General features: G+C 40.1%; 4 protein-coding genes across 7 annotated transcripts in view; 3 read left to right on the forward strand and 1 right to left on the reverse strand.

Moving 5' to 3' along the window:
- Positions 1-4,728: 4,728 nt before the first annotated feature.
- On the forward strand, positions 4,729-48,860 carry epb41l3b (erythrocyte membrane protein band 4.1-like 3b). 4 transcript variants are annotated; one of them, XM_078264302.1, is made up of 26 exons: positions 4,729-4,856; positions 12,722-12,891; positions 19,679-19,822; positions 24,889-24,993; positions 25,211-25,253; positions 25,336-25,411; positions 26,238-26,456; positions 27,169-27,256; positions 30,174-30,326; positions 30,972-31,069; positions 31,497-31,672; positions 32,784-32,989; positions 33,497-34,081; positions 35,443-35,496; positions 36,652-36,687; positions 37,172-37,237; positions 37,949-38,134; positions 38,811-38,873; positions 39,503-40,225; positions 41,011-41,043; positions 41,273-41,350; positions 42,920-43,003; positions 43,447-43,545; positions 44,089-44,169; positions 44,522-44,637; positions 47,792-48,860. In XM_078264302.1, exons 2-25 carry the CDS (start codon positions 12,733-12,735, stop codon positions 44,630-44,632), a joined length of 3,666 nt encoding a protein of 1,221 aa, XP_078120428.1. In that variant the 5' UTR covers positions 4,729-4,856; positions 12,722-12,732; the 3' UTR covers positions 44,633-44,637; positions 47,792-48,860. The 4 variants fall into 4 exon arrangements, with proteins under 4 accessions (XP_078120428.1, XP_078120425.1, XP_078120426.1 ...); XM_078264299.1 differs by lacking the exons at positions 33,497-34,081; positions 35,443-35,496; positions 36,652-36,687; ... (1 more) ...; positions 39,503-40,225; positions 41,011-41,043 and having other exon boundaries at positions 4,740-4,856; XM_078264300.1 differs by lacking the exons at positions 33,497-34,081; positions 35,443-35,496; positions 36,652-36,687; ... (2 more) ...; positions 41,011-41,043; positions 44,522-44,637 and having other exon boundaries at positions 4,741-4,856.
- A 1,611-nt stretch (positions 48,861-50,471) lies between these two features.
- On the forward strand, positions 50,472-53,175 carry LOC144526686 (zinc finger and BTB domain-containing protein 14-like). The gene is made up of 2 exons (XM_078264303.1): positions 50,472-50,579; positions 51,182-53,175. Exon 2 carries the CDS (start codon positions 51,205-51,207, stop codon positions 52,375-52,377), a length of 1,173 nt encoding a protein of 390 aa, XP_078120429.1. The 5' UTR covers positions 50,472-50,579; positions 51,182-51,204; the 3' UTR covers positions 52,378-53,175.
- Positions 53,176-99,272: 46,097 nt separating this feature from the next.
- Positions 99,273-122,157, forward strand: LOC144526696 (protein APCDD1). Its single transcript, XM_078264315.1, has 5 exons — positions 99,273-99,684; positions 108,238-108,424; positions 109,842-110,367; positions 117,207-117,528; positions 119,800-122,157. Exons 1-5 carry the CDS (start codon positions 99,645-99,647, stop codon positions 120,261-120,263), a joined length of 1,539 nt encoding a protein of 512 aa, XP_078120441.1. The 5' UTR covers positions 99,273-99,644; the 3' UTR covers positions 120,264-122,157.
- Positions 122,158-125,803: 3,646 nt separating this feature from the next.
- vapal (VAMP (vesicle-associated membrane protein)-associated protein A, like) overlaps positions 125,804-144,179 on the reverse strand; it is a 22,538-nt gene continuing 4,162 nt past the window's right edge. The window contains exons 2-6 of the mRNA XM_078264374.1: positions 136,350-136,502; positions 132,910-133,013; positions 131,743-131,823; positions 128,115-128,294; positions 125,804-126,775 (exon numbers count right to left, since the gene is read on the reverse strand). Coding sequence (XP_078120500.1) covers positions 126,614-126,775; positions 128,115-128,294; positions 131,743-131,823; positions 132,910-133,013; positions 136,350-136,502 — 680 coding nt within the window. The 3' untranslated portion in view covers positions 125,804-126,613. The remainder of the gene's footprint in view (positions 126,776-128,114; positions 128,295-131,742; positions 131,824-132,909; positions 133,014-136,349; positions 136,503-144,179) is intronic.

The raw sequence follows: 144,179 nt of genomic DNA on the forward strand, positions 1-144,179 counted from the left end.
GCAGGAGATCATTATAATGCAACTTCCTTCCTGTAAGATTTGAATCATGTAAATTAAAAGAGACAGTGGCAGTATTGCTAGTTAGTTTTGTGTGAGAAGGAAAACGTACTGTAACCTTATGTTCCCCAATTGTGCTAATACTTGAGAGAAAACACATTGGAATTCAAGGCTACCCAAGTTCAAGGTCAGGCTTCGGAGCAGAGGAACTAAGTGTCTGTACACAGCAGAAAAAAAGTGAAGAGTTAAGCAGCCACATAAGCTCAGTAGAGTCCAGAGATCACATGTTGTCTGTCTTGTGTGGTATTAATCATTCTGCTGACCAAAGGCTGTACTGGAGGCTCTGAGGAGTCATAGATTTGTCCTCACACATATCTGCAAGTCACTATACATACAGAGAGTGAGAACTGTTAGACAGTAAAAAACTCAGAACGTCAGTCAGGGCCTGATTCTAATTATTATGAATCTTTGTGTGGCAAACATTTTCTTAAAGCGTCAGTTATCTGTAAGAGTGTTTCCATTTAATCTAAACTTCCCATAGATAATTTGTCAATTTCAGCACAGTGAACATATTAACTAAAAAGAAAGATGAAGACTGCAACTCCAAACGTGATAGCAAAGTTCATTGCCTTTTTACTTCATCAGACAGGAAAACATTACAACTGGTCAACAGTTACACACTGAGGAAGGCCTGAGCATGCTTCTTGTTTTATATTACACATTGATCAAAATATTTGTAAATAGAAATGAAATCTTCTTAAATATTTTCTGCTTTGAGGGCTATGTTACATTGGTTGTGTCAGGTTGGCTAGATAAGCCTGTGCTGCCTTGTGTCTTGCGTTTTTGTCCTGACTTGATATCTGCAGAAGTCAGAAAAATACATCCAACTAACCGAAAGATTCATAAATTAAAGCTCCATCGCAGTTAGCCGTTTGCCAGTCTGAGCATTGATATTTCCTTTGGAGACAAGCTAATCCTTCATTTCCAATGTAAGATTGTTTACTGCATTAGAGGCGCACAGTCACCACCCACTGGCCAGACGGGCCATGATGAGCAATGTCTGATGACAATACTGTGCTAGACTCCACCTGCTTTAAATGTAGATAACTATTGTTTGGCTGTGCAGAGAGCAGACATTCTAGATAGTTCTTACTGCTTAATGTGCAGTGTGTATTCTCAGAGAGACATATTGTGGTGATGCTCTAAGCTAGGTTTATAATTGGTTATAACTAGTTAATATTGTATAAAATAGTCACAACTACTTTTATCTTAATGGTCGTTGAACCTGGAAGGCTGTCTCTCCTTATATTGTCACTTAAGTAAAAGCACACTCTTACACCTTTTATGGTCACAGGAGCTATCACATTAGACTCAGCAAAGACACTGCCATGACTTATTACAGTGTCACATTGAAAAACAATATCGTCCTGACTGTCCTCCTCAGCTATTATTTCTCTTCCCAGTATTGAGGGTTGCATGAATATTTTGTTACATCTATTGTTAAGCTACTGCAGCTCTAAACCTCACTCTCCTTACTGATGGTGGCTTGTAAAGTTGGTGTTTTAGGAATTAAAACTTGCATGCAAAGTAGCTCAATCACCTCAGATTGTGATGTGAATTATGTCTTCAATGTAAAACATTCATTGGCGTTGTCATTGAGCTTGTTTTATTAGCTGTTATGAGGAGCCAGATGTCTAGCTGCTGTACAAAAGAGTTGCACTGTGTGTGTTATATATATGTACCCTCTATCTGCAAAACATGCTTGCTATGTGTCACTCGCTATTTAAGGAATTCATGCACGACTGCAGCAAAACATTCTTTGAAGTCATAATGTGCTTGACTGTGTTTATATTTGCATAGTGTACTGTACTGGAAGTGTTGGCATGTGGTATACTTCTTGAGCATGAGTGCAATTAGATGAAATAAAAGTTAAATGGGTGACTGAGTTGGGTCAAGTTCCCTCTGGGGGGCAGGAGGCAAAGCCCTAAAATCCCCCAGAGGGAACAACAGACACTAATTAAAAACTTGCTTTTATGTCTGTATTTGTGCATGCACAACCACATGTACAGTGGGGCAAAAAAGTATTTAGTCAGCCACCAATTGTGCAAGTTCTCCCACTTAAAAAGATGAGAGAGGCCTGTAATTTTCATCATAGGTACACTTCAACTGTGAGAGACAAAATGAGAAAAAACAAATCCAGAAAATCACATTGTAGGATTTTTAATGAATTTATTGCAAATTCCTCGGGAAAATAAGTATTTGGTCACCTACAAACAAGCAAGATTTCTGGCTCTCACAGACCTGTAACTTCTTCTTTAAGAGGCTCCTCTGTCCTCCACTCATTACCTGTATTAATGGCACCTGTTTGAACTTGTTGTCAGTATAAAAGACACCTGTCCACAACCTCAAACAGTCGCACTCCAAACTCCACTATGGCCAAGACCAAAGAGCTGTCAAAGGACACCAGAAACAAAATTGTAGACCTGCACCAGGCTGGGAAGACTGAATCTACAATAGGTAAGCAGCTTGGTGTGACGAAATCAACTGTGGGAGCAATTATAAGAAAATGGAAGACATACAAGACCACTAATAATCTCCCTCGATCTGGGGCTCCATGCAAGATCTCACCCCGTAGGGTCAAAATGATCACAAGAACGGTGAGCAAAAATCCCAGAACCACACGGGGGGACCTAGTGAATGACCTGCAGAGAGCTGGGACCAAAGTAACAAAGGCTACCATCAGTAACACACTACGCCGCCAGGGACTCAAATCCTGCAGTGTCCCCCTGCTTAAGCCAGTACATGTGCAGGCCCGTCTGGAGTTTGCTAGAGAGCATTTGGATGATCCAGAAGAGGATTGGGAGAATGTCATATGGTCAGATGAAACCAAAATAGATTTTTTTGGTAAAAACTCAACTCGTCGTGCTTGGAGGGGAAAGAATGCTGAGTTGCATCCAAAGAACACCATACCTACTGTGAAGCATGGGGGTAGACACATCATGCTTTGGGGCTGTTTTTCTGCAAAGGGACCAGGACGACTGATCCGTGTAAAGGAAAGAATGAATGGGGCCATGTATCGTGAGATTTTGAGTGAAAACCTCCTTCCATCAGCAAGGGCATTGAAGATGAAACGTGGCTGGGTCTTTCAGCATGACAATGATCCCAAACACACCGCCCGGGCAACGAAGGAGTGGCTTCGTAAGAAGCATTTCAAGGACCTGGAGTGACCTAGCCAGTCTCCAGATCTCAACCCCATAGAAAATATTTGGAGGGAGTTGAAAGTGCCCAGCGACAGCCCCAAAACATCACTGCTCTAGAGTAGATCTGCATGGAGGAATGGGCCAAAATACCAGCAACAGTGTGTGAAAACCTTGTGAAGACTTACAGAAAACATTTGACCTCTGTCATTGCCAACAAAGGGTATATATTGAGATGAACTTTTGTTATTGACCAAATACTTATTTTCCACCATCATTTTCAAATAAATTCATTAAAATCCTACAATGTGATTTTCTGGATTTTTTGTTCTCATTTTGTCTCTCATAGTTGAAGTGTACCTATGATGAAAATTACAGGCCTCTCTCATCTTTTTAAGTGGGAGAACTTGCACAATTGGTGGCTGACTAAATACTTTTTTGCCCCACTGTATGTACTTAGGGGTGTGTGTGTGTGTGTGTGTGTGTGTGTCGGTGTGTCGGTGTGTCGGTGTGTTCACTATATTGGCTTGTTTTGTTATGTCTTGGATTATGTTTTTCAATTTGGAGAATATTATAAAGTGCTCCAGACTATGTGCATACAGTCAGTAAGTCTTTGAGAAGCATTTGTATGTTGTGGCTGGTCCAGGATTAGCTCATTTTAACTACTTTAACATACTACTGAGTAGCTTAATCCTTAGCAACTATATGCATATGCTATATGTTAAATGTTTAGGTGTGATGATGGACTATTCAATAAGTATTCTCCTAATTTCTGCAGTTTTATACATTGTGATTGGGAAAATAACTTTGGTTTTGGACTTTTTTGTCGCATTGTTTGAAAATATATTCGTGTCATTCTTGTTGCGGCTTACATGAATTTGTGCCATCTAGGGCTGCAGCTAATAATTATTTTCATTATCGATTAATCTGCTGATTAACTTTCTCGATTAATCGTTCGGTCTATAGAATCTAGGACAATACAAAAAAATTCTGAGGGGGATGTCATCAAATTGCATATTATGTCTAACCAACAGTCCAAAATCCAAAGATATTCAGTTTACTGTTACATGAGACACAAAAGCCTCACAATCGAGAAGCTGGAACCAGAGAAGTTTTGTATTTTTAGCTTGAAAAATGACATTAACAATTAATCAATAATTAAACAGTGGGCAACTATTTAGTCCTTAAATCAATATATCAGTTGACTATTTTTTTCCACTGTACTGTAAGTGGTGCATTGTAAACTTGGCATATATTAATGAATAAGGATAACCCATCCATATGCAGTAGCATAAAGTGGGATTACTCAATTAAGTACAAACATTTTAAAATTGTACTTGAGTACTGTAGCCTATGTGTTACATTCCACACTGATTCAGTTTCATGTAACTACATTTCGCTGCCTTTTCCCAGTAAAACAACACATCTCGTGCCATCAATTGCCATGCTCTGCGTGTGTGTTCGTGTATGTGTTGGGGCGTGTGTGCTGTTAAAAGAATGCCCCGGCTGTCCAGACATCCCACAATTCTACTCAGCTGCATAGTGGAGTTTGATAGGCTGGTGGAGAGGGGGAACTGCAGCAGAGTAGCACCGCTGTCAGGAAACAGAAGCCCACTACGAATGCAACTCGCATGAGCCAGCTGAACGAGGACGGTTTACCTGGTAATAAACCTTTCTTTTGCTGCTTTTCTCTTCTGATCTTAACACTGAGGCGTCTTACCAGAGATGCATGATTCCCGGTTTGTTCAAATCTGTGTATTATTTCCTCTCTTGCCATATTCGGGTCGTCTGACCACATCACCCACGGCCGATGACAGATAATTAACGTTAACATACACTTCTAATGTATTCACTCAGGCGGAAAAGTCGAGTGGACCAGGCTAACCGTGTCAGAAACATTGGACAGTTTTGTCGCGCTGTTTTGCATTGTAGCCTTTTGGTGCGTAACATTGTAGCGTCATGTTGGGTTTTGTTTGCTGAATGTGCTGCGGCCGTTATTTTGTACTAAAAGTCGGATATTTCAAAGCAACAAGCCGCTTAGGTTTAGGTAGGTAGCCTACTGTAGGCTAATGTGCTCCCGTTTTGATGCAGAAAATGGGTGAAAACAAAACGATAGAGATGCTTTTCCAACCTTGAATCCCCCGTATTATAGGCTACATAAGTGAATGACAGCGCTGAGTCACTGGTAGACACTGTAACATTTGAGGACAGTTAAATTGATTCAAATCGTTAAATTGTCGGGGGTTAAGATGACATACTTGGATGTTTTGATCTGCAGTGCGGTAGGCGTGGTAAGGGGCAGGATGACACGTTATGGATCCTTTTTTTAGCATCCTCACATCCTTGTAAGCAGGGAATGCAATGGCCGGAGTCTGACTTGACAATTTAATTAAGATGCACAGTAAGCTGTTGTTGCAGTAGCATTGAAAGGCAGCAACATCGTGGGCCTTGTTTGGAGGCTTTTGTTGTTCATTCATTGACAGTGTACCTTTTGATCACAGCCTAAATTTACTTCAACCTGTTTACAGTGTGTTAGAATATTGAGATGATTGTCTTTCTGTCTCACATTTTCCCCCAACAAACTGCTGACATTGTTTGATATTCATGATGATGATCAAGATACTGTATATCTGCAAAACCCTGTAGGAATAGTGTAGCTTTACGGGCATGAACCACCAAATCAATGCAAATGAGTTATATTTTTACGACCCAAAATCACAAATTTGTCTAAGAGGGTTTTAAGATTTCTGAAACATACAACGCTATCTATCCTTATCCCTTATCCATACAGTAGATAAGGGAAAAACAAATGACATGATTCAGTCACAGCAAACCTACTACTAAACATCACAGAGACACACTGGGGTCATCTAAAGGTAAACAGCAATGGCCTCTTTTAATTGTTTTCGTCTGTAAAAGGTCAACAAGGGTGATTAGATATTTTTTTTATAGCTTAAAAAGCCATAAACTTAAACATTGTCTGGTTCCAGCTTCTCAAATGTGATCATTTGCTGCTTTTCTGTGTTTTATATACAGTAATTGTAAACTTAATATTTTGGGGTTTTGGACTGCTCCCTGACAAAACAAGCAAATTATTGATGACATAACTTTAGGTCTTTTTGACTGTTTTCTGATATATTGTAGGCAAAATGATGAATTGATTAATTGAGAATCAGCTGATTAACTGATAATGCAAATGGCATTTGTTTGTCTGTAAAAGGTCAACAAGGGTGATTTGATTTTATACTAATATTTTATCTATATTTGGATTTTGGAATGTTGGTTTGACAAAAAAAAGCAATTTGAGTATGTCAACTTGGGCTCTGGGAAATTGTAATAATGATTAGTTGCTGCCCTATTTCAATATTATACATCCCTCGGGCTAAGCTGAAATATTTCCCAAAATAACTACAAAGTTGTGTGGTGTAGGCATGTCACAGCTGATGTCAACAACCCATTTTAACATTGTGCTTTCCTGTGGCCATTATTGGTAATCAACCCAGCTAATTTACTGATTACCTATAGCTAATCTCATAAAATGCTTAATCCCTATTGGCCCGTCTCAGCCACTGTATAAGACGTTATTAGCTCTTCATCAAGCTACCGAGATTTGATTTTAATCTTTAACATTGGGGGATTTTCCTTTTGTCAAATGAGCTATACAACTGGATTGAGTGCTCCTAACTCCAGCATACATGTATTTCAGGTATTTCCCCTGTCAGACTCATTGGTAATAGGTGTCAGGCTTTCAAAGGAAACCAAGCCTGGCCTTGAGGGCCAGCACGGCAACAAAGATGCACTGATCGTGTTGAATAATGAATTGCACAGTCAAGTTGAGATAACAATAAGTTAGCTGGTCTGTCTGTTGTATCCCTGAGTGCCTTTCTGCTAGTGACAGTAATGCTAAGAATGTAAACGCAGCAAGCTGACAGGATTTATGGCGTCCTCAGCAAAAAATGCTCTCAGCTTGGAGTCACCTTCATGTGACCAGTCTGCCTTCCGCAACTTCTGCTGTTGAGTTGGCTAGTTTGGTTCAGTCTATAAGGGTTCAGTTAAAAGATTTTTGAAAATTAATACCAGGACTGGATAAAAAGCCTCTGAAAGCTACTTAATTAAAAAAATCAAATATGCAAAGACATTTTTGTTTCAGCTCTTATGAGACTGTTTTCATGGAAGTCTCAGAAAAGAACTGCATCATTTTAGCAGTGGATGATATGAATGGCATGCCAGTTTATTAGGTACACCTAGCTAAAGTGAATGCAGTCTGAGTCTAACACACACATCCTGCCTTCATGAAGATTATAATGTTCTGTTTTTGTTAAAACTGTTTTAGACAGGCGTTGTCTTCTTCTTAATGATATTTTTTGAGGATATAGTTTGTTTGTGGTGCTGTTAAGTTGTATTGCGTTCTACTCAGAGCTGCAACGATTAGTCGGTAGACTGATAAATAAGCGCTAACTATTTTTATAATCGATTAATCATTAAGTAACTTCATGCAAAAATGGCAGAAAATGCTATTTTCAGCCTTAAATATGGAGGTTTCCTGCTTTTCTCTGTTTGAGCTAGGTGTACCTAATAAACTGGCCCCTGAGTGTATATGCCAAATGTATATGTATCTCAACACTACTTCAGTGATAAGTAAAAACAAAACCCAACATCACAAAGCATCAGTCTTTACATGTTTTGCTGAGTCACTGATGTTACATTACATTTCATAGCTTGGTAGGAACTTTTATATAGGGTTGTTTTTATGGATTGGTTGACCGTGTTTGTTGGCTCTATAAATTAAATATTAGTTGCCAGAACTGCCTCTACACTTTGTGCTGCACCAGAGCTGGAGAATGTTCTGGCTGAACCCACTGAAGTAGAAAACAGATCTGGGGTGTTTAGATTTCTTGAATTGTTGAGGGCAAAAGTAATACCGACTTCTGTTATTGTGACAGTACAACTTCTCACCACGAGTTACCATTAATAGTGTATATCACTGTGGTTAAAAGTATTTACTGAATGCCTCAAATGTAATGTAAATGTTAAATGACAATACATATTGAAAATGGGCATGGTTGGCCTGGAATAGCACATCACATTCAGGACAGGGCATATAAATACTTTTGTTTGTTGTTTTGAAATTAGGACAGTTCAAAGCACTTTGGGGATCTGGATCAGAGGTGTCTCACTTGAGTGGCCAGACCAACCACATGGCATCCTGTTACAGTAGGGGTGTGTGTGTGTGTGTGTGTGTGTGAGACAGCTGCCTGTAGTCATGTAGAGGGGTCTCATCATATACTGCAGGCCCACTGGGGATGGGCCTGGACGTGTCAAAAACGCCAACCATTCCCCTCCATGTTACCTCCACAAGCCCCACGGGGATTATGGGTGTGGGGGCAGGAGTGACAGGGATGGGCCCAGCTGTGGTGTACTCCGGTTAATTGCACTCAGCACAGATGGCAGTCCCTCGTGTGCGTGTGCGTGTGCGTGTGCGTGTGTGTGTGTGTGTGTGTGTGTGCGTGATGTGCACATCATGTGCACAGGCCACTTTCCAACAGTGTGCATTACAATCACAAATGGACCTTTTAAAATGGAAGTTTGCATGCATGGAGTAGCACTAGGGGTGGGGGGGAAAACGATTCATAGATGCATCGTGATTCTCTTGAGAGATTATGTCTCAATGCATATAAGTCAAATATAAAATCTCTACATCATGATCGGCTGTAACAATTTTGTAAGACCGTCTAAGCTAGGCTATCTCTTGCGTTTTGGTGAGGGTGGCTAAGTGTGAGCAACCACAGATGGATTCAATCCGATCGGCACCCCCTGGATTAAAAGCTATTTTATGGACGCATTTTGGCTTATATGAAGTTGAGGTGAATAGGGACTTGGAGAAGAGCCACACTGGATGCAAGTTGTCTTTTGATGCATCATCGATGATCGCATCGTAGCCCTCTGTTTTGGAGTCAAATTGTAAGGTTCCTAGAGATTCCCACCCACCCCTGGGCAGCACCACAGCATTTAGGGCCAGTGATCAATTAGGCAGTGTAGCTACATACCGATAAACCTCTGCTGAACTTTTGGCATGGACATGCATTTCTAATGCAATGGGTTGCCTTATTAGTTTAACTGATTAGTATTGGTTTTTATCTGCAAGTACAACTGAGAAAAACGTGCTTTCCATTAGGTGACAGTTGATTTAAAAAAACCAGTTTAATGTGGTAATCTGGGAGATCAATTTGATGACCTATTTGACACTAAGTGCTCATGGTTGAAGTGTTGTTTTGAGTTTCTCAGCCGTCTTGTCATGGTGGCTGTCACTGTTTGTGCCAAGTGCAGAGTTCCTCTTTTTATTATTTTCTGAGATTTACTTATGCAAGAAACATACACTCCAATGGCAGGTTCCATTTTGGATCCAGTTCCCAGTTGGCAAAATACCCGGATTTGCTAACAAATCTCTTATTAAACCTTTTGAATCTCTTCAATTTTTTTTATTAGCAAAGAGCTATGGAAAACATATAGGTTGTAGGTACAGGTTGTGAACATTAATTAGGCTGCCACTAAAAACGTAGCGTTTCTGCCTTCTCAGCCAACAAAAGGCGATTGGACAACTTTTGAATTTTAGCATGCCTACTTTCAAATGTTGAAATGTAAACCCCATAAGGTATTTGAAATGATTCACATTTGATAAGTGGATTCAATATTGGTTAAATCTATCCCTACTTTCTCTGTGCCTCCTGGATTTTTGCTGTTAAAAACTTACCAAACACCAGCTGTCTCTGACAGCAAATGTAAAGGCTTTGTCTTTAGCTGAACCCTGAACTCAATATGATGAGGCTATATTGGCGCAATCATCAGTCGCCCCTGTATGCTAGCAGTAGTCCAGGACACTAAATGAGTTGTGAATACAGCTTTCTGAATGCATAATGTATGTGACAGTCCATGGTGAGGGCCACACACAAGGCTACTGTGTGAGCTGTTGTGTGGCCCTGTGAAGAGTGCCTGTCACCAGTGACTGAACGTATTCTTCCTGCATTTCTATGGTGCTAAGATGTTCCTTTCCTCCCCTCCTACCATAGTTCCTGTTTCATATAGGGGTTAAGAGAAGCAAAGGTTAGCTGTGCAGCCATCATCTGTTAGCTAAGTACTGAGTCACTTCTCAACTCTGCCACACGTGACACAAAAAAGTAGTAGAGAGGTTTTGAAAGGACTCTGGTTGAATTTGTCTTGGTGGTCTTTTATCATTAGTTACCCTCATTTTGAAGGAAAAAAAAAAAAACTTTTAAAAGCCAGGGTTGGAATTTGGATCGTATGACTTTATCATTTCATTCACATTTCCGCTACTCAGGTCTGTAATCAAGATTTGAGATAATACCATATGATATTGAAGATGTTTTTCTCATTTGTGGAGTCTACACACTGTTAATCACACCAACAACGCTTTATCGGAGACAACAAAACCTTCATTTCAGTTCAGCTCAATGTATTTTGAAGTAATGCATCTGTCACTGAGTGTAAGATGAACAGAAAAACACGGAGGCATGCTGAGGACATGGACTCCAACTGTTAATAAATCCAGCTATGTGCCTGCCAGTGGTGCTCACAGCAGGACACGGGGAGGTAGGCATGTGGGCCAAATTCTCTGACTGAAGGTTTCTTATTACAAATTGTAAAATACCCTTACTTTCAAAAGCAAATTCTTGCTAGTGTCAAATTAAAAATAATAAATACCTAGTGTTTTTTTGTTTGTTTTTTGGCTTTTTTTAGAGCAGTAGTTCTCCATTGTTGTTGCAGTTTTTCATTCAGCATGTCAAACATTTTGGGGATCACCTCATCCCACAGTGTTGCTGTTGTTGATCTAGTGGCTGCTGTCCCCGGCTGGACGCCAGAGATCCTCCCACCCCGGAGTAAACACAGCCCTATAAATAGAGCTCCGAGAGAAGCAGGCCAACGGCAGAATGACAAGCATCCATACTACAAACCCCAGACTACCTGGAGCAGAGGCCCAGTGTGCTCCAAACCCCACATCCCAATGTCAAAGCCTGTGTTTACGTTTAGCACAGGGGTCCCCAGTGGGATCCGTTCTGTCATCTTCATTTGGCAAAACTGACCATTAGATGTTTCCTCTTATTACCTTAGGACCTTAGTCGTAGGACCTTGGGACAGCATCTGTTGCTGGTATGCTGCTATTCACAGACATTCCAAGAAAGACGTGTACTGGTGCAGTTCAGATATTTCGGATTGTTGTGTGTAAATATTCTGCAGAGAAACTGGGGCGCCCATGAAAGAAATTATTACTATATAACTATTGTAAACTGAATATCTTTGTGTTTTGGACAAAACCAAAGGTAAGCTTTAGAGTTGTGTATGAGGCTAAACTGGTTTAATTGTGTGTTAACTAACCAGGTGAACCAGCATCTGTCACTGACCCTTTCATGCATTTTAAAAAGTAGCCTACATTAGCAACCTGTGTCGATTGTGTCACGGCACTAAATCCAACTTGTATTGCAAGCAGTGTTGGGCAGTAGTGTTACTAGTTCAACTTCTTCTCAATAGTGTCGCTGTTTTCTGAATCAAATAGCTTTTCAGTAGCTTAGCTCTTTCGTAAGCAGTGTGGTAGCGTCCACACAAGCTACATTTCCTCAAGCATTTCTGATGCGGTCTGAAATAAAACCGCTGAAGATCAGTGACACCACCGCTAAACATGGGCGCGTATGTCATGTATCAAAAAATACCTTTTGATCTAGTTAGTCTCACGTTGCCAGACCTATCTCTGCAGCGCTGTGTCAGTGCTATAGTGCTATCTATTCTGGGCTAGGGAAAAAAACACTCTGGCTTGTTTGTGAATGGTTTAAAGAAATACAACCGTCCTGGGCAGCGCTAAGCCCTGATAGCGGAGATAGCGAGAGGGTAGGAACATCAGGCACGTGGGAGACGCGCCAAGTAGACTGGAGTCGCTACACTCTCATTATGGGCTCTCTCATCAGTCTCACTCGGTAGTGGCTGAGTCAAGTGCGACACCCTATTGGTAAAATTCAGTATACCGGTGCGGTGTTTGGCTTGATATCAAACCAGTTTGAAAATGTTTACACCCGCTCAAGCCTAGTAAGCTTGCATTGGGGGAAATTGTGACTTACATGTTTTAGTATTTTCTGACATTTTACAAACCAAACGAATAATAGAGAAAAGCAATAATAAAAAATAATCCATAGTCCCTTTTTGAATCAGTTTGTATGAAAACATGCATACAGTATATTGTAGAAATTGTGGATGTCAGGGCACCAGCAGTCTAAGCACTTTACATTACATCCAGCTGCTGACACTTCTGAGATTGTTGAGAACAGGACTTAAGTGCACCTAAGCCACTTAAAATTAATATCACTCTTTATTCTGCTGCCAAACAATATCCACAGCTCTGCATTTGCATCGTACATTTACAGTATCATTACAAAGGGCTGAAAAAAGTGACAGATCAATTCATAACAAGTCAGCTGACTCATCCAGTTTCCTCTTTACCCTTCCCTTTTCCCCCACTACAGCGTGATTTACCATGACAACTGAATCAGGCACCGACTCGGAGGCCAAGCAGCCGCAGGAGAACAAGGAAACGGAGAAAGCTAAAGCAGCAGCCGAACCCACCTCACCTCAGAACCAGCCAGAGCAGCTTCCCGCCGCCGCTGGACACAGCACCCCGGCCAGGACAGAACAGGTCAGCCTCTTCATAACCTCAGTCATCCCTTCATTTCTGTGTGAACTGGGCCGACAAATGGAGGATCCAGCCATTTTTCATTGATAGCTTGAATTTTAGAAAGCATACATGCATACCATTCATCCCACTGCTTAATGAATTGTGTCTTTGTGTGAAAAGTGGATACAGACTAAATCAATTCTGACGACATGATGTCAGTGTTTTCAGTGGTGTTTACGGCCCCGCATCAGATGCGTCTGTTGACAAGGGAACTTGTCTTTCAGTCGGAACTCTGTGCTGTCATTTTGGAAATGGGGTGAAACACAGATCCACGACAGTGTGAATGTTTTTATTCCCAGAATTACGTCAGCTGATTGTACCGAGTCACTTCACACAGCTGTGGGAAGAATGCATAAACGGAGCTACTAAAGGAAAACCTCATGGTTTTTAGCGGTTCTTGGTTTGAGACACCTGAGCCCTGTTTCACAAAAGCAGAATATATAAATCCAGGATAACTGATCAAGCGAGGCTTGACCTAGTCTAATCTGTGCATCATTCCATTCAAGGATTAGGCTACTAATCATTTGCACAAATTAACAGTTGTACTCTTTGCCTTAAAAGTAAGCAGAAGATAATGTTACTCAGGAAATTTACCATGAAGATCAATTTTCTACAACGCTAGAATATGATGTGTAAATATCTCTTTCACTCTGTTCCTCCCTCTCTCGCATGGGCTAAAATATAAATTTCCTAAGTCATACTAAGTCATATTATTCCACTGCTCGCTTTTAATGCAAAGTGTACAACTGTTCATTTTTGCAAATGACAGTGACTCATTGAATGGTTTCAGTTAAGAGCAGTAGTTCATAAATGCATATTTTTAGACTATCATTCAGTCTGTCCGCTATTATCTGCCACGCTTTTTCTCGCGTTTTTTTTTATTTTTTATAGAGGACGAGTTTCCTTCTCTACATATTATATGCCTTGCTCCCTTGTGGACATAGAAAATAAAGACACTGAAGAAATTGGACTCTAAAATCTAGAAACTATAAAGATAATTAAGTGATAAATTCCATGCACACTGTAAACATGAATGGAACAGAGTATATTCATCAGTTATTTCCCCCCCCAGCAAAATATAAGGTATATAACCATAGGGGTGTCCTCTCCCTGTTGTTACATGAATGTACAGTAGCCAACACTAGATAGTTACTGGTCCAGTGAACTAAGACTATAATTTGGGAGGATAACAATCCTCCCAAATTATAGTCCCAGTTTACTGGACAACACAATTTGTGTGCTAAGAATGCCAAATACAATGCACATGGAAGCTGAACAAACATGATCCTTATTGTTAAAGAATTAAAAAGAAAAATGAATCAACTAAAATAATTCAAGGTGCATTGGTCAGCTATAGAAATATACAGCATTGTATGTATTGCCCTTAGTAACAGACTTCATTTAAAACACATTTAAAATTGTATCAGCCTTTTCTAATTATCTCAACAACTGTCATAATATATTCATCAAACTTCTAACAACAATATGAACAGCAGTGTTCATACAGCAATATAACAGTAACAATGACTGTCACATGAATGATTATAAAAAAAAAAAAAAATACTGGTCACAACTTTAAATAATAACAGTACTTAAATGAACAGCAATATGCACCTGTTGTATTTTAATCCAGGCTGATAACAATAGGGTAAAACCACTGATGGGTGATCAGAAAAGGCTCCAGGATTAAATAAATCCTGGCTGTTAGCCTGGTCGGGAGCAGGTTAGCTGTTAGCCTGGCTGTTACCCTGGTCGGGAGCAGGCTAGCTGCAAAGAATACATCTCCATGGTGATTTATGTGCCTCCGCTTTCGTGAAACCGAGTCAAGGCTAAATTCATCCAGGATAACGGGGAAATCCCGGCTTAATCCCTTATCTTGGTTTTGTGAAACAGGCCCCTGGTTTAGGGCCATTAAATAAACACAGAAAACTGGGGCTGCAAGGATGACAGAAAATGAATTGTCAACAATTTTGATAATTGATTAATTGTCAAAGTAATTTATCAAGAAAAAAAGGCAAAATATTTTCCGCTGCTCAAAATATGAAGATTTGCGGCTTTTGAAAACCGAATGTTTTTGGGGTTTTTGACTGTTCGGTCAAACCAAACAAGTCATTTGAAGATATCACTTTGGCCTTTTGGAACTTGTGATAAGCATTTGTTTTACTATTTTCCAACATGTATGACTAGACAATTCAGTGATTAATTGTAAAAGAAATAAGCAGTTTAATCAATATTGAAAATAATTGTTTGTTGCATCACTGCAAACCACCAAAAGTAAGCGAAGCTTGATTGTTCTGGGAAAGCCTGGTATAGTTGACTCCACTGACCCATGATAAAGACTTTATTTAAAAAAAAAAAAAAAAAAAAACTTTTCCTAATGTACTGTATCTAGTTGACTTACTTAGTTTATAAAGCAAATTAGTACATGTCTTATTTTTCTTGTAAGTTAGTCAATCTTACAATTTTCACCACATTGGCACATAAACAACTGTGATTTATGATTAGTTGCTGTTAAATTTATTACAACATAAAACATGATCTACCTGCAGGCTTGAGGACTATATAGGCATTTTAATATTCTTGTGTAGAAGAGTGAAAAACCTCCAGTTCAGTGTCTTTTAAAAACGGTGATCTCTGTTATGATGAAGAGTGTAGCCTGCAGCCTGTCCATTTTATGTCTAAGACAGCCCAAGTAGCCACTGATGTTATCTGAACACTAAGTGCTGGGCCCAAACATCCTTCTGGGCTCACTATCTAATTACTCTTCAAATTGAATTTCTAGTTCTTTCAAACTGTGGGGGAACTGTCTCTGACTTGAGGCAGATTCCTGCTTGTTTCCTAATTTACTAGTTGAAAGAAGACAGCGTCACTAGCTGTAGACGCAAACAGATTTGGTCTTCAATATGTGGCAGAAGACCAAATCGTTGGCAGTTTACCTGCACTAGCTTGAAGCCGCACCACCACTAGTCTGTCCATGGATATAACCTAGAGAGGAGAAAATAATTTCAAAATTGGAATGAAGAAGGTTGTAAGAGGTTTGACTGATGTTTAGGGCTGTCCCTAACAATTATTTTTGTCATTGATTAATCTGACAATTACTTTTTTTAGATTAGTCGATTAATCTAACGATGCATATTATTCTAAAGATTTTTGAACTGAACTTTGGAGAATCAGAATTTTTACTTAGGTACTTGACATAAAACTTAAAATGTCTATGGCATGGATTTATTTCATCACTGGAGTATTATGCAGTTAAGATAATCACTTGCAAATGTATTTTTGCATCAGTGTGGGGTATGGAAAATAATTGAAACGCAGGGCTCCAGCCTACATGAATGGCCTGAATATTATACTTGTTTGTTGGTTTGTGCATCGATCTCTTTAAAAGAATAGCAGGGCCGGCATGTTTGTGCACGCAGGGAGTGTGTGGATGAGCGAGTGAGAGAGTGACGGTGATTAGCTTCGGAACGAGTATCGACTCTAAAGTCATAGTGAGAGAAACAAAGTGTCTCCCCTGAGCTTTCTGACCACGGTGGAAAATCTGTAGCAGGAAAAGTTAACTCGCTCCTTGATTTCATGTTCGTGTATCAGAATCAGAAAGGGCTTTATTGCCAAATACGCTTTTTACACATACAAGGAATTTGTCATGGTGTTGTTGGTGCATGTCACACATACTCTAAATATAAGAAGGATAAAAAGAACATAAACAATATAAGTATAAACATATACACACAGTATGTATTAATAAAGATAAAAATAGAATGTAAAATAATATACAGTTTTATTATTATTATTAAACCGTAATAAAAAGGAACGTTACAGCAGAGTAGGTACAGTGGCATGTAGAGCCAGAAGTGGGGTGTGGAGAGAGTCAGGGTGGGTTCCGGGCCTTGTTAATAAGGCTAGTGGCAGAGGGGAAAAAACTGTTCATGTGGCGTGTGGTTTTGGTCCTGATGGACCTCAGCCTCCTGCCAGAGGGAACCAGGAAATGAGTAGGGGGAAATGCAACGCTACCAAGCCACGCCCGAGCAACATGCGTGCACCTCTCGAAAGATGTTACTACACGTCGCGGCGACGCATGTCGCTCGGCTGTGGCTCTACCACACACTCCCCTCACATACACACATGCCGGCCCTGCTATTCTCTTAAAGAGATTGACGCGCACACCAACGCACAAGTATAAACTTCAGGCCACTTACGTAGGCTACGGCGAAATCTCTGCGTGGAGCCGCCACAGAACTATAAATCACGCTGACGTTGGCGATGTTTTTTAGCTGCAGCTTCTTCAGACGAATCCATGCTTACGCTGTGCTGCCATCTTCCTCTATTCTGACGCACGTAACGTTATGCAAATCGTAGACAGGAAGAAAAAAAAAAGCCGTGTTCGTTTTGAGATGTTTTTTTCTTCTTATGATCTGCTGTGTGTTTGAGCATGTAACTGCAATTTGAGCATGCTCAGGCTCACAACCCCACTGACCTAGCAGTGTGGCTTTTATCATGGTGTGGAAAAATTGAAGTATGGAAATGTTTGATGTGTTCGATGAGGAGATGAAATAGAGCATGATTTGACATGTGGTCATAACGGACTGTAATGAAAAAGCAGCAGAAGCAGGGCGAGGTGATGAATAGATTCAGTATGTGCTCGGCAATGAAGCAAAAGATTGTTTACAAAATTTTAATGAGAGTTTTAATGTTAGTTAACAAAGCTGCACATGTATGGCTTCGGCTGGCTGACATGATAATACATACCCTTGAGATGATAGACATTTTTGAAATGTTTTGCCATACTGAGGTAACTACCTGATTAATGGCTCTGGTTGTATCAGGTCTCCATTGCCTTAGGATATTATTATGTGTTTACTGGATTAGCCAGAAACAGACATTCCTGTCTAATTGTTTTATTTACAGACATCTTTCTCCATTTAGGTTCCAGAAAGGTACTATATCGAGATAAATGTTGACGTTTGATATGAAATTACTCCTCCTATAAATTATCTATATGGCCCACTCATGTGCTTTACTATAGAATGTTAGCCAAATAGCTCACATTTCTCCTTGATTAACATATGTTATGTAGTGTTTCCAAAAACAAAAGCAAGACAAGGAGTCTACCCCCATACTCGCCATGCTCTGTGAGGCTGTACTTAGACACTTAGTACTCGGCGATATCAAGGAACCACGATTGGAGGATTTGAAAATATTAGCGATCGCCCAAGCCTAGTATAATGTTTATTGTGTTCACCATGCTAATATCAGTATGCTAACATTTGCTAAATGGTACTAAACACAAAGTAGAGCTGATGGGAATGTCATTAGTTTTGCAGGTATTTGATCTGACCTGATAATAGCACTACAGTATATGACTGGTCAGTGGATGGAAGTTATTACAATTCATCCACTGGAGACCATGAATATATGTACCCAATTTAATGGCAATCGCTGCAGTAGTTGTTGAGATATTTTAGGTGAACGAACTGTCCGACCGACATTCCCCTTCTTAGAGCAATGCCACTACCATGGCAAAAATTATAATTTACTTTCTTCCATTCTCCTCCCCTTCCACTATCTATTTTACAAGGGCACCATCACTGCACCCTGAGCTTAGGAGAATGATTTTGATTGGTTTAAAGAAATACAAGAAGCCTGAGCGTGTTTTTTTTCCCCCTATAACAGAATGATAATGGGTGCAGCCAGACCATTCTCCTGCGCTGTGGAGATAGGTCTGGCTATGCGTGACTACCTATTTAGTGGATCCATAGCAGTATCCCTTTCAAATGTATCCACATTAAACAGCCCTCATCGTGTCACACTGAGGATGATGGATGATGCTCTGCCATTGTCGGAGCTGTGTGAATTGGCAGGAACAAGGCTGAGACATATCACAGCAGTCTGACACAACACTGTCAGTGTTTCCTGTGAGACATGCTCAGGCTGAGATATTTCTCTGGTCCAGCAGGGTGCATATATGAATAAAGTGGCATCAGTTTATAGTTTCAATACTATGATTTTCTTTTTTACATCTGCGGTGCTTAAATGTACCCTTTGGTAATTCTTGTAATTTCTAACTAAATTAAATCTAAATTATACTGTCACTTTAATTATCATGCTCTCTAAAGGTAACTAAATTATATTTGTTTAGTTAAGTACTACATCTGAATGGGTCCACAGAAAGAAACTGGTCTGCATTAGCTACAATGTGATGGATACATAGACTGTATAAAACAGAATGGATATAGCCTGAAGAACAAGATGAGACATTTTCAATAGAAAAATGAAAAGGGGCATTAAATCCTGTGTGTGGGTAAGAATGAAAAATGTCTTGAAACCAAAGGCTTCTTCAGCATAAAGTCAGGAAGGGCTTTGTTTTTCAGCGAAGTGGAAAATTGGATTTTCTCAGTTTATGACAAAATGCCAGAACACCTCTAGCTCTTCTCAGTGGGACCCGATTACATTAGCTCAGGGTCCAAGTCTCTATATTTAGGTTTTGGACATGTGACAGAACCGGTGGGTTTGTCAAAGACAACTACAAGTCATTGACATTTAGGGAAGTTGGAGGCAGTCAGGTAAGGAAACGATGAGCAGGAGGTCTTTTTCATTTCCGGTCTGTGAAGACTTTCAACCTCAGAATGCCATACATACAATGCAATACATGCAGAGACATCTCACTGAAGAAACGTGTGGAAAAGTGTAATTATACGTATACATTCAACTAATTACTGTGAAGTGACACTTGTTTTCTTCCTCTCAGGAGCGGCAGGAGGAGGACCTGGTGTCCCACAGGTCATCCACAAGTCGTCTGTCCAGGTCTCCTTTGCGAGGAGTGAAGAAGGTGAAGATCATGCAGTGTAAAGTCACCCTGCTGGATGGCTCCGACTTCACACTCAATGTGGAGGTGAGATAAAACGCCTAACCTTTTGGTACAGGGTGCCCAGTGTTTCCCATATAATTGTACAAGCCTGGTGGGCCAACAGGAACTACAGGCAATTTTTAATGCCAAAATTAACGGTATATGTCTATTGTGTTTCCTCAATATTCATTCTGCCACATAATACTGCACGGCTCATTTTGGCAGCCGTCGGTTTGAAACAGGAGACGGGAGCATCGCAAAGCACAGCTTCTTCCCTGTGGCGCCCATGTTAACCATAGACTGTATATAGATATGATGTTAACCAATTGGGCTGTTCAGACAGCGGCGCCGTGATCCTATCTAATCTATTTTCTGGTCTATTTTTTCCGTGAGCGAGAAACACGCTGATAATCTATTCTAAACAATATAAATATATTATATATGATATAACTGATTGGATTCTGCACTTTTGCTTTCCACTTAGACACCAAATCCTCTGCTATCTTCTTGTCGGGTGATGAGTGAAATCTGACTCCTGCTACTCCATGCTGCGACGCTGCTGATGTACGGAGCGAAGCAGACACTTTCACGTTGCCGCTGATGCACAAAAATGAACTAAATGGGTTTCTTCCTTTTAAAAAAAATAAAGAAAATTTCTTTTTCTTTTATTTTTCATAAAAAAATGAAAACAGTGGGTGCTGTGGGCAAGAAATGTTATTCCCAACCACCGTTAAAACCAACCAACTACCACGGCGAGCCTATTAAAATAGAACAAAACTGGGCTATTTTGACAGCCCTTCTTAGAAGTAAGGATTTAATGGATTTCACAGTACATTTACATTTGCATTGTGTCAAATTGCTTTGTGGGATTTGTTTCCCCAGCAAAGCTTCTCTATGTAGTCTTGAGAAAAATGGAGAAAAAATAGTCGTATCCATATTTGTCAGCCTGGATAGAGCTGTGCTATTTGAATAATTTGTCCCATGAGTCTCAACCTCTATTTTTTTTTTTTTTTTCTCTGATTATCTATAATTTTAAGGAAACATTTATTTTTGGTGTAAATGTGAGTGTCAGATCTCATATTTTCTATAATGACATTATGAATTCAGGAATAAATCTGAATAGTGAACTTATTTGACATTTCACTTTTACATATCTCCCTCTTAATAGGAAAATTGAGCCTTTTCCTAAAGTTATAAGACTTTCAATTTGTACATTCCCCAAAATGTGTTCAGGCTGAACAAGGGAGCACCGGCCCTTCCTCCGCCTAAAATCTCCTCTGAGCAGATTCCTCCCCACCAGGGGTTTGGAAAGAGGGATTAACGGTCTGTTTTTGTGGTGGTGAGGGGAGGGGTTCAGACCGTGAAATGGGAGCATTTGTTGGAGGGAATCAGTGTCATTGACTCTGTGTGTTGACGTAATTACTGGATGTCCCACTGTGGCAAAGGAAGGATTCTTAAGGACAGGGATCTGGAAATGGGTGCGAGTCTGGACTTCTTGCCCTATGAGAAGGTGGCAGAAAGGGTTTCTGAGGTGCCGTTAACCTAAGATGCTTTAGAAGTGGACAGAACGAGCCATCTGAAGTCATTACTTTCGGCAGTGGTACATTTTGATTCACATTTTTGTCTGAATCGCAATCACGTCTGCTTATTTCACATGGTCGTGACAGGATTAGCCACCTTTTTATAAAGAGTAATAATATACAATCACGCTGTGCTGCAAGATGAGTCACACCTGGATGACGCTGGCAGTTGGACAATACTCTCAATCACAGTAACCATAACGATGTCTTCACACAGATATATTTTATACAATGTTCACACTAACCGAAAAGGTTTCTTTAAAGGAAACACTCATTACAATAAAAAGCAAGAGACAACAAAAAGATAATTAGCTAATTAGTTGCTTGCTTATCACAGGAGTTGTCATAGCAACCAATAAGTCACAGTCATGACCAGTCGGGAGTGCTTGCCTGAAACAAAACGCACATGAAAACCGTTGTATGTGTCCTAACAGCTGAGGGTGAAACACAGCAGACATAAGCTAAGTCAGCTCATGGTGTTTGACACAGTGATTCAATTGAGGTCAAAGGATCCTCGGATAATTGCCAGGGAGTCCTCTTCCTCCTCCCAATCCCATTTGAAGAGTCCAGAGTGTCAAGATTTGACATTTTTATCCCCCTGACCTTGTCGTTTTCCAGCTCAACTCAATCTCAGCTTTCCTGTGGGAAAAACCTCATTTCCTGTAATGCATGCTAAAAGTTGTCTTTATTTAGAGCTGCAACAATTAGTCGATTAGTTGATAGACCGCAAATTAATCTGCAACTATTTTGATAATTAGTTAAATCGCTTAAGTAAATTAAGGAAATTTTTTTTTTTAAGCAAAAAGCCAAACATTTTCTGGTTACAGCTTCTCCAATGTGAGGATTTTCTTTTTTTCTCTGTTTTGATATAAGTGTAAACTGAATATCTTAAAAGAATTTCTAATAAGGGAAGAAGTTCACAGGCCAGTGCAGAATGAATAGGACTCTATGGAGCTATACCCCTCAAATCCACTTTTCTCAGGATATAATTTTTTGTCTAGTAATTTGAATGTTGCATTCGACAGGGGAGGCTAAGAAAATACACACTGCTGGGTGTTAGATTTTTTTAAAGTGGGTTTTTTGTTCTAAAAAGCCTTTTTAAAATGTCAATGACGTCATACACATATACGGCCAGGGATACTGCTTTACAGCAAGCTCTGAGTCACTTCCTTTGTTCTCTCGAGGCATCGACAACACAGCTGACAGGTTAGCCTCTCCTTGTTAATACACGTGCTAGAAAGAGGTTTGCTAATGTTTTAAAGACCATATTCACTCTGACATTCTGGTTCTGCTTCGGATGCCGTCAAGCGGGATCTCTGATCGTAATCAGTCCTTCACTGACCAATCAGCATTCATTAGCAGAATGCTAGCCTGTTATGGGCAACAACGACTCAAATGTTCAGGGTATTTTTCACCATTTTACTTCAAATTGTTCTAAAAAATAAATGGATAATGAAAATAATTGCTAGTTGCAGCCCTATTTTTGATGCATGGTTTGGTGATGCAAGTTCCAGTATCTTTTTTTATAATCATTGTGAATGTACAAGCTCACTGCATTTCTTTCCAATTCCCTCCTGATCTCATTCTCCTAAACAACCCCAGGGATGACAGAATACAAGCCTGATCGAAGCCTCTGTCACAGCAAGGCAGCAATAGTCTGACACAACTCTGCTAATTCCCTCAGAGATGTTCTGGCAGGATTAACTCTGCCGCCAGTGGCTTTAGGGCTCTGTTCACAATCACGCACAGACACTCCCGAGTTGTCATCATAAAAAGGATGAGCGTATGCTTTAAGTGATGAAACGGCGTGGGTGGATGCTGGTAAAAATGTACCATATGTGCTACTACTTCTTTTACATGCTACCAGCCAGATATGTATGTTTATTTCCATCTGTACCCTCATGTCACAGACTCCATGTGAATATGACAGATGCATAGGTGTGTTGTGATTCCTGATGCTAGAATGAGCTGTGGTTTTCAATAAATCCATACGTGAGGAGCTGACTTTGGCTCTGTGCAGGAAGGAGGCTTGTGTGTTGTGGCAACTCGGGTCTTAAAATATCTCATGTGAGCTGGCCAAATGAATCTGTGAAGTCCAACCGCCTCCAGTGGGGGAGTCGACGGAGCTCCAGCTGATGACATCCGGCACTCAGCTAGAACGGTGCAATCGATTGGTTTTAAGCCTTCACATTGCTGAAGTTAACCCTGAGCTCAGGAATTTGAATGTGTATTTATGCTATCATGCTTTTTCTAGAAGGAATTGATTCAGAGTCACCTAGTTGGTCAAATGTGGCTGCAATACCTTTGAGGTTTAGCCCCTGCAGGAAAGGCTCTTGAATGCATCATGAACTACTTATGGACTAAACTTGCTTTTAAGTAATTGATTCTCAACACTTTGCCATTTGCACGTAGGGACCAGAACACTTGAATACTGTATATCTATATCTGAACTGTTTTTATATCTGGACTGCTCTTAAGCCAGACTTATCTTTAATTTCCTCTGCACATCAGGTCTACCAGAACACTTGTATGTACCTGATGACTCAAATATATCAGGATTGCTTTTAACTTTAAAAAGACTTATCTTTTATGTTGCTCTATTGCTATTCTATTCTTATTAATCACTTTGCTCTTTGAACACTAGTATTTTTTTTGACTGTATCTTGAAGTTATTTATCTTAAGCACCTTTTTTTTTTTTTTTTTTTTTTTACAACCACAATATCAGTCAATAACCCTACTTATCCATCCACTAGACTTTCTGCTTATTCATGCTTTTTTTTTTTTTTAGTGTCATCTTTAGCTGTGTTCATGTACCTGTTGTTATTGTAACTGGCTGCTATGGCGATTTTAATTTCCCTCCAGGGATTAATAAAGTCCTCTATCCAGCCGTCCTGCATTCCTTCCTTCCTTCCTTTCTTCCTGTGGGAAGACATGTAGTTGGTTGAAACATTACTAATAAAATTAAAGAGAGCTGTGATTCCAGTGTGCCGGCACTCTCTGAATAGAAAAATAGAAATAGAAAAATAATAAATGCAGGTCTGCTAAGGACATTTGAGCAAGCCTTAATACTTTTTGTCACACAGCACTGTCTGAAAAGCAGTGTCTAGTATTCGCTATCTGTGCTGTTTTTATAATTGAAATTTTTAATTTCATGGATTCTTTAGTTCATGTATCTCAATATAATTAATCCAATGGCATCATTAAATAGCACAGGCTATGGCACAGTTGGCACAGGCACAGTTATGTTTTATTTTTATTTTGCGTTGATAATTATTGAATATGGTGTAGTTTCACCAATCACATTACAATTCAGTTCATCTTAACATAAAATCAACAAAAAAAACTTAAAAGCAGTAGACTTATCAGGAAAATGCTTTTCTCATGCAAAATAACGTTCTATACTCTATTTTCTGCAGCCATAATCCTTTTAAATGATACTCTTCTTGATCATAAAAAGGTGTGATAATGCGGACTACTTTCAGTTCACCCTGTGTTGAATAAGTTTGTTTGTCTGTTTGTTTCTCTCACAGAAACGCGCCAAGGGCCAAGTGCTCTTTGATAAAATATGTGACCACCTCAATCTGCTGGAGAGGGATTACTTTGGCATCACATGCAGAGATGTAGAGAATCAGAAGGTAAAGGAAAATCTATGATATGATGATAATCAGTTTGTATGGAGTTGTTAACTGACCATATGAATTATATATTAAAAGCAGGATTATGAAAGAGTCAAATATGCTAAATGACATTCAATAACACCAAAAAAGTGCGTTTGAGGAAGTCATTTAGAAGAAACTTTGGTTGTTAGTAATTTGATGATTAATACTTTTTGTCTGTGGTTGTCTGTTTCAGAATTGGTTAGACCCTTCCAAGGAGCTAAAGAAGCAGATCAGGAGTAAGTCTAGTAATGTAATAAAGCCACTAAAGTGTTTTGTCTTGAACAGCAGAGGTAAGTTAATGTTCTCTCCTCGTCTCAGCTGGTCCCTGGAACTTTGCTTTCAACGTCAAGTTTTACCCTCCAGACCCCTCCCAGCTGACTGAGGATATCACAAGGTGAGTAAGCAGCTAATTTAGAAGAATGACGTGATCCCTGGCTAACATTTGCTTCTTTAAAGGAACACGCCAACTTAATGGGACTTAAGAACATACCCTTCTCATCTCCGTGCGCGTTGTAGCTCTTTCCGACGGCTCCACTGGTAGTTTAGCCTAGCACGGATCCTGAAGGTATTCGGTTCCAACTAGCCTACTGCTCCGAATAAGTGACAAAGTAACGCCAACATGTTCCTATTTACATGTTGTGATTTGTATAGTAACAGTGTGTACAAATAATAAGGTCACATGAGACACAGACATTTTCTAACTGTGTATACACTGGGAACTATATTCTCAGAAAGGCGAGGCAGTGCTACTTCTGCTACTTGGGCGGAGTGATATGCTTGCACCTGAGAAGCACCGGACAGAGAGTAGAAATGCTTCGCTTTTCTGAGACTGTAGTTCCCAGTTTACATACGGTTAGAAGATGGCTGTGTCTCATGTGACCTTGGTATTTATACACACTGTGACTATACAAATTACAACATGTAAATAGGAACATGGGGGTTATGGTGAATAAGCTAAAGTCCCAATAAGTTGGCGTGTTCCTTTTTAATGTTTAAAAATGTATCGCTGTTCCTCAGTGCTTCTTATATGTGGACTTTGAGTTTAATTTGTATTGATTATTGCCTAAATAAAAAAAAATGTAGTTTTAATAACGAAAAATAACGGATTATGCCGGTAAATTGTATTGAAAAGGCTTACAAAGACAATTCAGACATTGGATTTGATAACAAAAACAAAATGACTTGAATGTTTTGTTTTCCATCTCTTCGTCCTCTTTTAGGTACTACCTGTGTTTGCAGCTGAGGGATGACGTGGTTTCGGGCCGCCTGCCCTGCTCCTTTGCCACCCACACGGTGCTGGGCTCCTACACAGTGCAGTCTGAACTGGGAGACTACGACCCTGAGGAATTAGGCAGCGACTACATCAGTGAACTGCGCTTCGCACCCAACCAAACCAAAGAGCTAGAGGAGAAGGTCATGGAACTTCACAAGACCTACAAGTTAGTCTCGACATCATTTCCTAAACATCTTTTCATACTAAGCTTGAACTGTCCAGCACAACTTTTAATAGGGTCACGGACCTGCCAAGAATGTACAGTTGGGTTATACACAGAGCTTCCTCTTGGAAAAGGATGAATAATAGACGGAATTCAAAACGTACTGGTGTGAGAAAGGTAATAGTAAAAAGTAATTCAGATGAGCATATCAACATTTGTATCAATACAGAGCTTCTCTCATCTGGATTTTAGTGGTTGAACAGCAACTGAATATTTGCAGCCTGGAATAATAATCTGTTCTGAAAGGCAGCATGTCTCCAGACATTGGATTTGTGTTTTCCTATAAATGGATATAGCTGACTGTCCTCTGTCTGAGTCCTTCATTCTCCTGCTATAACAATGATTTGTGTGTAATTTGATGCAGACCTGTGTAGCCTACTGGCTGGAGTAAGACGATGACAGGGCAAGGATTAGGGTCTCTCTAAAGACCCATCTATGTTAAAAGTGGATGCGCTCATGGTACTCTGTTAAAAGCCTCCATAAAAACCACAATTTTCCAAAAGCTTTTATGCAATAAAACTGAATTATCCCCGTTTTAGATCTTATTGGACTCTACCTCTTAAGTGTTGCATATTCACATTGGTCAGAAAGCATCAAATCTCTCTTTGCTATACTTGTTTGACCTCGTCTCGTCCATTATGTTCTGTTCTGTCAGGGGAATGACACCAGCCGAAGCAGAGATGCACTTCCTGGAAAATGCCAAGAAGCTGTCCATGTATGGCGTAGACCTCCACCACGCTAAGGTAACGGGTCACTGCAAACTTTATTGTCTCTCACAAGTCAAACCAGTGTCCAGAACAGTTCATCACAGCTGTAGTTTCTTGTTTCTACTTTGATAAATCAGGGTGAAAAATCATACATTTTTAAGTTGTTACTTTTATAAATTAAAGGTGTTGTAGGTAGGATTGCGAAGATCCAGGACTTAGCCAAAAGATTTGAACATCGACAACTTCCCTCCCCCCTTTCTGCTAAAGCCCAAAACGGTCTCCTAAGCCCCTCCCCCCACAAGGGAGAATGAATGCATGAGCAGTGATTGACACGCAGTTAGACACCCCCTCCCCTCCCCCCCGGCCCTGATTGGTGCATCTGAACAGGGAGCTACAGGCTGGAGGTGGTGCCAGAGGAGCCAGATTTTTTTTAATTACCTGCTTCGTGTAGTTCTACTCGAACATAGGGTCAGTTTCAGCAAATATGACAGAAAGTTAGTTTTATAAGTCTTACCTACTGCACCTTTTTAACATGGGAAATGATTTAGTAGTTCATGAAAATCAACTACAATGTCCCTGAAGTCCCCAAGATGCATTAAGGAATATGCAATGAAATTTAATATAATATTTTGTATTGTCTTTAAAAGAATAGTTCAACATTTTGGGAATTACGGCTATTCGCTTTCTTGCTGAGAGTTAGATATAAAGATTCATAACCACTCTCATGTTCATACGCAAAAATATTAACACTACAGTCAGAAGTCTGTTAGCTAAGCTTAGCACAAAGACCAAAAACGGGGAAAAGGCTCTGTCTACAGGTAAAATAGTCCACCTGCCAGCAACTCTATGGCTCACTAATTAACACATTATATATTGTTTGTTTAATCTGTACAAAACCAGTGTAAAAACAATACATTGTGGTTTTACAAAGCTTTAGAGGTAGGGTTTTTTTAACCTTTGGATACATCCTGGCTAGCTGTTTCACCTTGCTTCTAGTCTCACATTGCCAGACCTTCCTCCACAGCGCTGCGGAGGAGGGTCTGGCTAGTCCACGTAGCATTCTGGGATGGGAGAAAAATGTGCTCTGGTTTATTGGCATTTCTTTAAACCAATCACAATCATCCTGAGCAACGCTAAGCGCAGAACGGAGCAACGGTGCCTCTGCAAAATAGCCTCGGGAAGGAACTTGTTTTGGTGGAACGTGTACGTTCAAAGGTTGTTTTATTCCTGCAATAGAAAACTACGATTGGACAGATAGTCTAGCTAGCTGTCTGGATTTACCCTGCAGAGATCTGAGGAGCAGTTAACCATAGTCCTCATAAATCAACCGGAGTTTAGAATGCCAACACACACAAAAAACACGGAAGGTGACGGACATCCGGCCAAAAAGAGGGATATCCGGCGGAATTTCCGGCGGCACCAGAACAATCCCGGAGGTGAAACTTCGTCAATATACTGTCTTTATGCTAAGCTAACCAACTGCTGGCTGTAGCTTCATATTTACAGATACGAAAGTGGTATCCTCCTTCAAATCTCACCCTTGGCAAGGAGGCAAATAAGCTAAGTCATTTCCCGAAATTTATTTATTCCTTTAAGTAGTAGTACACTGAATCAGTGTACTAGAATGTCACTCATGACTTCAGTATTGGTGGGTGTTTCCAGGATGCATTACGAAGTATGCAAATTATTTAATATAAATGTTTGTATTATTTTTATGCTAGATGAGACTAACACATTCCACTCATGCAGTCAACAGTGACGCTTGCCACCACAACGCCGCTGCTTAAAAAACATCACAGCTGCCACAGTAATGCCTCAGTTAAACATGCCACTGCTGTTTCGCTGATTGACTGACATGTCTCCGCTGCCTCTGTGGATTTTGGGGGGGGGAGGTGTAGAGTGGTGGGGGGGGGGCTGAAGTGTAGAGTGGTGGTGGGGTCTGGAGCCCAGCTTGACTTGAAGGATTTTCTTGCCATTTCTAATCCGTCAGCCAGATGGGATCAAACACGTCGTTAGAACGAGTAAAGAAAGCGCTGGATTACAACTGCAGGACTGCTGTCATCATAAAAGAAAATTACAGTCATCAGTCTTGATATGAATCAGTTATCAAAAGCGCTTTGAAAGTCAAAATGGGTGTAGATGTGAGCGATGGAGAGGATATTGCCTTCGCAGAATGGAGGAGATGACAGAGATGAGGAAGCGGCCTTGATCAAACTGAGTAGACATCAACGCTCTGTGTTGGATATGTGAGTCAGTTTTGATACACGAGAAAAATATGTACATATCAGACCAGCATCCCTCTTTTGTCTTCTCTCCTCTCTCATTAAATGCAAAGTTGGTAGGGAGTCTCTATGAATGCTTGGCTCCAGCTGAGGGAGAGGTAAGAGGCTGCATCCCATGTGCTTACCTGCGTGTGTGTGTGGTTTCTACTTGTGCATGGTTACATACAAAGTTGTCATTTCAACATCCCATTAAGATTGATTGTTTCTGCTTTGGACCAGTGCTTCCCTCTCAAAACATCATTGGTTTCACCTGTTCATCTCATGCTTGCAGTGAAGAGCATCATTCGTGCTTCAACCACCATTTCCCAAGACTTCACTGTTTCTTTTGCCACTCGGTGCCCCTTGAGTCTTTATTCAGCGTCACTACAGCCTGCATAGAGAAGATAAGATTACCATATGCCTGATTCCACTCTCCACCTGCCTGTTTTACCCTGTTTTTTTTATCACAAACTTGGCTCTGTTAAATTCTACTTTACCCTGCTGTTCACTAGCTCCTGGGCCTCCTGTATATCCTGTAGAGTTAAGAGAAGAGCAATGGTGTGGTCAGTGGCTTCTTCCTTGAGATTGTCAAGGATCCTGTGTTACCAAAGTGACACGTGAAAGAATTTCATCAAACTAATGTTTTATTGTTTACCTGGTTTTGCAATTTCTTTGGTGTGTGTTGTTTCCAGGACTCTGAGGGCGTGGAGATCATGTTGGGAGTTTGTTCAAGTGGCCTGCTCATCTACAGAGACAGGTTGCGGATCAACAGGTTCGCTTGGCCCAAAATCCTTAAAATCTCCTACAAAAGGAATAACTTCTACATCAAAATCCGGCCCGGCGAGGTACGAACAATAACAGTTATACTGTAGATATTTAAATGTACAGTACATTTATTTATAGTTATGTCCAGAGCCGATCTGCTGGGTCAGTATCGGGGGTAAAAAAAAGGCATTTATTTGTTTTATTTGTTTAGTTTTATCTGCTGCAAAGCCTGATTCATCTGATTCTTTGTTAGGTGTAACTAATTTTGCTCTTGTCAAATTGGCCTCTATTTCAGCAACATTTTACAAGTGCTGTTCTTCGTGGCTTCTGAGGTTCTGAACTTTCTGAAGAGGAAAAGATGCTGACCTACTTCTGTCTTAACATTTCCTATCTTAACATTTCCTGACCCAACAGATCCACACTGATATCCCTCTCTTTACTTATATCCTATAAAGGAAACCCTCTGATGCTGTATATCTTATATAAACTGGCTTTGCTAAGTGGGCACTTGGCTAAGCCATAATAAAATAATGGGACTGGGATATCACTATTTATATAATGTTCATATTTAAGCAGTTACATTTTGATGTAAACAATTAGTAACATTTTAGCATTAACATGGAAACGTACATTAATAAAAAAAAAAAAATTACAAATAAATGAATAAACAAGTTCAAAGTTGCCTGTATAGTTAATCTGAGCACAGTGTGTTGTCCCTCTTGCAGTTTGAGCAGTTTGAAAGCACCATTGGTTTCAAGCTTCCAAATCATCGCGCTGCCAAACGGCTCTGGAAGGTCTGTGTCGAGCACCATACCTTCTTCAGGTAAGAAACAAGATCTTTGAGTGTGATAGGAAACCGCTTTTAAAGCTGCTGTAGGTAGCTTATTATTTAAAAAAAAAAAAAACACTTTTCAACCTGTTCTGGTATGTGATCACTGATTTAAAAACATTCAGCCAATACTTTTTACAGTCCTGTAAACATGAGTTTATTGATAATCACCATAGAGGATTTCTGTGTAGTGAAATAGAAACAGTGCTCAGGCTGTTAGTAGCTGTTGGCATTTGGACAGCATGTGAAGCTGCTTTGTGCTGCTTTAAGCAAAGAAATGTCTCTTGGGTTCTTTTGAGCCAAGCCTGAGGGCCCTCTGGAGAGTATTCAAATGAGTAGAAGTTCTAATGTTTTACAGAGCATAGCGTAAATCTGTGTTATTTCTGCTTTGATTAATGTGCTTATTTGTAACTAATGGCAGGCTCGTATCCCCCGATGCACCGCCGAAGAAGTTCCTGAGCCTCGGCTCCAAGTTTCGTTACAGCGGCAGAACGCAGGCTCAGACCCGCAGGGCCAGCTCTCAGATCATCAGACCTGCTCCGCTCTTTGAACGCTCCTCCAGCAAACGCTACAACATGTCCCGCAGCTTAGATGGAGGTGAGGAGCAGTTGAGAGTTTTTATTAATTGCCAGCTAAAGTGCCAAGTTGATATGTCGTTAACCAAGCACTAGGGAGGTCGGGATAACTGAAATTTTGCCATAACCAAGGACGATACCTATGGTGTCCCGATTCCTGTATTGTTGCCCTGTGACAACAAATTGTGTGTGTGTGTGTGTGTGTGTGTGTGTGTGTGTGTGTGTGTGTGTGTGTGTGTGTGTGTGTGTGTGTGTGTGTGTGTGTGTGTGTGTGTGTGCCACTCACCTGAAGTGTTGAGAAGAAGAGCTGTGAAAATGTCCGAGGAAACTGACATTCTTATCCAGCCTTATATCCGCCATTAAATCGCCTTAATTTGGCAGTGTGGGAGCATTTGTGGACCAAAACAGTTTAAACTTCCCGGGAGTAGTTCACAACGTGTTACTCTTTACTTTTGGAATCTTGCAGGGATATCATATGACCAACTGAGGGGCTGTCATTCACGCTCTCTGTCTGTGTAGCCCACATTGTAAGTTCCCCCATTTAAACATTATAGATGACTTTTAAATAGCCTTTTAAAAAACAAACTGGATATAGTTGATGATAATATTTTAGTTCATTAGCTATATTAAAGAATATTCTAAAATTAGGTATACTTTAGGCCTGTCTCTTTCTCCCTCTCTCTCAATCGCTCTAATGAAATTAAAATCTTAATTTTTTGGTTCACTTTTTAATTCCCTGATTTATAATCGTGATATCAAAATCTCATATCGTGAAATCCCTCCTATGGACTTGTGTTCATTTATCCAGTTTATTTTGGTCAGGGCTATTTTTAGAAGCTCCTTTGTGTTAGCTGCACACATTTTCAGATTGTTTATCATGTTTTTTCTGAACTTTCTGAAGTTTTCTTTTTCCTTTTTTAATTGCTTTGAAAAGGAAGAAAAATGTGCCTTGCACCTGAAAGCCTGCAAATATAAAATGTCTAGCACACTTTTGCAGTGCGGTGACAAAGTTTTACAAACATTATAACAATGTGCGGGAGCAAATGAAACCATTTATTCCCCTGCTCATATTTTTGGAATTAAAAACAGACCGTCACTGATTCCAGCCCGTAACATCCGTCTTTGTCCTTCAGCACCAATTATGGAGAACCATGAGACTCTCATGAAGGATAGTGCCGCCGACGGGGCGGCCAAAGTCATCGCAAAGGGAGACATCATCACCACGGTAACGACAGAGAAGAAGGCAGAGGAAGAAAAGGCGGAGCAGGAGGATGCTCAGATGGATGCTGTAGAGATGCCAGAACCCATGGCCACAACACCGCTCAGACAAGACGCGAAGGTAAACCACTGTCTACCAGATGTGCAGTGCAGTCAGAGCTGCATTTAATCTGGATAAAGGAACTTTCTAGATGCTTGAGTTGTCTTTGTATTTGGTCTAAAGAGAGTGATGATGAATGAATATATACAGATATGCCGAGGGTTGTCAAAGAAACAGATTTTTCTTAGATGCTGCTGCAATTTTGTCTTAAGTCCTTTTTTGAGATTTTAGTTTAGTTTTTTCTTTTAATATACTTATGAACGGCTGATGAGAATTTCCCAGTTGATTTCACCTCAACCCACTGCAGCAGACTAGGCCTAAGTGCTTCTTCTCATTTTGTGTGCGCTTTACTAATTCGCTTTTCTTTTCTTGTCCTTCCTTTGACCCCACACTATACTTGTGTGTTTGTGTGTGTGCTCATGCGTATTTGCCCTTTCCCCTTCGCTTCGCTCCTCTCCATTTACACACACACACACACACACACACACACACACACGTCATCTCTTCGTTGACATTTCCCTACATCAGTGCTCCCCTCATGTATACACAACCGACCCCCTCCGCTCTGAGCTCTCACTCCCATCATCTCCTGTGTCATCAACTAAAGTACGGCGGAGGCGCAGGGAGAACACGCGTAAACGGGCCTCGTCAGTCAGTCCAGCCAAGAGCAGCGTTGGGTGCCGCCGCCGGCAAGCCCTCGCCGACCGCAAAGCCGCCCTGCTGGACGAGCAGGTGCTGCTGCTCTCGGCCCGCAAGCAAAGGCTGGAGCAGGGCAAGAGCCGCGGCGGCACGCTCTTCTCCTTCTCCCTGCACCTGCCCGACCTGTCCGCCTACCTGGACGAGGACGGCTACATCACCTTCCCCGATCTGTCAGAGATGCGCTTCCTCCCTCTGTGCGCACAGAACTTCCTGCCCATTAAGTCACCTTCACTCATCCCCTGCTTCCTCTTCATCTTCTTCTTCCTGCTCTCCACCTCCTTCTCCGTCCCCTACGCCCTCACCCTCTCCTTCCCCCTGGCGCTGTGCCTCTGCTACCTGGAGCCCAAGGCAGCCTCCCTGACCGCCTCCTTAGCCCAGGGCTACCATGACCATGACAGTTCAGAGGAAGAGGAGGTGTGTGTGTACGTCTGTTTGTTCCAGTACCCGCCTCTGGCTTAGATTGACAGCTCATTATAACAGTTAACCCCTTATCCTGTCCTGTATCTCGCTCTGCTGTTTCACCAGTTCAGAGCCGACCTGGAGACTGTGTCTGTCCCAGTGTCTGTCAGTTCTCCTACTTTCAGAACCTCATCTCTGCCCGGCCACACCCTCATCCTATAGAACTACATCCTCATCAGCATCACACAGAGATGAATCTGCAAGTCTCCCCATTTCATATTTGATTGGCTTACATTTACACTACCTAAACGAGAGGGTTAGACACAAATATTGGGGACTTTTACTCGCATCAGCCTGAAATTTTATTTCTCAACACATTTACAACATTTGTCCATAAGCGATATGCAGCATCACTAACAAATCACCATGAAATAATACCACTGTCATGCAGCAATATAAACAATATTTTAATATTTGACCCAGCGTGTTTATTAGAGATAATAAGGATTTGAAGAACTCGCCTATTGTCATTTAGTCACTAATCCTTCACCAAACCTCATATTTAAAGACATAGCTTTGTGCCTAACCCATCTCAGTCTTATCGTTTACATTCATGGCTTCACAATATAGAAAAGGACTGCTACGAGATCAACACCAGCTGCATGGAAACACTTCCATATTTATCTATGCACTCTCTCTGCATTGATATCAGAGTCAAGTAAAACAGCACAAATTAAAATGAATGATTTAAATTAAACTTCTGCTAAAAAAGGGCTAAAAGCAGCTTACTGTAGAGTGCCAAGATGTGTTTCCCTCTCAGACAACCCCCTTTTGAATCACAGATGTAATGTACTGTAATGCATGCTGTGTTGCAGAGAGACTGTGACAGTTAAATGCATCCAGATCACCCCTAGTGTCAACATGCATGGAGAGGAGGGGGAGGGCCTGAAAGTCAGGTTACTGTTCGTCGAATCAAATTTTTATAATCCAATGGAGTAGGTTTGACCAGCAACACCACAGAAAATGTTTTACCTACCTATATACCAGGATTCAGCCCTGTCCAAATCCAAAGCAAATGTAACATTACACTTAAATGTCAAAGTGACTGACCAAAGGTTTCAACTTCCTCTGATTCTGTTTTGCTTGCTTACTTTTCATTTGCTTTTTTCTTTCTGTTTTGTTTTTCCTAACCTTATCTGCAGTGTTGTCTGTTAATGTGTACCTTACGGAAACAACCAGTGCATTTCCATTTGTTCCATTTGTGGCTATGAAGAATCTCTGTTGACGATAAATGCATTTTCAAGAGTTTACAAGTTGGGTTCTTGTTGTTTTCTTGCTTGCCACTCGGAACGGTTTTGGTCTGTTTGTGAAAGCAGACTGACAGCGAACAAACAGACTTTGCCTTTGATGGAGAGATGACCGCCACCGAGGTTTGTACATCAAAGAAAGATGTCATATTGAAGGCATGCAAAAACGTACAGACGGAGACGCAGAGAAATAAAGTGATGCTGAATCATAGATGTAATGCCCATTGAAATATTTAAGAGACATTTCTGCACGCAATGCATGCTTGCATCTCATTATGCCCATTTACTTCTTTATTAGTTTTCTCCTTTCCTCCTCCCTGTAATGTATTGTAAACACGTTGTGTGTGTATTGACATGGCTTTTCCACTGACTACCTTTTTAATAGAGAGCCAAAGTCATGGCGTCACATCCGGGCTCTTTCACTTCGGCTCTCTGTATACAGTAGAGTAGACCGTTTGCTAAACCTGGCCCCTTAGTTAACTTTGCAACACCTGTCAAGCTTCGATGTTTCTTGTGAGCATCTTGTAAAAGGGGTCTTAAATATGCAGTTGATGGCTACATACATAATGTCATGCTAAAGGACTGAGCCTAAAGCTGCATGTCGCAGGCAAACAGTCAGCATCCTTATGAGTAATAAATGGAAAACTCTAAAATCAGACTGTAAATTCATTCTAGCATAAGTTGACCTATTTAGCCACTTTTGACAGCTTTTATAGAGCTGCTAATGTTACACTAAACTGATAAAAACAAGAACTGGCTTCCACACAGTACATAAATAGTACATGGTGGATGTACTAGTCTTTAACAGGTCTTGTTTTTTTTGTTTTTTTTAACATAACTTGTCACCCCAGAAACTAATGTAGTCCAGTTACTGGAGTGCTAATTAGCTGCACTTCCTAATGGTTGCAGCATATGTTATAGCAAACAAACACATTGTTTAATCCATTCCTTACATGCTTGCTTTTCTTGTAACTCCATGCACACCTCTTCAACCTGTGGAGAAATTCAAAGCTTGACAGGCATCATGCCTGCCTAGTTACGGTTGCTAAGGCTATGATTGGACCAATGCTGTTTGGGGCAGGGGTTTGGTGAATGCTCAATTTCTGTCACAATATTCTTTACTTTTTTAATTCAACCACCATCCTTACCCTTACTCTTATCTCATTGTTGCTCATTTTCTCTTTCCCTTTACCCGCTTCACCCTTGTGTGTCTCTTCTTCTTTAATGACCGATTTCCTCCTTGTCTCACACTCTGCTTCCCTGTTTGCTCGCCGTCAGTCGGACGCAGATGAGGACTCTGAGATGCGGACTCAGGTACACTGGGCTCGCTTCATGGCTCTGCTCAGTGCATCACACCACCCCCTCCACCAGATGCACTGAGCCGCTCAGACATCAGTTACTTTGTGCCGTCTCTCCACCTTGGCTTGCCTGCTGCAGCTTCTGTTGACATGCTCACTATCCCACCACACACCAGATCAACCATTTGCTCTTGCCTGAATTCACTTCACAGACTGCTGCTGCAAAGCTGTCGCTGCTTCTAAACACATTCCATTCCAGCTCATTTTCAAGTGCTATTGTGTAAATGGTGAAGTCCTATTTCTTTTACTGTTGCTGCACCCAAGAGTCAGATTCAGTTTTTTTTAATCCTTGGCTTTTACAGTGAGTGGACTTATGCCATCACGTCATTTACAGCCATACCGTAGAACACAAAGCTCCCAGTATCTCCTAACAAGAGTCTATATTTAACATGACGCAGCTCCTTTAACGACAATTCCTCTCCCCTCTTTTGTCTTTACAGTATAGTTTCATAAGACGAGTAAAAGGGGAAAACGTTTTTATCAAGCATAGTAATCTGATGCTAGAGGTTGGTAAGAACCATGCATGGTTGAAATATGCATGCAGGTGCCTTTTGTATGAAGAATCCTAACCGATAACAAATGATTATAACGTACCAGTAGCTTAGATTCTGTTTTCTGGCGTGCCTGTGTGAATTTGAGTTATTACATTTTTATTAACAGATTTTTTGCTGTTTCTTTCCAAATTATTTTTTAGTGAGAAATAAAGCAAGACAAATTCAACTGAAATAAATCAGTGATAGTAGAGGTCCTAACTTCTTAAGAGATTTGGGAGTGTTGTGCTTAACGAAACCTGTAAAACTAAATCTGTGAATCTATGCATGAAATCATTTATTTTCAATTAAGCTGGTCCTAAATGCTCTCTTAGCATTTAAGTACACGCTGCCAGTCTCTTAGTTAACAGCTGCCATGTGAGTGGACATTTTGTCATTATGTTGCCGTTTGTGCGAGCTGTTGCACAGATAGCCTGCACAGCCTCCTAAGCAGGCCTGTAAACAATACAAACAACGTAAATAATGAAGCTTATAATGCAGTGATTCAAGTCTGCATTGGTTTATTCCAGACCTTTTCAGAACTGCATTTTTATGCTTCTCAACATTTTTTTTGTGGTAATGTATTGGATATGCAAGCTACCGTTGCGTACATAAAGCATGGCCGTCGTTCCCTCCGCGCTGCTCCTGGCCTCATCTCCTTGTGTCATGATTGACCGGCTACTGTAGGATACCTCGCCTCCGGAAGAGATGGTCAAGCACCAGACCAACATCAGCGAACTGAAGCGCTCCTTCCTGGAGACGGGCGACAGCGCGCCGGGCCTGACCGAATGGGAGAAGAGACTGTCCTCGTCCCCTGCACGCTCACCCAGAGCAGATGAAGCACCAATGATAGTGCCGCTGGAGCCACAGGATGTAAGCTGCAGTCCTCAGCAGACTGAATGACGGCATGTGTGTGTGAAGCATGACATCATCGAGGAGATGGTTGCACAAACAAAGACATCAATCTCAAGAGTGTTTGCGTAATGGGTCATAGTGCAGTAAAATTCAATAATCATATCGGGGCTAGAGCCATATTTTCTACATCAAAGTGAGTCTGGTGCAATACATTGTATATTCCAAATGGTTCTAGTGCATTAAGAAGCACCTTGATAGAGTAAATGTATCTATCTCAAAGTAAGCGTGCGAATAAATGTGTCTATCTTTGTCGCTCTCACCTCATGTCTTTACTATATCATCAGCTGATTAACATTTTAATTTGTCTCTGTAATGAATAGTGCAGTCATTAATCAGTTATAAGATTGTTGTGCTCAGTGACATTATGTGCTCGAGTTAGGAGCAGTTTTATCAGTTTCTCCTTTACTCTGAACATAGTCAGATGAGCTCACGCAGGACAAATGAGCGTCACTAATTAAAGTCTCTGAAGACTAATCGCTGACATCAAACGTGTCTGACTGACTGAAATGGAAATAAGCTGATTCACTGGAAGGGCTTTGGGATGTGGATCCTGTCCATTTGAACATGTCCTTTCTTTGTCTCGATCTGTGTGTGTGGCCTTTTTATTTATTTATGGTTTTGTTTCCTTCTTTAGACTCAAAATGAGCAGCCTGCAGGAGAAGGGACTAAAGCGGAGGTGGAACCTAAAGTCACGGAGGTAAATTCCTTCCACTTTGTTTTCACATGTAAAAACCCTCGTGTCTGTGAGTGTGGTGTTTTCCCCTCTGTTTCTACCTAGCTCTATACATCTAGACACTGGCACAGTTTTTTTTGTATTTTGGCTCTTACTTCGTAACATGTACATAGTCTCCACTTTACTTTCATTATCTGCCCTTTTTATTATCTCTTTACATTTGAATTGCAGCTTGAAATTTCCTTTTGTTGAAAAGAACTAACCAACTTTTGTGAATATGATTTCTAGTTTCTTCTTTTTTATTGGTAGCTGATATGAATCAATCAATTATTATCCAAAAGAGGAAATGAAATTGGTCAGAGGGGGGACAAAAAGCCCATAAAAGGAACTGTACCAGAGAAATTAAATGTGAATTACTCTTCACTTGTATTCATAGTTCTATAAGAGATAATACAACCATATATGTGCAGAGAAACTAGCTTAAAAGCTACATCTAAACGGGGCACGGTCCAAGTATTTATGCCGCTCGGTCTGTGTATATGTCATTCCTAGATAAATAGTCTCTTGAGCTTATTCTCACCGTCTTGGCTTTGTGATGCCCTCTGTCTTTTAACTTGAACGATCCATTTCCAATAAGCCGAGTGTCTCCCCAGGCGGCAGGATATCTGGTCAAATACGTGGTGGATAGTATTGCAACAGATTTGGCCACCTCCTCGGGGCCACACGGGATTAGTCTGTCGACCACTATGGACGACGACGTCTTCATGGACGGGACCCTCAGGGAGGTGGACGAGAAAACCCCCGACTCCCAAGAGGAGGTGTCGGAGAGGGCAGAGATGAAGGTCAGCCCCGGAGCTGTCAGGCAGGAAGTGTCCCAGGCCATCAGTGACAAGAAAGGGACGCTCATTATCTTGAAGGAGGCGGAGGATAAAGTAGACACCGAGGGCAAAGAGACAAGTGCTGCGGATGAAGAAGAGGCGCCTGTTGTCCCTGGAGAGGCCGAAGCTGGGGAGAATGAAATGCTGTCTAAAGAGAGAGAATATATCAAAGAAGACACATCTGTTGTTTTAGAAGCCAAAACCACAGTAGTCAAGACACAGAGTCCAACGATGGAGATAAAAACTGATGACATGACTCAGATTAAAGGTGGCTCGCCTAAAAAGGCCATGGCATCGTGGATATCTGAGGGGGTGAAGACCGACGCCTCAGAAGTCATCGGTGTGGCGACAAAGCAAGTAAAAGCGATGAAGACTTTTGATGCCATGCAGCAGAAAGCAGAAATCTTCACCTTCGTCGAAGAGGTCCAAACGGCGCAGTCAAAGTCCAGCCTGACTCAGATTACAGTTTCTGAATCTTCATCTACATCCTTATCAGTGGTACTGTATGAAAACTAAAAGCAACAATCCGGTTTTGTCTGCCTCCCTCCATATCTCCACCACCACCCACAGCCTACCCCATTGCCTTCCCTCCAGCAGCCGGTCTAACAACAGTGTAACCAAACGCTCTGCATGGCTAACGGTCCCTTAACACCCAGCGTTTACTCTCACACTTGCCAAACTGCCGTTTTCTGTTGCAATCAAACCCGCTGCTTCTTTTTTGATACAACTGTTTTGGGTTTGTTTTTGAGTTTGTTGACAGCTACAACAGCTCACCTTGAAAGAAATGGGGGCTCTAGCTAGCTCCTGTTTGTTTTCTACCGTTTTGCTCTGCTGCACCATTCCTTTCTTTCAGCTCTTCAGTTATCAGTTCCCTGAAAGCACTGACTTCATAGCCCTGGCTCAGTGCCACCGCTGCAGCTTTCCCCACCTCATCCTCCAAAATCCCCTGCTGCCTCCGTAACAAGTCAGGAAAAGAATTGTATGGGTCTACCTGAAAAGAGATTTTCACCCTTCTGAAGTTAGTTTTTCAAAAGCAGATTAGTGGAAATTTGCTGCTGGTGGATTCAGTGATCCCAAAACCGGATTTTCGTTTAAGGCTTTAGGTTCAAGCGGATTTAATGAGCTACAAAATGGTATTCCATACAATAATATTTACTTTTTCAACCTTTTATTTTTCCGCCCCGTCTCCCTTTGCTCTTTATCTGGTGTTCACTGTGACTTTTGACTTTCCTCTCTTGTCCTTTCTCTCTTTCTTGTGTCCGTCCATCCCCCTGTCCTATCAGTCTACGCTGGGATGGGTTTCCTCTTCTGAAAAGGTGACCACTCCTCTCTGGTCCTCACAGATTTAAAAAAAAAATGGTTTTCGTGTAACTAAAACCTTAATTGTCTTACAAATAAATTATGCCTATTATAGTCTAAAAATGTGTAACCCACATAACCATTTCTCTCTATTAGGTGTGATGTGAAGCCGCCCTCTACTGAGTGGATTTTTTTTGTCACGGTGAAGCAAAAACATCATCTAATGGTACAATTTATCATTCACAGGCATCAGCTGAACCGGAGGAGAAGGCGGTTGTTGCCACGGAGACAGAGGCAGCACCAGTGGAGTCGACAGGGCCAACGGTGAATATCCAAACCACAGAGGCTGCAAAGACCGAGCCAGTGCACACTGCAGCCGAGCTCGCAGTCAGAACTATGTCAGCAGATTATGTATTTGTGTTACAAGAGGATATTAGTGGCAATACTTTAGGAAATCCACCAGCAACATCTGGTATTCCTGGCATTGCACCATCTTTAGATCAACTTCAACCATGTGCATCTGTAGAGCTGGTAGCAGAAAAACAGCCAGTAGCAACACATTCAGGGTCAGATGAGAGCCTGTCTGGCAGTAGCACTTCGCCGGGGTCTGCAGTGCTGACCTTAGCAGCAGAAAAAGGAAATGAGGAAGTAATAGATGAGAAGGGAGAGGATGCCGGTGTGAAGGGGGGGGCTTTGATGTCACAACACGAAAATTATGGTTTCAGATTGACTGTTGCTCCTGCTTACATCAGAGATTATAAAAAGGAAGAGAAGCTGCCGTCAACGGAGGAGGAACACGAGACGGGAGGAGCGGCAGAGAGTTGTTTGCAGGCTTTGGAAGAGGATTTAGCCGATTGTAAAAACGCAGGGGAGAGAAAGCACACAGAAGTAGATGGCAAGAGAGTCCAGTTCTCCAACGAAGTGCAGTATTTTGTGGAACAAGAGTTCCCCACAGAGTTAGAAAATGGTATTGAGGAGGTGGATGAAGAGATAGATGAGTGTTCACTTGCAGAGGGCGAAGGACAAAAGAGCTTTTCAGACATCTTGAAACTTTTGCCCTCTGAAAAAGAGAAATGCTACTATGCACAGATGGACAGCTCAAACAAAGAAATGGAGAGAACAGAGGAGGAAGAGACGGATGGGAAGAAGGAAGAACTGGACCAGGAGTTTAATGTGGAAGAGCAGAATTTGAAACTGGCAGAAGATGTTGTGGCATCAGAAGAAGTGACGGAAGAAGAAATGGACAAAGCTGAAGTGCTGAAAAAAGAAGCGATTGAGGAACAAGACCAAAAGTGTAGCCCACACCAAGTGACTCTGACTGAACCCCTTACTTCAGACACCTTGCTTACCCCCCCGCCTCCAGCCACGTCTCAGTCGGAGGTAACCCTACATCAGCTGCGCTGGCCTTAGCCTTGGGCCCTGTAACCTCACCTCCACCCTCCTCTCCTGCCGACACAATCTGCCACTAATAATCAAGGGCAAAACTCCACCAAAAGCATGGATATGAGTCTAACGTCACAGTTTGTTGCTGAGCAGATCAAGGGGACCTTTTTAACATGATGTGGCGCACACACTTGATCGAAACCTTGTGATTTGCATTCTGCAGTATCCGCTCCATCACTAGACTCTAATGTGTGACTGCATGCTCGTTTAGAGATTTAAGCCCCTCAATCACAGCCTTTGGCTTAGTTTATTAGCATTTATTTGTGTCAATTGAATTTTACGTACAACTGTGTGGAGCTATTTTAAGAACAAAGGCCGTTAACAGTGAACACCTACAGCAATTTGTTTCAAACATGACAGATAATTGAATTAGAGCACATATGGTTTTGGTACTGCTGTACTCCCTCTGCATGCATTTATTTGTGCCCATTTGTCCTTTTTGTCCATTAGAGTCTTGACGCGGTGGAGGTGGGAACCAAAGAGATGCCTGTAGTCCACACAGAGACAAAAACTATCACCTATGAGTCTGCAGAGGTACAAACATTGACATTACCTCCATTTTACATCCTGCACCAATTTAAGAGAGATTATTAGCATTAATTACTTGTATACACACTGTGAATTGGCATTTATTTAGAGTTTTCTTTTTTTAGTCCAGCTGATGAATGTGAGGTTCAGTATTTACACATCTGTATAGCTGTTTTTCTCTCCGCTACCTCCTGAGGGAATTTGTCTGGCTAAATGCTTCACCAATTAGCAACTAACTTTTATTGTTTTCCATTTCATGCTGAGCAGATGGTACATAATATTATATAAATATTTATCTGGCCATCACCAAATGACGGACAAAGTTAACCACTAGCTGGTGAACATTTTTGTAGCTTTTAGCATCCAATTAAATAAAGCTATTGTAGTTTTTACTTTACTTTACAAATATAAAATGCAATTTCCAAATGGAGGGTTTTGCTTATCACCAGGCTGACACTAATGGAGACGTAGACCCCGGGGTGTTGCTGAGTGCTCAGACCATCACCTCGGAAACCTCCAGCACCACGACAACCACACACATCACAAAGGTCATGGTTCATCTGTTGTCCCTTTTGGTCTCAATACTTGAGGCCTCAAACACGACTGCAGCCTTTGCATGCCTGCTGTAGCATTTCTTTACTGCAGAATTTAAAGCTTTAGTGCGTAGTTTCTGCCACCCACATGAGGAATTCTAAGTAATAACAAAACTGTCGGCGCGTCCACGTGATACAAGTCCCCACGCCCCTTTTAAAACCGAAAGATCTTAAAATGTCCTTTGTTTTTGTCTTAGAAGATTAAGAAAATATTCACATTTTAGAAGCTGGAACCAGTGTTTTGTCATGTCTAAATGTTGTCATTTTTGCTTTAAAAAAAATGGTTTAAACCATGAATCAGTTACCAAAATGTTCATCTTCTGTCAATCAGCCATAATTCTGTTTTTACGTTTCCCCAGGATTTAGACTGAAAAGAAAAGGGTACTTTTAAATAAATAAATAAAAAAAACTATAGTGTGATTAAAAAACTTAATTTAAAACTTAAACTTCTATCTTTTTGTGTTTGCATTGATTTTAAAGTCCTCTCTCTGTTCTCAGACGGTGAAAGGAGGAATATCGGAGACGAGAATTGAGAAAAGGATCGTCATCACAGGAGATACAGACATCGACCACGATCAGGTCTCTGAGTTTTCATACCGTTTCTCATTTATTCTCCACTATCCTCAGTTGTTTTCTTTTGTCTGTAAAGTCAATGAATGGATTTGAGCAATGAACTTGTAAAAAAGTAAAATGCTAGTGACCCCTCAGGACCTTATCTTGTACTTTGCGGGCATAGTACAGCAACATTTAAAAAAAATATATTAACTCATGATGTGACATTAACAAATACTGGAAGTATGACAAATGTAACTAAACGTGGCTTCCTTGTTGGCATATTGACTCACAATCAAACATCCCCACTCCCTCCCTGCCTTCCCCGTTTTCTGTCTCCCCCTGGTGTTCCCTCCTGGTACTGCACTCCTGTATATAGGCTCTGGCTCAGGCCATAAAGGAGGCTAAAGAACAGCATCCTGACATGTCAGTGACCAAAGTAGTGGTACATAAAGAGACAGAGATCACGCCAGAGGATGGGGAGGACTGACCCAGGTAAGACAACAAGGTCCCAGTCCTGGTCCCAGCCCTGTCCGTTTTAGTCTAGTCTGGTTTTGATTTGGTCGGTCTGGGCTTTTTAAACTGGTCTCCATTTTTGGGCATGCTGCTTTTCCCATCAGCACTTCTTCTCACCAGTACAGACAGCCCTGCTTCTGTAGCACTTACAGCTAATGCATCATGCTGTTGTCATTTCAACTCCACTCCCCCTGCAGGGAAAAGGTCAGCAGATGCGTGTGTCTGCACACAGACCGGATATTATAGTCTTAACTAGTAATGACAAGGCTTAAAAACCTTTACTGTGAGTCCTGGCAGTCTCATGCGATCTCTTGTAATTTGACTGCAACAGTCCCCCCCCCCCCCCCCCCCCCCCCCCCCCCCCCCCCCCCCTCTGCTGGACAGAAACACACTTCCATTTTTTTTCATGAGACAGAGCTGTTGTGTGTACTGAAAAACAAGTTAGGTTGTTACCTGCATGCCGTGCACTATTCTGTAAAAACATTGAGTATACATTGTTTTGTCTAAATTGTGCCGCCTCACAAAGGGGCAGTGATGAGTGATTAAATACCGGCTGAACCGGCTTCTGCTTCTCAAAGCACTCAGTCTGTATCTGCAAACAAACCCGTATCGAATGAAATCTGATCTTAGGTGAACACAGACGTGCTTTAGTCTATTTTCAACTCTGTTCTTACAAGACCAATCATATGCGCTAACCCTCCTTATATATTACATGTACACTACACTCATGTACACTAGAATATATTTATATATAATATAATAATAGTATAATATTCTGCAAATAAAAGGTCAATAAATTAAGTTTACATTGGCTGTTATCCAACAATGCTAGCCTAAGTATAATTTACTCATTAATACATAAAAAAAGAAGAATAGTTTTGCACTTCACAGCAGTCTATATAGAAATGTTCACGCATGAGGTGAATCCCTGACATCTTGAAACCGTGTCTCTAGGACACTTGTTTAAAACAATACGTGGCATACTGCTCCTTTCAGTTACAATCTTCCTTTCTGTGTGGGGGGAATAAATAGGTCATCAGTACTTGTGGCAGTGTTTCTGCAAACTTCATAAATGCAGCCATTTGTGTTCCGACTTGTCCGCTGGCAGTGTTGTGAGGATTATTTCAGGTGTGGAGCTGCGTGAGGGAACCTCTCACTCTATTGCACCCACAGCATGCCGTTATAACCTCTCCAACTTCTCTCTCAAGCATTTAGAATCTGGAATTGTCCAGTTCATTCTAATTCACATTTTGGCTCTGAAGCTTGTTATTCCGCTAGCTTTTCACTGAATCCATCCCAAGACGTGCATGTCTACTTGTGTGACTCAGCAGAAGGGAATGCTTGGCTTTGTTTCTGCTGCCTTGCCCTCAGCTGTGTGTGTGTGTGTGTGTGTGTGTGTGTGTGTGTGTGTGTGTGTGTGTGTGTGTCTCTGTGTGTCTCTGTGTGTCTCTGTGTGTCTCTGTGTCCGGCTGTGTTTCTGAGTAGCACTATTAACATGTTACTAAATGTTTTTCTCTGGTCTTTTGGATGCTCGTCTCTTACCACTGTAGATACACACAGAGTGTTGGGACTAAACGGTGTCAGACATATTTGGAGTAGCATTGTACACAGTTAAAATTGAACAAGGTGTTACTTTGAAAACACACACACAGCGCGATATGGACCAGTGTGAGCTCCAGTTCAAATCCTTCACAATTAAAACTCGTCACCAGCTCACCACTTCTTTTTACCAAATTCACCGGTCATCTGGCCTTCATCAGGCTGGTGGTTTCCTCATACTGTTACTAATATTCAGCATAAATAAATACCATGTATACTATATAGAACTTCATTCACAACATCCCCATCTTTAAAAAAAGATGTCTGACATATAAATGACCATTAATAAAGAACATATCATATCACAATCATCTTTTCAGAATGTTCTTTATATAAATACCATCTTTCATTTTAGCTCATGAATGGGTAAAAATGTTAAATATCAGGTGGGGGGGCAGGGGGTAATCAGTAGTTTTTATTGTTTTTTTTAACAGGAAGAAAAGACAACACGACAAATAGCCATTAACACAAGGCTATAGGAAAACCGAGACAAGATACACAGATTGGACAATCATATAAAATGATATTGATAAACAAATCTGACCGACTTGGTAAAAGAAAATTAACAGTAGACAATAACTAAATAATTAAATAATAAAAACATACATTACTTATACAAACAAACATACATACAAACAAACAAACAAAGTGTCACATACCACTTTTCAATGTAATTAGGAATGGAGCTGAAATGTTGTACAGTTGTGTTAGGGACCTTTGATAAAGGAGATGTAACTGCCCCACTCAGCACTGTATTTCTCTACCTGATTGGTCAGTCTGAAGGAAAGGCCCTAAATATCAGCTTGTTTAAATATGAGGAAACATTTATTCTTTCAGTCACATCATTCAGTATATTATAATTCCTTGCATCAATTCACATTTATGAATAACCCTAACTAATCTCAAAGTTCATCTGTTTCAACTTAACACATCCATCCCATGAACTAAATGTCTCATTGTTCTCAAACAAATCCTGTAATTTTGCTTAAAGCGCTGCTTTACAAATCCAGAATGCCTCTTGTCTTAAGGAGCAATATCTCTAAATCTCCCCCCCCTCCCCCCTCTATGATGAAGACCAGATAGCAGATTTGTTTTTGTTTTTAAAAAGCATGGGGTACTGGAGGATAGTTGTGTGACATGTTATAAATTGAATGGACTAAAATAAAAATTCAAACCGCATCACTACAGATAAGTGTGATGGTTTTCTACGTTTGTTCCTCAGCTGTGACACCACCAGCCTTAGTGACACATTGCTTGTGGTCACACTCAAAATGGGTAGTAAAAAAGTTGAGCCATTGGGAGCTTTGTTTGTAAGTTTAGTTATAGCCAGAAAGTACCCAAGAAGCCTGTGTGTATCTATGTTGTGTGGGCATTTTTCTAACTGTGCGTCAGTGCATCTATTTTATGGTGGTAACTGCCATAACCTTTTATCAAGCTCATTTTCGGTCTTTGGCAGGGTGCACAGTGGCGCTAAAGGTTCATTTGTGATTAAATATACAGGATGTACTAACTGCCGTTTCCTCTGTTCTTCCAGGAGTAACACTGAGGGCTGTTTTCTGTTCAACCACCTAGAATCCAACATCCAGAACGCCACATATTACTCCGGGACTCTCAGAAGATTAGAAAGGCTCCTACTCTCCAAATGCTGCAGCTAGTCGCAACCATTACCTGCAAAATAAATAAATGCATCTTGCATGAGAAGGACGCAATGTTGCATTATCAAACAAATGGCAAGATTATACTGAAAACTGTACGATTTTAAAAATGGTTCTCGATCCACCTGCACGCCGAATCCCTGTGTGCAGCAAGCAAACGGTTTGCTTTCACTGCCTTATGACTTTGATGCATTTTTATGATTATTGAGAATAATTATTGTAGCAACGTTTTATTTATGAAACAAAGCCATCACTCCAGAAACTTAAATCGCTGTAGGCTGTATATGTTAGGAAGCATACACTATTTAACCTTGCTGTAGAAGTGCCAACCTCATTTGCAGCATTGCCTCACTCACTCCAACAAGCCGATGAATTTCCGTCAGGTATGCCAACACAGAAATCACTACAGCGCAGTTCTGTACAAATCAAAGCTTTCCTAGGATAATAGAAATGTATCTTTCACAGTTGATTTTTGTCACGTCCACTCGAATTGCATTTCCCTTTTCATGATCATTTCAGTATTTTATCGTTTCCTCATCAATTGATTCCACCAAGAAGGTCTGTTTTGGCAAACGCCAAGGTATCAGGATTTCTGTGCAAGAAATAAGATTTGTACGTGCCTGTGCAGGCTTTGAATGTTCTCCAGGGTAGATGGTCGGCTGCAGCACAAGTCCCAGGTTTGTGTGACTGTGATGCAAAGGGCTCAGACTGCCGAGCTCTGCCCAATTTAGCCAAGAGAGATCTGTCAAACACCCCACCCTCCCACCACCCTAGACATGTCAACTGTATGCCTCCCTCATCTGTTCAACTGTATCTGAATAACCTATCTGAGTATTGTCCGTGTACAGCCATGTTTTCCTCAAAATGGTGAAATAAAAGTGGCAAATGCATTTGTTTTTATTTGCTGTTTTCTTCTCAAATAATAAAATTTTGACCACAGTAGTGAAACTTGTGTCACCGTTGGACCCATTGATTGAGATCTTTTAACACTGAGATGTTGAGTCGGTGTAAAAACCTGTCAAAGTTCTGAGTGATAATTCAGATAAGGGCTTAAACTATGATTGTGCTCAATTAAATAAGACACTAGTGATCCCATGGAATCATATCACAATAACATACAAATGATGTATCCAGCTATGTGATACTGAGCCCTTCAATAGATTGAATTAAAATCTTAAATATGCCTAATATATAAATTGGGAGGTCATCGTGTCGTTTTTTTTTTTCATTTGTCATACTTCATTAAAATATATGGGTTCAAGGTTACACAACCTGAGCTATGAGAGCCAAAACAGATTTCATAACCTCAGGTACTGAAATAACCTGATGGACGACGTGGGATTATTAAAATCCTTAAATTTAAACATTGGTTTGAAAAAAATAAATAGGCCTATATTAATGGGAGGGGGTTGCATTTGTAAGTTTTAGTCGATCTATTATTCATTAAACCAAATGCTCGAAACACTTAATTGTCCTGTTTAAAAAAGAGCCCTCGGGGTAATTAAGACAGGGTTTTTACAGCTATAGGTAATTATGTTGAACTCACACAAGCGTTTAAAGCTCCGCACGCTGTGTGTACGTGCGTGTGAGCCAGAGAGAAACAAAAGGTAAGAGCTCTCACTCGGCTTCTGTTGCTGGGTGCGAGGGCGACACAAAAAGGAGGGCCAGTTGATCTTTTTCGATTTGCAGTTCTACAATATCTCTTAAACCCTTTTTATTTAGGCTACTCAGCACTGTGTGACTAAATGGAGCTCAACTGTATTGATCTGATAATTATGTAAATAAGCAAAGGCTACATTTTAAAATAAAAAGAAGACAAAGATTTTCCTTTGCTCTAACCATATGTTTTACAATAATTGTCTTATTTTATTTTGTCATGGACCTTTGGAAATTTTATAACAGTTATTTTATAATAGTTATACAGATGCATGAGCATGCTATTTAGACAGCTATTTAAAAAAAAAATACAGAAAAAAGGACAGATGGACAAGTGACATTTGCAATTAGATGTCCCTTAAGAGGACTGTAACAGCCTATTTATAGGCCTACATGTCAATGACAGAACAAGCTCATAATTAAATCATTCAAATTAGGCTAGATCATTAAAATGCAGTAGGCTAGTCCAGTTTGTAGGCTACATTAGTGTATGAGTATACTGCAAAAAGTTCAAGAATCAAACCTGTGCTCGTGTTGCCAGACCAGTGTCAATCAAATCTTATCCACTACCCACATATGAAGCGCATTAGCTGAGTTTTTAAGTTTTTAACTTTTAATAGTAAATAGTGCCATGTTTCTGTTTAAAAATGAAGAGCTGAACAGTTTTGTGTAGGAGTGTGTCCCGTAAATCACATTGCATATCAGTTTTTCGATTTCAAATACGTGTATTAGGCTATAGACAGACACTGACAAAGCTGTTCAATTGTTTTTGGTCAAAACATTGAGGAAGATATTCAGTGCTCGGACAGAGCCGCGCGGAGTGAGTCATCTTCTCAAACATAGATGATCTTTGTGGAGTACCCGCTCCGGTGCTGTAGGTGGCGGCAGAACAACGCTCCGTTTCCTGTGAGACCAACAGTAACAACAAGAGGAGGAAGAGGAAAAACGACAGCTCTGGATCGTCGTCGACTACCTTGCGTGACAACACAGGGATCGCGTTCAGGGCTTCGGGTATTAAGATTTCTTATTTTCTCTTTGTTGCTTCGGACGGCGAACACACGGCTAAAAAAACCGCCGTGTGTTTTCCTGTTCGTTGCCGTGTTCCCCGCTGTTTGTGAACTGCTTTAAAGACACCAGAAACATGTCAATGGAGGCTTGCTGACCAAAATGGCTGGGCGCAGTGAAATGTGAAATAGTCAGGTTATCCTATCTGCACGCAACGCGATTGTCACGCGAACAAAGCGGCTAAATTGCACTACTTATGTTAAGAAAGTGTATTTGTTTTTTTGTTTGTTAGCGTGTATATATAATTGTATTAGTATTACTGCGGCTTTTATTGCTCTCGGGCCTATCGTGTGTGGTTTTTTTCCCCAAAATTGTGCATGGTTGATTTAGCTACTTTTGTTAACTCCTCTGCATTTTTGACGGTCATCTGTAAACAAATGCAAGTTATTCTTATAATCGTGTGTGCATGTTTGTTCCTATATGCAACCTGTATGTATAATCATAAGAAGCATGCAAATAGAGCGCCACCCCTCAGCTTTGCAGGTTATATATGCCCGATTTATTGTGCAAAGCAAAATATCTGACTTTTCACTGTTTTTCCTCTGCAGGTTGCTCTAAATTGACGTGCAACATGTCTGATTTACTGAGATATATCGACTATGACCACAAAGCCACCTTTCTAAAGATGCTCAACCAGCAGAGGATGGAAGGTGAGCACTGTGATGTGGTGGTGGTCGTGGAAAACATAGAGTTCAGGGCTCACCGCTGTGTCCTGGCAGCCTGCAGCAACTACTTCAAAAAGCTTTTCAAGAAACAGAGCGACGAGGACAACTCCATCGTGGAGTTGGACTTCATCCGCTCTGATATCTTTGAAGAGGTGCTGAATTACATGTACACAGCCAGGCTCGCTGTGAGGAAGAAGGACATCAATATGATGATGTCATCCGGCCAGATCCTGGGGATCAACTTCCTGGATAACCTGTGCACCCAGAAACGTGAGCTGACCAACATGAAGACCCGGGAGAACCAGGCTCCTGGGGACCACGGGATGCGAGCTCAGGACGCCATCCTGAAGGAGTTGGCCATGGAGGAAGTGAGGAAGAACAGCTTCTATGATCAGGGGATGGATGGTATGGGCCCCGGGGGCTCACACGTGTCTCAGCCGCACAACTACAACACCAACATGAGCAAAGATCCTCACAGCCATGGCTGGGGCTCCTCTTCCTCCAGCGATATGAAGCTGGAGTACCTGCTGTACGGCCACCGCGACCACGGCTCCTGCCAGAGCTCAGGTGCCAAGCCCATGGACCACAACGCCAAAAAGGAGCGGCTGCTTACCGCCAACCGGCCCTACGCCTGTGAGCACTGCCCCAAAGCCTTCACCACTGCCGCCCATCTCAAGGAGCACCTGAAAATCCACTCCGGCTTCAAGCCTCACCGTTGCGTTGTGTGTGGCAAGGCCTTCATCAGGGGCCCCGACCTGAAGAGGCACGAGAGGGTCCACAGCAACGAGCGGCCCTTTGGGTGCCAAATCTGCGAAAAGGCTTTCAAGCACAAGTCTCACCTGAAAGACCACGAACGGCAGCACCGGGGCGAGCGGCCATTCAACTGTGGCTCCTGCGAAAAAGCCTTCATCAAAGCGTCGGATCTGAAGCGCCACTGGAACACCATGCACAGTGGCAACCCCCGCAGACAGATGACCCTGTCTCCTGCGGCCTCCCAGCACGGCCAGGCAGAGGCCACCGACCAGAGAGACTGGAAAATGGAGACCGGGCCACATTCGCACAACTCTGGGGACTGTTAAACCTGCAAACGCACCAAAACACACTCTTACTGACATACAGATGCACATACATCCACAGCAGTCACTTAAAAACATGTATACACACTGACACAACACAACCCTGTGACAGGCTGGCGGCCTGACATCACATGGACAATGATCGGAGTGAGTAACGAGATCACAGCATGTTCATAAGACTGTGGGGCTGTATTATTATTATTATTATTATTATTCTAAAGAGTTATGTCAAAACGATGTTTTCTTTCCACCTGTAAAATCATGTAAATGTTTAGTTCACTCTACATATATTTTTCACAAAGCATCGTTGCTATCTAGACTGAGGGTTCTCATTACATTATTCTCTTTTACTTTTATGGGATATGTAACATTTAAATGTTTGTTTAACCTTTACTGAATTTTATGGAGATAAAAGAGAGAAACAGAATGGGGGGGAGATTTTTCTGCATAACATTTGTTGCATTGAGTATATTCATGTGGATGTTTTTAATGGATGTGTTTAGTTGTATTGATTGATATTACACTGTAATAAGTAAGATTCACCATTTTGCATTTGATGCAGATGATACCAAAGTCTTGGGCATTTGACGGATTGTCTTTAAAGGCTGTCCTGCCCAAGCAACCGGCCAACTAGATTTACTGTTATACAGTATAACTGTCATCCAGCTATCAACTGTTAATGATAGATGTCTGTATATACTGGAGCTTAGTTTGTTGCACAATTAGAGTACACAATAATGAATTATGCACATATAACATTGTCCTACTCCTACACTTTGACAATAAACACCATTTGCTGTGTTTTATTGTCTTTGCAAAGTTTCGTTTTTGTTGTTGAGAGCTCAGTGAGCAGGATTTGTATCCTGCAGACTCACTTTTTATCAGTGGAAGTGTGTGTGCCACACCCAAAACAACCTGAAAGCACCTGAAAACATGGTTTCAGATCCTAAACTTTCCTCTGTTATGTTGAAAATGTGGCATGATACAAGCAACAGCCAAAGTTTATTAAAAAACAAGTGTGTTCTGTGGAGATGACAGGTGTTCAGAGATAACAAAGTCTTCTGCAGTTTCAGAAGTTAAAGTGGTCAAATGTTGAGGTATTTGGTTTGTTACGTTTGTAGTGAAAAGCTTTTTGGACGTTAATTTCCCCACCTTTCAGCTCACAATTATCTACCTGTGATGTGTGTGCCCAGTTTGGTAAGACCATAACTAAACTGTCAATGCAAAACATAACGTTTCTGGATTTTAAATTATTTAAAAATTAAATTTTAACTACTCCATAATGATTTGTTAACAGTCAAACTAGGACACAGGGCGCTACAGGTGTGCGTAGCAACACAATGTTGGTAAAAAGTGACTATTTGATTCAATTGCAAGCGTTGCTGTGTTTGAAAAGTAACATTGTGAAGATTTTAGAGATATGCTGCTTGTAAAGTTAGGTTATTCGGTTCTTTTTTTAGTCTACAAAAGAACATCACAACAAAAATGCGCCTGGGACAGCAATATAATAAACAGGGCTGCAGCTAATGATTATTATAATTATTGATTCATCTTCTGATTACTAAGTAATTAATCGTTTGGTCTAGGAAATGTCAGGAACATGTCCATCCCAGTTTTCCAGACCCCAAGGTGACATCTTCAAATGTTTTTGTTTTGTCCAACAAATGTGGAAAACCCCAAAAATGTTCAGTTTACAGTGATATAAAACAAAAATGACCTGCTCGACTTCTGTCGATGCAGCTCTAATATTAACCGATCCGATAGAATCAAAGCTGAAACGATAAGTCGACTGACTGAAAATTAAATATAAAACTAAGCACAACATGCCAAATATATCATGTTCCAGCTAACTAAATTGTACTGATTTGTTGCTTTACTTTGTGTAATGTTATACTTCACTGAATATATTATCAAACAAAACCAACAGTGTTAAGCGTTTTATTAGAATATGTGATGGGCTTTTTTTCAGCATTTTCCAACATTGAATAAAGATCAAATGATTAATCGAGAAAGTTATCAGTAATTGATAATGAAAGTGAAAGTTGCAGCTCTGCCTAGAATAATACATGTTTAGCTTTAATGTTCTTTCATCCAGAGATGTAGCAGTGCCTCAAGCACACAGGTTTGGTTTGTTTAATAGCCCAACATATGCAAACAGTCACATCTGCTTGCCCTGCACAAACCCCCCCCACCCCCCCCCCCCACCCGCTCCTCCTTACCAAACACGGAAGACCACTGCACTTTTGGGTTTGTTCAGCTCTGTTGTAGCTCTTTAGTTTAACTCCGACATGAAACTTACCTTTCAGAGACTCGAGTGTTTTATGAGGGGAAAAACACTTTGCACACAAAGCCAGAAAACACACACCCAACATGGCTGTATTTCTCCGTCAAGAAAAAAAACTGCTCTCCCATACTCTGCATGCAACACTAGATGGTGCCCTGTTCATAGTGATTGACCTGTTGCTGCCCATTTTGACCTGCTCATGTAGACCAACCAGGACTGAAAGAATACTGAACATACTGAAGGCACAGTAGAATCAAAGTTACTGGGATTTATTAAAGGAAGCCAACATCATTAAAAAGCACATCTGGTGGCTTTGTGAATGTATGTATGCACTCTCACAACTCAGTGTTTTCCATATATTTACATACATCTGACTAGTGGCTGGAGTGGGGCCAGTGCATCCTCAGGGTTTCACAGTCTCCACTCTGTTTGCATTGACAGTCAGACGTAGATACTTTGTACCTATGTATCTATTTATGAAGTTTGACAACACAGTCTGGAGGGAGAAGAACGTCCGCAGAGGTCGCTCTGTTTGCTGCATGTATCTTAAGAATGATCTATTCTTAACTGTCAACAGAGGACGGGTTTGATCGCCTGTAATTTGGAGTGAAACCGTTTTGTGGAAAACTGACGTCAGTGTCTAATGGAAAAGGCGGGCCTTTGCCTCGCTGATGTCAGTAGATGCCCAAGATCTGTTTTCTGCATTCCCTGGCCCTGCTGTATGTGTGTGGATGCATTAAAGCCGAGAAAGATGCAGTATATGGTTCTGTATCATTGTTGGACTTATCGGGGCTGGGTGTGTGTGCCTTTGTGTCGGGGCTGATTGTGTGTGTGTATTTGTAGAGTGGTTTGAAATAATGTGTGCATGAATTATATTGGTGAGTGCGTGTGTGTACGTGCCAAGGGATTTGAGTGATGAAGGCTCATGTGTTTGTATGTGTCTGCTGAAGCATGTGCCTAAGTGGGGGGGGTGAGTGCATTTATGTATGTGTATGTGCATGCATCTGGGAGTGTTTATATGTTTGTGTGCGCTATATGCATCTATAATGAGTTCTGTGTGTGCGCATGCACATCCGTGAGTAAGTGATGACGGCAGCAAATGACATCCATGTATGTGCTTCCCTGCGTGTACTCATCCGTGCCTGTGCGTGAGGATTGTACATTAGTATGTAGGAGAGTGTGTGTGTGTGTCAGTCTGTATTTGTTTTTATGTATGCATGAGCTTGCATGTCGGAGCATGCAAATGCACACAGCATCACTATTTAGGGAATTTACGTGTCAGCAGGCTGAATACTATAATGCAGGTAGTCACACGAATGAATTTCTGTATTTGTGTGTGCGTGTGTGCGTGTGTGTGTGTGCATCTGTGCGTGTGTGGGGTATGCATTAGTATTGTGGGGGTTGTGCATTCAGATTCACGTCTGCATAACTTTATGTGGCTTTCTATGTGTTTATTCTCTCTTCAGCTTCAGTTTATGTGTGTGTGGGCGCGAGCGCATGTGTACGTGACTGTGTGTGTTTGCATATATGTGTATATGTGTACAGTGAACACCCGGTTTCCATTACCCTGGCCGGCGTGGTTCCCTCAGCCAGACCACAAACCTCCTGTCTCCACTCTGGCTCCACCCAGCGCTGCCACAGGCTTCCCAGAAAAGAACAGCGTCTAATTAAAAAACTTTAATTACATTCATCTCATCTCTCTCACACACACACACACACACACACACACACACACACACACACTCTGGGAGAATAAAACAACTGTATACAAACAATCCCATTTGATAAATGAGCATGAAAGGCAAAGCCAGCAGTTTTCCCCCAAGTGGAATGGCTTTTAATCAGAGTTGCTGACATTCATGAGCCATATAGTCTCCTGTGATGTTGTCCTCCACTTGAGCACCATCTGGAATTTCTTCAGTTTTAAGGACTTCATGGTGTCTTTCTGTCCTCCAATGTCTTTTCATGGGACATTTTGTATCCTTGAAGTGATCTCCAAGGCATCTTAAACCAAAAAATAAAAACAAAGCATTAATCATCTTACAACTGTGTATCTCCAGTTACTGTACTAACACACACTCAGGCTATTAAACTGATTTATAGGGCAGCACTTAGAGTATGACACAACTGTAAAATAACACTCGATTAATGGCTCATCTTCAGAGTGAATGTCACATTAATGCGCAGAGGATCTGTGAGGAATGTCTCCTGGGGGGTTTCACTCATCACCTTGAACACAGGAGCTCCTATCTGACCAGCTTCCTACTTTCCCATCAGACCACATCGAAGCAGGTTTATTACCTGTGACCCGGTGTGTCCACAGACAAGGTACGTCTTTGTTGATCGGCATGGCGTTGACCTGCAGAGTCAGACTGGTGGAGATGGGTTATCAGGCCATCTCTGCAGGACTAAGAGAGAGGCCGGCCGGATCGCTGCAATCTGCCTGCAGGAGTCATTGTTCAGGGCCGGACCAGATGTTCCAGCTGAGAGATTACCATCGCATCACTCCTCAGTGGGGAGTCCAGGCCTCATCAGCCTCTCCTACGTCACTGTCTCCCCCCTCTCTCCTCTTTTGTGTCTCCCATGCCTCCCCTCCTTCTACTCTCTCCTCCCTTTTCTTCTCCTACCTTCTCTTTTCCCCTTTCCTACTTCATTTTCTCTCCTCTCTCCTGTTTTCTCCTTCCCTCCATTCCTCCCTCTGTCCTCCTCTTTTCTTCCTTCTCTCCTCTGCTGCCTTTCCTTTCCCTTGCTTTCATTTACTCTCCTTTCTTAACCTCTCCTCTCATCTCCTTTATCTCCACTCCCCTACCATCCCTCTCTTATCTTTTCCTCTCCCTTCTCCTTATCTCCCTTCTCTCTCCACTCTGTTCCCCCTTTCCTTCCCTCTCCCCTCCTCCTTTTCTTCCTTTTTCTCTTTTCCCCTCACCTCCTCCCCAGCCTCCTTCCATCTCTCCTTCTCTCCCCTCTTCATTTTTCTTTTTTATCTCCTCCCCTCCTCTCTGCCCTCTCTTTTCCTCACCACCCAGCACAGATAACAAACTGAGTTCTGTCTTTGGTCAAACACAGTCCATGCTGTTCTCCTCCCTCCCCTTCTTCCTCCTGCCCTCCTCTGCTGTTATCAGTCTCAGTCATGGAGGTCTCACTCTAATGAAATTCCCTCAGTGATCACACTGACGGAACTAAAGGCAATGTTTGCTTGGAGACAACATCTGGGGAGTAGCTAGCTGAGGGCATGAAAAGGAATGGCAGCTGTAATCTGCCACAACCATTTAGCAGATTACAATACATTTAAATTAAAAATACCTTGAACACGTGAAATACTGTGATAAAGTGTGATAAATCTTGCGGAGGAAAATTGAGTTTTAGCAATTAGCTGGTGTTTGACAGTTGACACAGTACACGAGTATACTCACTGGTAGTGTACAGAGGGTGATATGTTTGTGATGATAACTTTTATTCATAGAAATTTATGGAAATCTCATTTCATGGTTTTACCGTAATATTTAACACAAATCGCGTATTAGATTTTGGGGTCGACCATGCATTACATATAATACTGTTTGGACATGTAATCGTTAATCTGTAATCTGTGAATATATAGCACTACATTGAGGAGGAAATACAGATTGTAGATTGAGATATCATCATCATTTTTGGTGTTGTTTTAAGATGCAGGGGTACCATGTGACTCAGGTTTTCCCAACTACAACATTGCACATGACTATAGCAGATCTTGACTAATGTAACTGAATTGTCTTATCAGACTGTAGATTCCTGTCTTAAAATAATGTTGCAAGCATATTATATCAAGAATAATGTCAGTTCACATTCACTTCAGTTTAAGCAGGAATTTGTATTGTCTTCATAATGAAATAAAAATGGATATTTAAATCTATTCTAGAAGGAATACAGGTTTTTGGACTGGTGATTGGGTGGGTGATGGCACAGTGGATATGACACATACCTTTGGTGTGGGAGACCTGGGTTTGATTCCCACTGCAATACATCAACCAATGTGTCCCTGAGCAAGGCACTTAATCCCTAGTTCCTCCAAAGGTGTGCAACCTCTGACATATATAGCAGTTGTAAGTTGCTTTGGATAAAAGCGTCAGTTAAATGACATGTAATGGACTGAATTTAAATCAAAATTAATCCGATCCACGTTTAACTTTACAATTACATTTTCATATGTCCTATTTCATCTTTGAATAGACCTCTTAGCAGGTGACACACATCTTAGAAATAAAGATACTATACAATTATTTCTCTCATTAAAGCTGTCAAAAGTATAGTAAAGTAAACTTAAAGAGAATCATTGATGAATCCCCAGTGAAGCATTTAACATGGCACATACGTAAACACAGTGAGTTTAACCAATAATAGGACTTGAGTGATTGCCCCTTCGACCTCACACTGTAGTCAGTTGTGAAAGAGTCTTGTGCTTTGCATAGACAGCCTTGATTTACTTGCATGCCATAAGAAATGATACAAATTGTATTTTACTGAAAAGCTTCTTGGAAGAGTCAGATACATTTCCAAATGTAATCGTCTCCAGACATAACTCGGGCTAAGAGAACAGCCCACTTTCTTGTCCTCTCCCATCTCCCAGATCCTGATTCCACCATCACAAATTACGCTGTGGTTTTTCCTCGAGGGGAAGAGGGCAGCAGAAGTCAACCTCTACTTGTGATTCAGATGTGTCTCTCGCCACTTTGGCAGGGTATGTCAACGCTAAAAGCCTCGACAATATTATCATAAAGGCCTGTCAAAGCAGAGATGGAGGTGAAGGCAACATCTCATTCAGCTGAATGTGAGGTGAATCTGTGGTTGAGGAGCGGCGAACAATAGCTGTGTTGAAACTGTATGAGTTGGCCCGAAGTCCAGAGCCTTGCTGTCCTTTTTCCTCAGCAGGTGTTCAAATATCAATTATCAGTGGTTGTTTCTTCAGTCTGTCTCCAGGAGTGCTTTTTATTTTGGTGTTTAATCTAAGGACTTCCCCGCTGAGGGAAAATAAATGATAAAAGTTATTGCTTTGATTTCTGTCCGCTTGGCCTTTCTCTGTCTTGTCTGTGTCTGAGCGTGGAGGGGAACTTTGATATCAGCCAGCCGTGTTGGGGTCTGGCTTTCATGAGAGGGACCTCTGTTTTCGTCTGCCAGACACTCAGGACCCTCGCTGGGCAACACACAAGGTTAGAGGGAGTCCCTGAAAATATTGATCTATCACTAGAGACACGTTTCTGTGGAATTTGATGTAAAAAGTTGTGTCAAATGCATATGTCTCCGATTTTATAGAGAATTGAATCGAAAATATAAAAACCAACTTCTTAACAATATTACTTCTTTATCTGCAGTTTTATTCACTTTCTGTTAGTAGCAGCTCCCTCCCTGTTCTACCTTTATTCAACCAGGATATGTTTGTGTCTTAAGGCCCCATATTGTAAAAGAAAAAATATGGGGACAGTTGTGATGTCATTGCTATACTATATATAGGTAGGAAGTGCCACTACAGTGCTGCTACAGTCATTCCCTGTGACACGGAGAGGACAGATACAGAAAACCCGGAAACACTGACCCATCAGAGCAGACTGACCTCTTTAAGGATGGGGGCTTTAAGAGAGAGGTGCTAAAACAGAGCGTTTAAGACAGAGGGTAAATACAGGTAGCCTATATTCAGACAGACAGTATGAGAATAATAAAACGTTTTTATAACATTAATGCATGTAAACATATTCTAGTAGAAACATAAAATACATAGCATAGAAATCTAGACGCACTCTAGCGGCAGCAAATGTAATTTACAGCCAGGGTCAGTCTAGCAACTTGGCTTGCGAGATGGAAAAGCCAAATTCTGGTCAGGCCAATCACGTAGTGTATAGAGTCGGTGGGCGGCCTTAAGATAAGGACGGCAGAGTTGCGACAGTTCTGCGTGAATTCCCTGCTACTTGAAAACAAAGAAGATGGCTGCTGGCGAACAGCAATCTTTCGAATTGGCTTTGGCCGCAACTCTGGAAGACTTGGAGTTAAGCACTGAAGTCATTCTTAAAAAAGGAAGATGTGTTCGGAGTTTTGCTGAAGGGATACGGAAAAAGTTTAATCTATCAACTAGCGTTGCTCTGGTTGGCTATGAGTGCAGAGGGAATATGAAAGACAACCGTTTATCCCGCCCCTCGGATTGAGCCCTGCGAATGGTGAGTTCCCAGACGCAACATCTTGATGTGGGTCTGGTTTGTCAGGCTATAAAATACAAGTATGAACCTGAAAATTAACCTTTTAAAGGGATTCTGTGTAACTTTACTGAACAGCGCCTACTGTGACCATTTGTGACTTTTATAGGCAAATGGCAATCACTTAAACCTGGTTTATCAGTAGCACAAGTAGGAAAGAGTTATACACTCATTAAAGTGACTCAGCAATGTCAGTTACACAGCAATATCTGTCTAAAGATTGCTAGCATTAGCTAACAATAGCCACCATAAGCTACTGGTCACACCATGCCATGTGTAGTGAAATTAGCAAGGGTTTATTTTATTGTGTATGAATTCACACTATTAATACTAAATTAATAAACAATTTTAGACATGTAACAGCGTGAGGCACAAAGGACTTTTTTAATATCTAATGCTTTTTATTTTAGGCATAAAACTGACTCAAACTTGAACTTAAATAGATTTTTGTTAGCAACTTAGGGGCGGCAGAACAAGATGAAAACACATTAGCTGACATGTAAGCATCTTTTAAAGTTGTTATAGTAACTGCATTAGCAAGCAGTGGCATACATCTAGCAGACATTCAGCAACAATCAGCTTTCGCTTGGGAGCTGTGTTTCTGTCCACCCAATGAATGTAAGTCCAATATGCACTCTTCTTTTAGCTTAGCTTTTTACTTTCTACCAACTCCATAGGAAAATATGTCTATTTGGCTGCTAAATGTTCCACTATGTTCGCTAGCTTGTTGCTAACTGTTTGGTGCTGGGCAGGTAGCATACAGCTAAAAGAGGCTAAAAAGCTTTGTAGAGCTTGTTCCATAGATACAAACCAAGAGATAAAAAAACATTAGAATTTATAAAACACTGCCATACTTTTATCGGCTGTCAACATCAAATGCTTTTAATCTTCACAGGAAATAAAGCCTCTCTTTGACAAGTGATTGCTGGGAAATGTGGTAAAAAGAAAACGCAGCAGCAATGACCACTTAGCGCCACAGATGTCACCAAAATCAAAGCATCACAAATTCGGAAATTACTACTTTAAACTTCACCCTCAAAAAGTCAGCTTTCCTGTAACACATGACTCAAATTAGTCCAGAGTCAACGTTATCAGCAGCTGTAGCCTCCTCCGGCTGCTCTCATCCACACAGAGTTGCTCCATGAACAGTGGAGGCCTTGTCTCAAAACCATCACATGTGGTCAACAGCACCGCAGCCAAAGGTTTTGAACTCACTATCTGGCAACAACCGCCCGCCATCATGTAATGTGGTGGTTTAGTAGAGGCGGGTATTCAATTAGACTGGTTGTTGTGGCTGACATTTTCAAAGGAAATCTCTTAATTTTTCAGGTAGTGCCTGCCAGCTCGCTGAATGATTGAAATAGAACAAGGAGAGCGGTGGAAAGATATGAGCATTTGTTAAGCACACATACTTCCTCGGAAATCATCTGAAGCCACATTTATCACCATCAAACCAGAATGCCTTTGAATTTTTTACACTTAAAGAGTCAAACAGGGATGAAAGGTGGACATTTATCTGCCATATTCTCACAATCTAAGATTTCAAAGTGTAGCTTAGCGATGGTAGGGGCTGTGTTCGGCCCGAGGAATGAAGGGACTGTTTTTACACACAGGTGTTGGATCAGGAGGGGTCACATAGCTCAAGTGCCTAAAATCTAACTTGCTGCCATAAACACCTCGTAGGGAGAAGGTCAGCGGGCTGCTTTCACATGGATTTCAAACCCCCTACAGCCCAACAGTTGCTGTTTCGGCACAAAATGGACGCAATGTGCAGGGAACAGGTGGAGTGCCGATGACGATACCGTTAGGCTAACATGGGGTGCCATGTGCTCAAGATTGGTGACCTATGTCTCCACACATCTGCGCGACACTAAAGCTAAAGATAATGCCGCAAAAGAAAGAAGTGAGGGGACATTTGCTTAACTTAACCTGACTACAAAAAACGTATGGGAGTCGAGCGTGTGAATGTAAACAGGATACGCCGCTGACCCTAATTCTATACACACACACTCACTTAGCGCATGCCTTTCCCTGTAGTGTACACACACCTATGACACAGCCCTGTTGGATATTGGGCGGGCTTTCTGAAAGGTTAAATAAACTCAGATGATTAAATGGCTCCCACGGTGAATAATTCACCAGCTTGATAAAGTTGACGCGAGTTAAGGGCTCAAAACTCGAGGCAAGCGGTATAAAAAAGTGGATGTACTTTGTATGGGGACTTCCTGCTCATCCATCACCGCCACCTACCACACACACACACACACACACACACACACACACACACACACACCAAATACACACTCACATAAGTTAAACATATGCATAGGTGTTGGGCAACGGAGCTAATGTCTGAAGCACTTTAAACATGAACTCGTGATCTCATGTGTTTCCTATCCATCATGTCATGGACACAGAGGGATGAGGAGGATGGGGGGAAAGTTTAAGATTAACTGACAACCCCTTTATGACTCTCCACACCGTCAGTTGTTCAGATGTGATACTATTGTTTTTGTCCCAGGGTAAGGTAAAGGAAAACGCCACTGCAGAAATGAATGACCATCTTTTTAACTTTGACACTAACAAATTAGTTCCTGCCACAAGGAAAGATTAAAAAGAAAAAAACATTACAACAATTGAATATTTTATTCATTATTATTGTATTAGCTCTTTTATCAACCTGCTCTCATTCATCACTCTCCATTAGCTGTATTTATACCATCAAGTTCCATAGCAGTTTAACCAGTGGTGGAATGAAACTAAGTAGCCTACTTTTACTCAAGTAGTATGCAACTTTATACTTCTACTCCACTACATCTCAGAGGGAACTATTGTACTTTTTAGTCCACTACATTTGTCTGACAGCTTTAGTTACTTTTTAGATTACAATTTTTATACTCTCCCTATCACACGATGCAAGATGAGGCTAATAAAATATTTTGTCACAATCTGTGTCAGACTGTATGAGATCTATTTAGAGGTATGTCAGATTGTGTGATGAATGTGTGGTGTATCGTAGCACTTCAAAAACACATGCAGATACATGTCATTGAGCCATCTGTCTGCGGCCCTCTCTTGTTTTGAAAATGTAGAAAAACCAAAAAAGCCACTTTGGCCCTGACACCTTTTTTAATTATTATAAAATGGCACTTTGCATGGATGGCTCTTTGCATGAATGCAAACCACTAATGTTGAGTGATTGATTTAGGTGAACTAACCGTTTAATTGATTGATTTATCTTCAACTTGTCCTTACTGTGCAACAACGACCAGTTTGATTTAAATCATGTAACACATCCTGCTACATTTATATTCCAAAACCCATGCAGACACACTAAAAACATTAAGGGTTTGAGCCCCTTTTTTTGTTTGCCCACGCAATCTGCATCTGCGGGTTGCTGGTTCACATTGAGGCAGCTGTCTAATGAGAAGCATTCTTGAATGAGAGAGGAAAAACTGGCCAGTCTGCAAGTCCTTTAATTTTCAAGATTTGTACCTTCGGTTTTTCCTTCCCCCTAATCACCCCACTCCAACGACACCAGGTTGCCTGTATGTATGTATGTGTGTGTGTGTATCTGTGTGTGTCTGAGGGGACGGGGGATTCACACATGTGGTTTTGGGAAGTCTTCAAGGGCAGGCCACATGTTGCTGGAGTTGCTATCTGCTTGGCAAAGGTGGTGCCGAGGATGAAATGTGATAGGCAGTGGGGTTTTTTTCTGCCCACAGTGAGGAATGCAGACAAGTTTGGTTGGGGGTCTGTCATTACTCCCAAATAGAGAGAAATCTAATTACTGATGTCAGTGACATCTGGCTCCTGTGTGTCATATCGTATGATCACGGTCTATCCAGTGCAGAGCTGGAGAACATCTGGTGACATTAAACGGACTTACATTTAATGTCAAACGGACTTTCTAAGAATAATGCCAACAGGTAAAATAAATATGAAAGAATTTGTCCTGGGAGGATATTTCCATATTGTTAATGACATACAAGGCAAAGGATCCTGTAGTCCAAATACATAGGAAAAAAAGTTTTATGTGATTTTGTCTTTTGATCCATAATTTCCTCCCTTAAATGTTCCCTAGTTTGAAGTAAAAAATCCACACTGTAATGTCTGCTTGTTGCAACACTTAATCAAAGTGTTTTTAGGCTGCACCAGATATCCTGTGCATTATTTATTATTTTGCACATACTGTAATTTAGTAATTAGTGTATATTTGGTATCTTTGGAAACTTGGAATTTAATTGCTGGGGGTTTGAACAGTGTTTTGCAGCACAAAATGAGTTTATAGCAATTCAAGGGTTCAAGAGGTTAAAGCTCAGAGAGTCTAACTGATTTTAACAAAATCTATATTCATAAAATGTTCCCTGATTAATATAAATACATACAGTATATAGTCGTGAGGCAAAATACCTTGCACACAGAAAATTATCTACAAAGCAACAAGAGCTAATAGAACAAAACCCCCTTTTGTACATAGTTTACATGACACATACAGCTTTTTATTAAAACTCTTATAACTTATATCTTCGGTTAGATATAAATCTGTGATGCGAGCTACATTTTAGATATAATTCTCTGATGAGCTCTTCGCCAAACCTGCTGTGTGTTCCTTCTATTTTACAAGTATCCTACATTTCCCAGGATGCAGTTTGCCCAAATTTGCTCCATGGAGCTGTGGGCTACAGGTGTTTTGATCGGTTTTCCAATCAAGTCATGCTGGAGGAACTTAAAACACACGTTATGTGGCTGCATCGCATTACGGTAAATTCTGTCTTCTACATTTCATTTCTCAGTTTCCCAACTCAAGGACTTGATGGATCTTTAAGCAGTTGTTGAACTTCTTGTATGTGTTGGTTTAAAAATAAGTTTGAGAAGAGAAAGTTCAAGTCCACCTGCTAGTTATTTTACTCTGGAGCTTTTAATCCACATGCAGTCCTCATCAGCAAACCGAAAAAAGATAAATGGATAAAATCGTAACAGCTGTCAACAGATCCACCTGGATGCAGATAAAGACTATGATACAGCTGAAGGCTCTGGAAAAAGCTAGTAGTGGACTCAAGTTGGGATTGTTTTGCCATATGTTTCATTTTCTTTAGTTAGTTCTGAGTGTCTTTCGCCGTAGCAGAATATTGTAAAAGAAGTTTTGCCCAATATGGTGTACAAAGAAACGTCTGGGCTCGCTTGTTTAGCATCTGCCTGAGGAGAAAACAGAATCAGGACAGATTGTATCGCTCCTAGACATTAACTAAGATCTGGAATATTTGGCAGCCAATAAGATTGTCTGCAGCCTGGCTTAATGCAAACCTTTGACTGTATCTCTGCTTTGTTTACCAAGATTAAGGTATTAGGCATTGAAGCATTTCAGGCCTGAACTTGTTTTTTAAGTTTGTGTGTGTGGTTGTGTTTAAACAAATGCATTGAACTTATCACCTGCTATTTTGATTTTATAGTATGACATCATGCAGATGCATTACACCTTAAAGAAGTATTAATTTCCCTTTTTGGGTGGTAATATTAAAATTTATTTGGAGTTGTGTTTCTAGCCACCTAAAAAGTCCAATATTTACTGTCTCCACTAACTCCTGAGGGAAATATCTGTCTCTTTAGTTGCTAAATTAGATGCTATGTTTACTAGCTAGACTATAAATGTCTGTCTGCTGTTTGATGAAGGGCAGGTAAAGTACAGTGGGTTTCTAGAGCTTTTTCAATAAAATCAACTGCCTGTTGCATCTGGAAACGACGGTCATGAGAACAGTATAAACCGTATAAAACAGTAAAGTTGTGACCAGTAAAACCAAAACAACGAGCAGAACAATGCTAAAATGCTCTGTAGAGCTGAGGGGAAGTGCAGTCGGGTGACGATTCTCTGTGGGTTCATCAGTACAAGTGACACCTTTCACATTATCACTTGATTTGATCTATTGGTAATGTTAAAAAAATAATAACTGGTGCAGCTTTAAATTGGAAGTTGAAAATAATTTTGGTTTGTGTTCAACAGAGAGAGACACAGTTTGAAACACATCAAGCTTAGAAAATTGAAATTTCAAGGACCTTACCTAACTTCACTGACTTGAGTATTTGCAAAATGCATCATTTATCTAGGTTAAAATGAAATTCTCTAATGAGGTAATGACTCATTACATTAACTTGATAACAGTCTCGTAAAATCAGACTTTTTGGAAGGAACACCAACCTCCCCAAGCTCCAAATGACAGTCTGCATGTGGCTTTGTCAATATTTACCACAGGTTCTTTGTCCAAACACTGAGTGGTGATAATTTGAACAGTCTTTGGGTTAGTGTTCGGTGCTTACTGCATGGTGAAGCAGCCGACAGAGCGAGACTCCTGCAGGTCAGAAGCCTCAGAGCTGTGGAACAGATGCACACGATTAACTCAGGCTACTCCAGATTAGTCGCCTTTTGAAGTTCAAGTTCCTTTTTTGTGACATTTTCTTTTGGAGACCAGTGATGCCTTGTAAACTGAGACAGAAGGGGAGGGTTGGGTGAACCGGGAGCGAAAGGGGGAGGCAGCGTGGGGGTCTTTTTGGGTGGTCTACCCCAGAATGAGGAATGCTGAAAGTTTGCCTTTGAGCTCATACAGATTGCTCTGTCGCTTAGTATCTCATTTGGCCTCAAAACCCAAACCTCACCACCTCCAAACATGCACATTGGGCCTTCAAGCTGTACTAAAGTGCATCTGTGTATTAACCAATCAATACTGAATAATTTCATATTGAGAATAAACACCTGGGGTCTCATCTATAAAACTGTGCGAAAAAAAGTCAGATTTATAAAACCGTGTACGCACACCTGTACGCAATGTTCCCTTTATAAATCAGAGATTACCTACAAGTGTGCGTACGTGGATCAGCCTCTTATCCCGCCCTGTACACGCCCATTTTTAACCATAAATAGTCAATGCAAAGCACCTCGTGAATGCTGATCAGTGTATGAATGACACTGGCAGTTGTTACACCGTGTCAGGATGACTGGCGGAGAAAAAGCAAAAAACTTCTCAGACGTTCAGGAATTGCTGCAAATTGAACTATAATTTCGGCCTGTTCTTGCCCAGTGTATGGAACCCGGATAGACTACATATATTAATAATAATACGTCCAAAACGGCAGGCATTACGGCACTCGGGGACAGCTTCGATATACCAGACCTACGGTCAGGTCCATAAATATTGGGACATCGACACAATTCTAATCTTTTTGGCTCTATACACCACCACAATGGAGTTGAAATGAAACGAACAAGATGTGCTTTAACTGCAGACTTTCAGCTTTAATTTGAGGGTATTTACATCCAAATCAGGTGAACGGTGTAGGAATTACAACAGTTTGTATATGTGCCTCCCACTTTCTAAGGGACCAAAAGTAATGGGACAGATAAATCAAACTTTCACTTTTTAATACTTGGTTGCAAATCCTTTGCATTCAATTCCAGCCTGAAGTCTGGAAGGCATAGACATCACCAGACGCTGGGTTTCATCCCTGGTGATGCTCTGCCAGGCCTCTACTGCAACTGTCTTCAGTTCCTGCTTGTTCTTGGGGCATTTTCCCTTCAGTTTTGTCTTCAGCAAGTGAAATGCATGCTCAATCGGATGCATGTCAGGTGATTGACTTGGCCATTGCATAACATTCCACTTCTTTCCCTTAAAAAACTCTTTGGTTGCTTTCGCAGTATGCTTCGGGTCATTGTCCATCTGCACTGTGAAGCGCCGTCCAATGAGTTCTGAAGCATTTGGCTGAATATGAGCAGATAATATTGTCCGAAACACTTCAGAATTCATCCTGCTGCTTTTGTCAGCAGTCACATCATCAATAAATACAAGAGAACCAGTTCCACTGGCAGCCATACATGCCCACGCCATGACACTACCACCACCATACTTCACTGATGAGGTGGTATGCTTTGGATCATGAGCAGTTCCTTTCCTTCTCCATACTCTTCTCTTCCCATCACTCTGGTACAAGTTGATCTTTGTCTCATCTGTCCATAGGATGTTGTTCCAGAAATGTGAAGGCTTTTTTAGATGTTGTTTAGCAAACTCTAATCTGGCCTTCCTGTTTTTGAGGCTCACCAATGGTTCACATCTTGTAGTGAACCCTCTGTATTCACTCTGGTGAAGTCTTCTCTTGATTGTTGACTTTGACACACATACACCTACCTCCTGGAGAGTGTTCTTGATCTGGCCAACTGTTGTGAAGGGTGTTTTCTTCACCAGGGAAAGTATTCTTCGGTCATCCACCACAGTTGTTTTCCGTGGTCTTCCGGGTCTTTTGGTGTTGCTGAGCTCACCAGTGCGTTCTTTCTTTTTAAGAATGTTCCGAACAGTTGATTTGGCCACACCTAATGTTATTGCTATCTCTCTGATGGGTTTGTTTAGATTTTTCAGCCTAATGATGGCTTGCTTCACTGATAGTGACAGCTCTTTGGATCTCATATTGAGAGTTGACAGCAACAGATTCCAAATGCAAATAGCACACTTGAAATGAACTCTGGACCTTTTATCTGCTCCTTGTAAATGGGATAATGAGGGAATAACACACACCTGGCCATGGAACAGCTGAGCAGCCAATTGTCCCATTACTTTTGGTCCCTTAGAAAGTGGGAGGCACATATACAAACTGTTGTAATTCCTACACCGTTCACCTGATTTGGATGTAAATACCCTCAAATTAAAGCTGAAAGTCTGCAGTTAAAGCACATCTTGTTCGTTTCATTTCAACTCCATTGTGGTGGTGTATAGAGCCAAAAAGATTAGAATTGTGTTGATGTCCCAATATTTATGGACCTGACTGTATATGATAAGATTTAAAATAACTATATATTATATCCAAACAAGCCTTAGTGATAAAGTTGAAGATTATATATAATATTTATAAAAAACAACACTTAGCTATCAGCCATTTCCCTCTGGAAACAGCCGGTTGGCCCCAGAGTGACGAGGATCTGTATTTGGACCGGGATGGCACGGTTCCGGTGTGTTGCCCTTTCTACTGGATCCAATTCAGTACATAGAGGGTTTTCACCAACGTCACGTTCTGGGCGGTAACCTGGATGTACGGCCATATTGGAGGCACTCGGTGTAAACAACTGAATGGAGTAATGGAGTATTGTGCACTTTGGATACTTTATGTCTAAACAACAGAAAAGCTCATCAAAACGCGTCCAAGATGCAAAGGCATGGAAGGACTTGGACCACAAAAAAGGGCACGATATTTTGAGAAATTACAGTTTACCGGCGGTGCAGATCCCTACAAGTTGGCTCCCTCTTCTTGGATCCATGGCGACCCGGTGATTCTTCCTTCAGTTGCATATCCCGATATAAACTACCTGGTTTTCTCGCCAAGCCCATACACAGCGGAAGACCTTAAATCCTACAAAAGTTTGGAGGCTTATAACCAGATGGTGTGTGGATGGGTGAGGGAGACTCAGTACCAAGTCATTAACGACCAATGTGTTGTGAAGGCCAAAGTAAGTAATGCAATAACGTCTTTAATCAACCTAACCTTAACTGTATGATATCATTGTGATACTCGAGGTGTAGCCAAGTGACTCTCAATAGGTTTTTTTCTTCATTTCAAAGACCGAACAAGACAGAGTTTTCCCTCGTAGATCCTGGTTGAGCTTTGCCAACCACAAGCGCCTCCTTTCCTCTGATAACCTCTGGCATTCCTCTCCCTGGTTTTTAATAACTTTTGGAAGTCGATAATATTCCAAATGTTTTTCTCTGTCTGACCTATTGGTACAACCTAAAACACGGCAATAATTAACCATTTTCCTTGACGCCGTTCGGGATCTACTTCAGTGCCTGTGCTTTGTTGTGATGCGGAGTACCTCCAATATGGCGACTTCGGGTCTGATGACGCGTCGTGAAAACCCTCTATAGATCCAAGAGCTCAGCTTTAGGGAATCTAAAATGGCAAATTAGCCAGTAATCATCATGGTCCCTGAAGTCTCTCTTTCTCTTGATTCTTCCATTGGGGTTAGTCCTCCTGCAGGGTCAGCAGTGCCATCATGCAGCATGGGTTCACCACAGTATTTATGTTTACAACAATTTGTGATTGTTAACACCTTATCAACACAGCATCAACCCCCCCCCCCAAGATACAACCTGAAGACGAAAGAAAGTCTAATAGGCAAACACACTTTATATGATATATGCAAGTTTTAAAGACAGATATTTAGTTATTTACACTGTGTTCTGCTGTTATCTAATGGTAGAGTATTTGATGCTATCCTGTATTCCATGCAGTCGGGCCATCTCATCCTCCTGCGCTCCATAGCGGACAATGTAACGGCGAGACAGCGCCGATTAAATATTAAGAACAAATTTTTATTTAAGATTTGAGTTGGATTTTACAAGGTGTTTATGGAACAGTTATCACTCAGTACAAGCGCAAATAACACTGCTGGATTTAATCTTCATGGTAACGTGGATGATATGGAGTGAAAAAATGTGCGTGAAGCATCAATACTAGAAAAATATTAAGAGTAATCTTATTCCCATTTACACTCTGCAGTCTGACTTCAGTTCACCACCTCACCATCTGCGTCGCCAATTCCTATTTTGTCTCCAAAATGTGCGTACGCATGGGTCAGAGTTTGCGTGGAGGACCGCACATTCTCCCGTCAAGTTTGTTTTTTATAAATCACAACCTTTGTATGGGAAGTGGCGTACGCACATTTTCAGCCCCGTTTTTGTGCATACGCCACGTTTATAAATGAGACCCCAGAGCTTGTCCTACTTTACAAAATAGTTTTAGTGTTGTTTGCAAAGAAGATCAAAGGGAAGATTCTGTGCAGCCACAGGAAAAATATTTTTAAAATGGTTTAAAGCTATAGTGCACAACTATTTTATATTAAAGCTACATTGTGTAAGAATTTCTCCCATCTAGCGATGAAATTATATATGACAACCAACTGAATATTACTTTCTAGCCCCCCCCATTCCGAGCGTGTTTTAATTCCTACGGTGGCCGTATTATTCCAAGAAGCACAACTTCGTCCGTGAGTGTTCCTTCCAGTGTAATAATAGTTTTATGTTATTTTGGTACCATTTCATTGCTAACATCAGCTATCAGGTTCCCAAACATATGCAAGCTAATGTTAGCAAAGTATCAGTGCTATCGTTATTCTGTATATTGTACGAGATTAAGTGTACGGCAATGTTTACATCGTAGGAGAGAAGCAACGGAGGTTTGTGTTTTTAATATATTTCTCTGAGCAGTATGAACAATGTCAATGAAACCGAAATTAGCTCTTAGTATCTCCATCGTTCACACGCAGCTGTTCTAGCTGTAGCTAGTCAGTGTTACAACTCCATTACATGAGTTGTCTGCCAGGGAAATCACGACACATATGATTACGTTTATGTTCCAAGGTAGACAATCCTTTTTCATCATTGACGCGAGGAAAAGTATCCTAGACGTCATTCTAGCATTATGCACAACCATGCTATAGTTAAGTCAAGCAACTATAAAACTTTGAATTTAAACAAATAGGCAGAATTAGCTTTTGAGAAGAAAGCCGGCAACTTCAGTGTCCCTTTTTAAAATCCTTGCTCCTTATGAGCTTTTTTTCTTTCTTGGAAAAGCCACTCCAATATAAACTTTGGTCTTGTTGCTTTGCCTGTCGCGTTGTTGTTTTAATTCTCTTTTTAACTTCCATGGCGACTTCTCCCCCTCCCTAGCATTCGTCACGGTGCCACTCAGTTTAAAAGCGCGAAAGGCGGAGGTGTGTCCCTCTTTGGCTAATGTATTTTAAAGATGGAGGCGCCACATGGAGACCGTCTTTCGAGTGAGTCGCTCGTAATTCTGAATGGCAGATTCTACGCGTATGAGAATACTTTGATTAGTTGGTGGAAGTAATTACACATGAATGAGCACATGTTGGTGAAAGAATAAAGGGTTTTTTGCTAAGCATCAACTCAAAAAAATTACACAATGGAGCTTTAATGAACGTCCGTTACATTCAAGCCATTGCTAAATGAGTTGATACAAAGCTAATTAAGCCTATGAGCTCCACAAAACTCTCTGTATTTCTCATTATAGCTATGTCTGCAAAATGGTGCAGTCCGGTGACATTCGCGCGCGGAACTGTTTTATGTCACCACTGACAAAGGACAACAGCAGCATTCAGCTTTGGAGACAAAGAGGACATAAAAACTACAAGATAATTACCTCTTCTGAAGAGTCCATCATGTTTTTTAATCCTCCGTGTCCTCCTTGAGCTACTAGCAACTGCGTGGAGGAGGGGTGGGATTGATACACAGCAACAAAAGCACAATTCTTTAATTATTTTATTAAATCATCATAATGTGAAAAATGTATTTCCTGTCTTAGAAAAGTACTATTTGCAACAGTAAATTAATAAAAATGAGGCCATAACTGGTAAACAGCTTGAAATGTACAGCATTATGTATACAGGCTGGTAAAGTATCTCTGTAATGGCATTATCAGTGTCAAAGATGTTACAACAGCAGATTAAAGTAGGTATTTTTACTTTGTTTTGGACTTCCTGTAAAGTTACCACCTCCACTTACAGTACAGACTTTTCACACATAATATCAACACTACTGCAGGGAGAAAACGTTTTATTTTGGAAATACTGATTTGGGAATTAAAGATGGAAATCAGTTTTATCATGCATTTTTAAATATAACTCTTTCAAGTGTACTTTGGCCTTGGTGGACCCAACCTTGCCTTTTGGCCAAGATTAATCATTTACTGTAACTTGCCTCTTCTTTCCTGGAAGAACGCGACATATGATGTCAAACACCCCTGAAAGAGAGCTTGATGACAGCTTGAATGCTGATCCGACTTGCAGCCGGCCTGGGTGGCTGCAGGCTGTGCAAGACAGAGAGGCCTTTAGTAGACTTACTGTAAACTATATAAAAGACAGCGATTAGGATGTCTACTGCTGTCGACTGTGCATAATATTTCTTGGATAAAATCCAGTTTAGCTGAGGGGAGGCTAAATGTGATCAGATTCTTATTAGGCTTCTAAATACACCTCTCTTTGAGCAACCTAATGAAAATGAAAAGGAGTTTACCTTAATCAAACTAAAGCTTATATTTATTTATTTAATGACATTCATACTCTTTATAAATCTCATAAGTCTTAAGAGTTACTGTATTTTAATGTAAACAAGCTTTGTATACCCGCAAAACATAAAACATGCTACCTGCCAGTGCTTCCTTAAATAGCCACGGACAAATGTTGTTTTTTTAACACTTATCTACACAACTAGCGAGCGACTCCCAGAACAGGTGGTTCAGGTGCCTTGCTCAGTGACACATTGAGTAGAAAAAGGCATAGTTAGAGGATTAGTATGTATCACGCATGTATTTAACTCTGTTAACTACATGTAGATCCTAACTTGAGGAAGTTGCAAGTTCCACCCTTTTTAAAACATATTTTCCTCAAACCTTAATCAAATGGTTCGGCAAAGTGTTTAATGTGGTGGAAACAGGAAAAATGGCTTCTTCAAATATTCCTGCTGTAGTGGAAGAGCATCAATTTCCCTAAATTCATATCCACAAAACAGTGTACATAAAAGCTGTATTTCAGAGTTTGTGCTCATTTCATGAAATTTTGAAGAAAAATATTTGAAGAAAGTGAGGTACTTTTAGTTATATCTATAGTGATTAATGCAGTGCCTGAAATGGACCAACAAAGATGCCTGTACTCTAATTCAGCAGTTGCATGACATGATCATCGCATGTGTCTTGGATATATTTAAATGTGTGTCTTAGTAATATCACTTAATGTGTTTTTTATTTCATTACATTTTCACTAGTCACTATTTTTGGTTTATTAAAAGGATTATTAGGAACACCGTACTAATACTGTGTTTGACCCCCTTTCACCTTCAGAACTGTCTTAATTCTTTGTGGCATTGATTCAACAAGGTGCTGGAAGCATTCTTTAGAAATGTTGGCCCATATTGATAGGATAGCATCCCCCACACCATTACACCACCACCAGCACCAGCCTGCACAGTGGTAACAAGACATGACGGAGCCATGTTCTCATTCTGTTTACGCCAAATTCTGACTCTACCATCTGAATGTATCAACAGAAATCGAGACTCATCAGACCAGGCAACATTTTTCCAGTCTTCAACTGTCCAATTTTGGAGAGCTCTTGCAAATTGTAGCCTCATTTTCCTATTTTTAGTGGAGATGAGTGGTACCCAGTGGGGTCTTCTGCTGGTGTAGCCCATCCGCCTAAAGGTTGTGCGTGTTGTGACTTCACAAATGCTTTGCATACCTCGGTTGTAATGAGTGGTTATTTGAGTCAAAGTTATTCTTCTATCAGCTTGAATCACTCGGCCCATTCTCCTCTGACCTCTAGCATCAACAAGGCATTTTCGCCCACAGGACTGCCGCATACTGGATGTTTTTCCTTTTTCAGACCATTCTTTGTAAGGGACCGTTTGGTATTTATGGAATAGGCCACCAAAGGAAAATAGGGGAGGGTCATGTCTTTTTATTCTTTGTTGAGGGGAGGGTCACCCAACGCTTTTTTATTCTAGGGGGGGATCTTTTGTTTTCATGAAAACAGCAAAATTTCAAAGTGGCTTGTTTGGTGCATATTTTTCCATGTAGCTCTCAGTCTCTGACGCACCACTCTTTTTTTTTTTTCAGCGGAGCGTGACAAAGCGGAAACAGGAAGCATGAACGAGCTCCTGGGCAACTGGATGCCAGGACTCTCAGAGTGACTGCAAGTCTCTCTTGTAAACTTACTGGGTTAAGATGAGTTCTTTAATGAAAGGCTTGATCCGACGAAGTAGGTCATCAAATCAAATCGAAGCATTGACATCAATGCTGCTGCCAGTTCTGCCGTTGTTTATCTTTTTCTTCTTCTTCTAGTCCGTAGAAAGAGCAAAGTCGGTAGCCTTTCCTCATTAGCACCACCTCTGTTCAGGAGAAGACTGCAACTATTGTCACGACCACCAGCGTGGGTATAAATCAAGGGGGTAAGCGAACGTCTGGCAAGCGTAGCTCCTATGGCGCCATTTTGATGCTAACAAGCACTCACCCCCCGTTAGCATGCCATTCATTTTGACGTCACTTTGACAGCGAATAACTTTACATCTGAAGCGTTTAAAGACTCTATTTTTCCATTGTTTATTTCTAAAGAAACACAACAATGTATAAAAGGCTCCATTACCTTGTATCTCACATTATGGCTCCGTAGTAGACGTTTTTGTAAAAATAGGCTAAAGATTGTGTCATAACCACGTAACTTTCTGTCGCATAGTAGAGGAATTACCGTATAGTACAGGAGAAGCTCGCAGGCAGTTTTGACTTACATTAGCTGTTTAAGTTTAATTACTAATGTTAACTAGCATTTTAGTTAGCAATAATTAGCCTGTGCCCATGTTATCTCCTAACATATACCTACGCTCTCCGTCTCTGCAAGATTCGCAATGATTGAGATTTCTCTTGGCACAGCTAGCAGAAGACTTACAACTTTCAGACAGGTTGCTCACGTCACATTTACGTCGTCTCTCTCAGTTGGAGGCTGCGCAGTAACACTCGGCGCTCGCCGGTTAAAGTGCTTCTAATATCCTTCACTGGTCTCCATCCAGAGCAACAGGATCTGTTGGTCCATTTTATATACTGTCTATGTTATAAATAGTTACGGTTATTCCATGACGTCACATTTGCGTGCGTCAGCTGGGCTGTGGCTACTGTATAATGCCCTTTATGCCTCCCGTCTCATGCCCTCCCGGCTGGTGCTGTCCCCGAGCTTCGACTTTTCAAAATAAAAGCTTGCGTCTGGTGCGCTCTGTTTTCGTACTTTGGTGTTTTGGATGTTTTTGAACTAAACATTACGGCAATCATGCTAATGAATACAATTATTTTTTCAGCAGATGTCTTAGTTACAACACGATGGGGCTAGCAAAGCAGTTTTGTGATTATATGTGCAGGCAGGATTTATTCAGTTTGGGAAATCCCACGATCTCTACAAAGCTATAGCTCAAATTGTCTGGCTGACTAAACAGGGAGGGACTAGAAATCCTGTCTGTTGTTTTGTTTTTGGATTTCAATAGCAAATCGCTCCACAATATGAATACAGATTGATTATTACTTATTTTGTTGGTAACCGTTGTTGTATAATCGCAATTATTACACTTAAGGAGGCCTACACTTCAGTGATGCGCCTTTTGGACCTCGAAATTAAAGGGATACTTCACCGATTTAGCTTAAGCTTTGTATCACTAGAAACACGGTAGTATTTTTGAATCACTGTGCTTCCCTCTCTCATGTCCCCCTGAGACGAGAGATCTCTGTATTGTGGGTCTTGAAAATAATCTGCTGATGACGTAAAACGACGATTTTTGTGTCATCTGAAGATTTTTTGCCCAGAGGCAATGGACTACAGCCAGTAGTAGGAGCTACTTCCGCATATTTTCAACCCGCCCATAGGGGGTTGGACCGTCGTCTTTACACGAAGATTCACAAACCAAAACGAGTGTCAGCCATCTTGAATCCTCGCTTAGGGGCTTCTCAGCAGAAAATGATAGATAGATAGATAGATAGATAGATAGATAGATAGATAGATAGATTTATTCATCCCGAAGGAAATAACAATTATGTGCATTCAAACTACCGCACACGTGTACCACCGGGATACATTGTTAAACGAAGTAGAATAATCTGTTTTAGCACCCGTCTCTTTAAACCCCCTCCCCAAAAAAGCCCAGTCTGCTGTGATTGGTCAGCTTCTCCTGGTCTTCCGTATCTGCGCTCTGCATTGTCTCTGCATCGTCTTTGCAGACGGGCAATGACTGTAACAGCACTGTAGTGGCACTTTCTACCTATATGTAGTATAGCTGTGACATCACAACCGTACAGGAGTCTTGACGCACCGTTTCTGAATATGGACTGTGGGCATTTCTCTGTGGATTGAGCATTTTGAAACTTTCACAGTATTTATATAGCACCTCAGCCTGCTTTCTAATCAAAAAAGGACATGGAAATCTTTTTTCAATGAGGGACTTTTAATCATTTATAGAAGGGAGACCTAACAGAAGCTGAAAAATGATCCATTTTAAGTAGGGCTGCACGATTTGAGTAAAATATCTTATTGCAATTATTTTGACTGATATTGGGATATGATCCACGATATTGGATTATATCCCCCCACACTAGTCCATATTGTGATTTCGATAAAATTGCGATTAATTGTGCAGCCCTATTTTTAAGGCATGGGAACAGAAGTATTTTAGAGTATAACTGTTTACTAAATCTGCAGCTGCACTGTTGGTTCCTTTAAATCTCAAGATCGCAGGCACTCTGACAGATATGAGGCAAGTGTTCGAGATAGTTTAGATATTGTCCGACATTTTCCTCGGTCACTCCTTCCATATGTTTTCAACCTGCTGGAGAGACCAGACAAAAAGGCCCTGCCAAGAGATGGAGTCAGTGAATTGTTTGAAAATCCATTGCCTTGCAACTCATCATTAATGAAGTGTTTGAAACAGTGCGGGTTGGAGAGAAGGAAAGGGAAGGAATGAGACGGCTTCAGGCTCTGTGACAAATCCTCTGCAGGTTTCTAATGGCTGTAAGAGTCATACAACACTTTGGCTTGGTCATTAATAAACCCAAGTCCAAGGCTCTGAGACACTTTGCTTAATCAGTGACTTTTAAAGTGACGTCCAGACATTACTCACTATTTCACTTTGGATGGTGACGGTGAGGGAATAGCATCTGGACTCTCTGATGGGCGGACAGTGTTAGGTTGCTGAAATAAACTTTTTTTTGCCATTTTTTGCAGTAGAAATTAAATAATTACCATGAAAGCAAATAGTAGTGTTTACCAAAAGTTGGACAATCAGTTCATCTGAAAGTCTGCATTCTTGTGATTGGCTGAACTCTTACCACTTTCTATAAGGGCATACTTTATAATTAGAATCAACTTAATTAAGAATTAGCAACTAGTCCTCATACCTAAACAACAACATAATAGGTTAGGTGAAAGAAATAGTCTAAGATCAAATGTCCACTAGCTAGCTTTCGGACCAAAGTATAAAACTTGGGTAAAGTGATGAAAGGTGAACCTTATATCTAGAGGCAAACTCTCTGTCTCTTTTCATTTCTGGCATTGTTCTCCAAGTGTCCTCCTTAATCTCTTCCCGGCCGCCCATTGACTTCTTGCTGATGACCGTACTTTACCTCTTTGCCAGTTGATGCTGTGACGGGACTTGATTTGATGTTTGCAGACAGTTGATGTCATCTGTTTCTGGCATTCATTCAGTCTCTTGTCCAGTGTTTCACTGTTGTAGTGTTAGCCCACGGGAGTTGCAGGGGGTGTCATATGTTACAGCACAGGTCCAGGTCCTGTTCCAGTGCCAACGGCTTTATGTTTTGTTTACAAATTACATTGAAGAAATACAAAATACATGCGAGGGTGTGGCTTATATAAAAACCACACCCCAAGGACATACCAATTGTAGACACACAAAATCAAAAATACATTTTAAGTGTTAGTGTGCAAAAATGTTCATAAGAATTGTAAAAAAGAGAAATACATGCATAAAAACAGAAATAAATGCCATATTTACAGTAAAAACCGTTTCTAAGAGTTTTAATATTTTCCCAAATCAAATAGTTTGGACAGCAGGGCATTTCTTAGTCTATTTTTATACATAGAAAATGACACAGAGGAATCCACTAAACACATTTTCATTCCACAACATTTTTCTGCTGAGACTCTAACATAACCTGCTTTAGCTAATGCTTTTTTCGTTTTAGCTAGCTCTTTAGCTAATTAATCATGATTGTTTATTATGTAAATAGTAAATCATAGTGACGGACCATGAGTTTTCTCTTAAGCAATCACTTTGTAATATAAGTGCTAGCTTGTAATTAAGCTGAAGGGGGATAGACCAGCCACAGGGATTTTATAACAATCTGGCAAATGTTGTTTTTATTAATGATATTTGGTGAAGCACAATGAACCATTTTTAAAGCCATTACTACCAATTTATAAACCTTTTTATAAAGTAGGACTTTGTTTATGTACTTATGGGCAAATCAAAACCACCCTGTACTTACTTACTTTGTCTGAATGCAGTTTGATTCAACAAATGGGGCTCACATTTATTGTCCTCTACACACACACACACACACACACACACACACACACACACACACACACATACTGCCTCTGCTTCACATTCAATGCAAAAAGCATCACAAACCCTGAAGTAACACATAAAAGAATAGGGATTATCTTTTCAATTTACCCAGCCCTCGGTGTTATGCAAACAAGATGGAGTAGATAGGGAAGAAATCTGGTTAGTTGGACAGCATGGAATCTATTTCTTGAACCCCGAAGAGCTAGATCTGTCAGGATTTAAGTCGTAATGTGCTGCAGCTGATCCCCCCAGCTTTCACAGCCTCATTCCATCTTTCAATCATAAGATTATAACATATTCTTAATGGGACACAGACTCCACATTCCCCCAATATGTAAAAGGCCTATAGGCATCCAAATCATATTGTTCACATTCAGCTTGAAACAGTCTGAAGATGACAAAAAGTCTGTGACACACACACACACACACACACACACACACACACACACACACACACACAGTGTTCTCATCAGGCAGTAGCCGGGAGGACAGTGAAATGATGATCTGCACATTGTGCTCACAGATCTCTCTGGTAACTGTGAACCAAAAGGACACTTCTTTGTGATCTTTGGTTGGATGAGAAAATAAGGTTAGTTCTTTGGAAACTTTTGGGTAGATAACTACAGCTCGGAGACTTATGAGCATCTCTGCCTGAAAGCAATCTCTCATTGAGCATTTTGTTTCATCTGTATTTATAAAATAAGAAACATGTTCCTGAGGATTACCATCCATATCGTAAGACAAACTGGCATCCACAACAACAGTTGCTATTATAAATTGAAACCTTTGTAATTGTAATAGTTAAACAACTATTACGTTGCAGCATCTTGGTTAAATTGTCCATATCCATAAATCTCACCAACATTGTCTTCTAATGTAATTTTTCTAATTTTTTAGTTGTAATCTCTGCTATCTAAAACATTCACAGCATGAGCTTTGACATTGAAGCCCTGATGGTCTAGAGCTTATCTTAACTCCTTTAAATGTGTCAGGACCACACTTTGCACAAGCGTTCGTTTGAAGCATACTGAACCATTTAGATTGGTGAGATTTTTGTTTTCACGACTTAAAAGCTATAAATGCAGTATGTATAAAGAATTGTTGGTAGAAAGTTTTATGCAACAATCCCATCATAGAAGTAACTTAATATAATATAATGTGGTAATACTTAGTCCCTTTGTTCCTTCTCTGAGTCAAAGAAAAAAAGCTTAGTCTTAGTTTCTAATCATGTGTTGGGCAAATACAGGGGGCCCCATAGTGACTTAAGAACACAGCATTTAAAGATGTTTTCTGGGTCACTGAAGCAGAACTCAACACTCACTCACATCACATAGACACACACACAAAAAGAGGGATATCAGAGATTGTGTATCACTCCAAAACTAAAAGATTTCTTCAGACATAACCTCATGCACAAACACACACACACACACACACACACACACACACACACACATACACACACACTGAAGGAAAAAGTAGAAAGCTTTTCGTGCTTTGTGGAGTTGAATTACACACACATGCACCCAAAAATGCAAACAGGCACGCCTGCACACACAGTGACTTATGGGAGAGTCAGACACTGCTGAGTGGTTGCATTGTTGATGACAAGGTCCCGTGAAGGAAGGACAGGCTTCCTGTCTGTGATCTTGTTGTCGTGGAGACAGCAGGACCCAGTCAAATAGATTAGCTCAGATCCTTTGATCTTTAAGAGGGAAACCAAAGAGGATCCTTAAATGGGCACCACTTTTCCACATAAAACAAACCACTGGCATAGTTTTGGAGTTTTTGTGTCAACGACTTTCATCTGACTCGATGCTGACTGGAAAAATATGCGTTCTAAATCTTTTTAACCAGCATCTTGTTTGTCATCTTGGTTTGGTAAAATGATGATTTGTATGAGGCAGGATACATTTCATTGACTAGGTCAATATTGGTGAGTGGAGCCAAAGAACCCCTCTTTGTTTGTTACCTGGTTACGAGTATCTTCGTAGATGCATACTTCCAGCCTTCATCAGGCTAGGCTGCACTTTTCACAGATTGCAGATTTCATTAATGAAAACAGCAAAAGATTTATCTGTTCTTGTACTGGAGCCAAATTGGTTGTTTTGGGTGACTGTGTTTAGGCTGGTCTTTAAAAGGTTGTGGCCACCAGGGGGCATGGATTAGAATGCAGACAAGATGTTCTTTTATGTATTTTATTAGAATTAAGGTGTGTGTGTGTGTGTGGTTCTGAAACAGATATACATGCAAAAATTAGTAAAGTCTAGATTGTATATACATGTCAAATAGTTATTACATGCCTAGCAGGTATATAATTAAACATAAACACAATTAAGAGGTTAAATTATAGTTTTGTTATATATGACTTAAATGCAGTTTTATAATAAATGTTTATTGCAAAGCCAATACAAAACTTAGAAATGCAGTAATAGACTATATCGGGCCACTTACCATAACCTGTTTCTATCCTCGCTAGTCTGCGCCAGAATTTTTTTGTTAATGTGCACATTTATAGTTATATGTAACATTTAAATGTTTCTGAAACTGTGTAATTTTTCATCTGTAGATCATAAATGACCTGTAACAGCAAACGAAACTAACAGTGAAAAGAGCGCTATTTTTATATAGTTTTTATTAATGCCTTTGCCCGGGTCTGATTTTTTTTCCCATAAAGTCACAAAATTGGCAGGTAGACGGCGCTACTGAGCACACATTCTGAAGGGTCACAGATTTGGGTGTAACACTGGAAAAGCCTGTGTTAGTGTATCCAGCCAGGCAAAGGGTGGCAGGAGATCTCTTTATAATTGTATTTAATTTTATTTTAGAAGGTATCTGCTGTAGTTATGGCTGATACTGGGGCCGGGCCATTACAGAAAAGAAGGAAATTAAACAAAGAACAACTAAAAGCTAAAAGTGAAAGACAACGGGCGAAACCGAGTTACACTCGGTCGGGCTTTCAACAGATGGAGACAATTACGGGATTGTAAATGATCAGGTATGTGATATCTCTATTTCATTCATAAAATAACTATACAATGCACAATGTGGTTGTACGCCAGCAGCCTAGATTAAATTACGCCCCCCTTCCATTTAGCGCAAACGTGTTATTCCTTTTAGTCCGTGTTTGTGTTGGCCTATATTTTCTTTTCCCTTGTCCCCCCTGTACTTGTGTAAATCGTCCATGGGTTTCATTCAATTAGCTATATATAAGTTATTACTATGTTGGTTGCTACAACAAACTCTTAATGCTTTGGCTCGTGACACAGTGACAGTAATTTATCTCACGATACATCCAAAGTAGGCTAAGTTACCGTATGCAACACTTGAAATGCAACAATGCATCTGTAACATATTCTCTTATTATAAATGAATGATTTTCTGTTTGAGCAAAATATTCACAACTATATGACCTCCCCCTAACGCTAACTCAGTAATCTACAGTGGATAATACAGCACCGTAAAGAAAAGACCTTTACGACAGTAGGTGTGGTAAAAACACTACCGCTATTGTCCAAAGCGGCCGCTAGAATCAACACAAACTGAAAGTTACATATAGCCACTTTAAATTAGACATATTGACAGATTTTTTTTCTTCTTTTCTTTGTACAGGTAATCTCACTGAGACACGGTCTAATACTCAAGAAAGACCTGCTTGAATTTGCAATGAAATGTCATGTCTTCCTATGTCAAATGTTGCTTTATCAAAAATAAGCATCCCTTAGCTACTAATACAAACAATGCCAGATTTTAAAAAAGAAAAGAAAAATAAAATGAGTGAAAAACAAAACAAAAAAACACATCGGCCTGTTCGCCCTGCCCAGCAAGCAGGGGGGTGGAAAGTGGGACAAAGATGACATCTCGTAAAACCAGTGTGTTTTGATTGGCTAGAAAATGGAAATAAGGTTGTATGTCGGCTGTGTCAAAATAAACTGAAATCTCTCAACCAGAGCAATGCGTATTTGTGCTTCAAGTTTTCTGAGTGTCTAGTCTAGTCGTTTAAACATCTGGAAATTAGTCGAACATCCCTAGTCTCTGCTGTCAAAGGCTGAAATGCTGCAAAAAATGTATATAGTCTCAAAGTATTGTAGTAGTTATTGGACTCCATGTGATGTCATGTTGTCTTTGGTTCTAGTAAGTCAGGTTGTAATGTAAATGTCAATATGCCTCTGCACCAAAGTCAACAAGACAAACTATGTTTAATATGTATAATTGTACTACGATTAAATTGATTCTGCTCCTGCAGCTCATTTAAAACCTCTTGAAATTCCCCGGCAGCACTCTCAAACACTATCACTCACAAAACTGCTCTCTGTATTTGTCTTAAATAAACAAAATCAGCTCTAAGTTGTTTCTGTTTATTCTCTGCCAGGTTTCGATTGCCCTCCAATCAAAACACTTGGATTGCTCCATTGTACTTAGCATCTAGCATCCATTACCCTGCCATTGTATTACCTCGCTTTGGTTTACTGCATAAACAGTTATTTGACATATAAGATAAACACTTCATGTCATGTCTGCCTCACAGAGAGAAAGAAAGAAATAAACAGAGAGAGTAAGCAAGTGGTGGAAAGACTTTCTGCCATAATCCATCCTTCCTCTCCAAACAGCCAGAGATGGGAAAGCATCACTATAAAGAGGTCATATTAATCTCTCTGTCTGCTTTCATTGCTTTTTCATGTCTTCTCAACTACATTCACGTCGGCAGTGACCGGCGACGCAAGGGAAATCTTTTAGGTACGCCTCTGTTTTTTGTGGTGGAAGCCAAAGACAGAGCTGCGTAGGCTTCCCGCCAATCTCTACAGTGTCACATGAGGGTCATAAATCAAAACTATTATGAGGTTTGTGTAATGGTACAGTACGAGCAGTTATAACAGTTCTGGAGGAGACGAGATTTGATTCAGCTAGTGTTCTGTCATGCTGCTGATGCTGTGTGTGGTTGTTGGTAGCCTGGCGGTCAGACAGACTGTCCTTCAAACACAGGACCCGGGTACAAAAACCCGCTGTGTCAGCAAATATTCAGCCTCCTGAAGTGTCCTCAGATGAAAAACACTTGTCGGAATGTACAGTAGGTTTTTAAGAGTATTATTTTTTTTTTGCTGGTTATTTTCTCATTTTGCAGTTTAAAACTAGAATATTCATTACTGAGCTTAAACAACAACATATATTATAAACTTCAGGCTTAATCTTTCTAGAAATGAAATGCAAGAGGCAGAGAGACCAGTTTCTCCACAGACTGTATTCTCATTACTACAACAGTCTGTTGTTGCATTATAGCAACAACAAATAGAAAAACATGCATGCATTTTGTTTAACAGCCGCAATGCTTTTCTTTTCCCTTCTTTGGGACCAGAATATCTCTTGCTGTCTTGCTTTTACTGCCACCATCACTCCCTCCACCTACACAGAAAACCCACAGCTGAAAGGAGCAAGTTTAGGCATGTTCTTTGGGTGTTGCTGCAAGCAGTGCGGGGCCTCACCGGGCCTCACCGGGCCTCACCGGTACTGAGTACCGGCACTTAATTTTTTCTCCACATGAGTTCCCCTACTTCTTATTGCGTATGGTGAGTAGGTACGCACCCCTAAACACCTTCGTTACTGCGACTCTGTGTAAACACATAACTCGCTTAACACTGAGACAATGACGCTGAAAATGTCCGTGTTAAAATGGATATTGAACACTGCTCAGTAGTTGCTGGACTTAAAGGCTTGAGTTTTAATACTATCTTTTGTAAGGAAGTTACTTTATATATAGAGCACCTTTTGTTATCTGTACTATCACCTTTCAAGAGAAGAACGTCACAAAGTGCTTCACAAAAGAAAAAGGCCACCAACATTTTTTTTTTTAAATACAGAAAACAAACAAAAATTAGAATAAGAGTAAAATAAAACCAAGTTTTACAAATTCAAGACACAGGTGGGTCTTGAGCTGCTTTTTAAAAGTGTGTTGCCATGGCTCAGGCTCAGTAGAGAAAAAAAGTATTTCTGGGCCCAAGTGCATCATGTGACATGCAATTACAACTGTGGCCAGGATGCTCTCAGCCTGCTGCTTTGGGGCTTGAAAATACAAATACAACATCAATGTATGCTGATGACTTGATGTTTTCCTGCTATGAACCCCTTAAATAGTCATTGACTACGTTTACATGCACATAATATTCCAGTTTTTGTCCTTATTCCGAAAAAGACGATATTCCAACTAAGCTGTTTACATGGCTAATAAAAGTGAATATTCCACTAATATTCCCGTTTTTTTTCAAAGTTTACCAGCAGTGGTGGACTTGTTGGACTTTGCGAACACAGCGTCCCTCTTTCATTCCTTCAACCAGCTTCTTCAAAAGGTCGGCGTAGCGATATATCCAAAAACCTGTTGATATCCAAGTCTTTGATAATTCTTAAAAGTAGCTGTGTTTCTCTTTCTTATCGGAATATCCAACCAGAATATGCTGTTAACATGACCTGTATCAAATTCGGTATAATAATGGAATATTGGTGTGCATGTAAACGTACTGAGTGAGAGAACATATTTAGTTCATTTCTGTAGCCTGTTACCCAACCAAGACACCCTGCTCTGTCTGCTTTGGTGCAGGAAACTTTACAGTAAACTCAGCTGGCATGGAGGCATCTCCTCTTTTTTATTTATACATGTGCCTCTCCACCACAAGTCAGTCCAAAGAGCATCTGGTTCCTCTTGGGCCTGTGGTCACAACACTGAGAGAGTGCCACATCAAAGCTCCCTCAATCCAGCCCACAGAGAAGAGAGGAGAGCGAAGAGGGAGGAAGAAGAAGAGAGAAAATCTGGGACACATTCTGTTTCACACATGCACCGCAAATCTGTCTTTGCTCATGGAAAACTTGCAGCGCAAAATCCATCAATCTCCGCGCTCTGCCCACTTCACTCGAACAGATAGTCTGACTTTGGCTCCCACGCTCATCTTTTTACTGCTTTACAGGCTTTGGCAAGACGTTTTTAGGCTCTTAAGTTTATTGTCAGTTTCTATTATATTAGTGTTACCTCATTTTTATACAATTATGTCAATGAAACTTAACCTCAACCTCTGTCTTGTGTGTGCTTAGAAATCCTTGAACAAACAAATCTGCCCTGTTAAAAAAATCAGCGGTGATCAAAAATCCTCTCAATGCCTTTCCTGTCTTCAGGCCTGGGCACGCACACACACACACACACACACACACACACACACACACACACACACACACACACACACAAGATCAAATGTTAAGGGGTGTGATGGTACGTTTTTGAAATGTGACCCTATAGCAATTTTCCCATCACTCAAAGGCACCAAAGCACAAACATGAGCGTACCTGTCACTTCCTGCTGCTCTTTGTGTTCGACAGCTGAAAACTCAAAGAGCAATTTTCACTCTGCACAGACACGTTTTTTGACAATTGATGTGAATGATAATGAATTACCATTAAATAACATTGTCTGTGCTTTAAAGCATCTAAATTAGCAACAGATGAAAGTACTGTGACTGTGGGCCTAGGAGGGTGAAGCGAACCCACCAGTGCTGTGGTGCTGCGAGGCAAGGAAACCTACATGTTTTACACATAATGATATACTGTAGATGGGCATTTCAACCCCTTAACAAGCACTCACCTTGTTGAGCACAAGCCTGAAAATGTCATATTAAATGGCTCCTGGTCTCTTCTGACAGGTAACTTGGAATTTATACTTAATCAAATTTACAAAGCAACAGACATGGTAAAAATGTGACTCTTTTTGCTCACTTCTTGGTAACTCTTTACAATAAGGTACACAAAAAATAGGTAGTTAATGATTAGTTACTGTTTTTCAAAGAGTAACAAATGATTAGTTACTGTTTTTCAGAAGGGTAGTTTCTGTTTTTTGAAAGAGTAACTAATCATTCCTTACTCTTTCAAAAAACAGTAACTACCCTTCTGAAAAACAATAACTAACCTTCTGAAAAACAGTAACTAATCATTTGTTACCCCTTTAAAAAACAGTAACTAATCATTAACTACCTATTTTTTTGTATACCTTATTGTAAAGTGTTACCCACTTCTTTATTTTACCATTAATAAACTATAGTCATAGTGATGTTGGTTTTTGATATTGTGAGCTTTTGTGCTTCTAAACAATTTACAGTTGGTCCAGCTTAAAGTAATAGCTTGGTTATTTTGAAGTGGGGTTGTATGAGGTGCTTATCCATGATGATTCCGAACTAATTGTTAATGTTTTATATCATAAAACTGTAATATTAAGTGCTTTCTAGTTGTTGTATGACGGGTTTAAGTTTAACTTGCCTGGTCTTTTTTGGAGACGGAGTGTGGTCTGGTAGCTGGAGAGGTGCCAGTTCATTTCCTGGGCACTGCCAAGGTGCCCTTGAGCAAGGCACTGAACCCCCAATTGCTCGGGGCACCTGTCCATGAGCAGCCCCCTCACTCTGACATCTCTCCAATTAGAGCTTGTATAGGTCCTGGGCATGTGTGTGGATTTCAGGCTAAAGTGTAAAATGTAATTTCCCCTTGGGGATTAATTAAGTATATTTTATTCTTCTTCAACTATCATTAAGGGATTTCCTCCCAGATTGCCCTTTGGTGTCCTCCGGAGAAGTGATCTGAACTTGTGAATAAAAGTTTCACAACCACTAACGTAGTAACACAACATGATAAAAGCAAAGCCTGTCTTGCAGCTGCAGCACTGTGGTATGAAATAAATATGCTGGCCACACAACATCAGTGCAGAGCCAAACAGTGTTGACCTCATCAATCTGAAAATCCAATAAAGGGTCAAAATCCCTCCTGCTCCGGGCTAGCTTGAAAAACTGAGTGTAGAAGTAAAATCCACCTGTCAGTCCACAGAGGGGGCTGAAGCTGACAGAAACTTGTCTAAATGCCCACAGAGAGAAAAAACACTCACATTCCCTAAGAAACTATAATGCAGAAACAGCTGTCAGTTGGTTAAAGTGTATATACATGTTTTGCATAAATGTGGATGCCTGAAAACCATTTGTAACAATGGCGGGGCAAGGGTCTAAATTTAGATTAATAAAAGTTACATTGTGCATAATAATAAGATACATTTTAGCTGGGTGAACACAGGTTTTGGGGAAAACACAGGCACATAAAGTAAACGAGACACACTTTACAATCAAGACAGCTACTCTTTAGGCGGCCTATAGCATGACACACAACATGGTTGTCGTTGCACTGTCAACAAACTACCAATGCAAACAACAATCAATTTATAAGGTAAATTAAAAAAACAAGATTATGATTATGTTTGTCTTAATTTAGCAACAACTTTAGTGAATATAAGATTGAAAGTCCATTCTTGACTTTGGACAATAGTAATAATAGTTAGTTAAAAAAGAGTTAAGCTACTGTTTTTGAGGTTGAGAATGAACTTTCTCTTGCTTTTAAACAAACATGGACGAGAATGTCCTTAAAGTGTTGATTTAAACATCTACAGTTCAATGACAACCAGGCCAAGTTCATTTGATAAAATCGAAAGCTCTAGAGCAGCTTCTAAACTTTGGTGATGCATTGCTTGATTTATTATGTGGCCTCTTGTATCTGCATATTACAAACAGCTTCCATAATCATAAAATGCATAATTTATGTGCAGCATAAGATGTACCCTCTCATAGATGTTTACTGCATGCAAATATAAAACCTTTATTAGCTGGCACTAGCTGTCATAATGTATTTTAATTATACTTTAAACGTCCATCTTCCTAAACCCTACCATAAATAAGAATGTCATCAACTTGTCTTGTTGAAAACAAAGTCTAAAATAAGTTTGACTAATGATGGATGCATTTTTGTCTCGACCTCTCTCTGAGTACTTCATTTCCCAGCGTCATCAGAATTGGCATTCAGACGTCTGATTTGCAAGGCTGCTCTCCTCTCATCTTCCTGCCACCTGTGAGCAGAACGTTCTGGATGGTCAGGAAGCATTTCACAGCTTTCTGTTCCTCCTCCTCAGACTCATGCCAAAGCCTTTGAAGCATGCAGCTGCCTGTCACACCCAGGGGAAAACCACTTGGACAGAAATAAAATGAAATCTCTATATCTGACTTTGTGGCAACCCTTTAACAGAACTTGAATTTATTGTTGATTCCTTTTTCATGTTTTGTGGTGGATGCTGGCCTGCAAACATTATTACGTTGAACAAATGCTATTAACACGTGTTATTATTAAGCACCGAAATTAAAGCTGGGCAACATCTGCTATCTTTTGGGAAAATTAGGACTTGTTGGAACAAGTCATGAAATGGAACCCCCAAAGAACAAGGAAAAGAGGTCGCCCAAGAAACAGCAGAAATGTCTGGAGTGGGATCAACTGAGGAGATCTCGAAAGAACCGGCAACAACCAAATGAGGTGGAGGACATTTGCCAAACTAGCACAGGGCTTAAGAAGGACTTGTTGGACAGATGTTTTAACAGCGTGTTCATCAAATCCTTGAACACAAAACTCACATTAAAGCCGTGGCCCCCGTTGGGATCAGCGTGCTACAACTTAGTAGTCTGCACACATTGCAAAAAGCTATACTTTTCTATAAGAATCATGAACGCCAGGGCCTTTTTTTGTCTAAAATCTCTGAAACAATAAATGCTACAGACAAAGGTGGTACACAGGTTCCCATGTAATTCTGGCCTCAGTCCTCAAAAGGCACAAATTTTGAGTTTTTGGCTAGTATACGTCATGAGCCTTGAGCTTGACTAGATTCTCCAGCAGATCTGAAGAAGCATCCTGGCAGCTTGACCTTTACGTTTTTTTTCCCTTTTATCCCTTCCTTTCAAACACTTAGTACTTATAAAGTTGGTTTTCTGGCCACTAGAAGAATCCATCATGTATGGTTATGGTTGTACTTTTAGCATAAATCACTGCTGCTTCAGTCGGCTGAAGGCCTCTGCTTCCTCATCTTCATGCAGAGCAGGACGATGACGAGTCAGCCTGTGTGTTCACCAAGCAGCTGGCACCACTGAGGACAAACGGGCCTGTCAAAGAAGGCCAGAGGCCGCTGGATGGGCCAGAGGCCACAAAAACCACAAGAATCCTAACTCTGGCATAGCTGAGCAACAGCTTTAGCCATCGTTTAGGTTGGTTTAGAAGGGAAAGAGTCATGCTGCATCATGGATTTCTCTGAATTTCAAGGATTTTATCTTCTTTTGGCTTTTGCCAGTAATTAAGGTTTTCCCCTCCTTTTCATTTGTTATCATTTTGTCGTTTTTCTTCCCTCAGAGGAAGCCATGTGTTGCAGCTCATTCTTGTCCAGTATGAAAAACAACCTCAGTGGTCTTGAAAATCCCCTTAGGTAAACAATCCATCATAAAAAAACATGACAGCTTATGGGTTCTGTCAGGGTTTCAGTTTTATCTTTATTCCTCTGGGCCGAGCCGAGTGTTTTCATATCAGCGCTACATTACGTTAATTTCTGCTTACTGTCAATCACCAAACACCCGCATGAAAACCTGGAGGAAGTAATCGCTCAAAAGTTTGTTGCCTTACTAACGTTATTGTAATATTTGGGGGTTCCTGTGGAACAGCAGTTTTTGTCATGATACTATAAGTTGGAAATGAAAGCTTGAGTTTATAAATTATATTACAAAATGCTAAATGATTGAGGGAAAAGAAAAGAAGATGAAGACAGCAGAAAGTATGTTTCTTCAGCCTCTCTTTGTTCTCCCTTTATTGTCACCTTCTGTGATTAATTTCTCCTTGACCCTGCAGCTCTACACAATGGGATCTTTTATTGCACATGGGAGTATTTACCAAAGCAACACAGATGAAAAGACCTCCCTTCCCTCCTCTCCTACACCTCCTCTCTGCTTCCCCCTCTTTCTCTGTCTCTCTGTTTCCCCTCTCCCAGTCTGGATTGATTTAACTGTACTGTTTCAATTGTCTCTGCAGCAGCAGATGTCAGCCATATTGAAAGTGGACTTGGAGCCAGGCTTTCTCGACTGGGCTCAGGGTCGCCTCACATGTTTTTAGTCATTGTTTTTCCAATTATTACAGTTGTCCTGCAGTTGGAGCAAACATGGGTCAAGTACAGTAGTGTTTGCAGATATATTTCACATGCTTTATCACACTTAAAGGGGCACTCCAATTAAATTATTTGATACATGAAGATCAGTTTACTGATGAAAAGTAGTCAGCCTGTGAAAACAGTTGTGTGATGTCGCCTGTGACTCTGGAAAAAATAACTCTTTGTGGTGGCATCAGGGTTATCTTGGTGTGGACTTGCACACGTCAAATTGTTTACGTAAAGATTTATAAACTGGGGTTGTGTACCAGGCTGGGAGGCTCGGACAAAACATTGAATCCTAATAAGTGTTTTCAAGCTTGATGTTAGGATATCTTTGCTTCTGTTGGACAGATTTTGACCATTCCTTTTTTAATCTGTCTCACATTTCCCCCAACCTTTATGGAAGTGAAATACTAAATCACTGGGGAAAGTCTTTAACTGCATGATGGATGGCAGCTGGTTCAAAGAAAAACAGGTCAGAAAATCAGGCATACTGTGTATTTAAAGGTTTAAAGGTTAAAAGTCTCACGCTACTCATGTTGTTTTTGCTAGGTGAATATGGAGCTAAATCAGGGCAAAATGTTTTGTTAATTTGAAAAATATATATATAGTTGAAAAACTAAAGCTTGAAATTGAAAATTTAAGTTTCGGTTTAAAACTTGAAAAATAAAACCATGTATTCAAACTAAAAATAAGTGTACCAATTTTTCTTTCAGTTTGAATAAAATTTAGATTAAATTCTGGAATTATTTTGAATAAATTATTAATTTTCATTTTTCACTTTTATATTTGTTTTCAGTTCCACATTTCATGTTTTCAGATTCAAAACTTATTTTTTTTATGGCTTCAAATCTTTTTTTTCAGTTTCAAATCTGGTTTTCAGTTTCAGATCAATACTTTTCAGTTTCAGACTTTTGGCAAGGGGGGCGTGGCTTCAACTCAGAGGGGCGTGGAATTATGAGTGACAGCCTAACAAAGAAGGCAGAAAACTCTTCTCAGTCATGTTGCCTTCAGGAAATTGTGTTACTGCGAGAACTATGACTAAATGTTTTCTATCCACCATATACATGTGATTTTTACTAAATAAACTGATGCCAGTGACAAAGTTCCATTTAAAAAACTGTTTTGGACAACACATGGTACCAATTACACTATAAGAGCAATAAACTGTGCCAGATTGTGCAGTTCAGCAGGAACAATGACTTCTCCCACTTCCACATACAACTTTGAATGTATGCACCACAGTATTCACTCGGCAGTCAGCATGGCGTCCGCTCCGCCAAGGCAAACCTGGCGGCAGCGCACAGGTAAGACGTGAAAGATATTAGCATTTTTAAATAGATACTTTGGGACATTATCCCCGCAGTGGCATTTTTTTGTCATTAACACAAAGGGAAAATAGGTGGACAGCTGGACAAAGCTGGAAATGAAGCATCGCAGCCACTGTCGAGTTATGGTCATTCTGACAGAGGTTAACAAAGACACTATACGTTAAAGTAAAAAAACTTGAGCTGGACACTGAAATTAGTGTAAAAACACCAGCTAGTGTGAAGCTAACATTAGTTAATGCTAACTTTAGTGCTAGCAATGCTTCATTGTCATGTCACTGGCATCAGTTTGTTTAGTAAAAATCACATGTATATGGTGGATAGAAAGCATTCAGTCATAGTTCTCGCAGTAACACAATTTCCTGAAGGCAACATGACTGAGAAGAGTTTTCTGCCTTCTTTGTTAGGCTGTCACTCATAATTCCACGCCCCTCTGAGTTGAAGCCACGCCCCCTACGCAAAATCAGGGCCAAAAGTCTGAAACTGAAAAGTACTGATCTGAAACTGAAAACCAGATCTGAAACTGAAAAAAAGATTTGAAGCTGTAAAAAAATGTTTTGAATCTGAAAACATGAAATGTGGAACTGAAAACAAATATAAAAGTGAAAAATGAAAATTAATAATTTATTCAAAATAATTCCAGAATTTAATCTAAATTTTATTCAAACTGAAAGAAAAATTGGTACACTTATTTTTAGTTTGAATACATGGTTTTATTTTTCAAGTTTTAGACCAAAACTTAAATTTTCAATTTCAAGCTTTAGTTTTTCAACTATATATATTTTTTTTCAAATTAACAAAACATTTGGCCCTGATTTAGCTCCATAGGTGAAGCCCTCTTATATGATACTCAAAGGAGAATAAATGAACAGCCATATCTAATATTTTGTACAAATCAATAGAATTGCACAACAGAAACTTCCTAACTTTAATGGGATTTATCCCATAGGGAATTATTACACAACTCTTCAGTTCCCCTCAGCAGTGCTTTATAGCGTCTTCCAGCTCATTGTTTTGATTTTACAGTTTAGTTGCAACTTTACAGTTTTGGTTCAATCCCATCAGCATCTCTTAAAGCCCAAAAACCCACTGTTAGCCACCTGCCCGTCACTAGCAGCAGGCGGCGCTAATCTGTATTGTCGCCCAAAAAATTTAAACCGGCAGCTGATTGGACGAACGCGTCACGTGGGTCTGGCTTCTCCCAAATTTCAAAGCCAGACCAAAATGCTCGGAATACGATCTTGTATTTCACGAAAGTAGTTCACCGAACTACTTTCTGAAAACATTTTAAGCAAGAAATAGACCATGCAGATCGACAAAGGTCAGTTTAAAAGATTTTCGTCTGATTTTTAGAGGCGTTCGTCACACTCATCCCACTCGTCATTTCCGGTAATTGGTCATTGAGTCCGACTGCCCACTGGCCGATTCAACAAGTCAAATCGGCCCAAATGAAGGCCGACGGTTCCTCCGACTGACAACGGCACGGAACACACCAAACAGACTTGGGTCACCGACCTCGCCAGACTGTCCAACGGCCGATAATCGGGTTGTTATGTCAGCGCCTTTACTGTAAAAGATGTCAGTGTTGTGTTTACAATTTTTTTTCTGCTGCCCCCAAGAGGCCAAAGTATGCATTAATACAGGTTTAAGTAGCTAGGATGTTAAAATCATGTACTGTAAATGCAAGATAAAGTCCTTAACTAATCATTTGTTAATGATTAACCACTCAGTATGAGATATCACTTTATCTCCAGGTACGCACAATGCTTCAGTAATGGTAAATAATGGTTAGGTAATCATTTGTTAATAAGTAGCTATGCTACAGAATATCAGTTTGTCAATGTAAATGTTTTGTGAATATCATTAATAAAATATATTATAAGAATCATCCTGTATCATGTCTATTCTTTTTATTACTATAAATCCCATGAACAGATTTCCTAATGATTCATTAATACAGTAACACACACACAGTCTGTTTATCAGTAACTAATCATTAGTGCTTGAGTCCGTCATTCAGTAACTACTCATTAACTAACCATTCGTTACTCATTCATTTAACAGTAACTACCAGTCTGTTTAACAGTAACTAATCAGTAGTGCTTGAATCACAGTCAATCAGTAACTACTCATTAACTAACCATTCGTTCCTCATTCATTCCTCATTCGTTCCTCATTCGTTAATCATTAACTACATACTTTTTTGTGTACCTTATTGTAAAGTTTAATATAAAAGATAAGAAATATATACAAATAAAGATAAAAAGATAGGTAATATGTACAAATAAGATAATTTAAGATAAGTAATATATACAATACAGTAATACATTCTAATAGTATAAAGTTTATATACATTTCCCTAAAAGTCAGCCTGGTATATTCAAAACCTTTGGGGTTTCTACTAGTGTTAAGATAAAATCCTCTGTCCAGGTTGGCTGCACAGCATGACTATGCCTGACCCACCAGTAAGTTGGTTGAAGAGGTTAAACTCGAGATGATAGCTATATGTGACTGAAAATAGTAACTCCCCTTGCCTGATCTACAGTAACAAACAATCAACAGTTAAACAATTAACATCCCATAACTCAGTGTGAGTTTTATGTTCATTGTGCACCACTCCCTTCTCATTCCGGCTTTTATAGCACCCTCCAGCAATGACACAAACATCTACGGGGAGACATGAAGAAACAGGCAAACAGAAAACAGTGCAGTCATCCAGTTCTTTAAAACAGTGTTTTAATTAGAAACAGAGAGACAGCAACTTTGAAATGTCCCCACTCACATTCATCTGCTCTGACATGTTTAGGGATACTGAAGATAGAGGCTTAATGCAAAAAACATGTACAAAAAGAAAAAAGATCCTTGATGGTTTGAAGAGAAAATAGCCAGTTTGAGCATTTACAGGCAAAATCATGATAATATCAACACTCCATGTAGAAAACGTGTTTCTCACTGGTTTTACTGTCCCGTTGAGCCTTTTGACAATCAAAGCAGTCTTATTTCCACCTCTAGATCACATTCCTGCAGCAACACAAAGAGGGTGCAGTGATGCTTTGATTAGCCACACAGGACAACGCAGGGGTCAGCACACCAGAACAAGCCTCCTAGTTTCACCTCCCTGCCTCCAGCCTCTCCTTCTATACAGCTCTTCTTATTAATTCCCCTTCCGGGCTTCTTGCAAATCCTATCAGTCTGTTTGTCCGGATCTCGCTCTGCGGCTTTTCCGGATCTTGAGAAAAGAAGGAATTGAGAGAGTGAGAGAGGGAGAGAGGGAGAGGATGGCTGAAGTCACTCTCCCAGAGCATGGATCCAGGATTATAGGAAAAAGAGCAAATACCATGGAGCGTATAGAGGGAGGCAGACGTGAGGCTTAAGATGCCAAACAATAGAAATTAATTAGAACTCCCTCAGTGGAGAATGGCTCTACTGATTAAGGATTGGAGGATTATTGGATAAGCATGTGAAATACTGTTTTTGTGAACTGCGGGCCTCCTTCACTATCATTTTTCATGTGAAAGCATAGATGTAAACTCTACACTGCAAAAAATATTTGGCACTTTGAGACACAAGTTTGCTTGGTGCCATAACATTTTCTAGGTTGACTGAAACAGAACTCAATACATAAGTCAAAGTTTATTAACCCCTTGAAACCTAATTTTCCTCTTTTGATTCCCCTTAAGTACCTTTCATGTTGCAAAAATTATTGTATTCCACAATGTCTTACAGTATCATACAAAATTCTGAGCGGGCAAGATTAATCAGGGAAATTAATCAACTTTTAGTTACATTCAACTTAATTATCAAGAAAAAAACATATATTGACCAGTTCAAGCTTCGCAAATGTAAGGATTTGACGCTTTTCTCTGGACGTTTTATTTAACTGTAAATTGCAGAAAACAAATGATTTGTCACCTTAGATGATTTTCTCAGTTTGGTTGACCTTTTATAGACTAAAATATTAAAAGATTTTTCTCAAATGTGACCAACATATTAATCAATATTAAAAATATTCATTATTATCAGCTTGACTATATGATGTTTACACTAAGTCAGACCTGAGACCTCATGTTGTTTATGATGCCACTCTTACATAGAATAGAAATATGTTTAATGCCTTGTGCATCATTTTGTGAGCATTTCCCCAAAACTCAGCCTGAAATATTTGGTATTATTGGAAATGTTTGGATCTGTGCTACAGTTTAAAATAAACTGCTGTGGATTTAAATAATGTTTGAGTTTGTGCTGACTGACCTACCTGCAGGTCAATGAGTTTTAAAGGGGAACTCCACTGATTTTACACATCAAAGTCTGTTTTCAGGTCTTGGGGGCATACTACTGCAAATGTGGAAAATGTGTGGCTCCAGAGGGAGCTGTGTGAAGTCTGATAAATGACCTCAAATGATGTCACTTGAGTCAGTGTCGGTTGGGGCTGAAGACTACAAGTTTGAAAGAAAAAATAAAAGTGCGGGTGTGGAGTTAGAAAGGAGTGAGGTTACCAGACACCTGTAAACTGCTTCACATCTCCGCTGGAGGATAGCGACTCAAAGCTACATTAGCCACTTCTAGCATAACTCACCCAAATCTCTGACCAAACTATTGGCAGTGGCTGACTGGATGAATGAAGAGTAGATGGAGACTCGCCTCAGGGTCAAAAGATCAGAGAACAGAACAGCAGAGAACCACAAGTTGAAAAGAGACAGAGTTGGAAACTCAAGGCCAAAGTCTCCCTGTGGGTCTCTCTCTCTCTCTCTCTCTCTCTCTCTCTCTCTCTCTCTCACACACACACACACACACACACGCACACACACACACACACACACACACACACACACACACACACACACACACACACACACACATGCACACAGGTGTCAGGGAGGGAGGTATCCCTCCCTCCAGGCAGGCTAATAATGAGAAGGTGTATAATTTGAGGGCCAAAAATGTGCAGCATTCACCATGAATGACAACAAGCAGGATGTTGGACAGAAATGAAAACTCAACAGCAAAGGCTCAGAGTGGTCCCAGAACATTGTTACCCCTAATTAATCCCAAATAACACAAGTGAGTGAGAACAACAACTTTACATTTGACCATGTTTGAGCCCATGTACATTTGGTTCAGTTTCAGCTGGACTAATCTGACTGTGCGCTCCAAGTTACCTTTCAGCCTTCCATTTTATTTTCATTTCATTTCATTCGTTGCAAACAACCCAAACAAAAAATGCCTCAGATATTCTGGTTCTAGGCTGTTCTGATTGGGACATAATTGTACTCATCATTAGTGGTTTTAGTCCTACTGCTACTACTGTGTTATGGAAGGCTAATGTACTCTTTTGGTATGAGAACATGATTTTACAAGCCATTTCTGTTTGGAAAAAATTAGGAGGAATTTGATATTTCTAAAAAATAAAATCAAAAAACAGCATGAAAGGTGTAAATAGGTAAAACGTCTTTACTGCAAAAACGGTCAGTCTAATGTTAAAATCTTGTTTTCTTCAAAACCCAGTAAAAACTATTTTCATGGGGTAATGACATTTTGTTTCAATTTAGTTTTCAAATTTGAAGATTTTGCTTGTTTAGTTTCATTTTAGGGGGGTTATTGTTATTGAAAAATGATGTTAAAACGATGTAGATTTGACACCATGATGATATGATGTTGATGGTGTTTTGCAAGTTAGCATTAGTTAGCCTAATAGAGAAATTATTTGAAACAATTTTAAGACATTGAAGACAAAATCATCTTCGGGTTCAACAGTTGACCAACACACCTCGTATACATGAGCGATTTTTTGCAGTGTGCACCTAACGGGAGAAAACTTCAACAACTTCAACACACTCCACGCCCCTAAAATCTCTACAGAGGCGGGGGGGGGGTCCAGTCTCGGAACACAAGTACAAACATCCTCCAGGACGGACGGACGGAGGACGCGCGTAAAAGCAACCGAGCCGCTTTATTTCAACGGTGAACGACAGCGTTGAATTCCGTTAGCGTGTCCAGTAGTAAAGTTTGGACTTTCCTTCGTTTTCTAAGTGCTATTCAGCAGTTATAGCGGGGGTTTCATTCGCTGTAGCGATCCGGAGGCGTGTTTCCTTATGATGCTCGGATATCTCAGAAGTGTATGCTCCAGTGTATGCTCCCCGCTTTGGATACACAATGCAAGGATTTGTGTCGGATTAAACAAGGACGCTGCGTAAAGGAAAACCCGATCTCACCAGTGTGACCATTGACGCTTGTTTGAATCCTCCAAAGTGCGAAATGGGGCCGTCATCTACACTGCTTATCGTTGCTTTTTTGGGTAAGAAACATTTATATGAATTGACTGTGGAGTGGGGAGGTTTGAATGAAAAACATGTTTGACTCCACGTGTGCATGGAAAACAAACTGCGTAAACAGCCTACGAAAGAAGCTCTGTTGCACAAAGCATCAAGAGGGATGAGATCTTCGAAATTACTTATGTATTTTTAAAAATATTAAAAACAATCCATTGGATTTTAAACGTTTTCTACATCTTCTGTGAAGCATTTAAGTCAGACAGGAACCTGACATGCCCCTCTTCACTTCAGCACACCTGTTTACCATCGTGGCTGTGTGTTTGTGTCCAACAGGACTAATGGTAATAATATGTTCTAGATAAGTTATCCCTGATGCCACAGTGATGAACATGTTGTAAGGCTAGAAGGCAATAAAAAGCTTCCCTGGGGCTGCTTGGCAGATGAAAGCACTGGCACAGTTAAGAGCCACTTAAAACATCCATTCCTGATGAAAACCTGTCTGAGCAGCAGAGGATTATGGGACTGCAGATGACCCAATCCATCTGCTGGCACATCTGAAGGCAACATTTGGCTGAAACTTCAAATGAATGGGTTGAGATAAAACGATATTTTGGAGTCCACTTATCCTAAAGTGTGTTTAAGTAAATCTAACGTCCAATTAAGTGGTGTGTTATTGCAGCCTGAAAATGCACTGTCAGCTTAGATTAGCTTGTGATGTAAATTTACTGGAGAAAACCTCAGCGATAACTTTGGAGTATTTAAAAAAGACTTGCAAAGAAACATGGAGTAGCTGCTTGTACTTCACCTTTTGACTGATATGAATCGAATGAGACTTCTGCTGGGCCTCAATACGGTCTTTAAGTTTTATTACACCTGTAAATATTCAGCAATTTTCAAAATACAAGAGAATTGTTAAACTCTTTGCTCAAGTAATTGCTTATCCAACAACTTTTTATGTTTATCTTGATGTTGGATTGAGAAGAAGTGAAGATATGTTTGAGTCTCTCTCAAATATTGGTGATTGCCAGTGCAGGAAGCAGACAAAATGGCAAACTGTAACAGCAATAAGAGAAAAAAGACACTTAATAAAATAAGCCATTTAACTATTTTAATCACAAGTACAAACTTCAACTCAACTGATATTTCATCTCTGTGGCTGAAACCGATATTGATTTAAAAAAAAAAAAGGGAAGTCTGAAAATTAGAAATCAGCAACACCTAACAAAACCATTTAGCAATGCACACTGAAATTTGGTCATTTGAAGGAGCTTTGATATTTAGTAATATGTGACAGTGAGATAACTTTACTTTACTATCAAAGGTAACAGTTAATATAAATGACAGTAAATTATGAAAAGTTTACTTTTCATACATCATACAATGGAATCATCCTACATGAACATCATACATGAAAATATTTTAAACTTGTATTCAGTAACAACTGTTAAAAATACATAAAATGTATGTGCTCAGTTTGTTTGCATACATACCATAAATGCAGCTATGTTATATGTATATATGTTGCATGCTTATAGCTAACACAAAATATAATATATAAATGGATTGTTTAAAAGATTGTGCTAGTGAGATGAAAATGGGTTTATAAAATATAATAAACTCCAACATTATGGGTAAGGTAGTCAATATGTTAAGACAATATCGGCCGATGATAATAGCCTGCTAATATCAATCGGACTCTGTTATAAACACTGCTACAGTTTTGGCTGAATGCCATTTACGACCATGTTTCAGTTGTCCAGCGATCAACACTGTGATGTGGGAGTTTTCAAAGCAACATGAGACAACTCACAACAGAAATCCAAGTAGTAAGTGCTGTAATTACAGAAGCATCAGTCAGAAAATAAGCAAAATAATTTTATATCAAGGGAACCATTCTCGGAAATCATTATAGCATAAGTTTGACAAATGGAGACAAACTGCCGCAACAGAAAGAAAGAAACAGGGGTCACAAGTTCAAATAAACCAACAGGAAAAGATGGAGGAAAGACAGATGGAGGGGATACAAAGATGCTAATTGTCACGCAGCCCAACATGTCACACTTCTGTTTCAGCAGTCATTCAGTGGTGGAGGAAGAAGTCCAATTGTTTTTGACAATGGCAACACAACAATGGGAGAATATTCTTCATTCCTGCAAGAAAACGCTGATAGTAAAGAATGGAACCTTGACAAAACAATTTTACCTCAAAGTCCATTTAGTAGCTGCTCGAGAACTTTTAATATCACATGATCTTCATTAACATTTCTTCTGACCAGTCAAAGGACTTTATTTGTCCATGTTGGTTCTTGACCTTGGAAACCGAAAGCTCAGTCACTCCAGAAAAGAAATGAAAGAAAACTAAATGGACTTTGAAATAAGACTGAATGGACCCTGTAGATGCACACAATGCATGCTTTAGATCATGTCTAACATTAATTGTGTCATAAAGCTTAAACAATAATTATTTTCAGAGTTTCTGAAAAGTTAAGATGTTAGAGGTTCAAGATCGATTGCCAGTGTGGACTGTTGGTCCACCACTTTCACTTTCAACAACTATTTGATGGATTGAAATTTTGTCCAGACATTTATGGTCCACAGAGGGTGAATCCAATGACTTTGTTGATCCCCTGACCTTTCCTCTAGCGCCACCATGAGGTTGACATTTTCAACTTTTAGTGAAATGTCTTGACTGCCATGAAATGTTATTCAGACATTTATGTACCCCACAGGATGAAATGTAATAACTTTGATGATCTCTTTACTTAATGCGGTGGCATCATCGATCAAAATTGCAAATGTATCCAATACCCTTTGGTTTATGACCAAACACCTTAAAAACTAACATTTCCATCAGCACACTCAGATGATGAACAGTGTGAACATTATACCTGCTAAACATCCAGATGTTCGCATCACTTTTGAGCAGCACTGTGCTTATTCTTGTCCAAAGGTTTTGTTTGTGTTTCTTTTTTTTATCATTGTCCTTTTCATGTGTGTACAAATGTAAAACTTAAAAACTGGGACTAGAGTCTGACTTGAATACCACAACACTGGCCTGTCTGACGTTTGTCCGGTCTCTTTAACAGCAGAGTCACACTCATATATGTTGCATGTTAGCATGCTGATGTTAGCATTTAGCTCAAAGCTCCATTGTGCCTATAAAGGCTACGGTCTTACTGAGCTGTTAGCATGGCTGTAGACTCTTATTACCCATCAAAAACAACATTTTGTTACTTCGAGCTGAATGTAAAATTCTAATCTGAATGATGAATGTCTATTGGATTACAGAAAATACAATATTTTCCTCTGAAATCCAGCGACCTCCTACTCAAGTCAGTACCTACTTTAAAATGTTAGTTTCTCCACCCCCTTTAAGTCTTACATGGTCACTGCCAAATGCTAAGATGACACAAAGAACAGTCCTTTCTTTGGTCTCTGCTCCGGCACTTCTGGATGTTTCTCTTCCCATAAACAATGTGGAGTCTCTCTATTTGTCAGGGGTCCCAGTGCTGTTACCTCACTGGTGGGATCAGGCCAACTGGAAATGTTCTCTGTGGTTTGGGGTTCTGAGAGTTTTGTGGGCGCTTTGATTTTGATAGAGAGCAGCAGTTTAGGAAAGCAGCAGCAGTGAAGGACCGGAGAGGGTTTAAGTCGAGCTGGCCTGATTATTGCCTTAAATGTGGGGAGTTTTTTCTTTTAAAGAAAGCTATTGGAAGAAACTCACACATTCAATTCTCATTAAATCTGTAGAAGTTGTATGACGCTTCCCCCTAAAAAGTAATTTTACAAACAGGCTACACGTAACCTCTTTTTTTTGTGATTAACAATTTTTCATTTTTTAACAAAATACAAAACATACAACTCACAACATGAACCCCCCCACCCCCCCTTCGTCATCACCACCCACCCAGATAAAAATTAAGAAAAGATGACACAGTAACTACAATATTCAAAACCATTCAACAGAAGAGTAACAAAATAGACAATAAACCAAATAAACATGTATGATGACAACAGCATAAGCCCATCATACACGTCTCTCCCCAGCACAAAGCTTCTTAGGAGCCCTCCAGAATGCTCAGGTACTTTCCCCATTTTTTAGTATAGTCATCCAATCTGGCAATCCGTTATATATGAGATTTTTTCAAACGCTGCCACCCTAGCCATCTCACAAGCCTATTCCTGGATTGACGGCACCCCTTCATTCTTCCATCCTTTCGCTATTATTAAACTAGTCTGGACCCACCTTCTTATGTGCGTATACATCCCATTTAGGATTGACCCATCTCTCCCAGAACAAATAATCTTAGCTGAATGGAACCTGGGTCCCTGCAGTCCTACATAGGTTATTATGTATCCCGGTCCAAAATTCCTGGACCTTAATCACAGGACCATAGGACATGAAGTAATTGGCTGTCCTCTGTCTTACATTTCCAACAATTTGGTGTGTCTTTCAGACAAATTCTAAACAATCTGGAGGGAGTACAATAGAAGCGATGCATAATCCTGAACTGAATGAGGCGCACCGTCACATCGCGTGACTTAGTTTTAATATTCCTACAGAGGGCTCTCTCAGGAGGAAGTGACCAGTGGGCCAGATGCCTTAAGTTAAAAGCATAATAGTAATACAACATCTTTGGGTGACCCAAACCTCCTCTATCAATCGGTCTTTGTCATTTATTAAAATGTAGCCTTTTTTTTAACCATTCCATATAAATGTGTTTGTTATCCTGTCAAACCATTTAAAACATGACAGGGGAACCTCCAAAGGAAGAGATTGGATAAGGTTGTTCAGCTTGGGAACACAAACCATTTTTATAACCTTGACCTTCCCTGCTATTGACATCACAAGATATTTTATTAAGTAATGGATCCAAATTAACTTTAACTAGGTCTTTTAACTGGGGAGGGAATAAGATACCCAGATATGCACTACCTTGTTTTGGCCACTGAAATGCACCTGATTGGAAGGCTGTTATGGGGCACTGAGCTGTTGAAGGTAATGCTTCTGTCTTGGACCAATTTACCCTATAACCTGAAAATTTCGAGAGAGTCAATGATCCCGAGTAGACAGGGTATTGATCTGCTAGGTTCGGAAACAAAAAGTATTATATCGTCCGCATAAAGCATAACTTTGTGCACTACACCTCCTACCAAAATACTTGGGAAGTTAGTCTCTCCTTTATGGCTGCTGCCAAAGGTTTTATGGCTAAACAAAACAACAAATGAGAAAAAGGTTAGCCCTGTCTTGTTCCCCTTTCAAGAGCAAAATATTTAGAAATGAACCCGTTAGTTTACACCGCAGTCACTCTAATCCACTTTATAAAAATGCTACCATACACACACATTCCAAAATTTTTAACATATAGCCCCATTCAACCATATCAAACGCCTTTTCGGCATCGAGGGAAGTAGCAGTTATTGAGGATTGTCTATCAGCTACAGACCATGCAATATTAACAAGACGCCTGATATTATCTGACAAGCTACATCCTGAATAAACCTCACCTGACCAGGATGAATTGGAGAAGTATTAACCTTGTTTAATCTATTTGCCAACATTTTTTAAATAATCTTAACGTCTAACTGCATTAGGGAGATTGTGCCGTAATTCTTACAGTCTCCTCGGTCTTTACCTTTTTAGGAACCAAAGTTATCAAAGCCTGCCTAAATGTTGGGGGCAATGTGCCCTTCTCCAGGGCCTCTCTATATACGACTAACAGAAGTGGAGCCAGTTCAGTTGCAAAACTCTTAAAAAATTCAGCTGTGAAGCCATTGGGCCCTGGGGCTTTACCCACAGGCAGGGCCCCCATTACCTCTTTATAATTTCCTCTATAGTCAAATCCACATCAAGGAGTTCTCTTTGCTCTTCTGTCAGTTTGGGAAGCACATTTCTTCATCAGTAGAGGTTGATAATAACCTATAGAGATCAGTGTAAAATTCTTTAATCTTGTTAATGTCTACAGTTGCTGTAAAAACATCTCCAGAATTGGATCTAACTGCAGAAATAGTGGAAGCTGATTCCCTCTGTTTTATGTATCTAGAGAGTAGTTTTCCTGCTTTGTCTCCTGATTCCAAATAATTTTGTCTTGCCCTGAATAAATTGAATTCAACCTTCTGAGATAGGATATTGCTATATTGGTATTTTAATTGAGTCAGGTTTCTCAGGCCATCCTGTGACATTCTTCTTTTAATCTCTGTTTCAGCATGTTTGATTTTACTTTCTAGTTCTAAAGGTGCTTAATGACTATTACTCTTACGAAATGAAGCATGTTGTATAATGCGCCCCCTGATCACAGCCTTTAAGGCCTCCCATGCCACCCCTGAAGACGACACTGGGTAATTTTTTAGCTCAGACCTAAGCCACTCTATATTTTCTGGCTCCTATAAAGCTTTATTTACTCTAATAAAGCTTGTGTTACATTATAATTATGATATTCTCACAAAGCCACAAATTAATGCTAAACAAGTGTGATGCAGCTTACTCTGGGTCAGGTCTGTTTTCACATCAAATCAAACCGCTTAACGTCAGATACAGAAACCTTTTCCCACATCCGTTATCAAAAACGGCAAAATAACATGCATGTTCAACTTCTTAGTCAAAATTATTCTCAGATTGAGTATAAATGAGCGTTCCTTTTAAACATTACGTCTTTTTAAGTGAGGAGAAAGTTGGAATTTGTTTGGAAGCTGGGAAGGAAACTAAATAGATATTAAAGACACTGATGCAAGATATTCTTTCAGTATCTCTGTTGACGAGGGCATACATTACCCAGAATCCCTAGAAAGCTGCAACAGAACCTCAGGAGAGAATTCATCGTCTTCCTGTGTTTGCCATATATCCACATTTGAGAAGCTGAGTATTGAATAAGCTGGTATGTTTACTTAATTTTCTTTTGATGTTCTAGTTCATTAATCAGTGCATTATTTTGACGTTAGAAAACTTACTATATGTACAAATCAATGTCAGTAATTCAATTAATATGTTCATTGTCCAGTCCTTGTGTTTGTTTGTACTTTTAACAGCAATTAACATACTTTGCCGTGTGTGTGTGTGTGTCCTTGCCTGAAATTCACCTGAGGCACGAAAACTTCAGTGAAGTAAAAGTGTGTTCGCATTACACATCTCACTAGGTTTCCTTTTAAATTCACACACACAAACTGGTAGCTTCTGCTCTCATTGTAAAAACAAACTGTTTGTAGCGGGGGGGTTTTGCACAAAAAAGGTCTTACACATAAACACACACACAGAGCAAACTGTAAAGCCTTTTCTTTTCTTTTAACACAGCTTTAGCCAGCAGTGTTAGTAATGCCACCTGCTGAGTTGGGAGATCAAGTCTCCCCACTGTCCAGTGTTTCCAGTGAGCAGCGCTGTGATATGGTGATTTACACACACGCCTCGGCTAACACACATAGGAGCTGCCTCGCTGGGTGTAAAATAACTGGATGGAGCTTTGTTCTTCATGGAGTTTTTTTTTTTTCTCCCTTATGTTACTAGTTTCAAATTAATTAATTAATTAAAAGCACAGAGGCAACCACAGCTGCATTAAATGTTATTGCCAGGCAAGTAAATAGCAAATAGAATCAAAAGGCAAGTCTTCATATTTCAAGGTAGATTTTGATGATAGTAGAGTATTACATGGAATCAATCCTTGCTGGACTGTGAGCTTCAAGGCTTTTCTTTGGCTTCAGGCTTTGAAAATGTTTTAATTTCCGATGTTTTATCCCCTTAAACTCAGCCCATTGTTGAAGGTATTGCTTTTTCATGTGGTGCATCGACGGTATGCGGACGGGGTGGGTTCACATCTCAATGCTGCACATCTCTTTTTTTAAGATTTTAGTTTGGGCATTTCAGCCTTTAATGGAAAGGACAGCTAGATATGGAAGGAGAGAGAGAGGGTGGGAAGACATGCAGGAAATTGTCACAGGTTGGACTCAAACCCTGGACCTTCTGCGTCGAGGCATACAGCTCTACATATGTGCGCCTGCTCTACCAACTGTGCTCACCCGGCCACTGCACTTTCCTTTTTAACTTTTGTTTGTAGCTTTTAGTTTGTTCAAGTCTGCTGTGGTAGCAGTTCTTCAACTTGGACATCTAAGCTTTGCCTTTTCCTCACATTTTCAGCTAATATTAACCCAAGACTGCACTCATACCAGGTGTTGCAGCTGATAAAGCCCTGTAATCCCTGTGTGATGACATGAGTTAAAATGACTACATAAAAGCCTCTAAACACTTCAAAGAGGCCCGGCTGATTGAATAAGCAGAGTGAAAACATGAGAGAGAAACTTCAAATAGAAAAAGACGTCTTGTTAGTTTGATCTAAGTGTAGTTCACTTTATCAATTGTCTTAAAAGCAGTTGTCATGTATTAGGATGCAAAGATCTGAAAGAAAGAAGCTCTGCCACTAAACTCATTCTTTAGTGGTTTATTCAACATTAACCTCAATGAGGCAAATGTCTGAGGTTCAAACCTTGCACTGAATGGCACTTTTCTTCTTTCTTGTGCCTAAGAGATGGCATGTAAATAAATAAAGATAAATCTCACCTGAACTTTTGGTTTCCTTATTGTTCTTGCAGGCTGGGCTGAAGGTGGTTCATCTCTTCACTACTCAGATGGTCGATCCAGCCGTCTCTCTCTGGAGAAAACCTTTGGCCGGTCGCTCAGAGACTCCCAGTGCCAACACATGTTGAAGCACCTTCACAATGGAGCCCGAATCGCTGTGCAGATGCCTCCTAACGTAGAGGGTCACTGGGTGTCCACCAGGTAAACAACTATAGACTTATGGCCGTATTTTTCTGTGCATCTTTGAATAGGAAGGCAGGAATTTCCACATGCAATGCAACTATCCCAATATGTTATCAAATTAATTGAATTAATATCGAATACAGCCTCTTTTTAAAGACCATTGACCATGACCAAATTCCCATTATCCTATCCTAAAAATCTTTAACTTGTAAAAGAAATGCTTTGCATCTGCTAAATCATAAGCCCAGAATTCCTGAGTGTAAGGATTAGCAGTGGTGGAAGGAGAATCTTCCCCTAATGTATATTTTATTATATGTTTCATAACTCCAACAAGCAGTTCAGGTTGGTTTTGGTGAGGTTGTGAAAACAAAATGAAAAAACACAAACTTTTCTGAAGAACATGCCCCTTCAGGAGCCTTGCTTTTAAAAAAAATATATATATAAAAAGTCTAGATTGTTTAGGGTACTTACAAGACTATTACCTGAAACAATGAAAAAAACCCTCTGTACTCTACTTAATGGTACAGTCTGAGTTCCCCTACTATAAAGCCCATTGGAAGCTCTCATTTCCTGTTTGGCAGTTTGGACCCAGGACCATCAGGTACAGTAATATGGATGGGACCTCATGCAACAAACATTCTGTCAATTGAAGTAACATAACCAATAAATTAATTTGAATAGAATGTATTGATCACGTTGGTGGTTATTTTAATGAAGAATCTGAATGATGACTGTATGCATACTGAAATGGCCAGATATTACTTATGTTAGTAGGTTAATGTTAGCATGCTAAAGTTATACCCACATGTGCTTATTATGCTAACATAACTCAGCCACAGAGGCTTCAGGGCTACACAACTTAACAACACAATGAGGACTACATTTTTCAGTCAATTCCCTGCTGGCATCTGCATTACCACACAAACTGAACTTTGAGCCACCAAAAAAGTGGATTAAAAGTTTACAGTAATGGATTGCAGTGACCTTAATATTTCAAGTCTCTGATTTAGCTAACGTTAATATAATGGAATGAACTATAACCCATGGCTGCTTAGAAGGTAGAAACAAAAACATGGTAAACAAGATAACAGTATACTTTGGTCTATGGCAATGTCCCTCAAACAATACACGTTCTCTGCACCATAATTCAATTCATAATTTCATGCCAAATAAATACTCGTAGAATACCTTATTTTCAATTTAAACAGTATCTTACATATGAGAGTAGTACAAATACATGTTGTGGAAGAACATTCACTTGTGATGAAGTTAGAAGGCCCTTTAAACAGCAGCTTGACTGAAATATATTGTGCAAAGGCAGGCAACACAAAAGAAGCAAACAAAGAAACAACTTAAAACTTCTTGGTAGTACTTAAACCTTTTCTGCACGCGGATTTGCATGGTGTTTATCTGAAACCTCTGTTTTGTGTTACAGCTGTGAGGTGAGACCAGGCCCGGAGTTCCTGACACGCTCCTACAGTTTCTACTCTAACAACAGCTTTGAAGCTCACCAGTTCTACTACGAGGACAACCACTGCACCAAACCCACCTATACTCTGGTGATCCGGGGTCGTCTGCGCTTACGCCAGGCCTCCTGGATCATCCGCGGTGGTACAGAGGCGGAGTACCACCTCCACCGGGTCCAGATGGTTTGTCACACAGCCACTGTGGCCAAAGAGCTCAGCCAGAGGCTCAACCGCAGCTGCAGAGGGGCCGTTAAGGGCCCCTGGGAGCCCAGTGTGATCTACTCACTGTGGAGCGAGGAGGGCGGCTACGACTGCTCCAGGGAGCTTAACTTTGCCATGCATGAGCTGCAGCTGCTGAGGGTGGAGAAGCAGTACCTGCATCACAACCTGGATCACCTGGTGGAGGAGCTGTTTCTAGGAGACATCCACACAGAGCCGTCCCAGAGGCTGTACTACAAGCCGTCCAGCTACCAAACTGCCCTGCAAAACGCCAAGGTACTGTAGGTCATCTCCCAATTAGAGTTTAGAGGGATGAGGTGGAAATGTGGCTGCGGAGTCTTCATAGAACAAAAATATTGGTTTGTCTAGACTTGCTAAAATTCTGTAGATTACTAGTCCCCTGTCAAGGGATCACAACATAATTGTAAGGAGTCTTGAGGTGACGAGAAAAAACTGAATTCTGCAACTGCAGACTTACTAGTAACCACTAGTACAGCAACCAGGATGAGGATTTTTCCTATCCACTGCGTTTTGTCTTTGTTGTTATGCATGACCAAGCCGGAGGTAGAGTTTTGTTTTCTGTCCTGAGCGTGCAGCTCGGTGGAGAACCTCTGCCGAACTCAACTCCCACTGTGTCGACCCTCCACACCGCAAAGACCACACACACCAGAAAGAGCACAAACTGACCTTAAGAACAGTGTTCTTTTACGAGGGTTTATCTTAAGCGTAGCCTATGCAATGCTGTAGAAAACCTGGGTAAAATACAATATGAAAGTAGGTCTTTACTTGTTTATAAGGTATCAGAGTGGTGGACTGATAAAAAAAAAAAAGATGTTGAAGCTGGAAAGTGAAGTTGTACTTTTTTTTGTGATTGACAACTTGACATACAATCTGAGTTGTTATGCGGCATTAAACTCCTTTGTCTGCATCAACAAACCATCCGCTAAGACAAATCTGATTTAGTATCATTGTGCGTGTCAACAATCTTGCCCTTTCACACTAAACATTTGCACTGGTAGAAAACAGAACCTATGTTCATACTGACTTCATCTCCAGAATCTAGCCTCAAGAAAGAGCCCTTTCTTTCCTCTGCTGTGCCTATCGGATGTTGCCTATTTACACTGCTGAACAGCAGTTTCCCCACTGGGTGAAACCCTAGAGTTATGTTTTCACTGTCACCCTCTACAGAGATTACAAAAAAATCCTGTTCGGGTTGGCTGTCTAAACAAGCATCCATTTGTACGGGGATGATGGGGCTTGGTGTTGCTGATCAGAAGTGTGTGTGTGTGTGTGTGTGTGTGTGTGTGTGTGTGTGTGTGGAGTGAGGATCTGTGATCAGACGAGCTCCCCTGTGGTGCTGTAATGACCAGAGCTGCTCTCCTTAAGCCTCTCCGGCCTGCTGAGGCGCGATGTGAAACCCTGGCCTATCTCTGGGAGCAATCAACATGTGGTATTCCTAGAATTTGGAATCATGCGGTCATATGAATTATTCCAGCGAGCACATACCCGGTCTGATTTCATGCATGCCTGAGGCTCATATCAAAGTGTTACATGTGCTCTTTTCTACTCATATTTTTGTATTAGGCAAGCTGGGACAAACATAATTACAGCATTGCCTCAAAGGGGCAGCTCACCAAAATTGCAGATAAACATATTTACTCACTTACCTGTAGCAGTATCTAGCCATGCAGATAATTTGGATTTTACTTGCCAAGACTTTGAGAGATCAGTTTTCTGCTGCCACCCAAATATAATGGAAGTGAATGGAGTTCTGATTGTGGTGCTTACAGCATTGACACATTACATTTACATAATTCAACAGCAATATCTCTTTCCAGAAACATTGTCCGTGGTTACTGTACATAATCCACAGAATACAGTTAAGATTTCATAGAGACAATTGTTCTCTGCAGGAAGTTGTTCCAATATAAACTTTTCAGTGTTCTTTGGAGTAACCGGGACATTGTTTCTAATGACATCATGCTGTTGAAAGTTGCACTAATCATTATTTTAGTGGTCGAATAACTATGTTTAATGTGATCGGTGTTATCGTAGCGACAAACTCAGAATGCCTCACTCCTTCCTACACAAAAAGCACTAAATCCAACCATCTCTTGAGGTTGTAATGGTTTCTTTTCGGGGACTTTTATTGCCATGGTGACTATCCAATCCATTAATCTTAAGCGGTGTGGCCCAGAGCTGGTCCCAGTCCAGAACATTTGCTGGTGCCAGCATGTGGATCTCAGTAGTGATGCAAGAGCAAGGCAGCAGACATTTGTTTTTTGTTTTTAATCAGTTTTTCTCCATTTTCTGTCGCCTGGTTCACTGCTGTGTCACCAAAACAGAGTAACTACCAATTGATAATGATGCTTGTTAGGAAGGGTTCTGTGTTTTCAGATTGTTGTTGTTGGTAAAGTGCTTCGGTTGTTATTGTGTTTTATACGTATCCCTCATGCAGAGACTCATTTGTTATGCTTTCCTGAGTTTGGTTTATGATTTGTTGTCTTTTGCTACTTCTTTGTGAGCCTGTAAGCCTTTGAAGTACATTTAAAACTTGTGCAATGAAGCCAGATAAGACTCTTATTATGAATTCCTGGGAAGTCATCTTACAGGAGAGATGCTGGTCTGGCTCTAAGGATCCCAACATAGAAACACATGGGTGTAGTCGGTGGTGAAAGTTACTTAAGTAAAAGTATGAATACTACATTGTGAAAATACTCCATTACCAGTAAAAGTCCTGCATTCAAAACCTTACTTAAGTAAAAGCATGATTTGTGCAGTAAAATGTTCCCTGTCAGTGTTTACTATATGATGTTTCTGGATTAATATTACTGCTGCATTAATGTGTATGTTGCATTTTACTGCTGTAGATGTTTAAGGTTGTATAATTTAAACTCCCTTATATTTATACTGTTGGGTAGTTTAATCTACAGCAATGCATCATATTCTATAAGATCATCATATTTTGTATAGTTCTATAGTTTGTAGCGTCGCTGTCCTGTGAGAACCACCTATCTCTAAAAAGTCAACTTTCCTTGGTGTCAGAAAAACAGCCCCGGTGTCAGCTTTGTGACGATGCATTTTCCAGCTGATCCAAGAGGCCTTTTAAAAAGTGTATTTAGCTTGAAAAGTAGGAGAAATTTCTCAGCCCATAAAGGAACACTTCTTTCTTCAGTTTATCACAAACATTCATTATCACAACATCAAAATACTTTATTACTTTACATCAGGAGATACATGGTTTTCACTGGACAGGACAGGGATGAAAAATTGTAATCTGTAGAAGTAACTAAAGCTGTCAGACAAATGTAGTGGAGTAAAAAGTACAATATTTATTTAGTATAAAGTTGCATAAAATAGAAATATTCAAGTAAAGTACAAGTACCTTAAATTTGTACTTATGTACAGTGCTTAGTAAGTTACGTTCTACCACTGGGTGTAGTGTTGATGATATAACCAAGATGTGTTTTAAAACCTGGCGTGGTTTCTGTTCCTCGTAAAATGTTTGCTTCTGGGCATCATCTTTCCCTGAACTATGTCGGTAATCCCCAAAATGCCCAAATGAAAGATGGCTGCCAAACAAAGTGCAATTCAGTTTTAATTCGCCTTGATCTACTGTGGCTTGTATTGTACCTCATTTGTACGTTTGTCAGACAAACGTGGCTGCCAAATGTAGTAGTGAAAAATGAAATGAGTAAATGTAATTTATATGAAGCAAGGGCAGTTACTGTATATCCTTCCTCATTTCCTATTTTTTCTTCAATTCCAGTAAGGATATAAAAGCTTTGCTTCCAGCATGAAGAGCCAGCAATTCATTGCAATAAAAGCTTGAACAGGTTGGACATTGTGTGCTATGGCAAAGACACCTACAGATGTATTTTGCTGATTAAATGTAAAGTTACAAAAGTTTACTGAGAGCAGCTTGTCCATGCTCTCACCACTAGTAGGGACATAGGGACATAACTCAGAATAGTTTGTTATGGCATCACTTTCTTTTATTGGATGTGAGATCAGTTTCAACTTTAGTCGATCCCTTTTAGAACTGAAACATTTAGACGGTTAGTTGATTAGTTAATAAAAGCTAATCTAACTATTTTGAATATAGTTTAAATACGTTTTACTTAAAAATGCCTAAAACATTCTTCTGTTTCTCAATTCCTGGTGGCAAATTGTAATTTTACACATCCATTTTTGCACGGATTAAACAAAGAAGAAATAACATGTTAATTAATAAGCTTTAGAGGTGCTGGTAGGCTGATTTTGTTACTTTTGGAGAGAGCCAGGCTAGCAGTTTCCCCCTGTTTCCAGTCTATATGCTAAGCTAAGCTAACAGCTGCTGGCTGTAGCCTAGTTTTTATTGTACAGACATGGGAGTGGTATCAAACGTCTCATCTAGCTCCCTAAATATATACATGATATTTAGTAGAGAAAATTGGTTAAATCTATAGTTCTTGTGTGAAGTCAGTAGTCTTTCCTTTTAGCCTTAGTTTAGTTTCACATGGTTTGAGTCCAGGTCTGTGAAAAATGTCTCAGTTGAAGAACCATCCAGTAAAAACTGTAATTTGTATTTGAAGCGTTGGTTTGAATGTTTGAGATAAGTACAGTGTCACAACAACAGTAAAACTTTTTATGAGCAACCTGGGAATAATTGTAGAAATACTTGGTTGTGTAAAGCGCGCCTAAGGCTTTAACACTGAGTCAGCTGTGGAGATTACTGCTTGATTACAAACATATATAACAAATTAACTGCAGCAGTCAAGGATATAATTTCCACAGGGCATGTTTAATTAAACATGTTTAATGATTTGAAATAATTTAATCCGTTTGCATTTACAGTTTATATTCTCATAAAAGACACCGCAATTGAACGTCAGTCAAAGAGAGGATAGTGAAGCACAGTGCTCTTTTTAGTAAAGATGCCAATACAACATTATCAGAAAGTATTAGGTAGCTGTAGAGGAAACTAACAATGATTTGAAAAGGGTTTCAACACAAAGTTTTATGTAGTACTTTTTGTAATACATATACGATGTAATATACTTTTTATTTTTTTTAACATCCCCCACACACACACACACACACACACACACACACACACACACACACACACACACACACTTTACTATTCATTGCCTTAGATGAGCAGTGGCACCATGAAAAAGGTGGGAGATGAGTACCCATAGAAGGAAGATGTGGGTCATAGTCTGGCCTTTCCCCCCCCCTGCTCAGACAGGCTGTGTTTTATGGGCTCAAAGTTCCTGCAGATCTGGAACATGTTTTCCACACCTGCATCAGAAACTGTCCCACCGTCTGCTCTTTTTCTTATACCCACATATATAAACATACAGATACGTATATGTTAAAATATACATACATATACTGTATTTATTTATTTTGTTCCCCCTGTACATATACATTTCTTACTCATACACACAAACACAGATGCAAAAGTGCAGTAAAAATACATTACATACAGGAGGCCTTCCCTCCAGTCGTCACATTAACCTCTTACTCTGAGGCGGTTATGGAGCTGCACTGGGATTATCTCATCTGTAGGATGTAGTGATACTCCTGTTTTTTCTCCTTCTTTCAGCTGTACCTGTTCCTTTTTGTTGCCTTCCCATAAATCTCATGTAGACACAATGTTGTCTGGGAAAAGAGTGATTGGGTTGGAGAGGTTAGATATTAAAATTTTGACCACCCTCAAATAACAAAAACTCTACCGCCTCCCTGGAGTTTAGTCTTTGGATAAGATTTTGTGGAATACGGTATGATGAAGGCTTCCAGCTTTGAATCCGTCAGACCCTCAAGTCTGTTTTGCAGCCAGAGACCCACAGCTGTCCTGTCTGTGGATACTATGATCACATGCTGCTCGGGGGCTCCACGAAACCAGACAGGATATAAATTTAACATGATCGACGGTCATTTATAGACTTTTTTTTGTTGTCAATATATGAGGGTGAAGAAAGGGCAAACAACTGTTTGTAAATAGAATGAAAGTTCAGCTGGCTCCCTGTTAGCTGTGTGACTTCCTGTTGTCATGCCTTAAGTTCGACCAGACATCTGTCTTTTACAGTTTAATGATGTGATCACCATGAGAAAATGCTGGAACCTTGTCTGGCTTCCAACACTCAAGAGAGTCGGCCTGAAGGAAATAGTTTTTCCGCCTGCACCTCTGAACAGACGCCAGAGGTTTTCTTTTATTGTGGCTTTCATGATACAATATTCTAATGATGGATTAAAAAAAGTGTTAAGCGCTGCCGGATTATGACTGAATTTTCATACAGTGATGTTCAGTTTAGAGTTTGTAAATAGCCTCAACAGCAGAATTATTTTATGTATGAAAGGTTCACCGCTACATTTTTTAGACCTGTAAAAACTTACTTTTACACTACTATGTCGGTTGGAGCCCAAACCAATTATATTTAGCTGATATGAGCTCATTGCATATATATATTAATAAGTGTATTTGTCGGCCAAAATTGCAGTACAAAAAATCTGATACGACGCATGAGATACAAATGACAGAAACAGGCAGAATGAAGCTCTGCATTCACTTATGATCCAGCCAGAATCAGCTTTAATGGCCACATACAGGGAATTTGACTCCAGCTTTTTGTTGCTCTTAAAATACATACACAGAAAAAGACAAAAATGCTAAAAACAAGGACAACAAAGCTGAACAAGGTATAGATATCCTAATCAAACCACTGAGCTCTGTGTGTTTATTTGTGCTTAAGAAAATATAGTTTAATTCCTCTGATTTAGTGCTTTGATCGGCGCTCTCTCTCTTCATTCACTTTCTAGCTTGCTCGGCCACCGCTTCTCTCTCTCTCTCTCTAGTTGGCTGGCTGTTGAGCAATAAAACATATGATGCCTTTAAAGCCTCAAATGTGTAACGATAGCATCTTTGATACCACGCCTTGGTGGTAATGAAATAAAGTAGTTTCTTTTTAATTTAATCTTTGTTTCAACTAACTCCTGTTTGTGTTTAAATTTTTTTTCATCCTATTATTATTAATATTATTATTGGTTTTACTTTATATTTTTAGTTGTGTTTGTATATATTTTATATGAATATACTAGGCTCACTTTTCCCTTCCCGTTTTTTCCAGAACCATGACCACGGCTGCATCGCCTGTCGTATCATCTACCGCTCAGATGAGTTCCACCCTCCCATCCTGCCGCCGCGGGCCGACCTGACTGTCGGCCTGTACGGTCAGTGGGTGAGCCAGCGCTGCGAAGTTCGTCCTGAGGTCCTCTTCCTCACCCGTCACTTCACCTTCCACGACAACAACCACACCTGGGAGGGCAACTACTACCACTACTCTGACCCCGTCTGTAAACACCCCACCTTCACCATCTACGCCCGCGGACGCTACAGCAGAGGCCTACACTCCACCCGCGTCATGGGTGGGACAGACTTTGTCTTCAAAGGTAACTGGTTGATATTTTCTTGTCTTACAGCTAATGGTTTTGTTTTAATAGTTAAATACCAACAAATCTGAGGAGAGACTATATTCAAGTGACTAGAAAACCAAATCTTCTTCCTCATTTTTCTGCCTTTTACCTTCATTCAATAGATGCAAATACTTGTACCCTCTACCGTCAGTGTGACAGACTTCAGACTGTGTTCACACCTTTTTTAGCTTGTTGCTGTTTAAAAACAACTTTGGTGAATTTGCATTTTGCCAGAGTCTTCAGCATTTCCAGAACAGAACCCATACAAAGTCAACTCAAGCAAGCATAGGATTATATTATAAGATAAAATAAGCTTTTATCGATCCCCAGACGGGAAATTTGGCTGTTGCAGCAGCACAGAAATAAGTACAGATAAACAGAACAGTTAAAAAAATCCTCAGAGATATATAAAACTAAAATAAGAATAGAAGTAAAAAATAGAAACCATACAAGAGCAATTAAAGACAAAAGTATGAAGGTAAAGTGACAGTGGTGTGATTGATAGCAGCAGAGTCTGCAAGTCCAGTGTATGTTAAACCAGACTAATGTAAGGAAAGGCAGCTTTATTTGTATAGCACATTTCAGCAACAGGACAATTCAAAGTGCTTTACATAAAAACGATTAAAAAATTAAAATCAGATAAAATACGAGAATAAAAGTTACAGTGCAGTATAAGAAATTAAACATTTAAAGAGCAGTTTAAAACAGTTAAAAGTATAAAAGCAGATAAAATACGAGATTTTAGGCTGCTAGTATGGGACAATGTATAAGCCATTGCTCTATACACGTAATCCACCCACAATCCTTGCTGTTCCCAGAACGGGCCGCTCCCACCTGTCTTACTTTTTAATTCTCTTTATAAGCTTATATAGATTGTCATGCAGTTTCAACAGTGCAACTTCAGTATAAGAAATGAACAATTATTTAAAGAGAGGCAACATCAAAAAGAAAGGTCTTTAGCCTTGATTTAAAAGAACAGAGTTGCGGCAGACCTGCAGTTTTCTGGGAGTTTGTTCCAGATATGTGGAGCATAAAAACTGAACGCTGCTTCCCCCTGTTTAGTTCTGACTCTGGGGACAACAAGCAGACCTGTCCCAGACGACCTGAGAGGTCTGGGTGGTTCATAGTGTAGCAGCAGATCAGAAATGTATTTTGGCCCTAAACTGTTTAGTGATTTATAAACCAGCAAAAGTATTTTTAAATCAATTCTTTGAGGCACTGGAAGCCAGTGTAAAGACTTCAGAACTGGAGTGATGTGATCCACTTTCTTGGTCTTAGTGAGGACTCGAGCAGCAGCGTTCTGAATCAGCTGTCTGATTGATTTTTTTAGGGAGACCTGTAAAGACTTAGTGTAATTTATTTAACACAGTATATAAATTAGTCCAACTTACAATTATATAGATTGACACGTATGCATTCAGAAGCCAAACTATACACATTTCTCATTCTTCTGGTGATCATGGCAACCATTCTTTCCATTATAGTGATGCACAGGACACCTTGTTTCCTTAACTATGTATTTTTTATGGTTGATGCAACTATTTCTGTTTGACTTTTTGTGACAGATAAGTTGATGATTCGCCATTTTGGGAAATATATTTATTCACTTTGTTGCTGAGTTACATGAGAAGTCTGTACAGTAAATATGTAGCTGGAGTAAAGCTCGCTAGTTAACATGTAATATCTTGCTTGTTTTAGATACAAAACTCTACAAACAAAACAACAATTTGGAGGACAGGGAATGTGCAGTAATTTCCTGGAGTCCCTTAGGATGCCAGGCAACCAGCGGAGACTCCAACAACAATCCCACAGATAACTAGTCGCTTTTACACTTTGGTTTAAACAAATGCAATTTAACGTATGACTTCAGAGGTGTTAGTAGGTAGATTTGTGACCCTCAGACAGAGCCATACTAGCTGTTTCCCCATATCTTTGCGTTTGATTCTATCTGCTGTGATAACATGGTGACATTACTACAAAGACGTGTAAACTGCTTGTTTCTTGCCCTGATGTCATCAAAGTTCCCTGATCTCTGCAGTTATCTTGTTGAGTTATAACCAATAGAAACAATACCAAAATTACAAAGCTAGGACCCAAGATGTAACAAGCAGCAAAACATTGTTTCATTGTCTCATCCAGTTGAAAGTTTAGAGTCTGTTGCACCTGTGACCTACATCACTACTCTGTAGGTCATCCAAAACAGGATGTTCAGAATGTAACAGGTCTTCTTGTGTCGTCCTCCTCTAGTGAACCACATGAGAGTAACTCCCATGGACTTTGCCACCACCTCCCTACTCAACGTCTTCAATGGTAACGAGTGTGGAGTGCAGGGGTCCTGGCAAGTCGGGGTGGAGCAGGACGTCACCTTAACCAACGGCTGCGTGGCATTGGGCATCCGTCTCCCTCACACAGAGTACGAGCTTTTCCGCATGGAGCAGGATGCCCACGGCCGCTACCTGCTCTACAACGGCCAGCGTCCCAGCGACGGCTCAAGCCCAGACCGGCCGGAGAAGCGGGCCACCTCCTACCAGATGCCCCTGGTGCAGTGCTCGGCAAGCAGCCAGCCGTCTGAGTACAGCAGAACAGACGACATCGACAGGCCTGTGCTGCACCAAAACGACTGCACAGGATGGCACAGAGGCAGTCAGCAACACGTCACAGTGGCTCTCATCGCATTCATCACGTCTCTGCTTCTCAGATGGCAAAGCTAGAGAGCAGTTTGGGCTTCTTCTTTGTTTTTACAAAAAGACAAAAGTGTGGCTTAAAAGAACAGACAGAGAAGTAAACGTTCTACTTCTCTGATGAGAAAGAGGATGAAAACTGGTGTCCCTGATCCTCTGAACTCCCACCCAGCTCCCAAAGACTCGACACTGCTGCACCACAGAAACTTTAGCACTTTAGAGTGGAACCAAAGACCAACCTGTCTGTGTTTCCACAAATATAGAAAGATGTCTATATATCCACACAGACCTAAGAGTATTTTTATACAGTGTATTTACAGTAAGTACCTACATCTATCAAGTCATTTTCAACTGCAGAAAGACACAATTTGATGTGTGGAAACTTTTGACATTACGCTCCCTGTCTCAAGAAGATGTACTTGTGGATAGTCTCTGTTTGCAGTAAAAGGGAACAACACTACATATATTTCAGCAGTTTCTTTACATGTTAAAAATCAACATGCTGACATTAGGAGAAACTCATAAGAGGTAAAACCAGGAGGATATACATCATGTTACAATAAAGTCAATTCCATGCATTCTAAAGAGACATTTTTATTCACTCACTGGTTAGAGAACTACATTTCCATTGGGACCATTTTGAAATTACAATCATACTCAGATTAGGAAACTGCACCTGGAAACTTGGCATAAAAACTTTGTCTCAATAACATTTGGTTTGTTGTAAATGTATGAAAATCACAATCAAATGAATGCATTGAACGGTGTTCCGTTGTTGTGCTTACATGCACAAAATGCCTCACGTGTGTAGTAATTTGTGTGTTCAATTTGTTTGGAATTGGTTTTGCAAAAATTACTACATATGATCATCGCAATATGATTACAATACTTATACTTTAAACGAAAATATTTAATTGTTGCCCAGTCATTTCATAGCTCTGTTTGTTTTTTATAAAATATGTTTGGGTCCTTTTTGGGGGAGAGTTGTAGCTTAACTCTACAATTAAAATGCAGATACCATCATTCATTTTCATAGTTAACTATCTTGCAGTTCGTGCAAGAATTTACTGTATGAAAATACTGTAGGCCTACAACTTTGTGCTGACAGGAAATGTAGCTTAGATTGCACCTGCGGACAACATATCAAACTGCAACTTTGGAGTTACTGCCAGTTTCAAACCAGAAATAGTAAGTTGTTTTGTTCAATTTAAAAAACAGAATTACTACATTACGATCTGCCCTTTTTATCACTTTTTCCCTAAGCATATATAGGCCCTTGTTTTTGTAACATGTTGGTTTATATAAAACCATTCATAAAAATATCTAAACTATTCAAGATCGTGCTTTTAAGTAAAGTTTGTTGTAAAAACAAATATAGAAGACTGAGGTTTTTGGGGTAAATATTCCCTCCACTTTCTAAAACTGTACTAACATTAATAACTGGCTGTAATGTAATGTCTGTAATTTTAACAAAAATAGATTCTGGTTACGAAGCCCTGAATAGTCATCCATGTCTTACCTGTCCAGATTGTGAAGCTCCTTGAAAAGTCTTCCAGTAAGGAATCTTTGAAATGACAGAAAAATAGATTTGTGCTATTTGCTCCTCAAGGTTGTTTCTAATTTTGCGAGTCAAACTATTTCAGAATACCTTTAAATAGGATTAAGGTCATCAGGTGTGGCACAGTATCAGCAACCTTTTAGTATTCCAGTGGGATCACGATTTTAATATTAAAATCGTCACCCTCTGGATGGGGGACTAGTACCCGTTTACCAAATAACTTTCAGATTGTTGAGGACAAACATCACAGCATACTCCTGGAATAGAAAACTTTTTTTTCAGACTGAAGAACCTGTGTTAAACTCCAAGAAATGTCTTTTTGTAACTGGATACATGTATAAGATTAAAAGGTTTGATACTCTTGAATGTTGATCTATTGTGTACCATTTTTAAGATGTTTTTGTATTCTTACCTCTTAAACAGTATGTCATAAAGTCATTGTATAGTATGTCGAAAAAAGTGGAAAAAAGTCCTAGTATGTTGAAAAAAGTGGAAAAAGTCAGTATAGTATGTCGAAAAAATACATAGTATGTCAAAAAGTCAAAGTATAGTATGTCGAAAAAAGTCCTAGTATAGTATGTCGAAAAAAAGTCCTAGTACAGTATGTCGAAAAAAGGTCATAGTATAGTATGTCGAAAAAAGGTCATAGTATAGTATGTCGAAAAAAGTCCTAGTATAGTATGTCGAAAAAAGTGGAAAAAGTCAGTATAGTATGTCGAAAAAAGACATAGTATAGTATGTCAAAAAGTCAAAGTATGTCGAAAAAAGTCATAGTATGTAAAAAAAAAAAAAAGTAGAAAAAAAGTCGTAGTATAGTATGTCGGAAAAAGTTATAGTATAGTATGATGACAAAAGTCCTAGTATAGTATGTGGAAAAAAGTCATAGTATAGTATGTGGAAAAAAAGTCATAGTATAGTATGTGGAAAAAAAGTCATAGTATAGTATGTGGAAAAAAGTCCTAGTATAGTATGTCGAAAAAAAGTCATAGTATGTCGAAAAAAGTGGAAAAAAGTCATAGTATAGTATGTCGAAAAAAGTCATACTAGTATGTCAAAAAAATGTGGAAAAAAGTCCTAGTATAGTATGTGGAAAAAAGTCCTAGTATAGTATGTGGAAAAAAGTCCTAGTATAGTATGTCGAAAAAAGTGGAAAAAAGTCATACTAGTATGTCGAAAAAATGTGGAAAAAAGTCATAGTATGTCGAAAAAAGTTATAGTATGACGACAAAAGTGGGAAAAAGTCATAGTATATCAAAAAAAGTGGAAAAAAGTCATAGTATATGTCGAAAAAAAAGTCATAGTATGTCGAAAAAAGTAAAAATATGTTGGAAATAGTCAAAGTATGTCAAAAAAAGTCATAGTATGTTGAAAAAAAGTGGAAAAAAGTTATAGTATAGTATGTCGTCAAAAGTGGGAAAAAGTCATAGTATAGTATGTTGAAAAAAGTAAAAGCATAGTATGTCGAAAAAAGTGGAAAAAGTCATAGTATGTCGAAAAAAGTCACTTTAAATCACTAATAAAGGGGTACTTTCCATGAAATCATCTCTCAATGCAAATCAAACCAGCTATTAGGCTAACTGAAATACAACCATGCCAGTCTCTAGGTATGGTGAAGGGTATGTGATGATGTGGGGCTATTTTAATTCCAAAGACCAAGGGAACTTTATCAGGATGCATAGTATCCTGGATCCATGAAATAACTGGCCTGTAAAAATAAAAATCTGCCTGCCTCTATGGGAATTTAACATAGGGGTATACTTACTTATGCCCCCTGTATTTTAAGGAAGAACATTTATTTATTTATGATACATTATTCATTCACAAAGAAAATTGGTGTCCTAGTCAACTTTAGCATGGGTTCATAAACTTATGAGTGCCACTTTGTCAAAAAAAGTCATAGTATAGTATGTCATAAAAAAGTCAAAGTATATGAAACTGTCAAAAAACTAATAGTATAGTGTCATAAAAATGTAAATAAAAATCATCGTATAGTTTGTCAAAAAAATCATAGTATTGTACAGTATGCCATAATGTCAAAAACGTCAATAGTATAGTACGTCATAAAAATGTCATGTCAGTATACTATGCCATAAAAATGTCATTGAAAGTCATAGTATGTCAAAAAAGTCATAGTATACGGTCATAGAAATTTCAAAAATGTTAGATTAGTGACTAAACATTTTTATTTAAAAAGTCATAGTATAGTATTTCATAAAATTGTTTAAAAAAAAGTCATATTATGTCATAGAAATAAAAAATAAAGAAATCAATATAGAGTGTCAAAAACATCATAAAAGACGCTTTACTATACAGTGGCTTTACTAATATGCTCCGCATCACCAATGTTTTAAAGAAAACTGCCATTTGCAAAAAAAAAACGTCATGTGACAAATAATCTGCTGGGATGTAGAGCATGCCCACGATGGGTGACGTTATTGATATGAGGATAGATAAGGTTATGTAGGCTACATAACTGATAGACTGGGAAGAAAGAAAGAAAAACGATACCGCTCAAATAGGTAGGCTAGTATCTGGAAATGAAAATGCATCTATAGTCGGGGCCTCAATATCATCTCCCGACGTATGTTTAACTCCCTGCAAAGTAATACAGCTTCTTCATCAACGGGATCGTCGACGAAAGGGAAGGTCTTGTTTTGAGAAAAAAAAGTGTTTTATAGTCTGCCTAAGAGTTAATAAACCAACCCCATTTTTTTATTCATGCAGATAAACTGCGCTAAGATGCGCCTGATACAGACTGAATGAATGAATGAATGAGGAAATGAAAGAGCGCTGTGTCAGAGGGAGGAGACAGAGAAACTCGAGGTTTATTGAAGAAAACCTGCGCCCGACCAGGTTAGGTTTACAGGCTAAGTTGCCATAGTAACTGACTGAGGTTAAGTTACCTCTCTTGCTGAAACGGGCTGGAGTTACCCCCCCCCCCCCTCTCTCTCAAGTTTAAATAACTTCCCTTGCTGAAACCGAAAACCCAGAGTTTCCCTAATCTCAGGCTTAACAAACTCAGATTTTTCACTAAACCTGCTTTCTGAAACGGCCCCTGGACAGCTTCCAGGTGTGAATGTCGAACTGTGTAAATAGATCAGGGCTTTCCTGAAAAAAAAAAAAAAAGAGCACTGCTCTCAGTGTAACTCCCCCATGACTAAATGAAGGTGAAAACTATAAATAAAAAAAAATCGTGATTCAAGAGCTGGTCATCTAATCACAGCGCCTCTGTCGCCTCATATAGTCACAGTAAAGCACGACACGGTATTCTGCCAAGATGGAGAATAACCAGAATAAAAACAGTGGTCTTTTCCCACGCTACCCTGTCCTCCAGGAGTCAGTATGAATCATAATACTTTACGCTTTAATTAAAAGATTGCAGGTTACACTTTTGGCAAAAAATAAGCATCTTGTAAAGAAGGTTCTGTATTTTAGCCCTCATGCTGAAATGAGTTAAGTTTGGGGCCAAATGACCGCTGCAGATTTTGCCATCCAATGTACCAAATTACCTTGGCAGAACAACCTCAAAAATACTGAGAAACAACCCCTATTTTGTGCATGATGAAACCATTAAAATGTATAAGAGTCCCCTCCCTTCATAACTATATTCAATAGTAGTAGAATTCAAGAGATCCAAACTTCCACCCCGATTATTCCAGTCAGTAAACAAAGCATAGTTTAACAGTTTACAAAAGTTCTTCAATTCAAGCTCATAACCAACCAAGCAGATGCCTGAGGTTTCTAGTTCCGTGACTCTTGGCATCTAATAACTGAAAGCCAAATATTAGCTGAAGTGTAATTAAAACACATGGTTAGCTCACACACTGTACTTTGTCCTTGTACCAAGAAGAAAAAAATAAATAAATAAAAATGTATTCAATACAAAATGTTGGCGGCAATACTGACGGAAAACCTGGCACATGCACGCAGTACGCTCATTTTATGGCATCAAATAATGAAAATTTAAGGGCTAGGGTATCATTAAAGGGGGAGACATAGGAAGAGACGGCTATCAAAACCACATTTTTTCATTTTTATTTCTTCAATGCTCAATACCATGGAACAGGATTTTAAGAATGGAGACCTTATTTCAGTCAATATTTGCCTCAGAAGGAATATATGATTTGTATAATAATAATAATAATAATAATAATATATAAAGTCTGCATTGGTGTTGTGAGAAAAAAGGAAAGGACAGAAATGTACAAGAACGAGGCACCTATATTATCCCCAGCTGGACCTGAACATTCCAAGACAAGAAGTAGAACTTACAAATTGAACGAATTTACTTCAGAGGCAATCCAGCAACAGGTAGCAATGTCTTTTTGATGGAAGTTCTTTCCTTTTTTGTTTAAAAGGATTTAAAACATGTACAAGACACCTAACATTCCATTTCAATTCCTATTAAAAACAGAGAGAAAGAAAGAAAAAGAAAAAAAAGAGAGAGAAATTTAATCTGACTGCCTCTTGCCCATGGTTCGCTCTAGGTGCATCTTCCATGTTGAGTGATCGTATATAACTTTCATTGTTCCACCACATTACCTGTATAATCCCGCCATCAAAAAACAGAAAACAAAAAAAGGGAGCAATCACTTTTTTGTCGCCTTCCTTTTCTCAACTCTCTGTGTGAACTAACCGTGTAAGATTGTAAAAAGGCGACGCCTTTGAATGATGCTGTACAGATGTGTTCACTGTAGGCCACACTACCAATGATATGGCAAAGTCAACACAAAGACTTCTCGTTTTTTCCAGGCCTGTTTTATTCCGGAGCCGGGACGGGGGGGGGGGGGGGGAGGGATACGGCTGGCATGCATCTCCCAGTCTACAAGATGAACTTCCCTAGGAAGAATCCGATGAAGATGGCTGCTATGACGACGAGGAGGGAGGGCAGGGAGGCGGTGCTGGCTTCTCGGCCGAGGAGGCTAGTTGAGTTTGATGTCATGTGGTCTGAGCGAGGTACCTTTCTCATTCTCATACCATCATCCTGTAACGGAGGAAGAGGAGCAGAGCAGAAAACGGTCAACAGATCTGTACAATACATGGTATGTTAACAAGCATTAATTAAGCCACTTTTTCTTGGAATCCATTGGTTGGAATTGAATGTGTCCCAATGACCCAAAACCATTAATGCATATTTAACAACAATAATATCTACATTTGACTTTGGTAAATAAAAGCAGTTTAAGGCTAGAATGTATAGACTTTTAGTAAATCTTATATTCATAAACCTTGTTTTAGATTTTTGAACAATTCAAACAATGATCTTTCAATAAACATTAAAGTAAATAGTATTCCCTTCTTCACTTTTGTACTTTGCTTTTGTGTACTATTAAAAAAATGTTTCATCTGATACTTTGATTATATTTGAATTATGAAATTGAGAGCCATTTTGGGGGGGCTCAAGTCAACAAAGATATATAGATCACAAGAAGTATGTGTAAAAGTCAGTCAAATCTATTGTTCTTGATGTTTCGGGTAACTTGTGTTTGACAGCCATTTGTACTGTGCGTTACCTTGTTGTTTAACACTGTAGACTGTTTAGTTGGCTTTTTAGGGGAATTGCTTGTTGCAGAGCTTTCTGTAAATTTGTGTGCATTACTTATTACATGCGAGGCAGTTGGACAAAAGGCTGCTCTGGAGCATGTGTAGTTTGTGCTGTTGCCGTAGTAATAGTGGTTTCTCTTGAAATATGAAGCTGGTCTGGTTCCATTGTTTGACAAATATAGTGAGAGCCAGACCTATGTAAAATTGGCTCTCTTTGATTGCAAAAATGCATGTTAATGCTAGGTATAAATACCCACAGAAAGCACTGCCATAGAAATGTATTTAGGATCGGCCAGACCAGACACCTGGAACTGGTCTAGCACGCATTGTGATTGGATCTCAAACAGGTATAAATGCAACCTGGCCAACTATTAAAAGGTCACCAAACCTTAAAAACCCACAACATCCAGTTTTCTGACCATTGTGATTCACTCAAAGTTTGGCAACAACATGATCCATTGCTTTACATTTGGTTTTAGTTTTAATCTTTGTAAAATACATTAGACTGAAAACCACAATAGGCCTTTCTAATAGAAGACATTTTGACTTGTCATAGAAGAAAAAGCACGGGTGTAAATAATGAAATTAATGATGGATGAATTCCATTTAGCTGCTTTGATTTCAGGTTCCTGGTGCATGCTGGCTCACTGTCACTGTGTTCTTAATAACACCTGTGTTTTTCCTACTATGACAAGTCAAAATGTCTGCTGTGAGAAAGGCCTTTAAAACCCAAATATTTTACCATGTTATGAATATAATAATTTATCAACACATCTAACCTTTAATTGCCGATTCTCATCAGCCAGCTTGTTCATCTCAGTCTGCAGCCTCTTGCACTTCTCCAGCACTTTCTTCATCTCTGTATCGTCCATTGAGGCAGTGAGAGGCACCGTGGCTGCTGATGAGTCGGCCTTTGCAGAGTTCATCACTGGGGCTGCTTTGGTCGCCTCCACGTCATTCTACCCAACAAGAAAAGGGAGAGAACCACTGAAGTGAAATCCAGCATGCCCTGAGCTAAGTGGGGAGGTTAGCCTCTAGACGGGAGCCTGTGCCAAAGAAAGGCAGCCATGTCCAAGGCCCAGAAGCTCAAAGTGCCAGATCAAAGAGACCAGAGAGGAAATGCGTCCCTCCAGACGTCATGTTTGATGTGGCTTTATTTTGTGGGACAGACACTATGACAGCATGGGGAAATGAGGGGCTTTGTAATGGAAATACAACTGTATTGTAGATGAGGGTTGACAATCAATACACAGACATGATATGATGTTAATATCCCTTGTGCCAGAATCCAAGGCAAATATTTATATAAAGTCCATCAAGGCCCAGGTCATTTGTGGACCAAATTATACTAAATAAGTGCTACAGCAAACATCAGGATGGCCAATCATAAATTATTGACCTTTTTTGTGTCGTACAGTAGAGTTGGTGTGGGCCTGTAACTGGGGTAATTAAGTAGGAACCTCTGTTCATAAGCTTTTTTTATTTTTATTCAGGCACCTCAAAAGTATATTCAAGCATACCAAAAGAGGGATGTCTGTTGAGGTGCCTAAATTAAGTCCTTGGCCTAACCACACTGCACCTCTATCAACTGCATACTAGCAACACTATTTGTACATACAGTAGGGCTGGGTATCTTTCTAAATGTTGCTATACTAGTGCCAATTAGAAAAGACTTTTCTTAATTTTATATATATATATATATATATATATATATATATATATATATATATATATATATATATATATATATATATATATATATATATATATATATATATATATATAAACAAGCAAAACACTGAATTTAACCCCCAAACTTTGTAAACAAGATTTCAAATCTGACCATAATATTTTATGTTGTTTCAGTACCTCTGACAATAATATTAATAATGAATAATAATAATAATAATAATCCTGCACTGTCAATCACTTGTGCTCACTTATTTACGCTTTTTCGGTTCTTAAATCTTCAATGGGTAAGCAGTGGACAGGATTTTTTTTGGTTCTTTCACAAGTCAGTTTCTGACACGATCTTGTCTACAAGACTTTCTGGTGTGCAAGAACTTTGTAGTAATTGTTAACCAGCTCTCAGTACTTGACAGTTTTTGATACAGCGAGAAACACATTTTGTTGGTACTGAAAAAGTATCAAGGTTTGATACCCAGCCCTTCTTACGTACTACAAAAATGTTGCTCTAAACACGAATTTCCACTTAACATTAAACCTTACACTACATCTTAAGCCTACAAAGTTACATTCTTTACACAATGCACATAACATACATGATACACATGCCAAAGCAGAGCAGATACCATGTTGACTCAGCAGTCCACATATCCACACTCTAGAGCTTCTTAACATGAGCTAAATCTGGCTGGCCCTGGTGGCATATTTTACCTGAACTGTGCTGAGCTGTCCAGCAGCACTGCTTATCTAAAACCTGATTACACTGAGAGCTCATTAATACAGGCTCAGAGTCACCAGTTTAATAAGGACAAACTAAGGCGATCCATTACAATTAAGGATGGAACGGTTCAAGTAAAAAATCTGAACCGTTTGGTCAGCTTGTCACGGTTATGTATTATTTGTAGGGGTGTAAAGCTTCACCGATATGAATTGGAATCCAGTTGTATTATCACATATACGACTACACGATACACAGACCCCTGGATCGACCTAAATTGACCAAAATTCGTCCAATGGCCCAGTTCCAACGAATCGGTTGACTGAAGCTTTGCTGTCAATTCAACGAAGCTGCTGTGGTGTGCGCAATGCTGGTAAAAAGATACGGCTGTGTGTTAATGTACGAGGGGGACACAAGCCTCACCATTTGTGTGATTAAGGACTTGGTCATTCATGTTCAGGGTGGCAGGAATCAGCCAATCATTGCCTTTGCTTGGGTTCGCTGAAAAAACGTGCCGACTGCAAGGTTTCATTTTTGGAGTTAGCAGTGAGAGGACTACATCGTGGATATTGTAAATAGTACTAGCTGTCTGTCAGTCATCCATCCATCCATCCATCCATGTGCGTGTTCATAAACATGTGAGTAGACTGGTATAAATATATAGAGCTATGTATTTGGATGGATGGATGGATGGATGGATGGGTGTGTTAAGTTTATATTGAGGTTTATATGTTCTAAGATGTTCAGTTACATTAGCATAAAAGTCCTGACAGCTGTCATCAAGTATGACTCTATATGGATTGACAAAACGTTAGAAACACATTTAGTGTAATGCAGTTCCAGATATAAGTCTAAACTAGCTATTTTTCTACAATGTTTAACTAGTGGTTGGAGCAACCAACTAAGTAAACACCTTAAAAAACTGTTCATCTTTTAAAGCTCTTCTCTCACCTTGAAATGCTTTCACAGCAGCTGCACTTGGTATTCACATCGGTGCACTTGGGCTTGATGTAGGCGGCATAGGTGACGTTAGCCACTAAAATGCAAAATGCAGTGCAAAAGGCACCCACTGGCTTCGGTTCTTCAGACGTGATCAGACGCATGCAAAGAATTCATGAATCCCACAACGAAACATTTATATACTATACAGTGTGAAATTTGATGAAGAATGTCAATGTTGCTTGTAAATTTCAAAACAATTTATACTTGAGCAGCTATGTGTGGTGTAACCATAACATATTACCGTACTGTATCTTTCTCTGAAGAGCTGTCTTCCCATCATTGTACCACGTTTTTATTTTATCTTTTGAAGCATCAATTTCTTTTTCGGCCAGCTTGGAGCGAGTTAATGGTCTGTTTTTAATATCAAGTGTCAAGCTTCAGCATTTGATATTTGTCACAATCCCAGTTGCTACCAACTCCCTTTATCGACCTGAGAAGCGTCTAGACTGCTCTGTGCCACCTCTGACACACCTGGAGATGCCAAATGAGTTGCTCATCTAACAGCATTGAGTTTCACGATGGTAATCCTTCCGATCTATCCGGCAAAATAACATTTTCACCATTTGAAAAATGTACATATGACATAGCATGACACAATAAGTATTTCAGATGACGTTTGGGAAGTAAACAGCTGATAATGTATTGAGTGTAAAGAATGAATAATACTTTAGGTGCCATTCAAAAACACCCAAGGTCACCTTATTATTATTTAAGTGTAAAGAGTAAGCAAGATAAAAGCACAGAGGAGGGGAGACGAAAATCAGAAGCTAAGGTTTTTTTCTTTTTGTATATTTTTGCACCTAGAACAGCATTCTCTACTTATTTGACATTATAGCTGTGGAGTTTTTCCTAAGTTCTTGCCTCTAAAGAAAGCTATGGTATTCTGGAAATTTTCAAAGTTAAGCATTGAACAAAAGACTTCAGCGACAAAAATCATACTCCGGTTATGATTTAAATTATGTGGAAATAAGCGGGTTTTAATGTGCGGCAGTACTTCTTACCACTTTATCATTTTCAGAAGGCAGCTCGAAGACACATCTCAGCTTGGAATCCATGAGATCATCGGGTTTTGCATCTTTCCACTGTTGAAGATGAAAAATGGGCCTGTTATTCATCAACTCACACACACACACACACACACACACACACGCACGCACACACAGACTCAACAACAAGGTGCTTGCAATAAAAAATTCTTATAAAGCACAGATTTGCTTAATGGTTGAGAAAGAAAAAAAATAAATCTGTGTCACAAGTGAAAGGTAACACAGTTGATAAAACAGAAACTTTATTAGATTCCAGTTTACATATCAGGACCAGTCAAACCTTTGTTCCTCTACACTTCATGGATTTTGCTTCTCATTCAAGACAAGCCCGCTCATGAACATGACTTCAGGGTATGTGAATGTTTTACTGACTGACTAAGTCTTTGCTGACCTCTGGTGGACAACTGAGAAGTTCTCAATTTGTTTAATGTGGCCCTTTCCAAGAGCAGAGAGCTTTACATGGCGAGTAACTCAATTAATACAAAATTGATGAGGTTTTCGTGGGATTTTCAGTGTAAACAATTTATTATAACCATTTATCTTTTTTATTGTTTTAAGAGACCCCAGCATAGTTAAGAGCTTATTTATGTTCTACCCCATTTTGCAGTTTACTTTCTGTAATGTAAAGAATATTCTGAGCTGTCCTAGCTGCATGAGGACCTAGTTTACAGTAAACTGTGTTGAACAGTGACTTCTTGCAGCAGGACACAAAATATCTTTTGGATACATGGGAAGTTTCGAATTCAGGTGGAAATCATTTATCTACTCTTAAATAATCTGATAAAAAAATCATTCAAATTAAAATCGATGAGTCTTTTGTTTAGGTTGGTTGTTTTGCAAAGTAATACAGCAATATTGTGAGAACCAACACAACTAATCCAAAGAAAACTGGTTTCTTACAGGAGTAGGAGTTTGTCTTACACAGAGTAACACCAGTATGGAAGCAAACATTTGTGTTGAGCTCCAACTTCAATGCATCCTTATTTTTGATGGTGTGTGGATTTCCAAACATTAAAATGGCTAGTGATACAAATGTAGGGGTTTTGCTATAAACATTTTTAAATACAACATCTTTGATAAAAGTCTTAAAAGTAAATTAAAAAAAAAAAAAAAATCACTCACCAATGAATCCATGTCAGAAACATTTGATGGGGCAAAAATCGTCTGCACCATGAATTTGTGTTTACTTTTCTCATTGGGGTCATAGTCAAAGGGCTGTAGCATGACTGTAAATGAAAGATGAACAATGTTAAAACATTAGAGCAAAGAATTCTCTGCACAGAAAATGATAGCTAAATATTCAGCATAATACATCTATTCTAAGCAACAACACACTGCCATGTTAAAAATCTAAGTTTGCCTAAATTAGATGTACACTTCAGCAAGACAAAAATTAAATGTTCTTTATGTAATGTAGTATCTCAAATTAGTACATTTGTCCCACACTGAAGGTTAAAGGCTTCTGATCAACCTCATGTTGTCTTTTTCTGTAAATAAGTTAATTCTATCATCTCCTAACCATTACGCCAATCCTGATTGGCTGTTGAACGCGTAACCGTCCACATGAGGTAGCGCCACCTACTATAAATAGTGTGTGCAGATGGCACAATGTCATTCAAGAAAAGCAACTCTCACCAGCCCAACAAGAAGGGTTGTCTGGTGAGACATCTCACTCATATTACTCAAATAATGGGGGTTATTATTATAACCTTAAGTTCTTTTTCATAATATTCGTTTTGATGTCTCACTATGGGATATGGTAGTTCCCCCAACCTGCAGGAGGGTCACTCTGTTTCAGTAAGGACTCCAAACACCACACGTGCCACGTATGGGGCTGAGACGTCCAACATTTAATAGCGGACAAAAGTGAGAAGCGAGGACAAGCTCAGTGCAGCACAAATGTCCCGAACAGAAACAGCCCTGAATAGGGCCCAGGATGCGGCCAAGCCACTAGTCAAGTGCGCACGCAGAAGAGCGGGAGGCTGAAGCCCTGACCCGTATGAGCCAAGGCAATAGCCTCCACCACCCAGCAGGAGAGGCTTTGCTTTGTGACAGGTTTCCCCTTGTGAGGATTAGTCCAGAAAACAAACAGCTGATCGCTCCATCTGAAACACTCCCGCCCCTTGGATTGGACTTCAATATCATCTGCGCATCACCGCAAACTGAGCGCACGAAGGGTGCACTGAGAAAGCATGAATATCGCTAACCTATTTAACTGAGGCCAGACCTAACAACACTGTCTTTAAAAACAGATGTTTCAAGTCTGCTCCCTCCAGTGGTTCAAAACGGAGGACCCTTAAGCCCCTCCAAAACCATCGTCAAATTCCACGGGGGCACCAGTGATCTGGAGACAGGGAGAAGCCTGCACGCTCCCTTCATAAAACGACACACCTGCAAATGCTGGCTCGCCGTTTTACCTACAAATCCCACATGACAGAAAAGGCTTTTCATTTATTAAGTCCTGCAAGAATGATAAAATCACCCACACTGAACACAGATAAGGAATGTGTCCTTTGTGACACCATTCCTCAAACACCCTCCACTTACAGCTGAACAGAGACCTAGTGGAGGACGACCTAGCATTCTGGATAGTTGCGACCACCCTCTGTGGGAGTCCCACAGTGGTCAGGTCGAGCCACTCACGGGACAAGCCCACGGTGCCAGGCGCTCTGGGGGTAGGTGAAACACCATCCCCTCTCCCTGCGACAGTAGGTCCCTGTGGAGCAGGAGCTGCCAAGGCTGGGCACGGAGCAGCTGATAAATCTCTGGCCAATGCATAGCAGGCCGTGTGGAGCTATCAGAATCAGCATGTGACCTTGTTCTCTCACTCTGGACAGAATCGGAGGAATTAAGGCCAGGGGAGAGAATGCGTAAAGCAGCTTGCGCGGCCAGTCATGCGTCTACGCCGAGGGGACTGAGCAGGCAGAAAAACATCATGCATTGAGCGATTTATCTTGACACGAACAGATCCACAGTGGCACAACCATAGCGCACCCAAATCTGTTCCACGATCTCCGGGTGCAAAGTCCATTCCCCGTATACCCGAGTGCCCCTGGACAGCAGGTCCGTCCCTGTGTTCAGGGCTCTCGACACGTGCGTCGCTCTGAGAAAGAGACGCAGAGCCAAAGATACCCTCTGGAATGACAGGCATGTTGAGGATATCCTCCCTCTCTTGGGGGTGGGTGAGGTGGTTTTTGCCTTTTTCGAAAAAGAATATTCTGTGTTCTGCACAGGTGGCCAACTTGTACGATGCTACCTCTCTCCATTTAGCCAAAGAACTTAGCTTCTAAACTCTTTGATTTTAGCTAGGCGGTTTGCAATCTGCAACCATGCGTAACGTCAACATTTTATAAGTTTGCTTAAAATTCACTTGACAACTAGATGGAAACATGACTAATGAGTACAGGCTGTTTTGTTTTAATAACGCTAGGTATTCAAATGTTGCCAAAATCGGAGTGTCTTTTGTTTAAGCAGAAAGAGATTTATAAAAAATTTAAAAAGTCTCTTTTAAGACTTGGAGATATCTTCCTCTGCAGTATCTCCTTTTTGGAAAGGAGCCTCATTATTTAGCAAGATGCATAATTCAGCATGTTTCCTTACATAAATTAATATTTGTTAATGCTAAAATACTGGATACCAGTACTGACTTTATTTAACCAAGTGAATATATTATGCAATTGTAAGTTACTTACAGGGCTTAAAGTGAAATAAAATCCTGAGCCTGAAACTTTTTTTGGAACAGGGTGTGTGTGTGTGTGTGTGTGTGTGTGTGTGTGTGTGTGTGTGTGTGTGTGTGTGTGTGATACTTTGCCTCCATTTTCTTTTTAGCCTTGTTACCATGGAGACCACACCGCACTCTCGCTTTTCGGCAAAGACCCACCCTACTTTGCATCCGATTGGCTAGAACTCGTTTCATTGGTAGGTGGAAGTTCAATGATTGGTTAAACCCAGCGCATCAAAAACAAATCTGTGGACTTTTTAATTTATTTATTTTTCTAAAATAGTCATACTCCAGAAATTGGGCACCAGGCCGAGTACTTTAAGCCCTGCGTTAGTTAGAAACTGCGTTTCTCTCATATGATTGGTAGGTGAAATTAATTAACTAAAAAATATTAAACTGCATGCAAGTTCCCAATTATTTTTTTTATTTTTTTTTACCTCACGGCCGCACGCCGGAGATCCGGCACGGTGCTCTAATACTTTAAGCCCTGTACTTAATTTGGCCATTGAAGTGTCCACTGACGGTACAGTCTACAACTACATCTGGCATACAGGTGTTTCTGTCTTTATCCAATACTGTACACTACACCACAAGTGTAATGCGGACCGTGTGGACTTGATTTGGTGAAAACGGCTTCCACAAATCACAGCTTGGGGGTTTAACACCTCACCATGTGACCCTGTTGATCTGTGACTAAATTGTCGTGCATCCCCAACCTAGTTTTCCTCTCAGTTTCCCCACTGTCTAACAACAAACATTTTTGGGCTAAAGAGAAGTCTGGTCACTCAACTTAAAAAAGGGAAGAATACAGTTCAAGAATAAAAACTCCTTAAAAACTTACCAGAGATAATGACAGTTGCTCCGGCATCGATGACACCACTGTTTGGCCGTACACAGTATCTGCGCGGCGCAGTCGTCTTCACTTTGAAACACACTTTTTTGTCAGAAGGGTTCTTCAGTTTGAGGTTGGTGGTGACTACATCTGTGAAAGGACCTGAAGGACAAAGAATGACAAACACAAGTGCATTATAAGTTTTGTATTTGAGTACACTGTTCTCCTGTGGGTTCACTACCAAAGAACTACTGTAAAATAAAGTGACAAAAATATTAGGGATGCACCGATTTATCGACAGAGCATCAGTATCGGCTGGTATTCGCCTCGTTGACTGCCATCAACATATAGGCAAATAAGTTGTTGTTGTTTAACAGTCCACTAGCATATGCTGCTACTGCTGATTCGGAGAAGAAGCCACCAAATGGACATGACGCTGGCATGACGTAGGAGGTCAATAGGTGACGTGCACACGCGTGGCTTGTTTACAGTAAAAGAAACCGTCGGCCGCGCCATGACGGAGAAAGATCCGCGACATAAACCGCCACCAGCAAGACAAGTCCTTGGTAAAAACAACATTAGAGAAAGGGAGAAAATTTCTTACGGACAGCGCCAAAGCTAAAGGGATTACTATCAAGGTGATGGAGTTTCACATTAGATGAACTGCCCATTTCAAAGCCTATACACAACCCAGTCGGTGTAACTTTGCTGACGTACGTCTTCCCGAAATCTACAACGCCGTGGCACCGCCCAATGACCTACTGGCTTGTGGGAGTATGCTAGCCTCACAGCACAATGGATTGACAAAGATTTTAACTTGATAAAAGTAGAGTTACAATCCAAGGATAATACAGGGTTTCCGCTATATTCTTTTAGCAGCGGCACACCGCCACTCCAGCTGTTAATGAAAAGTCACAAAGTCGTAATTACACGACTCTGCAGAGCAGTCTGCTCTACTGAACTCAAGCGAACAGTCATCCGCTCTCTCCCCCTTTGAGGGTGAGCAACTTGACAAGACGTCATCACTCGCAAAGTCATGGCAAACTCAGGCAGAGTGACAAACCACGATGAAAGCCTCAACATGAAAACCGCACTCATGCGGCTCCCGTGAAATACGACAGCTCCAGTATATTGGAAACTAGATAAAAAAAAAAAAAAAGACTGAATTTGATGAATTTACTGTTTATTAGACCCCAGATGAGACAAAAAAAAAAAAAAAAGGTAAAGTTAGCAAAGGCTGCGGTCCCTCTGACTTCCCACTGCAGGAGACAGTATTCCCCCAACATGCTGTAACGTTATGGTTTCAAACTTTTTCCAGGTTAGTGGGGGTGCATACCACTCAAAATCAAAATGAAAAAAAAAAAACGTAGTAATGTTCCCTCAGCATTTGTTTTTTTGTGCTAAACTTTGTATAATGAGCAGTGACGTTACATCACCTGTTTAAGGTAACGGTATCCTAGGGTACCGTGTATTTGCTGGATTTTTCGGAGGTAACGTTAGCTGACGTTAGCAAATAAGCCCACTGAAGGTGACGTTATCGTTCATATTTTGGAGTGAAAATGTGATGTGAGATGCACATTGCAAAATGTGTTATGTATCTGGAATTGTTCATTAGCTATGTGTGCAATCTGTAAAGCTAAACAGACTCATCGTAGTAACATTAGGCTAAAACTGATTTTATTCTGATCCAAAAACTATTTTCTGTGAGAAAGGACAGAGAAGGGACACCAACATTATATCCTGGAATGTAAATATAAGACATATGATGCTTTTGAGAAACAATTGCAAATAAAGCAAACTGTTGCTAAGAAAGGAACTACATTGTTTTCACTTAGGTAACGTTACTGTTGACGTTCATTCACCCTTATAGCAAAACTTAGTTATTTGCTGCTGCATTAAATTGCAATGGAGACACAATTTCCCAGTGAATTTAGAATATCGGACAGACAATGGAAGGTAAATATGTTGCATGTTTACAGTGAAACTGCAGAAAGAGGAAATTCAATATTTAAAGTTACAGCCCCTCCCTGAAAGACAGTTAAGGCCTGCAGTGTTTTGGTGCCAAGGTTAAAAGAGAACTTCAAAAAGATTAGTTGGAAAAACACTGTGAGGCTGCAACTCAATTGGGCCTAAATGAGTTAGAGACTAATTGAATAGGGCCTTCCTTGACTTGAAGCTGGATTGTAGGATAATTTGACCGTAAATATTCTAAAAACAGGGGATAGATGAAGAAACACTAGGCAGAACTACACTGATATTACCAGTGTTGCTTCTATATCAATAACTTGGTACTTTTTAGTGTATAAAAAAGTATGCTAATGCCTATGATTTGCTTGGTTGGAGTATTACTGAAGACTTTTTTAGCTATTTTTAAATCATTTGTAAAACATGTTTAAGAGCACCTTGTTTCAGGAGATATAATATTAAAGTGCATCTTAAAATAATCCATCAACTATACAGTCCTGATGGAGGAGTATTAACATCTACAAATGCCAAGCTTAGCATGAGACATTCATGAAAATCAGGATCTCCAAAACTACCCACACTCCCTTCATATGCCTCTAGAAGCAACGTGCCAAACTGCCTGAATCAATTAAGTGTTTTCCCAGATAGATAATTTCATATATCCGTTCCTACCCTGGTTCATATTGGAAATTAAGGTCCTGTCCTACTCAGGTCATACATCAGGAGATCAATAGTTAGCTCTCCATCTTGTGACAGAGCTTGCTTCAAATTAGGTCCTTAACCATGGTCAGCACCATGGCTGTGATGATAACTGCATCACCGCAATACGGTGGCGTGATGCTACCTACCAGGATGCTACCTGCTTACTGTGCATAAATTAGCTTAACGGCTAGCAGAGTTTCCCTCTGCTCCTAGCTTAATCCCGACACCACGGCTGATTGACGTGCATAATAATTAGCCACGTGCAGGTGCTGCTGGTAGAGAGAGAGTGGCTGGTTTGTTTCCGCCAGCAGCTAAGTTTACAAGAACTTGCCAAATTTCAAGATTCATGGCAGACTAAGATACAGTAAACAATGAGACTATATACAGAGAGCTTTCATTTTAGCTCGTTTGTAAAAATTCGCTATTTGCAGAGTAGCAAAAGCGGTGGTGGATCAGAGACTACTTGCAGACAGAGCAGATTGAAATACCGCTTTTCTACATGTTGATGCCTGTTAAACAGGTGTATTTATAAAGTATTGGCTTTTTACTCAAATGTTTATTGCACTTACAGTAACAAGCGTAACGTTGTCATCTGCGCCAGGGGCCGTTGCTAATCTCTGCAACATTCGCAGTTACTTAACATTACACATGTTCAACCAGTGATGTACAGCAATTAATCCAGAGTACTCTTTGTCTGAGACCAAGGCAACAGAGTAAAAATGCGGCCGATTACCTTTTTGACATGGGGGCCTGGCAGCATTGACGATTCCATTTTTTTAATTCAAAACTCAAGATTGTGATTTCAATTTAAAAATCAAACTCGTGACACCCTTGGTAGCTTGTGTGGATGCTACGTACTGCACTATTAAAAAAAAGAGCTAAGCTACTAAAAAGCTATGTGATTCAGAAAACAGCAACACTATTGAGAAGTACTTTAACAAGTTACGGTACTGCCCAACACTAGTTGCAATACAAGTTGGATTCAGTGCCTTAACGCTGTTGGCACAGGTTGGTAATGTAAGCTACATTTCAATTTGCCAGAAGGTGTCATAGTGACAAATGCTGTTCAAGCAGTTAGCATTAAATCAAACCAGTTTAGCCTTATACACCGGACCAGTAAAACTGGAAATTGACCGAACTTTACATCACATCCCTAGTCAGCACCATCCAGCTATGCCATACCATGTCAAAAACACAACTGGATGCCAAGTAAAAATAATGTGATCAGAAAAGAAATGTGTTCCATGAAGCGTTGTTAGCTGACATCATAGCATGGGTGCTATAGGTGAGGTGTACTGATTTCAGCTGCTACACCATTTGGCATTAGCCAAACAAGTGTTTTATTTTGATGTCACAAATTCTAATATAAACTTGGGTTTCATAGAACTTGTCTGAAGTGGTATTTACAAATTGTCAGGTGTTTGATGGCAAACAGCGCAAATCAGGTCAGGTCATAGACAATCAAAATAGACTGACTGGGCTTAATACGTTTTTTTTTGGTTTTTTTTGGATTGAGATATGAGGTTATACTATTATTTTCTGTTATTTTCTCCATATTGCCCAGCTCTAGTCTCTTGTGCCCTGGCCTACAGGACTCATTATAAAAAAGTCTTAATACATAGGTTTCTTCAGGATCAACAGATTCACAATATGATGGTGAGTTTGGACTCCTTTGCATTGTTCTTTCGTAAAAACATCCAGGAAATTAAAGCATTCAAATATTCTTTCTAGTCAATACTGTTTTACAGCTTGGTCGTAGCTCTGAAGTTCAAAAGCTACATTCAGCCTTCCCTCCCACCCAGTGTTCAGAGAGATAAGAAGCAATGCATGAGCAGATTACAGTAGCTCCACCTAGCTAAAGCTAACATGTAGAGTTATGGTGATAACTGGGGCGTTGTTTTTAACACGTGCGTCACAAAGGCATTCCTACAAACCTGAAAACCTCGTCTGCAAAATCTGATATTTCTATACACAATCCCTGCTTCCAACATCTTAGTTTTTCCTGTAAATCTTTTTAAAGCTAGTGGCAGATGAAGTGCTTCCTGCTATGGCCATAACATGTTATTGTTAACAAACCCTTATTAACTGACTCAGAGTTGACTTAGAGCAGTAATGTGAGTCCAAGCCCGGTGTTTAAGTTGAAAGTAGTGATCTTTCAGATGTTTTGAATGAGTGAGGAATAAAGGTAATTAAATGTGCGCAGATCAAAATTACATGGCAGGCATTATAATTACAGCTTGTCAACTATTCCTCCCGACGGTGCGCAATCCTGAAGCCTTTCTGATGTCCTGTACCTGCTGGTGAAAGGGTTAGATGGGTTAAATGAGCGACTTCCTTCTCATTTTTCAGTTTAAAACAAGCGTAGAAAGGTCTCTACCTAAACCGTGGCCAAATGGCATTGTTAAACATGTTGCCTAGTAACCATACGTCCTCACGTTCACGTTGTGAGTTTGTTGCGTGGGGGGGGGAAAAAATGTCGACGCGAGTGGCTCCTGACAAGCCAACGGTGGTGAAAAAATTAAGAAACTCTCAATTGACTGTTAAATACCGGGCTGAACAATACCCCAACGACTACTATGAGTCTGGACAACAACTGTTTTGTAAGTTTTGTGAATATAATGTTGACTGGACCCGCAAAGACACATGTAACAACCATTTGAAATCAAAAGTTCATCTCAAGAACAAAGCTAAATCCACAGCGGGCAAATCCCTCCAGATTACCATTGAGGCAACGACAAAATCAATAGATGCAAGGCGTGAGTTTGTGGAAGATTTTGTTGCAATGTGTGCTGAACAATCAACATTGTTATAGGTGAGCATCCAAAGCTTTTATTTAGGTCATTTTGAATGTGCTTTGCTGAATATATTAACAGTTTAAATAAAAAAGCTGAACTGTGAGTTTGTGTCACTGAGTTTTTAAAGGTCAATACTGCTTAGAAGTTAAAGGAAACAAGCAAATCCGAACACCATGTGGTACTGTGAGCATTACTAAAACCAGGACTGAAACAGATAAAACACTGGAAAGCAGTTGTGTGCTCAGATGTACACCCACATACAGTAGCCTGCATCCATTGCCGAACTAGGGAGATCCCACCTTTGCTCAAGCAGCATTGCACCGTCTCTCTCATCTCGTTGCATGTATGCTGAGTTAGGGTCCCCCAGGCCAGTGCCAGTCCTATTCTAAAAATACCAGCCAAGGAAAGGAGGGCTGCCCCATCTAGCTTGCTGGAGGAATCCCAGCAGAGGCTCTAAAACAGACCAGCTCTCAGATACATGCAGACCAATTTAGCTTGGCCTCCGTGGCACCAAAAGGAGCCACGGAGGCCATCTTTCAATGTAGTAGTTTGGGTTAGAGTTGATCAATCTAACATTTAAGTTCATGATGGTTCATACCAGAGGTAAACAATTAGTCTGAGTCAAGGTGCAAAAAAAGAAACTCTTTGCATAACACATTGTATTCAGACTCAAGCTTGCATATAAAAAAGGAGGTTAAAAATCCAGACTATTCAAAAATTGTACTAGGGCAGATGAGGCCCTGGTGTAGGCCTAGCTTTAAGACAGCTTGCTAGTTATCGTCCTACTAAGCAGAAATACCAATATATTTGCAACTGTTTTGCATTTTGATTTACATTTCATATTAAGAGCCAGCCATTGGTATTTTCTTTCTCATGCCTTAAATTACACATCTGTTCTGGCTGGTTGATGAATGATTATCAATCAATGATTATCAGTAGGGCTCGGTATCGGTACTCAACACCTTTAAGGCATCAACCTAAATAACCCAGTACCAAGTATTAGGGGTGGAAATCACCAGATGCCCAACAATATTATCACAATGCTTATGTCACAATACGATATTATTGTGATTGCGATATATTGCAATTTATTACCTTTTATCCAACTTCAAATTATGCCCACAAAAGGAAAACTTTAACATCTTTTTTTATCTTAAAAAAAAAAAACAAAAAAGGATAAATGTCTCCGTTCATCTCACTTCAATGGTATTGCTGCAAAATTGGATTGTCAATTGATTTATTATTCTAGTACCAAAAAGTTAAATTCCCACCTGCAATTTATATAATAAAAAATTGATACTTGGCATCAGTGTATCGATCCAACCCCACCAAGTATCCAACTGCCTTAAGTCAAACTATACCTGCATTCAACCCTTTTTGTACCCAGATCTTTGATTTTGCTCGCAGCTAGTCACTGCAAGCTTTCTTCAGTTTAATGTGACGTGATTGGCCCACTACCCCAACAGCTACAACCCATACAGTCTGTGGTGTGGTGAAGTCGAGCGTGGTATATTTGACAGAGTTTAGCATGCCAAGATGCTTCCATTCACATGATGGGTATCGAATGAAGTAGAAATAAAGGATGTTTTATAGGCCTGTCACGATAGTCAATAAATCAATTAATCGCACCATAAAAAAAAAAATTTCGATAATTTTTCCGGTTGCGATTCTCTCTCTCTCAGACTGGAGGACCACTCTCGGTTCCTTAGCGTAAGGAGGAGTGAACCCTCTTGTCAGTCGCATGGTCTTTGTGTGGGCGGGACTCCTGGCGGAGAGAGAGACAGAAAACGCTAGTTGAGAGTTGGAGCAGGGTTTCCCGCAGCATTTTGCAGTTAAGGCGCTGTCAAAAAAAAATAATTTTGTGAGCGATATCCGCTGTGTTACTCGGCGTCCCGTTTTCTCCCTTTCATTCCAAAGCACACAGTTGACAACCTGCAGGTGGAGACAGGCTCGGACATACACGCCGCTGTGGACTTGTCAGTCTCGCAAGCGGTTTCAGGAAAGTGGCTGCATGTGTCCGACAATGCACAGAACATTAACGGTACAAGCCTACGGCTGTCCGCAGACTGTGACTGTGTGTGTGTGTGACTGTGTGTGTGTGTGTGACTGTGTGCGTGTGACTGTGTGCGTGTGTGAGACTGTGTGTGAGACTGTGTGTGTGTGTGTGACTGTGTGTGTGAGACTGTGTGTGTGTGTGTGTGACTGTGTGTGTGTGTGTGTGTGTGTGTGTGTGTGTGTGTGAGTGAGTGTCCGCCCCCACGAAGCTCCGACCTGCAGAGGACCAGAAGCTGCACCTTCGCCAAAATGAAGACTGAAAAACAGAACTATTTTGGTACAAACATTTATTCGCCATGTGGCAGATAGTCATATAGATAGA

This window comes from Sander vitreus, chromosome 12 (assembly GCF_031162955.1).
Source record: "Sander vitreus isolate 19-12246 chromosome 12, sanVit1, whole genome shotgun sequence".
Classification (NCBI taxonomy): domain Eukaryota; kingdom Metazoa; phylum Chordata; class Actinopteri; order Perciformes; family Percidae; genus Sander; species Sander vitreus.

Coding starts and splice junctions, on each gene's coding strand:
- LOC144526686 (XM_078264303.1), top strand. CDS start 51,205: ATGTCTGATTTACTGAGATATATCGACTATGACCACAAAGCCACCTTT.
- epb41l3b (XM_078264302.1), top strand. CDS start 12,733: ATGACAACTGAATCAGGCACCGACTCGGAGGCCAAGCAGCCGCAGGAG. Junction 34,082..35,442: donor ACAGTTCAGAGGAAGAGGAG/GTGTGTGTGTAC, acceptor TTGTGAAAGCAG/ACTGACAGCGAACAAACAGA. Junction 41,044..41,272: donor GGGTTTCCTCTTCTGAAAAG/GTGACCACTCCT, acceptor TATCATTCACAG/GCATCAGCTGAACCGGAGGA.
- LOC144526696 (XM_078264315.1), top strand. CDS start 99,645: ATGGGGCCGTCATCTACACTGCTTATCGTTGCTTTTTTGG. Junction 99,685..108,237: donor GCTTATCGTTGCTTTTTTGG/GTAAGAAACATT, acceptor TTGTTCTTGCAG/GCTGGGCTGAAGGTGGTTCA. Junction 117,529..119,799: donor GACAGACTTTGTCTTCAAAG/GTAACTGGTTGA, acceptor GTCCTCCTCTAG/TGAACCACATGAGAGTAACT.